This window comes from Bos indicus, chromosome 17 (genome assembly GCF_029378745.1).
Source record: "Bos indicus isolate NIAB-ARS_2022 breed Sahiwal x Tharparkar chromosome 17, NIAB-ARS_B.indTharparkar_mat_pri_1.0, whole genome shotgun sequence".
Lineage (NCBI taxonomy): Eukaryota > Metazoa > Chordata > Mammalia > Artiodactyla > Bovidae > Bos > Bos indicus.
Window position 1 is genome coordinate 63,060,455 of NC_091776.1, and position 141,682 is coordinate 63,202,136.

Genomic DNA, 141,682 nt, shown 5'->3' on the forward strand with positions numbered 1-141,682 from the left:
TTTTCTGCATATTCACACACATCACTTGTCCTATAGGATCTGAGTTTTTCTTGGTACCTTCCCTTCAGAAGGCCTCCTGTGTTGGTCCAGGACCTTCAAGAAGGGACACCAGGGTGAGACTAAATGTGCGGGGTTGGTGGGGGTGGGTTATCTGGGGAAATACCCAGAGAGACAAGGAAAGAGCTGGTCAAGGCTGCAAGGACTCCAGGGAAGATGAGCAGCAGAGAAGGGTGGACAGAAGCTCCCGAGACGGCCGTGCACTCCCAGGAAGCTTCCGCAAAGCTGCCAGGGAGTTCTCAAACCAAATTTGGCTCAGAGGCGTCCTGGGTCCCCCAGCAACCAGCCTGCCTCAGCATCCCTGATGTCCTGTGGTCTCAGCAGCGGGGAGGCCCGTGGGAGGCATGGCCTCGACACAGACTGAAGGGTGGGTTTCAAAGCTCCGCAGTGGCTGGGGCTCTTGGTCAAGGATCCTCCGTGAAATCGGAGGGCTTTGAGGCATGTGTTCAGTTCCGTTTCTCCACAGGTTTGGGGAGCTGCAACCCCGTGGTTTCCGTGGGTCCTCTTTCCTCAGGGGACACCCTGAAGTGTGCTCATCCTCACCCTCCCCCACTGTCCGTTTCAAACTCCTCTCACCCCCCGGCCATCACCCGAGCAGGCGCTGGGGGCCTGCCTGGACGAGCAGCCCAGACCTTCCTTTCTGAAGCCTCTGAACACTTACCGTGCGTCTCCGGCGGGGGTTCTGCACATCTGTTGGCCATTGTGGTGGGGTGAGGGGAGACCAGCCGCGTCCAGGTGGATCACCTGAGGTCCACCCACGTCGTCTCCCGTCCCCCCGCCTGCTGAGGGTCACCCCCACCCACGTGGCAGTTCCTCTCTGCTCCCGCCCGTCCTCAGGCAGCAGGAGCCACCGTGTCCTGGCGGGAGTTGCAGCTTGCAGCACGATAGGATCCGGGCTGTTGGTCCCAGGGCCGTCCAGCCCTGCAGAGCCCAGAGTTGTGGCGAAATGGGAGTGGGGCCACTGTTGCCCTTCTCTGTTTCAGCCAAGAGCCTTGTGTCCTTCCTTTGGGGGAAGGAACTAGTAGAAACCTCTGATTTAATAAAACAGTCCCATCCGGATGGACAGCACTCATCCTATGAGAGCACTTCCTCAGCTGGCCTTTCAGCTGTGCCTTTAGGCTATTCCAGTGTCTCCCCACCCCGGCTGCCTCTGGGCAGTGTCCAATCTGAACGCCATCCCACGAGGTGGCTCCTTCACGGCCATGTGCTGTGCCGGGCTCTGGGCCCCTTACCCGCCGGAGTCAGAATCACCATACTGTTCTCCATAGTGCCTGGATCCATTTTATTCCCACCAATAGTGCAGGAGGGTTCCCTTTTCTCCATAGCCTCTCCGGCATTTAGATTTTTCGATTAAGTGTTTTTAGATTTTCTTGGTGATGGCTGTTCTGACTGGCATGAGGTAGTACCCCACTGTAGTTCTGATTTGCATTCTACTGATAATTAGCGATGTTGAGCATATTTTCATGCGCCTCAAAGAGGCCATCTGTATCTCCTCTTTGGAAAAATGACTTTTTTTAAGGCAAAAAATAGGTCTTTTGCCTATTTTTTGATGGGGTTGTGTTTTTTTTGGGGGGTGGGTATTGAGCTGCATAAGCTGTGTATTTTGAAGATTAATTTTTTTTAATAAGTTTTAACATTTATTTATTTTTGGCTGTGTTAGGTCTCTGTTGCTGTGAGGAATTTTTCTCTAGTTGAGGCAAACAGGGACCGCTCTTCATTGCAGCGTGTGGGCTGCTCATTGTGGTGGCTTCTCCTGTCACGGGGCTCAGGCTCAAGAGCACAGGCTCAGGAGCTGTAGCGCTGTGGCTCAGCTACTCTGTGGCATGTGCAATCTTCTGGGACCAGGAATCAAATCCATGTCTCCTGAATTGGCCAGTGGATTCTTTACCACTGAGCCACCAGGGAAGCCCTAGATGTTTATGAATTTTAATTTGATCTTCTCAAATAATTGGCTTTTGGTTTAACCCGTCTCTATTATTTTTCTGTATTTGATTTCATTGATTTGTGTGCCTTTATCTGTGTTATTTCCTCTTGTGCTGACTGTGGTCTTTGTATTCTACTTTCTTAAGACAGAAGCTTAGGTAATTTGAGACTTTTCTTCATTTAATTATAAGCATTTAAAAGATAAATTCTCAGGAAATCTCCGACAGTCCAGTGGTTAGGACTAGGAACTTTCACTGCTGGGGCCCAGGTTGAATCCCTGGTCAGGGAACAAGATCCCACAAGCTGCATGGTGTGGCCAAAAAAGCAAAAGCAACTCCTGTGTATCAGTGTTTATTCTGTCCTTTATTAACCCCTTGTATGTTTGGCTGGGTGTAGAACTCTAGTTTTCTATATTTCTTCAGAATTTTAAAGGTATCCATTGTCTCGTAGCTTCCATTTAGGCTTACCATTTAGGCTTTACCATTTAGGCTTCTCAGGCAGCGCTAATGGTAAAGAACCTGCTTTCCAATATAGGAGACATAGGAGATGTGGGTTTGATCCCTGGGTCAGGAAGATCCCCTGGAGGAGGGCATGGCAACCCACTCCATGTTCTTACCTGGAGAGTCCCACGGACAGAGGAGCCTGGCAGGCTAGGGTCCATAGGGTTGCAGAGTTGAACACGACTTAGAAATGCAGAGTCCTTTTGATTCTCGAATGTTTGTAGGTGACCTTTATTTTCTCTAGGAAAGCTTGTAGCATTTCTGTTTCCAGTGTCTGCAATGTTAAGGCCATGTGTGGTCATTTTGGGTGTGGGTGATTTTCCTTTTTTTAAGTTGACCTATATTTGATTTACAATGTTGTTAGTTTGTGGTGTACAACAAGGTGACTCAGTCATACATGTATGTGTGAATATACATTTTTTCAGGTTATTTTTGATTTTAGGTTATTACATAATATTGAACATAGTTCCCTGTGCTGTACAGCAGGTCCTTGTTCTTTTTCTGTTTTATATATAGTAGAGTGTATCTGTGAATCCCAAACTCCTGAATTGTCTGCCCCTCTTCCCCTTTGTAACCAGCAGTTTGTTTTCTATGTCTGTGAGTCTGTTTCTGTTTTATAAACAAGTTCATCAGTCATATTTTAGATCTGCCTGTGATAGCATATGTATGTTTTTTTCCATCTTAGTATGATGGTCTCTAGATCCAGCATTGTTGCTGCAGATAGCATTATCTCATTCCTTTTTATGGCTGAGCAGTATTCAATTGTGTGTATGTGTATGTCACATTTTTTTTTTTATCCATTTAGTTGGGTGCTTGTGGGCTTTCTCAATCTGGAGATCCATGTTCTCAACTTCTTAGAAAATTACATTATTTCTTTGATCATTTTATTCTGTTTTCTTTCTAAAATTCCTGATTATTCCTTCTTGATTGAACCTCTGATTTTCTCTCCTATCTTCCTTCTTGTCTCTCCATCCTACTCTTTGGGGGGTTGTCAATTTCATGTCCATGTTTTTTTGTGTTCATTTGCAAATATGTATCAACACTTATTTTAAGTGCCGGCGATACAGCAGTGAATAAGTCTATGCCCTTGCTGTTTCTAATTTTCCTATGTGTTTCTAGTGATATTCCAAAGCAATTATGCTAGCATATTCTAGTGCTTTGGAGAGAAAGCAATCAGTTGTTTGCACATTACAGAATATGTGATTTTGTGAGGGTCTAACTTATGATCAGTTTCCATTGCTATTCCATGGGAAACTAAGAAGGCTATGTTTTCTGTGACAGTAAATGAGTTGAATCAGATCAATCTAATAAGTATTGATACTTTGATTCAGGTTCATTTACGGCTCCCATGTTTATTGCAGCACCTACTATATTTGAGATACTGTGCAGGCCACTGGGGGAAATGGTAGGTGAGCAAAAGCAGGATTCCTTTACTCAGAACTCTCATAGGCTGGTGGTGGAGGTTGTGGTGGGGGCAGACATTAACCAGATAATAGCCTCAATGGGAGAAGTCCTGCACGGGAAAGGAGCCGTGCTCTCTGGGGGCATAACACAGAGGCATCTGAGCTGGAATGGAAGGTCACAGAAGGCTTTCCTGGCAAGGTGACAGGTGAGCTGAGATCTGAAGCATGACTTGGCCTTAGTGAGACAGAGCCGGAGGTAAGCAGTCCAGGTCCAGGATATGGCTGGTGCAGATGAATGCCCAGAGGTGGGAGAGGAGCCTGGTCTTGAAGGAGTGGAAGGATGTCCAGAGGACAGAGTAGTGATACTTGGTGTGAGAGGAGCTGGAGAGGCAGGGAGGGCCATGGTGGACACGGCCCTGAGGGTTGCAGGATGGATTTCTGCCATACCCTGAGAGCAAGGGCAAGTCCTTGGCTCGTGGACCCAGCAGAGTGGTAAAAGGTTTCCATTTTGTAAAGATGGCTCTGGCTGTGGGGTGCAGAGCAGGTGATGGGAGGTGGAAGGGGAGGTTTGTCAGAGTGAGTTAGGAGGCTCCTGTCATAATCTAGGGGCAAGACCCTAGTGTCTGGTATCAGAGTGGAGACAGAGGTGATGGAGAGAAATGGACAGATTCCAAGGGCATTCAGGAGGTTAAGTGGACAGGACTCAGTGATGGATTGGTTAGTCATGGGGGTAGCGGGGCTCGTCCGGCTGTGTAGAGGGACATAGCTGTCAGAGGTGGAGCTGGGGAGAGCACTGACCTGGCTCAGACATGATGAGCTTTTCCTTTCTATGCACACTTTTTTTTTTTTAAATGCACACTCCTTTTATTCCTCAATCCCTACTTGACTTGTCCAGGACTGAGATTATGTAATTCTTCAACCACGTTTTAATTTCTATCAGTTTCTTGTCTTGCATTTTCTTCTTAGAGTTTGATATGTTGACAGTTAAGGTTCATAACGATGTCAGATCTTAAGATTTCTATATTTAATTCTTGTAGTAATGCCTGAGACTGTTACCAAATATTTGAAATTATGGGCAGTCCATATTTGTGCCACCCCCCCAGCCCCATTCCCCTTTCTGAAAATCGTGCCGGTTCACAGCTTGAGCTGAATGATGAAATACTGAGTGGAGTATGGTCCTCACACTGTGAAACTTTTGTTGTGCTTCATGCTTGTTACTGAATTCCAGCTCTTCTGGGTGTGACTGTCACGGCCTTCCTTCTCACGTGTGTGTGCTTGCTGTATCTTTTCTCTTTTACTTTGGAATTGAGTCACTTACAAGCGTTTGGATTTATCTTTTTGGTCGAATATGAACTTTCTCTTCTAGTAAACGACTTTTTCCCTCCTGGATTACTGCCAGTCACTTGACCTTCACTTTCCTATTTTTCACACTACCCCCTGATTAATGCTGCCTAAGTTTTTCCCAGAACACAAGTACAACTATGTATAAGATAAAACATCTGATGGTAACAGTTATATAGTTGACTGATTTAAGGCAATGCTGATGGAAACCATGAGAAACACTTATTTGTGCACATCCAGAAACATGAATTCCAGGATAACATTTTCTCAGATTCCTATTTTCTGTTGATTTCCTTCAACATTTAGTATGACTCGTATTTCAAATTAATTTTTATTGGAGCATTGTTGCCTTACAGTGTTGTTAGTTTTTACTGTACAGCAAATGAATCAGCTGTATGTACACGTATATTCTCCTTCTGGATTTCTTCCCTTTAGATCAGTGCAGAGTACTGAATAGACTTCCCAGTAGGTTCTCATTAATTATCTATTTTATACATAGTATCAGTACTATAGATATGAAGCATAACTCATTTTTTGTAGGTGCTGTTAGCAAACAAGGACGTTCCTTTCTGTTGCTAGTTTGCCAAAACCGTTGAAAATGAATGGATGTTGGATTTCGTTAAATGCCTAAATGGGTGTCGGCAATTTTTCTTTAGTCTGTTGATATGAATGTTTTTTAAAAAGTATATGGTGTACTGGTTTTCCCGTTATGGAGTGTGGGCTCACAACACGGGCTCCAGGGCACTCGGGGTCATTGTTGCAGCGTGTGGTATGCTGGATCAAGACCACAGGCTCATTAGTCGTGGCGAACCATCTTAGTTGCTCCACACCATGTGTGATCTTCCCGGACCAGGGCTTGAACCTGTGTCCTCTGTTTTGCAAGGCAGATTCTTAACCACTGGACCACCAGGAAAGCCCTGAATAATTGAATGTTAAGCCAAACCTGCATTTGTTGAATAAACTCCACTTGGTCGTGATACATTATCCTTTTTATATGTTGCTGGATTCAGTTTGCCAAAAGTTTAAGGATTTGTATGTCCAGGTTCATAAAGGATACTGATCTGTAGTTTTCTGATGTTGCAGCCATCTGTCTGGTTTTGTTACCAGGGAAATGCTTCCCTAATAGAGGAAGTATTTCCTTGTTTAATTTTCTGGAAGAATTTGTTTAGAATTGATAATCAGTTTAGTTGCTCAGTCGTGTCCAACTCTTTCCAACCCCATGGGCGGAATTGATAATATTTCTCTTAAATATTTGTTAGAATTCACAATTGATGATATCTGAACCTGGAGTTTTTTTGTAGGAAGGTTTTTAATTAGAAATTTAGTTTAATAGATCTAGGGCTTTTCAGGTTATCTATTTCCACTTCACTGAGCTTTGGTAGTTTTAATCTTTCAAGAAATTTGTCCATTTCAGGGATTTCCCTGGTAGTCTTCTGATTAAGACTTGGCACGTTCACTGCTGTGGCTGGGGTTTGATCCCTGGTTGGGGAACTAAGACTCCCACAAGCTGGGTGGCCAAAAGAAAAAAATCTGTACAATATACATACACACAGACACACACATATGTGAATTCTCTGTAAGCACTGCTTTTGCAGTATCCCACAAGCTTGACATGTCATGTTTTTCTTTCCATTCAAAGTATTTTTTTCTAGCTTCTCCTGCGATTCTGTTTTGAGCCGTGAGTTATTTGTGCCAAGTTGCTTCTGTCACGTCCAACTCTTTGTGATCCTATGGACTGGGGCCCACCAAGGCCCTCTGTCCATGGATTCTCCAGGCAAGAATACTGGAGTGGGTTGCCATGGCCTCTTCCAAGGGATCTTCCTGACCCAGGGATCGAACCCCCATCTCTTATGTCTGCTGCACTGGCAGGTGGGTTCTTTACCACTAGTGCCACCTGGGAATTAGAAGTGCATTATTTAGCTTACAAATATTTGAGGATTTTCTCTATTTTTAGTTTTGTTGTAGAGGACGGACATCGTATTGTTTCAGTACTTTCTCATTATCTTACTGCTCAGACTATGGTGTATCCTGGTAAATGTTCTTCATGCACTTGGAAGGAATATGTATTCTGCTATTGCTGGTTGGAATGTTCTATAAATGTTAATTAGGTCAAGGAGTTTGACTACGTTAATTCTATGTCCTTCCTCATTTTCTATCTACTTCGTTTATGGATTAGTGAGAGAGGGGTATTGAAATTTCAACCATACTTGTGGGTTGGACTATTTTTCTTATTTATATCAGTTTCTGCTTCAAATATTTTGAAGTTTTACTATTAGCTACATAAACATTTAGGATTATTATGTACTTCAGATAAATGAACCAATTTATTATTATGGAGGGATCTGCTTTAGTCTCAATAATATTCCTTGTCCTGAAATCTATTTTCGTATTAGTATAGCCACTCCATCTTTCTAATGATTGGTGTTAGCATGAAAATGTTTTTCCACTCTTTTAATCTTTATGTCTTTATGCTTAAAGTTGGTTTCTCAAAAGTAGCATATAATTGAACCCTGCTTTTAAAATCCCATCTGAGAACTTCTGCCTTTTAATTGGGGTGTTAAAATATAAGTAGTCCAATGTGAATATTTATGTTTCGTTATATATCCACCCTCCTGCATTGTGTTTCCTATTTGCCTCATTTCTTCTTTTGGATTATTTTTATGATTCCATTTTGTCTCCTTCACTGGCTGACTTTGTGTTTCTCTAGGATTTACAGTATGCCTCTTTATCACAGTTTATTTTCAAACAATATATTACCTCATATGTAATAAAGAATGTTGATGTTCCTCTCTTCCAACCTTGTGTGATAGCTGCCATACATTTCTTTAATATTATGAACCTCACATCTTCTTTTGCTTGAAGCTATTATTCTATCTTCCATAAAAATAATTATTTATACTTAAGTAGTTAAGACAGAGGGAAATAAAACAGTTGGAAGATAACAAAGGGGAGCATCTCAAGATTGTTAGAGGCTAATTTCTTTAGCATCTCATTTAGTAGTATACTTGATAAGGTCAGTGTGATGAATTAGCATTGGGAGGAAAAGCTCACCCCCAGACTTACATGATAATCAGACAAGTTTTCCTGAACCTGTGAACTCAAGATGCTATTCCTCAGCCCGCACATTATCCATCTGCCTGAAGAGTCAAGATCTGCTGGCACTAATAAATCTCAACCGTGTGTTCCCTTCAAGGCCCATTCATCTGTCACAGATGGCAGAATATCACTTCTCTTCTTTATAGCTGAGTAGTATTCCACTGTGTATCATATTTTAAAATTCTTTCACCATCAATGGACACAGGTTGTGACAGGCAGATTAACTCAGGAACAGCCAGAGAGACAGATGCATAGGGTCCTGTATGGGGAAGGGCACACATTTTATGCCAAGTCATAGGTATTTCATCTTTATACAGCATACAACACATACAGTGTCTACCAGACGATGTCAGAAATGTTTGCTGTTATATGCATTAAAGAAATGGAGACAAGCCTTTTTAATATTTAATCCACACATTTACTATCGCCAGTTTTATTTTGTATTGCTCCATAACTACCCCACAGCTTAGTGACTTAACGCAGTAAATGCTTGTCTTCCACAGTTTCCATGAGTCAGGAATCCAGAATTGGCTTGTGGTTTCGTGTGAGATTACAGTGAAAATACTGGCCAGGGCTGAGTCGTTTGAAGGTCTGACTTGGGTTGGAGGATCCGCTCCAAGATTTCACATCACAGCCCTTTGATACAGCTCCTCCCCAGTATGAGCGACCCAGAAGAGTAAGATGGAGGGGTCCTTTTGGGGTAAGTTTATATATAATTCTCATATAATTCACCCTTTAAAAGTATACAATTCAATGTTTTTTTTTGTAGTATAGTTGTGGGATATTTCTTATAATTGAAACCTTGTTCCTCATATAGTATGCCATTTCTATCTTGTTGGCTTTCAAGATTTTTCAGTTTTTAGATTCTATAATCATTAAGTTTGATTAAGAAGTCTCTGGGAATGGGTTTCTTTATATTTATCCTACCCGTGGTTTGCTGTGATTCCTGAACTATCCCCCAATTTGGGAAAATTCAGCCATTCATCTTTGAAAAAACATGCCCCAATTCTCTTCTCATGCTGGGACTGCAATTATGTCTATGTTAGGGCTGATGTTGGGCTTCCCTGGTGGCTCAGTTGGTAAAGAATCTGCCTGCAACGCAGGAAACGCGGGTTCGATGCTTAGGTCGGGAAGATCCCCTGGAGAAGGGAATGGCAACCCACTCCAGTATTCTTGCCTGGCAGGCTACAGTCCAAAGGGTAGCAGAGTTGGACACATATGAGCAAATAACACTCTCACTTTAGACTGATGTTAGATGTTTATGTTAGATCAATGTTTACAATCTTTTTTCTCTCATTAATTTTTTTAAAATTGTCGTTGTTTTACCATGTTGTATTACTTTCTGCTGTACAGCAAAGTGAATCACTTATACATTATGTCCACTTTTTAAAAAGATTTCCTTCCCCTATAGGTCACCACAGAGTACTGAGTTCCCTGTGCTGTAACAGTAGGTCCTTATTATCTATTTCATATCCAGTAGTGTGTATATGGGGAGAAGGAAATGGCAACCCACTCCAGTATTTTTGCCTGGAGAATCCTGTGGACAGAGGAGCCTGGTGGGCTGCTGTCTATGCAGTCGCACAGTCAGACAACACTGAAGTGACTTAGCAGCAGCAGTGTGTATACATCAATCCCGATCTCCCAATTTTACCCTCCCCCAACCCTGGCAACCGTAAGTTTTCTATATCTGCGACTATTTCTGTTTTGTAAGTAAGTTCATTTGTACCCTTTGTTAAGATTCCCCCTATCAGTGACATATGATATTTATCGTTCTCTGGCTTGCTTTACTCAGTATGATAACCTCTAGGTCCATCCATGTTGCTGCAAATGAATGGTAATAGTTGATTTAAAACTCTGAGTGTTAATGTTAACATCTGGGTCATCTCAGTTTCCACTAATAGCCTTTTCCCTGGAGTATGGATCTTTCTCTTGTCTTTTCATATGTAGTGATTCTGAATTACAGCCTGGCTATTGTTAATAATACACTGTAGAAACTCTATTTCCATGTATTTTTTCAACACGAATCAGCCATAGGTGTGTATATGTATGTCCCCTCCCTCCTGAACCTCCCGCTCCCACCCGCCTCCCCTGAAGAACACTTAAAGTAGGCAGTCAACTGGGCTGAACTCATACTTCAAACTCTGGCTCTTCTGCGGCGGGCAGCGGCTGAGAACTTCCCTTTAGTTCCTTTAGCCGCTGCTTGGAGTCTGCTCTGTGGGTGTGTATTTACAGGCCACAGCGTCGGGCGGAGTTTGTACACAGGCTGTGGGGCCAGAGTTTTAACTACCCCACACAGTGCCCCTTGGGGCCTGTCTTCAGGCAAAAAGCCATAAAAGTGGGCACTAACTTGGTGCCACTCCCTTCCAACTGTCACCTCCCCTCCAGTGTCTCCTGAGTTTGGTTGTCCTACGCGGCCTTAAGGTTGCTTCTGTATTTTGTTGAGAATGTATAGCTGTCATTTGTGGCAGGGTTGGATGAAACAGGAGTTCTTCTCCCATCATTAGCAGAAGCAGAAGCTTCTCCATTGCTTTTCAAAAGATATTTTCGGTATTTCATCTTATTTTTAGCAGGAGGGTTGGTCTGAATTACAGCCCACCATTACTGGCGATCGGAACAGCAGCTGACAGTTGTTTTCGTTTATTTTTATGGTTTGCTGTTTTAATGACAGCGACGAGGGAAACTGAGGTCCGGATGTGGCTTGCCAGGAGGCATGTGCGCTGGTCCCTGTGTGAGGCCGTGAGTGCCCTAGCTTAGCAGTCACTTAACACTCACCTTGCTACAGCCTTCCGGGGAGGGAGGCGGGCCTGCGCACCCTGTGGGCAGCAGCTGCGTCAGCGCAACGCTCAGGCAACCAGACCCCAGCTCCTCCTCGCCTAAGATGGTCAGTGGTTCCCCCACTTCTAGTAGGAAGTTGTTGGCACGGTCCTTCCCTGTTGACAGAAACTTTAAGCCAAACAAAACGTGGGTGTGACTGTCTTCTGATAATGAGCTCAGGCTCTGGAGGCAGGAAGATCTGGGGCAAATTAGCTGACCATGAACCTCCTCGTCTGTTATAACGTGGGTAACAAAATTTGCCCTGCCTACACTGTATCATGAGATTTTACTACAAGTCTGAGATGTCTGACCACCACTCTGGCCCACGGTGTGGAATACACACTGGGTTTGGATTTGGGAAGACAAGGACAGAGGTGGCTGTGACAGTCCTTGATTCCTACGGGCAATGGTTGGACTGAAAACGTTTGCGAGCAGGGAGTAGGCCACTGAGCCAGCCGAGTGTGTACTGACTTCTCTGTATTTCCTGAGGGCGGGGGCTGTGAGGGATTCCGCGGGGGGAGGAAGGACAGTGGGCAAGTCCTCAGGCCTGTGTTCCCGCTGCCACTTCGCAGGCGCTGGCCGCAGGAGTCCTCTGTGCACTGGTGACAGCAGCGCCCACCGCAGGGGCCCCGGGCGCTGTCGCCGCTTCAGAGTGTGGCGCTCAACACCAGACTCCCCTGTGTCTGATCTGACCCAAATTTGCTAAGCTGTGTCTGCAGCCACATTCTCAAGAGACGTGTGGGCAGGGCTGGGGACAAAGGCGAGAACCTTTGGGATAACAGGACCATTCAACTAGTTATTTAATCTGCTTCGTCAATGATACTCTGGATGCCCCCACTTCCCCACCTTAACCTAGAGGATAGAGACTCTTCCAAATGCTTTGTTGACATCTTTTATTAAGAGTGGACTTCTTGAGAAAAGACAGTCTTATTCAATAGAGGTGCTGGGAAAACTGGGCAGCTACGAGTGGAAGAATGAAATCAGAACACTCCTAACACCAGACACAAAAACAAACTCCAAATGGATTAAAGACCTAAATGTAAGGTCAGATACTATAAAATTGTTAGAGGAAAACATACTCTGTGACATAAATTACAGCCAAGATCTTTTTCAATCTACTGCCAAAAGCAATGAAAATAAAAACAAAATTAAAAAGGACCTAACTAAACTTAAAAGCTTTTGCACAGCAACTAAAATCCTAAACAAAACAAAAACAGCCCTCAAATAGGAGAAAATTATTTGCAAACAAAGCAACCGACAAGGGTGTAATTCCAAAATATACAAACAGCTTGTGCAGCTCAATATAAAAAAAAAAAAATTCAAAAATGGGCAGATCTAAATAGACATTTCTCCAAAGAAGACATTTAGATGGGCCAAAAGACACAAAAAGATGCTCAATGTCACTGATTCTTACAGAAATGCAAATCAAAACTATAACAAGGTTATCACCTCACACCAGTCAGAATGGCCATCATCAAAAGTCTACAAACAATACAATGCTGGAGAGGGTGAGGAGAAAAGGGAAGCCTCCCACACTACTGGTGGGAAAAGTAAATTGGTACAGGCACTACGGGGAACTGGAGGTTTCTCAGGACACTAAAAGCAGAGCCACTGTGTGACCCAGTAAGCACGCTCCTGGGGTATTCTCTGGAGAAAACCATAATCTCAATGGATGCACGCACCTCAATGTACATTACAGCGCTATTTACAATAGCCAAGACATGGAAGCCACCCAGGTGGCCACTGACAGATGAATGGATAAAGATGTGCTACAGCTATACAACAGAGCATCACTCAGCCATAAAAAGGAACGAAATAACGCCATCCGCAGCGCTATGGATGGACCTAGAGAGTCATACAGACTGAAGGAAGTCAGAAGGGTAAGGTGTGATACTGCTTGTATGTGGAATCTAGAAGAATGGTACAAATGAACTTATTGGCGAAGCAGAGTCACAGGTGTAGAGAACAAACTGAAGTTATCAAGGGGGAAGGAGAGGCGGACGAGCTGGTCGATTACGACTGACCTACTTACACTACTCTGTATAAAACAGACAACTAACCAGAACAGACTGTACAGCACAGGGACCTCTACTCAATGCTCTGTAGTGACCTAAATCGGAAGGAAAGCCAAGGAAGAGCGGATACACGTATATACACACGTGTAACTGATTCAGTTTGCCGTACAGCAGAAACTGACGGCACTGTAAAGCAACTGCATTCCAACAAAAGTTATTATTAAAAGACAGTAGACTGCAACCTCCACCTAGCCTGGTCTCTGTTTTTTCCCCATCTGTGGACTGACTTGAGACAAGAGGCTTATGATGACACTGCTCTTTATTTGCAAACAGGCTGGGAGTTTGGTCCATTGAGTCTTCTGTTACAAAGGGTGTTTAAGAAAAGCTTTCAGATTTAAGGCCCATGATGATGGACAGGGAGCTTTACAGTGGAACAATTACCTTTTCCCTCAAAATAGGCAGATTTCTAAAGTACAACAAAGAGGGCATAGATACCATTTATTATGAAAAAGCTAATCAAAAGGATAGAAAAATAAAAATGTCAACATTGGGCAAAAATATGTCAATATTGGTTTGTTTGCAGAACCTGGTCAGAGGCCAAAATGCTTGGCTTTAAGCCCCACAATGTGAAGGATCCGTTCGGCAGACCAGCCCCCAGGTGAGCTCCTGTCAGGGCAAGTCCAGGACCCCTCACAGGCCCCCCGGGTCCTGTCGTGAGGACACTTCCTGCTTCTGCTGTGAGCAATCTGCTCACACATGGCTGCGAGATGATTAAGGCCTGAGGTGGCCTCTTAAGGAAAGGCTCTAGGAAGCCCTCAGGGGTGCGCCTCAAACCTGCCCAGGTGGCCCCTGGGCCCTTTCCCAGAGAAGCTGTGGCAGCGGACACGCGCGCAGGCACCCCAGGACATATGGGTGTGCGGCACCTGTACTCAGGCTGACTCAGCCCCTCCCTGCACCAAGTCCTCCAGCGTGTCCAGACCCTGGACTGGCCTGGGCTAATGGCAGTGGCCCTGCTGCAACCCAGCCACTGCCGAGATCCGAAAGCTGAGACGAGGAAGGCGGGGCTTTCACCCCTCAACAGGGGAAGCCTCCTCAGTGACGAGCTGTATTACCAAAGCTGTGGTCATCTGGATAATGGAAGTGTGTCTGTTTAAATCTGATTTTTTTTAAGTGTATTTTAACTCGGTGAAGACTGGCAAATTGTCTGTGGAGTACACGAAAAACTCAATAAACCTGAATGGTGCCTAGTATTCTTGCGATACTTCAAATAAGGCCCCTCTATTCCCACTCCAGACTGAGAAACTAAGGCTCCGAAGAGCTCTGTCATCGAGGAAGGTCCTGTGTGGCCGTGAGGGCCACGTGCTTCCAGGTACCTTGACACACAGAACCTTGTGGGAGCGATTCTCTGACCTGTCACTGTTGAGTACAGCTTGTATAAATATATCCCCCAAGGCTTTGAATACCACTTCTAAGCTTTCATCCTGACACTGGGAAAGATCGAAGGCAACAGGAGAAGAGGGTGGCAGAGGATGCATCACCAACTCAATGGACATGAGTTTGAGGAACCTCCAGGAGGTGATGAGGGACAGGGAAGCCTGGTGGGCTTCAGTTCACGGGGTCACAGAGAGCCGGATACAACTGAGTGACTGAACAACAACATGCTTTCATCCCAATCTTTGAGCTTTAGTTACTCTACTAACTAGACCAGGACTCCCTATCTTTTCCTTATCTTAGATTTGGCAATTAATTGTTTTCAGATCAGAAGCCAGAGTCGTCATCTAGCCCCCACCCTCTGCATCCACCGTTGCACCAAGTTCTGTCTGTCCTTCCCACTCCAAGAGCCCAGGTCAGCTCTCACGGGAAGGCCTATTAGCAGAAGAGCTCAGTGAAGGACAGAGAGAGGCAGGGAGACCCAGCAGGTGACACTGAACGTACCGGTGGCCAGGGTGGCGGGGCCGCGGCCCCCGTGGATGGCGCTGGGGAGGCAACACTGTTCCCGCCGTCGCGCAGCTGGCGAGGCCGTGACTCGCCGCGCCATCAGCTCAGAGGCCAGGGCCGCTCCTCCCATATGACTGAGTCCTCCATCTCCTCTACTGACGCCAGGTTTCTGCCCTCCCCTGTGAGCCTGCACAGCTGGGCACAGCTACCCTACACTCGGGGCGGGGCGGGGGAACTGAAAACAAGCCACAGTGCTGACCCAAAGTGTGAGAAATCCACTGCCTCCGACAGAAAAGGAGCGACCGCCACAAGTCAGCGCATGAGCTCGCCAGGCCCAGGAGGATCCAGTGAACTCTCCTTGGAAGGCTGACGCATAACTTGCCCGGGGCGAGGCCCCCAGAACCCCGGGGCTGGAATGCTGGCTAGGGGGACCCCCTGCCCCCTGCTGCCTTCTGCCTTTGTCTCCTGGACACTCACTTCCTGCCTCTCATTCCTCACAAGACATAAGTCTGTGCCCATTGCCTGGCAGACCTCTTCGCTCCCCTCAGCCTCCCCATTCCTCTGTCTTCCTGGGCTCCAATGGGCACTGGAGGAAGCCCGGGCACCCCGCCCCCCTATCTCAGGACCCTCAGAGCCTCTGTTCATCTGGGAACCAGCGGCAGGCTTCACAGGTTCTACCCAACAGGGGGTGGACTTCCTGGATCTTAAGAAACTGACCAGGCAGAATCCATCTCTCAGCTGGAGTCCTCCAGGTCCAGCTCCACTAACTCGGGTATCTAAGAGCACCACTGCACAGCCAAGGGTCACCACTGAAGAGCACTGCACTGAGTGAGATTTCCACAGCGGGCCACGAGGCACTGAGGTGAGACCCCTGCTGACCGCCGGCTCTGAGCGGTAAGACATCCAAACTGGGCTTGGTGCTGCATTCAGCGGGCAGAGACCCTTGGCCCAGTGCTGGCCTCTGTCCATCGGGACAGAGGAGCACTCCCCACCCTGCTCCCAACCTCCTCCTGGCCAGCACACACAGCCCTGTGGGTCGGCATTCCCGGCTAGGCCCCCAGTCGTGCACTGAGAGCTACTGTTGCACACCCGCCTCACAGGGGGATGCCTGGCACCCCACCTGCCTCACACGCCAGGTGAGCTGAAGCAAGGCTGGCGTTAGACCACGAGGGTGGGATCAGGGTGTCTGGTTCTGTTCAAGGAGCACTTAGTGACTGACACAGCTTAAACTGAAACGTAACTGAAATACTTCAAACGGAGGCAAAGGGCTTTGAATTCCGAGGAAAAGGTTGGGGAGGAAACAAGTCATAGCTGACACAGTCCTGGGAGAGCTCCATACACCAGAAGCTGGATTCCAAACCTGGAGAAGACCTCACAAGTGGAAAGCAGTGTGTAAACTGCGTGGGAACAGAATTTCTGGATTAAAAAACAAACAAAAGTCTCTTACCTGGCTTATACCTCCAAGAAGAGCGGAGGGCCTGGGTTCTGATTCTAAGTCACAGCTCTCCAGCACAAACTTCCGTGGCAAGGTTGACTCTGGTGTTAGGAGCCCTGGTTCCTGAAGTGATTCCATCGCTGGCAACTGCCAAAGCAATGGGACTGAGTGAAGGTGGGAGGCTGTCCAGGCCCCTACGCACTGGAGGACCAGGAGCCGAGCGGGCTGGTCTCCTTCTCAGCCTGTCAGGCTGGCCTCTGTGGAGGAGGAGAGCTGCACAGCGGACATTCACGTATGTACCAGACTGCTACATTCTGAGGCTGTGACACACGTCAGACGTTACAGAACACACAGCTGCGAACGACGCTGGAGCTGGTGCTACTGTGAGCACTGCTATGCAGGCATGGCAGATTCTATTTTTAACACTTTATTGGCGAAACAGAGCTCCCTTCCCTCCACCCTCACAGAGAACTAGCCCTTTTCCCTTTCTTGCGGCTAACGTAACTTACCTGCTTTGCCAAGGCCTGTGCTGGCATGCTACAAAGGCCGTTCACACAGCAGCCTGCCGCAGCCCTGCAGTGCCCCAGTCTGAACTGCTCCTACACAGGGAACTGCGCAGCTGTCTTATTCAGAAAGGCTAAGTGGTGATAATAGTAATGTGACGTGCTAGGCTTTGCATAAACTGCTGTCGTGTCTCCATTCGTTCAAATGAGAAGAAAGTGACTGCAAGTTAGTGGGAGTTCCAACATGCAGACTTGTTGCACGAAAAAGATCCCCAGACTGGGGGTGTGGGGGGCAGTCCATGATGGAACGTTGCCAACATCCCTTGCCTAATTAATGCAAGAGACTTCTTAGAAAACCCCAAAATTCAAAGAATATCTGAGAAACCAGTAAAAGACAGACCAGGACCTAAGTGTATCAAGCAAGGTTGAGAGGCTGGAAGGAGAAACTGGAAGCAAGCACGCAGTGTAACTGCACCCCACCCTTCCCTGTCAGAAGACCACACCACCTCCAGAACCGGGCACGTTCTGGCGCAGCTCCTGGGCTTAATTTAAAACAAAAGGAACATCTGTGGTCACTCTGCCGAAGTTTCAAGTGCCCTGCAGACTACAGCTGGAATCCCGATTACATTCAGGAGTCCTGTATGGGTATTCCCCCTACTAAACCTGCATAGGAGTGATGACAGAAATTTACCTTCTGTCTGGAATTGTTTTATAATGAAAAGTCAGAAAAATGAAAATGACTAACTGCCAGGAGGTTATTTTTGACTATGGTCGGCACTTGCCCTTAATCAGGGTCATTGTGGAAGAGTCCCCCCACCTCTCGCCCCGCCCCTTAGTTAGCCATCGGCATCCTTGAGGGCTTAAGAGGGCTGGCTCCTCAGCAGGGGTCGCACCGTGTACTCCCCGTCTCCGCTGAACCCAGAGACTGCTAGGAGCTGTGTGGACAGCGGAAGCCTCCGTCCTGGGACGTGTGCAGCATGAACCACAGCTGCAGGGGATGCCGCTGGTCTCCTGGACAGGCTGAGCAGGTAGGTGGTGACGGGAGCTCCACTTGGTACCAACACCCAAAAGTGAAGGTGAGGTAACAAAGGCTAGAAGGGAGGCACTTATTAAAAACAGTAAACAAAAACCAACAAAACCACCAAACAGCCTTCAGTGGGGCCTGAAGACATGGAGGAATGCAGTACGCTGACGGCCAGGTGCACCGCCCGCCTGTGAATGCCGCACACCGCGATCTCCAGCCACAGGGCCCCCAGTGCCCCGTTTCTACACAGGTCACCTGTCTCAGGGAGAGTCCAGGACAGCAGGCCCCTCTGCAACCTGTGCTCCCAGGTGTACAGGCCCATCCCCGGCTTCTCTAGATCCAGACGACAGGCGACTCCCCCGTCAGTCCACAGACGCCACTCACATTAGCCACCGCCTGGACGCTGGCCCCCAGTTGCCACTCACATTAGCCACCGCCTGGATGCTGGCCCCCAGTTGCCACTCACATTAGCCATCGCCTGGACGCTGGCCCCCCAGTTGCCACTCACATTAGTCACCGCCTGGACGCTGGCCCCCCAAGTTGCCACTCACATTAGCCACCGCCTGGACGCTGGCCCCCAGTCGAGGCTGTAGCTGCAAGCTCGAGCTGTGACTCCTGCAACGGAGGGCCCGTCTTTGGGGGGCATTTGACATTTGTCCCCAGTGCCCAGCTGTCACCACAGGGAAACCAAGACTTCAATCACAACAGCAAGGACAGGCTCGTGTTGCTTTTTTCCTTTTTTTTTCTTAAAGGAGTGAGGGCATGGAAAATACAGCACACCAATGAAACAAAAGGCCAAAAAAAAAAAAAATACAAAAAAAATAGAAAATAGAAAAATGTATTTACAAGTAGTACATTACTATGATCAGAAGCACAGACACCTGCTGCCATAATACATGCATTGGTTCAAGAAACTACTGAAAACCCTGCAAGGAAGAAGCCTGTCAAAACAAAACAAAAAAACGGGCCAGAAAGGTTTAACTTTTCATCCCTAATTTGCTACACTGATCAAAACCAAATGAGAGTCCCCTACAGTCCATGAGTCTATCAGTACAAATACTATACTGGTTTTTAACTGCACGTTCAGTCGTGGAGGGAGAGACAGCAGCTTGTCTGTATACAAGGAAGCCAGCGTGAACTGCTCTACATGCTAGAAATTACAGCAAGCCCCTGTCCGCTACACAGCATGAGCTTAGCGGGTTTTAATTTCTGTTTATTCATATATATCTATGTGCATGTGGGTGTGTATGTACGTATAAAAACCGTGCCCTCGTTCACTGCCAACACAACGTCTGGGTGGACATGAACTCATTACAACAAATTCTTATGTGTATGTTGTAAGAAGTCACTCAATGTCTGTGGATTTAATAAGTCACTTCACACCACAGAAAATATTTAATAAATCCAAAAAAAGGAAAGAAGAATATAACGACAGAAGAGCTTCTGTCTCAGTTCTCTGAAACTGAGTCCCCCATAGGAAACTGGTCCCAAAGTTCTTGAGGGTTCACTGAAGAAACCAGTTTGCTAAGGTTTCCATCCTTTTAGTGTTCAAAGGTACAGAACGACTCCTTGCCGTTGTCAGTGTCAACAGTCGCATCTCCGTCCCCCGCAGGTAACAGTCTGGTGCAGATCCATAAAAACGGGGGAGGGAGGCGCGCTGGGGGGTGGGGGAGGACCTGTCACTCCAGGAGGGGCTCCACCTCTCCGGCGGCAGGAAGAGAAGGAACCACGCAGGCTCCAGCACCTCGCTCCCGAAAATGCAAAATCTGGGCACACGGCAGTCCTTACACAGGTGCATCTCCGAGTACCAGGCCAGCTCTAAGAGGAAACAAGCCACACGTTGACAGAGAAGGACTGAGAGGCCATTCTGGTCGCCCGCTGTGATCCATCATACTTCCAGGAATCGGGAGCTGCTGGACTTGGAGTGGAATGGCTCAGACCACATTCGCCGTAGGTCACCCTGGGAAAGACACAACTTCAGCCACATGTTTCAGATCGAGGCACACCTATCTATGTACAAGCCCTTCCTGACTCCTGACCTCAGAGCAGATTGATTCTGTGCAGAATCAAAGAACATTCACATTTTACTCATTGAAAAGTAACCTCCCAGTTCTTTGAAGAACTTGCTAGAAGGGCTCCTGGCACCCCGAGCAGAAAAGGGCTCTGACTCGGTCCTGGGGGCAGTTCAACCACTTGTGAGTCAAATGATCCAGGCTCATACTTAACCTCTGTGTCTGCTTCCTAGTCTGTAAAATGTGAGTGACAGTATAAACCTTGTGAATCAGATAGGGCCCTCAGGTTTTACATTTCTTATTTCCAATCTTTAATGCAGAGTACTAAAAGAGCTATTAGGTGGTAATAGCATGCTGCTTTTAAGAGAAACAGGAAGTCTCTGCAGCAGGGTTTTAGGGATTTCAGTTAACTAATCCATGACTAGGTGGTGAGGGGTCTAACTCATTAGTATTTTCAGCCAATGGCTGTTAAAAATCTGGAAGAGGTTGCTAGTAGCAGGTTAGCAAAAACACACAAACACACACACAGATCCCAAGATGAAGAGCTTAGGGGAATACCTCAAGCAAGGGGAATACCTAGCCAAGTCCAGGGTCAATGTCATTTTATCGTTTCCACTGGCTTATACCTGCCTTTCTCACCTTTAAATAGGCCATCGTGAGGAGTGGCAATAAGGTAAATGGCACCAAATAGAGAAGGGCAGGCTGGGCTGCTCGGTGAATTCGAGACGCCACAGTCGCAGTGAGCAGACCTGCAGGGAGAGAAACGCTGGTGAGTAACTCCAAGCAGCCAGCCCGAGGGAGGAGACCTCTGTCACCTGACGGCTTCGCAGCATGGCCCTGAGACTGTGCAGCTCTAACGTGACACCCCCTCCAGTGGTAGGGAGTGACATGCCTAGCTTGAGCAGGGAAAGAAACAGGGAGCAGCACAGCTTTTTAAAAACTTAGAATTCCAAGGACCTGTAAGTGGCCCAAGTCCCTGGTTCCAGACCTCATTTTGGCCCCAAATGTGCCTGGTCTCCCCGTCTCCTATATATATGATGATGACAGGCGTGTGGACGTGCTAAGCTGCATCAGCCGTGTCCGACTCTTTGTGACCCCATGGACTGTAGCCCGCCAGGCTCCTCTGTCCATGGGATTCTCCAGGTGAGAATACTGGAGTGGGCTGCCATGCCCTCCTCCAGGGGAGCTTCCCGACCCAGGGTGGAACCCGCATCTCTAATGTCTCCTGAATTGGCAGGAGGTGGGCTCTTTACCACTAGTGCCACTGGGAAGCTGGATGAGGACAGACTTGGAAGCAAAAGACCTGGGTTCAAGTTCTAGCCCTGCTGCTTATGACAGCCATGTGGCCTGGCACATCTCAAGCCTCAGGGCAGTGGCCTTGCCCACTGGGAGCTGCTGGAGTGGAAATGAGCGCAGGCCTAGGAAAGCGCCATGGAACTGTGCAGGGCTCCCTCAGCAGGAGGCACTGAGGTGAGCAAGGTGCTCCTCTCCCCTCGCTGTCACAGCTCACGCAGGGCAGATATACAACCGTCTCTCCCTGTCCAGCCAAAACAGAGCTGGCTAGAGAAACACTAGCCAAGGAGAGTCCAGGTCAGAGGTGATGGAAATGTTAGAGCAGATGAAGGGAAATATCTGTCAAACAGCAGAGGAAATAAACATGACATCCATTAAACTCACGCTGAAGATGTAATTAAGCACACACACTGCTCCATCACCGTGGGGTAGGTGTTCTCAGCTCTGAGGCCCGACCACACTTTTCCTACAATGTCCTTCAAACACACTATTATTGGATAGGGAACGAGGCTGCTGGCCTCACCTCAGGGTCAGGAGTTTCCTTCCCCTTTGTGGTTGTTTATAGCAACGACTAGAGTGACTGCTCTTCTTCCTCCAGCATCTGTAGCTGCAAGATCTGGGTTAACTCCAGGGCTTGGAAGATAGTCAGGGAGGGGATCGCATGCAGCCTCCCAGGTCCTCTTACCTACAAAGTATCCAATGAGGGTGCAATGAAAGTAGGAAACCTTCTGCATGCGCCCGGAGATGTTGGCGGGTCCGGAGGCACCGCAGGAGTCACCGCTGGCTTGCTTCTTGTAGTTGTCATAACGCAGGACAAAGCACAACAGGAGTCCAGGCATCACGATGTCTCCGATGCCCAACATAGAGAAGTGGCTGCCCGTGGAGCTGGAATGCAGTGTCACACGTCAGGGGTTTCACCCTCTACAACCCCACTCCTCCTCCTGCTCAAGGTCTGTTCGCTTTTTAAGAAGCCAAAAAGAATTTATCTGACGGCTGATGGCAATCGCTACTGGTTTAACAGCACTAGCTGTTAGAGGAGTGTGGAGACTGAACGCCACTAGAGTACTGGAAGAATGGTCTGCAGCAGCCAGCGCTTTGGGACAGCACCACCTAAGCGGCTGCTGAAGCTTCCGCGTAGTGCTGCCGCCTCTAGAGATGTCAACTCACCATGTGTCACACATTCACTGCTGAGATGTCCAGTAAGCACCCGACTACTACCAGACATGGGAGATGAAAGCAGCACCTTAATTTTTCCAAGATTATAGTTCCAGGGACTCTAATTTTAGCATTAGCACATTTTTACAAATGTCTGAAAAGTAAAAAAAAAGACCCAGATCCTCCTGTTAATTCCCTCTAGCCAACTTGCAGTACAGCAGTAATGTATGGCTGTTTGATAACTTAATCAATTATTAAAAAGCTGCATCCATATCACTTGATGACCCATCTCTGGAAGTTGTCAGTACTCCTGTCCTGTCATCTGTAAGATGGAGACGATTCACAACCCTTTCCTGGTCCCCATCAGAATGCTGATGACAATGACAACCAAGCGGGGATGAAGGGGCAAAGGAGGGTGGGGTGCTCACCCTCCCGAGACGAGGCCCAGTCCTACCTAGGGAAGACCAGTTTTCCAGGCAGAGATAGGCGCGGGACATCGCGCCCAACGTTGGGCCCCAGGTGGAGTTTCCGGGATAGGACGTCAAGGGGATTGTCAGCCGGCTGCGTGGCCACCTTCACCATGACGTTGCTATTAAAGATGTAGGCGGAGAAAAACACCTGCCAGGGGAGAGTCACCTTTACCAGAGGGAGCTGGAGGCACCCCGACCTCAGCACCAGCCCTCTTTGTTTCTGAAAGCAGAGTCTCAGGACTGCAGCATCAGGCTTTTCAGACTGCACGCTTTGAGGAACGAGAAGAGCTCTGCTCTTGTATGTGTTGCAGATTTGTTCTCTCCACACCCAGAGAGGGAGCCCTAAGCGCACAGCTGGCCATGCTCCAGGGTTGAGAGCCTTGCTTCTCTCCAGGGCAGAGAGCCTTGTGTTCCCTCCTCACCCAAGAGTCACCCACGGACTCTCTACTCTGACAAGTCTCCATGCACACAGGCCTGCTCATCTTCCAACAGGTGTAGTGCTGGCCCGGAGGAGTGGTCTTGGACAGGAGGTACCCTGGCCAGCAGACTTAGGGTATCGAGTACATTTTCAGGAGTGAATGTTCTAGTCAGACCCGAAGGAGAGCAGCAGCTCCGGGGGGACACTCACCCAAAAGACATCGTAGATGAGAAGCCCTGAGAGAAGCAGGCAGGAGACCTTGAGGCTGGGCAGGCGGACGAAGGCGATCATGGCGACACAGAGACCCATGGCCAGGGCTGGGGAGGAGACAACGGTCAGAGTGGAGCACACGCACAGCCTCCCTCCACACGCTATTCAGCTCGGAAACCTAACAGAGCTTGTAGGTCCCTCAGCCCTACGCCCCAGGTGAGGTGCTTACACTCCACGAGTGCAATGTGCCCACCTCAGCCCATTCTGACCTCCTGGTATTTGGGAAAACCCCTTGCCTCATGCTGGCGATGGTGGTCAACTAAGACCCCCTGGGCTGTTTTGAATGATAAAGCTCTAGGCCAAGCCCAGCTCTCCCAGCTCTGTCTCCTGCCTCCCCCACTACTTCACTGCATTGCCCTTACTCCTTTAAAGCCACACCCTAGAGCACATCTTCTTCACTTCCTTAAGGACACTGTTCCAGTCAAGTCACTCCTTTATGCTCATCCTCTCCACCTGGGTCTATAGTAAAGGGGACAAGACAGAACTGCTCAATGACAGGGTTTCTCATGACTCCACACAATGTCATCTTATTGCTCATCTTCAAAGCAAGAAACCCTGCGTTCCTTTTCAACTTAACACAACCTTCCTCATGCGTGCACAGGCTGCTGCTACCATCTGGGGTGCTCCTCTTTACCACCACTGCACATCTTGGTCCGGATTCCCCACACTTCCTGCTTTGCTGTGTGTATCCTTTCCTGTTTTCTCTCTCCCCCGCTTACACTCTTCACTGCCCTTGTCAAAAATCATCCCCTGCCTCAAGTCATGAGGTCCCCTTCTCTGTGATGGATTACTTCTGACTGAGGAGGCACGACTCACACACAGGCAATGCCGCAGGGGCCTGGCCCCAAGTTTCCTCTTGTGTTCCTACTCCTCCACTGACTCCTCCTCTCCATCTGAGTTGAGCAATAACCTCTTTCCAACCATGCCAACCAAGTCTCCCCACCAGACTCCCAAGTTCCATGTTTGAAAAGGCAGCGTGCATCCCGTCTGACTACTTCAGAGAAGGTTCTCAGCACAAGTAAGTTCAATGACAAGTAAGTTCAATGCCCACCAACCAAACAGCGCCACCAGCCGGTCAGAGCCCCAAAACACACTCTCAAGTATTCATCCAGTTGGCCTTTCTTTTTCTTCATTCTTTCATTCAAGTCATCCTTAAAAAATCTTACCTCCTCTTCTGGGTTCTTCTAAGGAACAGAGGTGACAACTTTCCCTCACTGCATGCTGCCTGAGAAAACCCAAGACTTTCCCTAATAGATTTACCAACAGACTTAACTTCTGGTTAAATGTAAATTAATCAAAAATGTTAGAGAGGTAAATTATTAATCTCTGCCATTTAGTTATAATTATTAATATACTATTGATAGAATCTCTATCACTTTCTCCTTCTCAACCAGGAGGGCCAGGAACAAAGAAAAGGACACCAAGCCGAGATGCAATGTTCTCTAAAAGGATCGTGTAACCTGGAAGGCCTTAAGCAGTGCTCACATCTAAGACAAAGGCTTCCGCAAAGCCAATCTGGTTGTGGACCAAGCGCCAGGGTCTAGCATTTTAAAACCAAACCAAACCAAAAAAAAAAGATCAATTGCTAGATTTCTGGGATTGACCATTTTCTAATCCTAGGCAAATAGCAAGAGCTATAAAATGAGACATCTATCTGTCAGGGCTCTTCTAGGCCCTGAACTGCTCAGGGGAAGTAGAGTATGAACGTGGCTCAATGGTCCTTGAACATGAGGAATGTGTGTACAAGATTCATCAGCCTTTGTAACATACCACACCACTTACTGGTCAAATTCTTTCAAGTCCTTCCAAATTTAAAAGGTTAATTTGTTAAGAGTAGGAAACTGAGTAGGTAAAAAAGAAGCTATAGATTTAGTTCAAGAAAACTCTATAAAGTACCTTCTTAATATTACTGCTTCTCAGAATAACTCTGAAAACAAGCTTTAAGCCTCACCCTTTAAAATAACCATATTTATCATTCTGTTTTCACTGTAAATTAACTTCAAAGAACAGGATTTAATTGAAAAAAACACTCATTTAAAAGAAATCCACATTATCATTACCTACAAAATGATACCTGATTCTGCACAGAAGTCTGGAAAGACAGTTTGCATGTCAGGGGAGAACATATTTCAGAATGTTACAGATGTGTGGCTAGCAAGCTAGCTTTTCTGTAACAGCAGAAAACAAGTCACAAACACATCAGACAATGATATATATGAGAAACAAACAACTAAAAGCTCAAAGGCTCTCTCTCTTTTTAGGGAAAACTGTAAACTTGGTCACAAGGACAATTTAACCAGTAGAACCAGTAAGAGATCCTTATCATTTGGGGAAGTAGCAAAAATGATAGAAAATGATGTAAGTTTACAAGTTAGGGCCACTAAGGGTTTGGGGAGCCTAGATGAACACTCAAAAAAATTTCAACTATTAGGTACCTTTCACAATGGAAATTTGTTTCTGATCCTGGTCTCTGGGAAAATAAAGCTTGTCCTTTATGGCCCATTTGTACTGACTCTAGTCCAGAGGCAAGACTCCCGTGGCGAGATGGCCCCGTCCCTGTACAACAGCGTGTGGGGAGCTGCTGCCCCCGCTTCCCTACAGAGTCTTACAGGGCTCTTCCCACCCTACCTGCAGCCGTGCAGTGAAGACCATTCAGCTGACTGCCCTCAAAACTGAGCTTCAGAGGGCTATGCAAATCAATTTATCTGGAAAAGAACGTCACCTTCCCTCATGCAAACCTCTTCTTTTTTAGAGGCACACTACTTTGGTATTTTCTGGTCCTACGTAATGCTCGAGGAGAGGAGAGAATGGAGTATGAAGGACACACTGCTTGCTGTTTTGAGAGGAACCTAATCTTTTAAAAACTGGGTCAGCAGCTTAGTAAACTTCAAATCCTTAGCAAAACCTGTCAACAGCATTATGTGTGTCCAACTGTTGTTTAGTTGCTCAGTCGTGTCTGACTCCTTTGTGGCCCCATGGACTGCAGCCCGCCAGGCTCCTCTGTCCATGGGATTTCCTAGGCAACAATACAGGAGTGGGCTGCCATTTCCTTCTCCAGGGGATCTTCCCAACCCAGGGATTGAACTCAGGTCTCCTGTGCTGGCAGGTGGATTCTTTACCACTGAGCCACCTGGGAAGCCCCAGTTCCACCGACTGTATGAGTGGGATTACAGAGCCTGTAGCAGAGCCACCGACAGTATGGAGTGGGATTACAGAGAGCCTCAGACTACCCAGGGGCTAGAAGCTCCAAGGTTGTTTAAGCATCACCATCACCACGTCAGCTCTGAGTGTCAGGATGGAGACTAACCAGTCCCAGGTAGGTGACTGTGGTTTCCAGAGGTCTAGGTGAAACTGTAGTGCTTGGAGCTTTCCTCTGTGTACATGAACTTAGGGGTGCCATTTACGGGAAAGGGCTCTGTCATTTAAGGACATCATCATAGAACATTTTCTCTTAATATGTAGCTAACAATCATCCAAACTGTCAATTTATATGGGACTGAAATAATTCAGTTTAGATTTTAACCAACTAACCAACCTTTATATCAAGTTTTTGTTCAGAAGTAGTAGAGGAGAAATGTCTGTTTGCTTCCTCATCAGGAAGCACTGGACTGGATGAGATTAAAGGGCTATAATCACAAAAGCAGCTGTGAGACTGACTGACTGACACTACTCTAATCATTAACAGGACCAACACTTCTTAATTTTCTACAATACATATTTTAAGGAGCAATTAGGTTCTATTCAAGTCTTTCAAAATCACCTACATGCTCAATTTCAATACTGCTTTTGGTTAACAAATCAGCCCTTGGAAGGAATCAGGAGTTAATGTTAGGAAAAGTCAAATGCAGGTTAATGGCTACATTACGACTACTAACTTCTAGTATCTATAAAACAGTTCTTACCCTTCTGCTATAATCTGGCCAAGCCCTGCTGTGACTTTGGATGGAATTTCTTCTTCTCAACTTATTCTTTATCAACCTTCAGAAGCACTTAAGTTATCAACCACCAATCCACAAGGATACTGAAAGCACAGATACTTGAATCTGGGAAATTTAGCAGTTCGATAAACCACTTAAAAATTCTAAACACTGCACTTCAGAATGCATATTTATATGCGCAGTGGGTATTCAAGTACTGAAGCAAATGATCATAGTTAATTTTTTTTAAATCAGGCAATCTATGGCACTACCACAAGAGACCACGCCTGTCAAGAGCTCAGTCTGCCACTACAGACCGGGCCTGGTGACTGAGACCCTGACCTCCTACTGAGTCACTTAAAGGTCTGTATGTAAGTCTAAACGGTAACTTGATCTGCAACCTCAAGGAACTGCTTTTGAGTTCCCATACTTGGTCTATGGTAGGCACTTAAAAAAAAAAAGGCACTCAACAAGTATGACAGCAAGTATGCAGAGTCATAACCCAGGCCGCAGGTGCGAGGCCTTGTACCACGGCCACAGAAGCAGAGCCCAGAACCAAGGTCACCTCCAAAGCTAATGATCCCCTTTGTAACCGTTGACATAAGCCCCTGACCATCACTATCAGGCTTCCTGACTCCCGATCAGGCAAAGATGCCCACTCCGGTAAACACCCTGTGGCGCCCCAGCCTGACACCTAATGCCAACCTTCTGGCGGGAAGGTACTTTGTCTTCAGGCTATAAAAATTGGCTATTAACTCACGAATACTGTCAACTCTCCCTGGTCTGTCCAGAGGTCTGCCCACTGTGCTCACAGTGCCCACAGTATCTCTGCTCTTTGTCTTAATAAACTCCTTTCCTTCTGAGATGCTCTGTGTCTGGAAATTCTTTTCCGACCCGCACCTGGACAGCCTCAAATGTATACAAACAAATTATATAAAATCGTAAGTACGTATATTTAACGTTTCACAGATTATCACCGGCAGAAACAGCAGTCTGGCTTCAGATATGCAGTTCTGTGGATGTGAACATGTGTAGAGACGTGTAGAGTGACCCCCACACTCAGCAGAGAGCAGTGTGTCGCCCCACAGAAGCCCTGTGCCTTTCCTTCACGGTCACACCCTGCTTTGCGCTGAGACAGCACCGAGTGACAGCTCCGCTGCAGGCGTGCCATCCTCCGAGCTGCAGGACACGGAGCCTGGCAAGAAGAGGAGCCCTCAGACCTGGCAGTGCCTTCAAAAAGCTCTGTCCTAAGGCCTGGATTAGCCTTGTGGTTGCTGGACTGGGTTAGAGGAAGAAGTGCCACCCATACCCATATCTCTGCTTTCCAAATTTCCCACTTTAAAAAATTCCTTAGATAGTGCTGATACACATTACAACATGGATGAGCTAAAACAGCATAAAACTGACTGTAGTATTTCAACTTCCTTCCCTTCTGAAACATCAAAAGAAAGAAAAGGGTGAACAGACTTCGTGGGGCAAGGCAGTTAGATAAAATCTTATGAGATTAGTAAAGTGAACTGTGAAGACGAGAGAAGAAATGAATGAAAAAGGAGGTGAAGATGGTTACAGGGTCTTAAATCAAGAAGAGACTAAAAGTCACTTCTCTGAAATTACTTCCTCTTCTGTAAAATAAGAACAACAACAGTACCTACTTCAAAGAGTTGTTTTCAGGATTTCATGAAAAAATCCATGTAAAACACTCAGCAGCTCAATGTTAGCTATTATTACCCTGTGTATAATGATATAGACATGTATTTATATCAATACACTATTATATATTCCTCATATTATACTATAATCCCATGTATATTAACAAAGTACAGAAAATTTGTACTCCATTTCTCACAGTAGCATTATTCACAACAGTCAAAATAGTGAAAACAACTAATGAATGGATAAATAAAACTGATGCATCTATAAAATTAAACAATATCTGGCCATAAAAAGGAACAGAGGAGTACTGATGTATGGTACAACATGGATGAACCTTGAAAACAGCATGCCAAGTGAAAGAAGAGACAAAAAAGGTCATATGTGATGTCATTTCTGCAAAATGTCTGTAAGAGACACGTTCACGGAAACACAAAGTAGACCAGGGTACATCTGGGGCTGGGGAGGGGACGGGCAGTGACTGCTGATGGGTGTGGGTTTTGGAGGGTAGGTGTTAAAATGCTCTCAAGTGGTGGCTGCCCAACTCTGAACATACTAAAAACGACTGAATTGTACACTTCAAGTATATCAATTGCATGATATGTGAATTACATCTCAAAAAAGCTGTTATTAGAAAGTATCTTAAGAGTGTGGGTAAAAACTGATACAAAACACCATCTCTGGACACCTAATAATTCATGGTAATCAGAAGTAGTATACTACTAAAACACAGAAAGTAGAGGAAGAGAGGACAAATTTAACCATAACTGATATTACAATTTCCACTTGTCACCCAGTAGTTACTTACCATCCATGAGAAGCCAATGGCCAGTGAGAACCCAGATGAGGACGAGCATGACAGACAGAGAGAACGACAGTAACTCAGCAGCAGTGAAACGTCCACAGCAACCAAAGGAAATCCTGGGAACAGACAACACTGACTGGACTAACAGACAGTAAATCACGTTCAGTAAGCAAACTCTCCTTTGGTTCTTCATGTTCAGAATCTGAGATGGCCAGAGTGAAATAGGAGGCAATACCGAGATACCCAGAAATCCAAAATACCCAAATTTCTTTGGAAGAAACTACAGAAAGTTCAGAAGGATTACATTTCTGCACCCATTAGATAATGTACCTTTTATCCCAGATACCAACATGGATATTGAGAAGTTTAAAGTGATAATATCAATATTTGAAAAATTAAATACAGAGAAATTTCTAATTCTTATGAGGAAAATAAAATGAGGAAAGTCAACAATTCAATTCATTAACCAAAGGTGAATAAAATTAAGATAGTCCATCTATTTGGTTATCACTAATTCCTGGGAAAATCAGCCACCCCAAGCGACTGATTTCCTAAGAACTTAGAGCATCTCCATTAGCATAGCATTTTGTTTCCATGAAGCAATAGCTTTAGGAGTTAAGGTGTGAACACTAGAATTAAACCTAAGCAGCTAGTATATATCTAGGTCATCAGAGACAAAAGGGAAAGAATGTCTGAGTCAAGCACGATTTTCATATTCTATTAACTAGTAAAGGGATAAAAAAAACTGCTCATCTTTAAATAATCTAAGCAAGGAAGCATACTGCAATGACTCTGACTTCCTAAGATTTGTTTAGATTTCCTCTGCTATGAGAAGGTGCAAAAAGAAGTATCACTTTCCAGTTTTAAAAAATCAAAACATCTCATTTTCTAGTCTTCTGGCATTTTTGTGCTTCAGTCAATATCAGAAAATGTACTCTTAATATTGCTATCAAGTACAAAGAAAAAAAACATACACTTATAGTTTAGAGGAATATCCCAAGTCCTTACTTGTTCTGAGGTGAACAAGGCCTTGTTAAATACTGGCACATCGGGAGAAGAAGAAAAGCAAAAGCTATCGTTGCAAGAACTAGAGAAAGAAAATGTATGGTTAATTTTTTTGTTGTTTAATGTTTTACTAATCATAAGAAAAATGGCATGACTTACAGAAATAATTATTGCCTACAATACTTTCCTCCACAAGTGCATACAATAATATTAATTAACTAGAGAAAAGAACAGTGTCTGTCTTTAGCTGCGCACAGATAACCGCTTTGCACTCCTGGTTTGAGGTAGGGGTAGCACTGGCAGGTTTTCTCTTTCTCGTCTATCTCAACAACAAACGATAAATGGCAGGCCAGAGTATGATCTAACAAGGCTGGCATTTTAAAAATTAATTTATTTTAATTGGAGGCTAATTACAATATTGAAGGCTAGCATTTTAATGTTTTACATTGATACACGTCCACCATCAATCATCTTGAAAACTGATCAGCTAGCTGACAGTCGAATTACTGTGATTAGCTCTCAGTGTTTCTATCTGCAGAAACATACATGGGTAAGGGTTGCCAACAATGACTCTACCAAACTGGACCTTCTGGTAACTTATCAGACAAGGAGTCAAAGCCAAAGCAATTCTGCTCTGGTGCCACAAAGTTCTTGAGTTTTTAAACCCTAGCCTTTCATCCAGACTGAGTTGGCGAGTCAGAACTGATGACAGAGCTATCAAGTGGTTCAGGGAGGGGTGGGGAGGAGGGCGGAAAGGCAGACTTGGGGACAAAGAAGACTTAGGAAGAAAAACTTGCAAAAGAGTGGTGTATAAATCTTAATTTTTGAATGGTGATTTTTAAAAACGTTAAAAAATTTCCTTTTAAGCTTAAGGCTAGATAGCAGAACTCATTTACCTGCTGTACATATTGTAAAAACTACTTGAACTGAGTCAAAGAAGAAGAACATTACTAGGAGAGAGACAGATGCTCCAATCGGAAGGAACAGGGCCTGGGTAGAGTCAATGGTCTGGATACCTGAAAGAGAAAGGAGCATAGTAACAGCTTACGTAACAGGCTCTGCGCCCATGGACTGAAATACATTAACGCATCAAGATGCAGACAGCTCTAGGGATTAGTACATACGATACAGAATACCGAGGCGCTCGGATTCTTTCCCAGGAAACGCGACTATGTACTCCCTGCTGTCCTTGTAGTGCCTTCACTATAGCAGGCGCTCGTCTCCTGCTCTGCGCGCATATGCTATGCTCTTCCAGTGATCCAAGATCACTGTTTCATTTCAAATTCACCTTCTCCAGGAGAACCCCTTACTAACTTGACCCACTGTTGCCCATCTTGGCTTGTCTTTCTCTCTAGTCTCTTTGTACATGGAGGTCAAAATGACTTCACCACTGGTGCTTACTCTGACCTACTGCCAGCAGATGCTGGTTCAGAAGGGACTCTGAGGCTATGGTAAAGGCCCATAAGAAAAAGCACCTGCTCGAGGTATAGGGTGGAAAGTGGTATTTGCTGTCTCAGCACTTTATTAACACCTTGTGGGTATTCTGGCCACACTGCCTATGCGACAGCTTGGGTACCAACTCTTTTTGCAACTTTCAAAATATCTAATAAATATCAAGTGAATGGTGAAAGAAAAGTGAAAGTGAAGTCGCTCAGTCATGTCCAACTCTTTGCCACCCCATGGACAGTAGCCTGCACCAGGCTCCTCTGGCCATGGGATTTTCTAGGCAAGAGTACTGGAGTGGGTTGCCATTTCTTTCTCCAGGGAATCTTCCAGACCCAGGGACTGAACCCAGGTCTCCCGCATTGTAGACAGACACTTTACCATCTGAGCCACCAGGGAAGTCCTGGTGAATGGTAGGTACCCAATATCAATCTCTTAATATTATCAAGTCTCCTTATTTCTAAATTAGTACCTTCTATGACAAGCATTACCAACTTTCTAGTACAATTCACATACCATGAAATTTACCAGTATTAAGTAATTCAGTATTTTTTTGGTAAGTTTATCAAGTGTGAAGCTACCCAGGTGGCACTAGTGATAAAGAATCCACCTGCAAATGCAGGAGACATAAGAGACCGCGGTTTGATTCCTGGGTCCGGAAGATCCCCTGGAGGAGGAAACAGAAACCCACTCCAGTATTCTTGCCTGGAGAATCCCATTGACGGAGGAGCCTGGCAGGCTACAGTCCAAAAGGTCACAAAGAGTTGGACATGACTGAAGTGACTTAGCATGCACCAACTGTGAAAGGTTCACTATAATCTAGTTTTAGAATATCCTCATCTCAAGAAGATCCCTCATGCCAGTTAACTGTTAATTCTTCCCATCTCTTGACCCAGGAAACCACTAATCTATTTTCTGTCTCTATTTGTCTTTTTGGAAATTTCATATAACTGGATTCTTAAAATACGTAGTTTTTCTATCTGGCCTTTTTTACTTAACAATGTTTTGATGTGCATCTATGTTGGAGCATGTTTCAGTAATTCATTCTTTTTAATACTGAACAGTATTCCATTGTGTGGACATACTGTATGCTGTTATCCCATTAACTAGTTTACTGACCTTTGAGTTGCTTCTACTTTTTGGCTACTATGAATAATGCTGCTAAACACTTGCCATATAGCATACTTATGTTTCTTCAAAGCAAACATCCTTTAAAATCTGAAGTACCAGAGGAGATACAACAGTTCTACAAGTACTACAAGTAGCTATCTTTACGAGTCACTAAATGAATTTACGATCAACACCTACAAAATTATCAATCTCACCAAAGGACCTAAATGAAGCTACAAGCAGACAGATACCCATCTATCTTGCTTGTCTTTAAGAATATAAAGAATCTTGGCTGCAAGCTTTGAGGCACAGTTAAAAGGAATTCACAAGAAATCTGTAGCTCAGATTCAGAACATAAAACTTTAACAAACTATACCATACAGATTCAACTGTATTATTATACCAACTGTAATCCTTAAACCTAGTAAATTATCAATTGGGGTTATAGAAAGAATCAAATTAAGACCACTACATGTAGACAGTTAATTGTCAAAAAATGCCTTACTATTATTCGTGCTGTTGCCATTGAAAGACCCAGAAGAACTGTTACTGTCTTTCTCTTTATCTTGGTTTTCAAAGTCCATATTAAGGGACCTGTGGGGAAAATTGTATAGGTAAGTTTTAGTTTCAAGAAAGAAGTAGATCAGCAAAGTCAGTAATGAGACATAGTTTTAAATGTTAAAGCACTAGGGAAGAAAGGAGGATTTCTTTTGAACAGCTCTGCAAAGTTCTCCATGCTAGTTCAAGAGTTTTCCTGACAGCATAAAAAAGCATTCCACTGTGGCTGGATATTCCAGCCATATCTCTGCACATCTTTAATTACTTCCGTATGAGAAATACCTAGAAGGAGAAATACTGGGTCAAAAGACAAGCACAATTTTGAAACTTTTACATACCACACAACTGCTTCCAAAAAGGGTGGACCAATTTACTCTCAGAGCATTGCATGAGAGTGAGAGTCAATTCCTAGGCAGGTGGATAAGAAGTCTGGGGTCCCCGAGGAGGAGAAAGGGGTCTGGGGCTCTTGAGGAGGAGACAGGGGTCTGGAGTTCTCAAGGAGGAGAAAAGGACAAACATTTTTTTTCCTTTAAGCCCAGAGCTGATGATTGCACAACAAAACAACTCATCTTGCTCAAGGATGTATGTTTTCCCTTAAATTCTGCACCAATGACTATGTAACAACAACATATCTTGCTCAAGAATTTGTTTCTCCTTAACAAGAACCTTCTGACTCATCTTGTTATTTTAAAACTTGTACACTGTGAGAGTGGGTTTGGTAAGACCTTTCTATTGTCAGTTCTAATCTTGTTAACTTAAGATGTATGTTGTAGGAGTAGGTCTGGTAGAAAGTATGTAAGGCCTTGCTAAGACTACGGACAGGGCACTCTCCGTCCCCCTTCTGAGGTCTGTGTCAGAAGATTTCTCTGTCCCTTTTTCACTTTAATAAAACTCTGCTACACAAAAGGTCTTGAATGATCAAGCCTAGTCCCTGGTCCCAAAGCTAAATCTTCTTTGGAGATCACAAATTCAACATCGTACACCATCAGCTATCAAGAGCACTTGTTTCTCTTCACCAAATCAGCTCTCCCTCAACAGCAACATGTATTGAGTTACTGCTGTATCCAAGAGTGTTTTAGGTACTGGAGAGAAACAAGTGGAGAGAAAAAAAGGCTCTCATGGATTTTATATTTGAGGACCAGGGAGACTGACAATAAACAAGAAAAATTAAATATTGTATGTGGTATGTTAATGGTAACAGCTAAGGAAAAAGGCAGGAAATGGAGAGGGTAGATATGAAACTTTAAATGGGGCATGCAGGGCTCATCGGTACTATTTCTGAGTCAAGACCTGAAGAAAGTAGACACATTCAATCTGGGGGACTAAAAATGCTGTGCATGTCCTAATTTGGAATCCTTTAACCACTAAACAATTTTATGTACTCACCTTGATCATTTCTTTCTCTTTGAACCGTTCAAGTCCTTAGCTCATTTCTACTGCCGCCTTCATTTAAAGTGTCTGTGTGTCCAAAACAACTTCCTGTGATGGTGGAAATGCCCTGTAGCCTGCACTGACCTACTTGGTAGACATGAGCCCATTAACACTTGAAACGTGCGAGTGCAACTGAAGGACTGAATTCTGCATTCCATTTCATTTTAATTCATCTAAATTTAAATAATTTGAGAGCTAAAACGAGAAAACTTGGGACAAAACCTTTGTGACCTTGAATTTGGCAGTGGATTCTTACCTATGACACCAAAAAACACAACTAAATAATTGATAAATTGGACTTCAACAAAATTAAAAACCTTGTGAGCACCAAGGAACACTTTCAAAAAAAAAAGAGACAACCGCAAAAGATGGGATAAAATATGTGCTCTCATGTATCTGAGAACGTTTAGAATATAGAAAGAACTCCTCCAATTCAATAATAGAGAACCCAAATAAAAAGTGGGCAGTGAATAATCTCTCACCAAAGAAGACAAGCAAATGGCCAGTGAGAACATGAAAAGTTCTTTAACAACACTAGTCATCAGGGAAATATAAGTCCAAATCACAATGAGGTACCACTAATACCAATTAGGAGGGCTGTGAGCAAAGCGTCGGATAACCACCAAGGGTCAGCAAGCCTGTGAGGCATCACACACTGCAGGCGGGGCTGCCAACTGCTGCAGCCTTTGCGGAAAACGCTGGGGCGTTTTCAGTTTCTTTAGTGAGTGCAGGCCGCTCAGGCTACCTGTTTCTCTTGAGTGACCTTGGGCATGGATTGTGATTTACAGATACATCAAAAAATTTACCCATTTCATCTAAGTCATCAAATTTATTGGCATAAAGTTGTTTACGGTCACCCGTTATTAGCCTTTTAATATCTGTGCACTCGAGTAGTATCACCTCTTGTCCCTGATATGAAGTCTGTGTCTTCTTTTTATCCCAAGGGTAGTCTGGCTAGAGGGGTACCAACTTTACTGATTTTTTTTTTAATCAGCTTTTAGTTTCAGCCGTTTTTCTCCACAGAGAAAATCTATTTGATTTACTTTGGCTTTGATCTTTATTCTTTCCTTCTGTCTACTGAATACAGTTTCATTTGCTCCATTTTCCTGGTTTAGTCAGAAATGGTAAAAGGTTTAAATCAATGATAACTTTTTCTTTATTCTAATCCAGGTATGTGGAGCTACAGTTCCCTTTGCTTTCGCAGCAGTCCATAAATGTGGTATGTTTTCAACTTTAATTCATAGTATTTTCCAATTCCTTCTTGATGTCTTGGTTGATACATGGAAGAGTGTTGCTTTTTGTTTCCAAACATCTGGGGATTCTCCAGAGCTTTCTCTGCTCAATCCAGTTGTGATTTGTTAGGAACCAAATGTTTGGGTCCCGGACAAGATTCATCTGTGGAAGCCCTAACCCTCAATGTGGTGGATGGTGTTGGGTGATGGTGCCTTTGGGAGGTAATTTTCCTAAGGTCTTGAGGGTGGGGCCCTCCCAATAGAAGTGTATCCTTCTAACAGATCTCTCTCTCCCCTTCTCTCCTTGTTTCCCTCTCTCCCTTCCAGAGCAAGCATACGCCCAAGAAAGACCATGCACATGAGCGCCTTGTAAGAAGGTGTCCATCTGCAAGCCAGGGAGACATAGCTCACCAGAACCCAACTGTGGTGGCACTCTGACCTTGGATTTCCTTTTTTTTTTTTTTGACCTTGGATTTCCATCCTCCAGAACTATGAGAAAAATTTCTGTTGTTTAAGTTACCCAGTCTGTGGTATTTTGTTATGGCAACCCCAGCTGACTAACAGAGATCAGCGTTCATACTTTGTATGCCTTGAATCCTTTTACTGAGACTTTTTTTTAATGTCCCCAAATACATCCTATCCTGGTACATATTTCACATATACTTGAGGAACATGTGTATTATTACACTGCTGAAGTGTTCAATAAATGCCAGCTTGACCTGGTTGAGAACATTACTTAAGCGACTATAACCTTACTGATTTTCTGCTTTGTTCTTTCGATTATTAAGAGAGAGGTACTGGAATCTTTATCTACATCTGTGCATTTGTTTTATTCTTCCTTGAAGTTGTATCAGCTTTTGCTTCATGTATTTTGAAAATCTCCTGTTAGATGCATAAACATTAGGGATTATTATGTCTTGTTGCTTAACTGACCCCTTTTATCATTATGAAAGAAGGGTTTCTGTCTGTGGTAATATTACCTGCTCTCAAAGTTGCTTTGTCTGACATCAGTATAGCCACTCCAGCTTTCTTTTGATGAGTGTAAGTTTTATCTTTTCCCAACCTTTTACCCTAAATCCTTTTTCTGGCTTTATTGTGTACTTTCTGTAAGTATCATGTAATTGGATCTTACTTTTTTATGCACTCTACTGACACTTGTCTTCTAATTGGGGTTTTTAGGCCAATTTCATTTAATGTGATTTTTGTTATGATTAGGTTGGAGACTATGTTTTTTGTTGTTGCTCCCCTGTACCTGCCTTCTTTTGGATTAACACAGTAATTTTTAATGACTCTGTTTTATTTCCTTTGTTGTCTTATTAGCTATAACTCTTTGCTCTTTTATTTTAGTGGCTGTTGTAAAGTTTATAGTGTACATCTTTAACAACACAAGGTATACGGCAGCAGTTCACTTATATAAAACCTGACAACAGTTTACGTTTATTTCCCTCTCAACCCTTGTACGATTATTACCGTGCCTTTTATTTTTACATGTCATACTATGAACTCCATGTTATATTATTACTTTTGTTTATATAATCCATTATCTTTTATAAGCAATTTTAAATAAGGGGAAAAAAATCTTTTGTATTTATCACTGTAGTCAATTTTTCTTTTTTTTTTGGCCTTGCCCTGTCAAACATTATCATTGGTCACTATCACACAAAACAGAAGTCTGGCTAAATGAGGCTGTGAGGATCCATATATTTGCTCAAACATGAAGATACATGTATTCCAGCTTTCTAAAACAAGATCCATGGACCTAGGTTTAACAGGTCCCAGGCTACTGTGACTGAGGTCCAGTAATGGTTACCCACCCTGCACAGCTGTCATTTCACAAATTAATCTTCATTCAATAGTACGCCAAGGATATATTTCCACATCAATACATACAACTCCTTTACTTAAAAAAAAAAAATAGGGACTTCCTGGTGGCACAGTGGATAAGAATCCACCTGCCAATGCAGGAGACACGAATTCAATCCCTGGACCGGGAAGGTCCCACATGCCAAGGAGCAACTAAGCCCGTGCGCCACAACTACTGAGCCAGCGCTCTAGAGCCCAGGAGCTGCAACTACCGAGCCCATGCACCCTAGAACCTGTGCGCCAAGGAAAAGCCACTGTAACGAGAAGCCGGCGCACAGCAATGAACAGTAGCCCCTGCTTGCTGCAACGAGAGAAAGCCCTTGTAAAGCAATGAAGACCCAGCACAGGCAAAAATAATTCTATTTAAAAAAGCCAAAATATTTCTCCTTGAGTTAACTTGATCTGATACCATTTTTGGCTCAATTCCTGCCTTACTAGGGACAAGCAGTAAGAAAAGCAACCTTTTACAGGTGGATGATACAGTTTTGATCTTGAACTGGGTGGGGTATAACCAACAACTGAATCTGCCAGATAAAATAGTGTCAGAAAGAATGACAACTGATCAACATTCTTCAAATTTAAGCTGATATACAAGTACAAATCCCACTGTGCATTTTTGGGTCACTTTGATATATTGGGTTAGCCAAAAAGTTCATCTGGGTTTTCCCATAACATCTTATGGAAAAACTCTAACAAATTTTTTGCCAACCCAATAGTTTGATTCAATTACTACATCAGGAAGTAGTTTAACATTCTCTGAGTGCTTTACTAAGGTTTTATTGGGATGGAGGTGGAGATCTAGTGATACTTGCTCTAAATGTTTTTTCAGGCTAAAACTGATTCAGCTATAAAGAATAGAACTTAAGGAAGTCAACTTTTAGTATCTGTAGGTACCAGACTGAATTACAGGGCATTTTCTGGGAAAGTCCTGGGCCCATAAGAACTTCCACTGCTTGCTCGGGAGAAGGGGAAATGTGGGCTTATAGTTAGGCTGTTTTAGGTTCCTAGGTTGTGATAAAAATGCAAATGTGCCGTGAGAACTGTTAAGACAAAGAGGCCTATATTCAGCCAGCCATACAGTACATGTCTGGACCACTGTCCACGTTTATCAAGAGATCAATATTCAGAAATAATCAGCTGAAGAACTAATAACGCATTGATTTCTCTAGATATTATAAAATGTAACGTTAGATCACAGTAAGCTAGCAATCTAGACCACAACTTTCTGCTACTGGTTTTGTCTCCTCAATTTTGGCAAAACTGCTTTTGCTGAAATCTAATTTCATGAAACGCCACCAGGTTATATTGAAGAGTACTATAATTCAGTCAACAATCAATGTCTGTTATGAAATGCTATGCAATACAACATTGCATCCTCTTTCTGAGGGTCTTTGGGATAAACCTATGTCTGATCTTAAAAGCAAGAGTAACTGCAATTCACCTACACAATTTGGTTTTTTTATTCAGGACATTGTAAAGTTTTCAATTTCTTTCATTCTTCTGCAAGTTGGCTGCTAGAAAGCTTACTGCGTATCTGTGGACCACCAGGAGGGGTGTTGGCCACTATGGTATGTATTTTTAGACTTATTTTTGGCTCTACTTTGTCTCCACCCATACCTTTTCTTTGGCCCCATTCTAATTTACCTTATCTCATCACAGCTTGTAAAACTTAATGGTCTGAAATACTTTTGAACAGGGCAGAGTGAAAATAAACAATTGACAATTGCAGGAAGCAAAAGGGAGCTGAGAACACATTTACTGAAAAGTTATGCTTGTTCACCTGTTTGAATTCTGATAATGGAATACAATTATGAATACTGGAGAAGAAAGGCAAAATGGAATTTTTTATTTTAGTATTTTAAGACTACCATGTTTTTTGATCATTCTAATATTGGAAGGAAGTTCCATGAAAGGGAGCATTCACTTGGTCAAGGTAAACACTATATGGTGGAACTTTGCTGTAAGCTAAATGTGTGTTCCTAGAAAAATTATACAGTGGTTTCTATAAAGGGAACCTTGAAAAAGGAACTGATGAGGCTCATATATATCAAGGAACTTGTCCATATGCATTACAATGTACATAACCATTCCCCACACTATCCGATGAATTCAGATTTCTATAAATGTTTTCTTAAGATAGGACAGGATATGAGATGGCGAAAGTGAAAGGTTGTTGTTGAATCATGCGAATACACCGGGATTCTTGGCCCCCAGAGGAGAAGAATTCAATCCGGGGCCAGAGACGAGGCTTGATCGCTCAGAGCTTTTGTGTAATAAAGTTTTATTAAAGTATAAAGGAGATAGAGAAAGCTTCTGACATAGGCATCAGAAGGGGGTAGAAAGAGTACCCGCTTGCTAGTGTTAACAATGAAGTTATATACTCTCCAGTGAATCCAAAGAATGTCTGGAGGTTGTAAAGACCTCATCAGACCTACTCCCATAATTTACATTTTAAGATAACAGAATTAGCCAGAAGGTTTAATCCAAAGACTGTCCTTAATCCAGAGACTGTCCTCAGGCAGGATACATTATTGTTATATAATCCTAAGGAATGTGGAGAAAGAAAAAAAGTTTGTCCTTTCTTCCTCCTTGAGAATTCCAGACCCCTCTCTCCTTGGGGACCCCTAGACCCCCTATCAACCTGCCTAGGAACTGACTCTCTCAAAAGAACAATTCAAAAGATAAACACATCACACATTAGTGTGTGATAAATACATCATGACATGTGTTTAGTCACTCAGTTGTGTCCAACTCTTTGCAACCCCATGGACTGCAGCACGCCAGGCTACCCTGTCCATCACTAATTCCCAGAGCTTACTCAAACTCATGTCCATTGAGTTGGTGATGCCATCCAACCATCTCATCCTCTGTCATCCCCTTCTCCCACCTTCAATGTTTCCCAGCATCAGGATCTTTTCAAATTAGTCAGTTCTTCGCATCAGGTGGCCAATGTATTAGAGCTTCAGCTTCAGTATCAGTCCTTCCAATGAATATTAAGGACTGATTTCCTTTAGGATTGACTGGTTTGATCTCTTTGCAGTCCAAGGGACTCTCCAGAGTCTTCTCTAACACCATAGTTCAAAAGCATCAATTCTTCGGCGCTCGGCTTTCTTTTTATAGTCCAAGTGTCACATCCATACACAACTACTGGAAAAACCACAGCCTTGACTAGACGGACCTTTGTTGGCAAAGTAATGTCTCTGCTTTTTAACATGCTGTCTATGATCATAACTTTTCTTCCAAGGAGCAAGCGTTTTTTAATTTCATGGCTGCAGTCACCATCTGCAGTGATTTTGGAGCCCCCCAAAATAAAGTCTGCCACTGTTTCCACTGTTTCCTCATCTATTTGCCATGAAGTGATGAGACTGGATGCCATGATCTTAGTTTTCTGAATGTTTAGCTTTAAGCCAACTTTTTCACTCTCTTTCACTCAAGAGGCTCTTTAGTTCTTCTTCGCTTTCTGCCATAAGGGTAGTGTCATCTGCATATCTGAGGTTTATTGATATTTCTCCCAGCAATCTTGATTCCTGCTTGTGCTTCTTCCAGCCCAGCATTTTGCATGATGTACTCTGCCTATGAGTTAAATAAGCAGGCTGACAATATCCAACCTTGACTTACGACTTTCCCTATTTGGAACCAGTCTGTTGTTCCATGTCCAGTTCTAACTGTTGCTTCTCACCTGCATACAGATTTCACAGGACGCAGGTCAGGTGGTCTGGAATTCCCATCTCTTTAAGAATTTTCCAGTTTGTTGTGATCCACACAGTCAAATGCTTTGACAGTCAATAAAGCAGGTGTTTCTCTGGAATTCTCTCACGTTTTCTGTGATCCAATGGATGTTGGTAATTTGATCTCTGGTTCCTCTGCCTTTTCTAAATCCAGCCTCAACATCTGAAAGTTAACAGTTCACGTACTGTTGAAGCCTGGCTTGGAGAATTTTGAGCATTACTTTGCTAGCGTGTGAGATGAATGCAGTTGTGTGGTAGTTTGAGCGTTCTTTGGCATTGTCTTTCTTTGGGATTGGAATGAAAACTGACCTTTTCCAGTCCTGTGGCTGCTGCTCAGTTTCCCAAATTTGCTGGCATATTGAGTGCAGGACTTTCACAGTATCATCTTTTAGGATTCGAAATAGCTCAGCTGGAATTCTATCACCTCCACTAGCTTTGTTCGTAGCGATGCTTCCTAAGGCCTGCTTGACTTTGGGACTCCAGGATGTCTGGGTCTAGGTGGGTGATCACACCATCGAGATTATTTGGGTCATTAAGATCTTTTTATGTATAGCTCTTCTGTGTATTCTTACCACCTCTTCTTGATAGCAGATCAAGGATATTAGAAATAAATGATATTTCTGTCCTTTATTGTGCCCATCTTTGCATGAAATATTCCCTTGGTATCTCTAATTTTCTTGAAGAGATCATTAGTCTTTCCCATTCTATTGTTTTCCTCTATTTCTTTGCACTGATCACTGAAGAAGGCTTTCTTATCTCTCCTTGCTATTCTTTGGATCTCTGCATTCAAATGGGTATATCATTCCTTTCCTTTGTCTTTTGCTTCTCTCCTCTTCTCAGCTATTTGTAAGGCCTCCTCAGACAACCATTTTGCCTTTTTGCATTTCTTTTTCTGGGGATGGTCTTGACCCCTGCGTCCTGTACAATGTCACGAACCCCTGTCTATAGTTCTTCAGGCACTCTATCACATCTAATCCCTTGAATCTGTTTGTCATTTCCACTATATAATCGTAAGGGATTTGATTTAGGTCATACCTGAATGGTCTAGTGGTTTTCCCTACTTTCTTCAATTTAAGTCTGAATTCTGCAATAAGGAGTTCATGATCTGAGCCACAGTCAGCTCCCAGTCTTGTTTTTGTTGACTGAATAGAGCTTCTCCATCTTTGGCTGCAAAGAATATAATCAATCTGATTTTGGTGTTGACCATCTGGTGATGTCCATGTGTAGAGTCTTCTCTTGTGTTGTTGGAAAAGGGTGTTTGCTATGACCAGTGAGTTCTAAAATTCTGTTAGCCTTTGCCCTGCTTCATTTTGTACTCCCAAGGCCAAACTTGCTTGTTACTCCAAGTATCTCTTGACTTCCTCCTTTTGCATTCCAGTCCCCTATAATGAAAGGGATATCTTTTTTGGGTGTTAGTTCCAGAAGGTCTTGTAAATCTTCATAGAACTGTTCAACTTCAGCTTCTTCAGCATTAATGGTTGGGGCATAGACTTGGATTACTGTGATACTGAATGGTTTGCCTTGGAAATGAACAAAGATCATTCTGTCATTTTTGAGATTGTACCCAAGTACTGCATTTTGGACTCTTCTGTTGACTATGATGGCTACTCCATTTCTTCTAAGGGATTCTTGCCCACAGTAGTAGATATAATGGTCATCTGAGTTAAATTCACCCATTCCAGTCCATTTTAGTTCGTTGATTCCTCAAATGTTGATGTTCACTCTTGCCATCTCCTGTTTGACCACTTCCAATTTGCCTTGATTCATGGACCTAACATTCCAGGTTCCTATGCAATATTGCTCTTTATAGCATCGGACTTTACTTCCATCACCAGTCACACCCACAGCTGGGTGTTGTTTTTGCTTTGGCTCCCTCTCTTCATTCTTTCTGGAGTTATTTCTCCACTGATCTCCAGTAGCATAATTGGGCACCTATGACCTGGGGAGTTCATCTTTCAGTGTCCTATCTTTTTGCCTTTTCATAATGTTCATGGGGTTTTCAAGGCAAGAATACTGAAGGGGTTTGCCATTCCCCTCTCCAGTGGACCATGTTTTGTCAGAACTCTGCACCATGACCTGTCCACCTTGGGTGGCCCTACACAGCATAGCTCAGGGTGAGTTGGTTTGTGAACCATAATAAGACTTATTTTGGTTAACCTGGTCTAACTTTACAGTTACCTGCATTTGGTATAAAGGTCAAAAGAATCATATAAAGTACATTCCTTATCATCTCTGCACTGTCTTCCTAGAGTAGGTTTGGGTATAAGCAAATAAACTACCCTCAAAATTAAAGAAAGCACAGGGAGGTGCTTGCCTTAAAAAAAGAGAGTAGTTACTCTATAAAAGTTCCATTGTTCCTTTATATAGTAACTTTACATAAAGAGATACATCTGTATTATATTTATGTATTACCTTTTTATCAATTATAAAGTATATCTTCCTTTTGATTTCCTTTTAGACCTACTTCAAACCTGCTGTTCTTTTTTTTGTCTGTGATTCCTGTGGGGACAGAACTCAAGTATCTTCACAGTAATAAGCTGCCTAAAAAATTCTAAACCATCTCACACTGTGTTCCTGGGTCCCTATGCCCATCTGAGTGGTCCCTTTCACCTTCCCTGCCCCTCCATTAATGTTTTCCTGTTGGTTTGCCAAAGGCTGGGGGGAAATACTTATTACATGAGTAATTATGCTATTTTCTCCCCCTGAGCAGCTGGAAAGATTAGGGTGATCAGGTGTCATCTTTAAGTAACACAGGAAGTCCAGCAAGCAGAGCTCAGCCAAGGCATGGCAAACGTAACGGCTCTTAGATTGAGGATTTGTTTGGGGCTTTAAAATCTAGTTTTATTTGCCACAGTTCTCCCCTCTGTACTTAGAAATGTGAAAGCCTGGGGGAAAATAACCAGTACAGTGCACAAACCTTTCATCCTGCGTTTTATGATCTTCTCTCAATAAAATGTATTATTTAAATGAGCAAATAATGTATTTTTTATGGTCCTAAATCAGAGGAGGTAAGAACATTTGGCTGGGCATCGGGAGAGACAATAGGGATAGGGCTAATCAAATTCAAGAGGCATTTCTCGTGCAAGTCCTATATGGAAGGCAACATGAAAGCGGAGGCCAAGGGAGGAGAAATCTGCAGGAAGTAGTGGTGATAAAACCACCAAGGCTCAGCAAGGATGAAGACTGAGAAGAAATGTTTTTGACTTAGCAAAAAAAGGAGACTCTGAGAACTTCAGGAGAGCTTCAATAGAATTGTAAAAGGTTAAAAACATATCAATGAGTGGGTCCATAAAGTGCCACCAGCAATGAAGGGCCAACAATGTGCAATAACGGAAAGAGTTTATCCAGTGTGCAGGTCACCTCAATGAGGCTAGAGTACAGGGCTCCCATCCTAAGCCTACCGAACAGCCTTCCCCAGATGATTCTTATGGTTGGAGAATCCTATGGAAGAAAAACAAAAAAATCACAAAAAGGGGTTTTTAAGAAACTTCTCATTTCTTCTGACTTTACTGTCAGATCAATTTATTTGCTTCACAATTGAAATGTTATTGTTCTCAATAGCCAGCAGCAGTAGAGTACTGCCTGAGTTTAAATCCCAGCTTCATCACTTATTACTTGGGCGAGCTACGTAACATTTCTGGGCCCTAGTTTCCTCACTTATAAAATGGGAATAACAGTATCTATTCTGTTGAATTGATACAAAGATTAAATGAGAGTTTAGGTAAAGCATTTACCACTGTAGGTGGAACATAAATGCTCAGTAAAACATTAGCTATTTTCTTCATCAGGTTTCTTTAATAAAGTCAACATCTAACCAAAAAAAATTCTAGTAGCCAGTGACAATCATACATCTCTAGACAACCCCCTCAGAGTAACAAATGGAAGTCACTCACAACGTCTGAGAAGCATCTAAACTGGTAGCAACAGCAGAAGCGAGACAGCAAGATAGACTAGTCAGCACCATTTAGCACCCCAGGGGACCCAGAAGAACTATACAAAAAGATCTGCATGACGCAGATAACCACGACTGTGCGATCACTCACCTAGAGTCAGACACCCTGGAGTCCGAAGTCAAGCGGGCCTTAGGAAGCATCACTATGAACAAAGTTAGTGGAGGTGATGGAATTCCAGCTGAGTTATTTCAAATCCTAAAGGATGTGAAAGTGCTACTCACTATGCCAGCAAATTTGGAAAACTCAGCAGTGGCCACAGGACTGAAAAAGGTCAATTTTCATTCCAATCCCAAAGAAAGGCAATGCCAAGAATGTTCAAACTACTGCACAATGGCACTCATTTCACACGCTAGCAAAGTAACACTCAAAATTCTCCAAGCTAGGCTTCAACAGTACATGAACTGAGAACTTTCAGATGTTCAAGCTGGATTTAGAAAAGGTAGAGGAACCATAGATCCACTGGATCATAGAAAAAGCAAGAGAATTCCAGAAAAACATCTACTTCTGCTTCACTGAGTATTCTAAAGCCTTTGATTGTGTGGATCACATCAAACAGTGGAAAATTCTTAGAGAGATGGGAATACCAGACCACCTGACCTGCCTCCTCAGAAACCTATAATGCAGGTCAAGAAGCAACAGTGAGACCTGGACATGAACAATGGACTGGCTCCAAATTGGGAAAGGAGTACATCAAGGCTACATACTGTCACCCTGCCTGTATAACTTATATACAGAGTACATCATGCGAAATGCTGGGCTGGATGATTCCACAAGCTGGAATCAAGATTGCCAGGAGACATATGAATATGATATACAGATGACACCACCCTAGCGGCAGAAAGCGAAGAACTAAAGAGCCTCTTGATCAAAGTGAAAGAGAATGAAAAAGTTGGCTTAAAGCTCAACATTCAAAAAACTAAGATCATGGCATCCAGTTCCATCACTTCGTGGCAAATAGATGGGGAAATAATGGAAACAGTGACAGACTTTATTTTCTTGGGCTCCAAAATTACTGCACATGGTGACTGCAGCCATGAAATTAAAAGATGCTTGCTCCTTGGAAGAAAAGCTATGACCAACCTAGACAGCATCTTAAAAAGCAGAGGTATTACTTTGCCAACAACGGTCCATCTAGTCAAGACTATGGTTTTTCCAGTAGTCATGTATGGACATGAGAGTTGGGCCATAAGAAAGGCTGAGTGCTGAAGAACTGATGCTTTCGAACTGTGGTGTTGGAGAAGAATCTGGAGAGTCCCTTGGACTGCGAGGAGATCAAACCAGTCCATTTTAAAGAAATCAGTCCTGAATATTCATTAGAAGGACTGACGCTGAAACTGAGGCTCCAGTACTTTGGCCGCCTGACGTGAAGAACTGACTCACTGGAAAAGACCCTGATGCTGGGAAAGATCGAAGACGGGAGGACAAGGGGAAGACAGAGGATGAGATGGTTGGATGGCATCACTGACTCAACAGACATGAGTTTAAGCAAGCTCCAGGAGATGGGGAAGGACAGGGAAGCCTGGCATGCTGAAGTCCATGAGGTTGCGGAGTCGGACATGACTGACTGACTGAACAACGGTACCAGCTGGCTGTGCCCTAATGAATTCCCTGTATTTTCATCAAGCAATCCATGTCCAAATAAGTAATCGGTCAGTTCTTCATTCAGCTATGCCTTGTTTACATTAAGGCAAGAACCCAGGAAGTCACTCTAGCAGCTTTACTCACTGGCCACTGCCAGTTTTGCTTCTGCTGCCGTGAAAAGGACTGTCTTGGCTGCATTGGGTCATCACCCCCATCACCACCCGAGCTCCGCCTCCTGCCAGGTCAGTGGCAGTGCAAAACGGGCTGTGAACCGTGCGTGTGAATGATCTGGGTTGCACGCTTCTTATGAGAATCATCCAGAAACCACCCTCAGCCCCCTCGCTCTGCCAAAGTCTGTGGGAAAACTGTCCTCTATGAAACTGGCCCCTGGTGCCAAAAAGGCTAGGGACACTGGATTTAAACTATAAAAATGTACACAGTATGTAAGTACATGCCAAATAAAACGTCATTTGAACTAACGAAAGGAGTTTCAGAGTTGTGAGTCTGAAGTTTTGGTTTTTTTTTTAATTGTAAAAACTTCTGAAATGTTATTATATACTCAAAAAGAAAAAACCAAAAATTTGTCTATACAAAAAATATAGGATTATGCTGATGAGGTTCTAAGCTGCTCTGGCTTGACTGATGCTTCCTAAGGGTGGCTAGGAACCTAGGGTTCTCAGCAGAAGTCTCAATGAGTAAAACATTTATCAACTGATACTGGAATTATCAACAGTATTTTACTTGTTCTACTCAATGCTGAGATAAAGCCTGGAAGTATGTAATTTTACCAAATACTCATTAAAATCCAAACATAGTACTGGGTAATTCAAAATCCTTAAGCTTGTTTATTTCCTTTAACACTGCTGCTCCCTTTCAAGTTCTCAATTTAAAATTTTCCAGGCAGCTTTCATTTTTAAATTTATCCACCATAAAACTATCAGTTATACAACCACTAAGATTTCTCTAAAGTAAGAATAGTGAAAAGAAGGGAGTTGAGTATCTAGCTTCCTTATCTTTGTATTTCTATGGCTGTCTGCTAGGATGGGAACTTCAAGAAGATCCAGTCTCAGCATTCCTAAGGTTAGCAGAGAGAATACTTGGTCAATGCAACCGTGCACAATTCTCCTAATAGTAGCCTGAACCTTATAAAATTACATGCGTATGTCAAAAAAGTTGACTATCTACTGGCAATATCATATATGGTCCACATAGGTCAATGCATTTTTTTTTTTAATTAAGAAGAACATTCTGTCCCTTTGAGACACTGCAGAATCACTGTCAAGGACTCTCTCCTTAACTCTCTCAATAAGTATACTTAATGTGAATCATTTTTCCCCCAGAACCAGAATTTAAGCGATTAGTTTTCACTTATTTGCATTAAAATGCCAAAGACATAAGCAAAACCAAGAAGTGTTTTAACAGCCAACCAAAGAATAAATATCAGAATTATCCTGTTCAACTCAATTCCTGTCAAAGTCATGTTTCTCTTCAAAGAAGCAATAAATTCTGGTCCCAACACCCAGAACAATGTGTCTTCCACCTCCAACAGAAATCAATCCCATTTTGAGAGCATCTTACCTGAAACTACCATAGACTATAAGTAGAATGGAAATCAGAAAAGTAGACACTTGACTGGAATCCACCAGGGAATAGGCCCTAGAGAAACAAGAGGGAAAAAAATTTAATCACATGGCAGCAAACTCATGGAGTTTACAGTCTAATGGAGTTCTATAAACTCCACTAAGTTTTATTTTTATCTAAGAAGGAAAAAAAGTATAAATTGGCACGAACAAATATTAATTGAAACACAGATCTGGTACAGATTCACAGTTTTCATTAGTTGGCCTCCACTGGGTGTTCAATGGTATCAATGCAAAACCCGTCTCAGTAATAATACACACACGTGCTTCCACTCCCAAGTACCAAAATATCTGCCAACTCTGTACTTGTGAATTATCAGTAGTATCTTAGTGATTTTACTCAGTAATAAAGTAAAGCCATGTCTCTCCTGGATTCTAGTTTCGTTTTTTTTTTTAAACTGTCTATTGGTTCTCTTCATGTGGATATCCCACAGAAGGTTCTTGAAAGTCAACAGGTTGAAAACTACAGTCATTGCTCTTCCCTTCATACCTGACCCTCTCAGGGCATATCATGATTCCTTTGGCATTCTTGACACCCTCTTCCCTTCCTTTCCATATTATGATGACAGTCAGAAAGTCCCACAACTTCCACTTCCCCAAATAACCTCCCCTTCACGGATCACAGCCTTGTGACAAAGGGGCTTGTGTAACTCAGTGAAGCTAAGAGCCATGCTATGCAGGGCCACCCAAGATGGACGGGTCATAGTAAAGAGTACCGACAAAACGTGGTCCACTGGAGGAGGGAATGGCAACCCACTCCACAGTATTCTTGCCAAGAGAACTCCAAAATTATATGAAAAGGCAAAAAGATATGACACCAGAAGATGAGCCCCCCAGGTCGGAAGGTGTCCAATATACTACTGGGAAGAGCAGAAGGTAATTACTAATAGCTCCAGAAAGAATGAAGCAGCTGGGCCAAAACGCAAACGATGCTCAGTTGTGCATGTGTCTGGTGGTGAAAGTAAAGTCCAGTGCTGCAAAGAACACTATTGCCTAGGACATGAATTTGAGCAAACTCCAGGAGACAATGAAGGACAGGGAAGCCTGGCATGCTGTAGTCCATGGTGTCACAAAGAGTTGGACACAACTTAGCAAGTGAATAACAAAAACCAATACCCTATTTCTCTTAACTTTACTGCCAATTCCTTAGCTCCCTTCTATGGCTTGACTATCAGAAGTAAAAAAAAAAATTTGGGGGCACACCGTGTGGCATGCAGGATCTTAGTTCCCTGACCAGGAGTCAAAGCTGGACGCCCTGCAGTAAAAGCTCGGGGTCCTAACCACTGGACTGCCAGGCAAGTCCCAGTGTTTTCAAGTCTGTCTTCTGAAATTCACCCTTCCGAGTGAATCCTTAGGGATTTTCCCAGAACAAATTTTTCCTCTTTTCATTCATCAAATATTTAATGATGATTCTGTGCCTGGCACTCTGCCAGCCCCCAGGGATGGAATAAAAAATGAGGTTGTCTTGGTCCTGTCTCTTAATGTCTTCCTAAAGGAATTTAAAAATTAAAGTTTGGGCTAAAGGAATGAAAACGAAAAGCTAATATAAGCAAGTGAATGTAACTGCTGAAAATGTTATAAAGGGGAGGAAGACAAGTACAGGATACCCTGAGATGTGTAACAGGTGGAGCCTACTGAACTGGGGGTGGGGGGCTTCCTTAGGGTGGTAGATGAATGAGAGAGACACAAGACTCAATAAAACAGGATTTGGTGACTGTTCAGGAGAGAGGACCCCAGGTTTCTGCTAAGCAGCTGGTAGATGGCCGTACCATCTGGCAAAAAAGGCAACAACCACAGAAGGAGCAGAGTCGAAGTTCCCAATGTGCCGAGGAGCAGCTGGCTCCCTGGGTCCAGAGTTCAGAAGCAGCTCTACGCTAAGGACACAGACCGGGAGCTCACGACCCTCCACATGGAAACTGAAGCCACGGGTTGCATGAGAGGAGGACCCAGTATGAAAGCCCGAAAAGCCAGAAATCTAAAGATCAGGAAGAAGACCCAGGATAGCAAGGTGAAGTGTTTGCAAAGAGGCAGCAGGATCAGATGAGATGGTGCCTGAACCTAAAACTGTTCTACCCCTGACCGCAGCTGACCAGTTATTTAACCTCTCTAAGCTTTAGCTAGTTCCCACCTGTAAAATGAGGATAATGACAACACCTCCCTCAAAGAGCTGTCAAAGGATTAAATGAGGCTTTCCCTGGTGGCTCAGTGGTAAAGAATCCGCCTGCCCATGCAGGAGATGTGGGTTCGATCCCTGGTCCGGGAAGATCCCACGTGCTATGTGGCAATTAAGCTTGCTCCACAACTACTGAGCCTGCACTCTAGATCCTGCAAGACACAGCTGATGAAGCCCTGCGCCCTAGAGCCTGAGCTCTGCAACGAGAAGCCACTGCAATGAGAAGTCCGCCCACCGCAACCCAGAGCAGGCTCTGCATGCCACAACCAGAGGAAGCCCGCACAGCAACCAAGACCCTGCGCAGCCCAAAATAGATAGATAAATAAAATTTTACAGAATTAAGATTTAGACAAAGCTCTACATTAGTAAAACAAATTGCTTAAAAAAAGAATGAAATGAGAATTCACATACAGAGCTGAACCCAGTAATTACTCAATGTTCACTGCTTGTATTAGGAGGTAGAGGTCATGAGTGCTGAAGGTGGCTGAGTTGTCAAGTAAGATGAAAACTGCAGAGTCACTGGGTTTATTTAATGTGTGAGTCACTGATGACTTTAGCAAGAACAGTTTTAATGGAGTGAGCCGTGGGGACAGGAGTCAGGCTGGAACTGGCTGAGAAGTTAAGGTAAGGAAACGGAGATAGCTTTTTGAAAAGTACAGTTCCAACGGAGACAGCAGCTAGAGGGGAATGAATGTAAGGTAAGGGAAGTCTTAATTTATTTTTAAAGACAGGAGATACTCAACCTTTCTTGTATGCTGACTGGAAATTATACCAGTGAAGAGGAAAGACGGATGAACACAGAGAAGGATAAGTTTCCTTTAACCTTTCTAAAAAAACCCAGGACATAAAATGAAATTTCACAGTAAGACACTGTGGCCTGTACTGTCAAATCTTTCATCTTTAGTTATTAAAGATATATGCTGAAGTAGCTCTGGGTAAAATGATATAAGGCTTGCATTAAAATATTCCAGGAATAAGAAAAGGTAGGAAGGATTTTTTTTTTTTTAAGGTGAAATTGTTTTTAATTATTGAAACTAGAATGACAGGTATATGGAGGTTCCTTATACTCTTCTGCTTTTGCATATTTTCTGAAAACCTCCACACACACACACAAAAGGAAAATTTCTCTTTTTTACAGCAGTCTTTGAGAAGGTGAGACAATGAAAAGCATGAGAGGTGAATGAATACAGCCATTTATTTTCTGGGTCGTGAGTTCTGTCCCACAGTGGGCACCCACAATTTCCTAAAATTTCAGTCAGCAAAGGGGATGCAGATGCAGGAGACAGTGGACGGCCACTCCAGCCCCTTCGCTAGCTTCTGTCCAGCTATCAACTTACCCACTAAGAGATACCTGCAATAGGACATTTCCTATACTAGGAAAACGGATTTCAATTTCCCTTTACTCTAAAGTTATCTCATGCTCTGCCATAATCTTTGCACACATCTTTCAAAATTCTCAAAACAAATGACCTCTCTTTAGAGGGAGTGTTTTCTAGAAGTTAAAAAATACCTTCGGGGGGAACAGGAATCAAAACTGTGTATAGTACACACTGACAAGTCTCACTCCCACCTAGCCTCCTCCCCATATCCTCTTTACATGACCAGTTTTATGAGTTTCTTCAGTAGCCTTCTAAAACATATAAACATACTACTTCTTACCATTTCTTCACACACAAGACAGGCCGTTAAATACACTGCTCTGTACTCCTCCACCTTCCCCTTTACCATATAGCCTAGAGATCATCCCCTATCAGTACACAGAGATCTTTATTTTTATTTTCTTTAAACATCTGCATAGTATTCCACTGTGTGGACATACCGCATTTTTTTTTTTTCCAAAAAGCAAAAATCCCTTTTGTTTCTAAAAATTCTGCTACAATTCTGTTATAAAGAGCTTTGTAAGTTATACTCACAGTCACACACAAGAAATAACACATCTCCAGAGAATAAAGTTCCTGAAAATAAGGTTGTGGGATGGAGGAGGAAATGCAGCATGATAAATGTGGAGGAAATGCAGCGTGATAAATGTGGTTAAGCTGCTCACCAGAGAGGTTTTATCATTTTGCACTATGACCATAACAAACCAGCGTCTCTGTTTTCCAAAGTCTTATCAACAGTGAGTGTTGTCCAACTTTTGAAATTTTTTTAGCCAATCTAACAGATGAAGATTCATATTTCAATATGGTTTTCATTTGCATTAATTACTTTTGTGATGTAATTAATTTCAAAGTGAATTAAAGTGAGATTGAGTAGCTTTTCATATGATTAAAAGCCTGGTCTATAAAGCATGAAATGAGTGTGTGTGTGTGTGTGAGCGAGTGAAATGAGTGTGTGTGTGTGTGTGTAGGAGAAGGACTTGACTTTTCTTTTGCTAGCGTTTTACTTGGATGACTTGACTTTTTCGTACCCTTCACATTCTGAAGCATACTGTCATTCCCTAAAAGGTAGATTAAACGTTTAAACTTGCCAAACTCCTCGTCTTAAGTCTGATACTATTGTTTCCTTGCTACAACTGTCAAATAAACACAGACTCTCCAGAGACATCACTTAAGACTTCTATAAGTCTGGGTTGAAGTTTTGTTAAAGCAGCCTTCCCTCCTCCACAGATCCCCTGTGCTCTGCTCTGCGTGACTAACTATACTGAGTCACTGATGTTCTTCACAATCTACTTTTCAAGGTGAAGTCTTGGCCATGTGCAAAATATCTTATGAAGAGGCTGATTAGCACTACCAGTTCTCATCTCCATCTCCTGGCCCCGCACACTACCCACCAGAGAGCTAAATGCATGGTTTCATTTAATGCTTTCTTCTATACTGGACCATTTTATTTTCCAAATAAATCTGTACTAAGGAAATCCGGTTAAAGCTGCCTCGTAATATAGTTCATGGCATAATTTATAATAAAACTTTAAAAAAACTTTAAACAACTTTGCAAACTGTACCAAATTTCACATAATTAGAAGTTATGATTTATTCCACAGTGTTATTTGAAATTTCATATACTTTCAACTCAACCTACCACTCTGGCAGTTTTACAAAAAGTATTATAAAATAGAGAACATGAATTAAAATCAAAGCCCGGTGGTCCACCTTACTTTACAGCCTATCCTACACTTCAGACCCCACAAAGCGCCAACAGGCGTGTATCGTCTCTCGGGCCCTCCAACAAGGTGTCTGTTTGCAGCAACTCTGGACTCACTTTAAAAAGACAGGAATTACTCTACACTCTGAAGTAAAAGGAATTCCGACAGAAATGCAAACAGGAACTAAATACATGCATTTGAGACACACTGCAATCAGGTTAGCCAAATGTACTAAAAACAGACTCAAAGACTGGCCAAATGAGGTAGGAGTATTGGTCAGCTGTTGAGCTGCAATATTTTATATGGTTATTACAAAAACCATTAATTTTTTAACTGCATTCCCCCAAGCCTTAATAGACAAAGAACCACCAGAAAGTTCTCGCATATGTAAGGTTATATTCCACACCCTAAGATTTTTAGAACCATACTGGATTTTAGTAGCTGCTCTACAGTCAAGCATCTATTTCTAGCTGCTTTACCAGCAAGTGCTTAGACACATATCCTGCTAAAAATCATGCCAAACCGAGACACAGAGTGTACTGTTCTATAGCGTGTCCTGTGTCAGCCTTGCAGCTATACAATGAAAGCATTCTTGTCCACCCAACAAACCAAGTCACTACTATTCCAACCCTGCACAATGACTGAGAATAGCACTTGGCAAATTTTTTGGTCTTGAGACCATCTACACTCGTAAAATTAAGGACCCTGAGAACTTCTGTTCCTACAGGTTACATCTACTGGTATTTATGCCACTAGAAATTAAAAGTGAGAAAAGTTTTAAATGTTTATTTACTATTTCACTTAAATATAATGAAACCATTACAACACGAGCACATAAATTACATTTCTAAAGGAAATATAACAGTTTTCCAAAACAAAAAATTTAGATGAGGGGCATCCTTTTAAGTTTTCAAAAACCTCTTTAACGTCTGACTTAAGTAGAAGTCAGCCAGATTCTCATAATTGCTTCTGCATTCAATCTGTCGCTGTATGTTACTTTAGTTGAACTTTATGGGGGGAAAAATCTGGCCTCACAGAGATGGGTAGCTAGAAAAGGGAAGAACATTGGAATAATCTTTTCAGATAACTAAGGATACTCTTCTTTGATACTACCCTAAAATTCAACAAGTCGTCATTTCTTACAGGTTACCTGAAATGTGAAATCTGAAACCTTGTCTGTGAATTAAAAAAAAAAAATTATTACATTAAAATCTCATGGACTATGCTATCAAATGGTTCTTTCACCCATGGGTGATGTAACATCACACACTAGTCACTAAGTCGCACAGCTCCTCCAGATGTTGTCACATTTCATTACAAAATATCTGAAAAACCTCATTTGTTAATTTCACTCTTGAGGCTAATGATAATGGGGGCAAAATTTCCAAAATGCCTTATTTCCATGCAAATTTTATCACTGGCAAAAATAACTTTTTCCCTCCTTGAAGTGACAGGCTCACTTTATTCATTTGTGAGAAACTGTCAGCCACACACTAAAGTGTGAATAACTCCATAGTTTGTCTACTATTTATTCTTCAAGTAAAAATGGTGTCCCAAGAAAACAGAAGCTAGTTCAGCTAGCATTTTAGATGACCACACAAGTTTTTTTGTCTTTTTTTTTTTAAGAGAACTAATAGTACTTTTATTATATAGCTGAAGTGCTTAACAATAACATTTGGGGTTTTGTTTGTTTGTTTGTTTTGCTTTAAACTGAAGTATGTAGTTGACTTACAATATACTAGTTTCAGGTTTGTACAGATTACACATCATACAAAGTTATAAAATACTGACTACCTTCCCTACACTGGATATTACAGCTCTGTGACTTATTAACTGCTGGTTTGTACCTCTTAATTCCCTTCGCCGATTTTGCCTCTTTCTCCCTGTGCTAACCACTAGTTCGTTTCCTGTATCTGTTTTGTTCTATTTGTTTGTTTGGTTCTTTATATTCCACATATGGTATTCATCTTTTTCTGTCTGATTTATTTTACTAAGCAAAACACCCTCTAGCAGCTCCATCCTTATTGTCACAAATGGCAAGATTTCATTCTTTTTATGGTTTAGTAATATTCCATAGTGTGTGGGTATGTATGTATACACAGGTCCCCTTTATCCATTCATCTATCAATGGGCACTTAGGTTACTTCCACATCTTGGCTATTGTTAATAAGGCTGCTATGAGCTGTGAGCATTAGGGTGCATTACTTTCTCAAATTAGTTTTTTTGTTTTCTTTGGATAAAGAGCCAGAAATGGAACTGCTGGTTCATATGGCAGTTCTGATTTTTTGAGGAGCTTCCATACTGTTTCCCATGGTGGCTGCATGGATTCACACTCCCACCAACAGCGCTAGAGGGTTCCTTTCTCTACATCCTCGCCAACTCTCGCTACTTCTTGTCTTTTTGACGACAGTGATGCTGACAGGGGTGAGTGGTATCTCACCGTGGTTTTGATTTATATTTTCCTGATGATCAGTCTCAATGGGCATCTTCTCATGTGCCTGTTGACCATCTGTATATCTTTTTTGGAAAAGAAGGTCCTCTGCCCATTTTTTTTAATAAGGGGAAATTTTGCATTTTATTAGAGAAAAACAAGTGTGCTCAAGTGCTGAGATTTAATAAAAGCAATTTTCACTGCTTCACCGTAAGTGAAACTTTTCTTTTTTTAAAGCAGTATGTGCATGGTGGTGAAGAATACAATGATTACTAGTTCAGCTTGATTTGTGTTACAGCATTGCAGTGACTTTTTTTCTTTTTTAACCCACCACTGCTTTTCACTGTAAGAAAAAAAAAAAGTCAAAATGAAAAAGACAAATTAAAAAAAAACAGCATTATGAAAACAGTCTAACCCTGTAGATTCCCTGATATGGTCTGAGTAAACCCCCATGACCCACTGGTCACAATCTGAGAACTGCTGGCTATATAAACTACTGCTTTTTCTCACATGCGGTTGTAACAGATCACAAGGCAGCAGGGCAGCTACGATTTGTTTCTGCAAAACGCCCAACTTCAAATACAATATGCAAAATATGACTTACATTCCAGGCCTAAGAAATGGTACAATCTTTCCCTAATCGGTGAAATACACTGAAACAGAAATCTGTATTTTTATCTAAAATATTGTCTATCACAATGTTCACAGGAATGGTCTTTCACATTTTTTTCTTATTTTCAGGGGAAAAAAAGCCAAGCATGTATTCTACACATAGTAATGGAATAAGTATCTTATCAGATGAAATTTAACAAATCTTCATGTGTAAGATACAAAACAAAGAACTAGTGGAGGTGATGGAATTCCAGTTGAGCTATTGCAAATTCCAAAAGATGATGCTGTGAAAGTGCTGCACTCAACATGCCACCAAATCTGGAAAACTCAGCAGTGGCCACAGGACTGGAAAAGGTCAGTTTTCATTCCAAAGAAAGGCAATGCCAAAGAATGCTCAAACTACTGCATAACTGCACTCATCTCACACGCTAGCAAAGTAATGCTCAAAATTCTCCAAGCCAGGCTTCAACAGTACATGAACCAAGAACTTCCAGATGTTCAAGCTGGATTTAGAAAAGGCAGAGGAACCAGAGATTAAATTGCCAACAACCCACTGGATCATCGAAAAAGCAAGAGAGTTCCAAAAAAAATCTACTTCTGCTTTATTGATTATGCCAAAGCCTTTGACTGTGTGGATCACAACAAATTGTGGAAAATTCTTAAAGAGACGGGGATATGAGAGCACCTTACCTGCCTCCTGAGAAATCTGTATGCAGGTTAAGAAGTAACAGTTAGAACTGGACATGGAACAAACTGGTTCCAAAGAGGGAAAGTCATACATCAAGGTTGGATATTGTCACCCTGCTTATTTAACTCATAAGCAGAGTACATCATGCAAAATGCTGGGCTGGATGAAGCACAATCATGGAATCAAGACTGCCAGGAGAAATATCAATAACCTCAGATATGCAGATGACACCATCCTTATGGCAGAAAGTGAAGAGGAACTAAAGAGCCTCTTGATGAAAGTGAAAGAGGAGAGTAAAAAAAGTTGGCTTAAAATTCAACATTCAGAAAACTAAGATCATGGCATCCAGTCCCATCACTTCATGACAAACAGATGAGGAAATAATGGAAACAGTGACAGACTTTATTTTCTTGGGCTCCAAAATCACTGCACATGGTGACTGCAGCCATGAAATTAAAAGATGCTTGCTCCTTGGAAGAAAAGCTATGACCAACCTGGACAGCATATTAAAAACCAGAGACACTACTTTGCCAACAAAGGTCCATCTAGTCAAGGCTATGGTTTTTCCAGTAGTTGTGTATGGATGTGACACTTGGACTATAAAGAAAGCTGAGCACCAAAGAATTGATGCTTTTGAACAGTAGTGTTGGAGACTGTTCAGAGTCCCTTGGACTGCAAGGAGATCAAACCAGTCAATCCTAAAGGAAATCAGTCCTGAATATTCATTGGAAGGACTGATGCTGAAGCTGAAACTCCAATACTTTGGCCACCTGATGCGAAGAACTGACTCACTGGAAAAGACCCTGATGCTGGGAAAGACTGAAGGCGGGAGGAGAAGGGGATGACAGAGAATGAGATGGTTGGATGGCTGGCATCGCTGACTCGATGGACATGAGTCTGAGCGAGCTCCGGGAGTTAGTGATGGACTCTGGAGAGAAGCCTGGCATGCTGCAGTGCACGGGGTCGCAAACAGTGGGATGTAACTGAACTGAACTGAAGATACAGAAAATAAGACAGTCATTTAAGACAGTTACAATCTAGTAAAGAGACACTGAACAAGGCAAGGTGGAAGAATGTAACATTTAACAGAGAAACTTGGAAAGTTTCCAAAAGAGGGTGGGATGGGGTTCGGGGAGATTGGAATTCAAATATGATCTGTATTTTTTTAGCTGTCCTTTCAGATGAATTAAGGTATGGAAGTTAGCTGCTGTTTCCTATGTGAAAAGCAGTATTAGTAACCAGAATAGCAGCATTTACCTGCAACAGTGTTTAGTGCTGAATCAAGATTCTCAATTGATGTGATGTGACTAAATAAATTTTAAAATATATATATGTAACTGCAATGTTGTTGATACTTAGTTTTAGAAAAACTTCATCTTTAATTGTGGCTCTTTGAAATAAAATTCTACTATACAGGAATGTTATATTTAATCATAAAATATAAGCTTCTAGCATTTGGTTAAAAATAAAAAAGTATAGCCAAATAAGAAATGACAAAAACTTCTTTGTCCTTTTCTTAACATGTACACCACAATGTTTAAAATTTAAACACAATTTAAAAAAAACTTAGTGTTATTTTAAAAATTCAAATAATAAAGAAATGTGAAATATTGAGTCCCATTTTTAACAAAAGGAGGATTATGTGATATATTGGTCTTCAGCATGCTTCTTCCTGTAACAGTTTTCCAAGCTGATCTTTTAAATTTCTTCACAGCAGAGTGAATTATATGCGCATGTTTACAGCAGCTTTATCCAAAACTGACAAAAACTGGAAACAATCCAGACACCATCAACTAGTGAAAGCAGAAACCGCTTTATACAGTGGAGAAGTACTCGGCAATGAAAAGCCACCAACTCTTGAGCGATCCACTATGGATCAATCTCTAATGCATTCTGTTTAGTGAAAGAATCCAGACTCAAAGCACTACAAATATACCCCATTTATATGACATTCTAGAAAAAAATCTCATGGGAGAAAAGAGACTAACTTCCAGGGGCTGGGAGGAAGGGATGATTACAAGGGCATAAGGGAACTTTTGGGGGCAATGGAAACATTCTATTTCTTGACTATGATGGTTGGGCCAAGAGTGTGTGTTGTGAAAATCCACAGAACTCTACAGCTACAAAAAAGTGAATTTTACTGTTTGTAAATTGTACCTTAAGAAATCTGACTTTAAGGAAAGTAGGGGGAAAAGGGACTGGTCGATGTATTAAGAACAGATTACAGAAAAAATCTAAGGGTTCGTCAACAGATGAATGGATAAAGAAAATGTGGAAAATATATATTTTATATAAAAAAATATAAACAAAATGACTGCTCAAACACAGAATGAAATTTTGTCATTTGTAAGAACAACATGAATGGACCTGTATTATGCTAAGTGCAGTAAGTCAGACAGAGAAAGATAAATACTGTAATGATATGTAAGTGCATATGTGGAATCAAAAAAATACAGCTAGTGAATAAAATATAAGAAAAAAGAAGCACAGATACAGAGAACAAACTAGTGGTTAACAGGAGGGAGAGGGACGGGGGAAGGAGAAGATGGGAGAGGATTACGAGGTACAAACTACTATGTGTAAAGTAAATAAGCTCCAAGGCTACACAGTGCAACCCAGGGAATACAGTCAATTTACAGTAATTACAAGTGGAATGTAACCTTCAGAACTGTGAATCACTATGTTGTACACCTAAAACTTACATAAATTTGTATATCAACTATACGAAAATAAAATACATATTAACCTGGAGAGTGGGGGAACAGATTCTAGTGGGGTAAGGCAGAAGCAGAGAGAATGGGCTACTGTGGTAATCCAGGCACGAGGCGACAGAAGGTGGCTGGCACAGGGGAAAGTCATGGTAGTGATGAGAAGTGATCTGATTCCGGTTCTATATTGAAGACAAGCTCTGCCGAATTTCCTGGTAAGAGTGAGCATGGACCAGGAGAGAAAGAGGAGCAAAGGATTTGATTACTATGGTTTCAGCCCGGTCAAGTGGAAAGATGGAGCCACCATCAAGGCAGATGGGAAGGCTACAGATGGAACAATGTGTGTCCGTGGAGGTAGGCAAGGGGGTTGGGAGCGGGGTCAGGAACTCAGTTCTAAGTTCTAGTCTGCTATAAAAATACATAATGCCATTATTAAACTCATGGTTTGTTTTTTTCTGTAAACACCACTGCGCTCTCCATTTCAGTCGGAAATCCTACTATGTAGACTTTGTTGTGACTCTAGAGGGAAGCCCAGCCACCACACAGTTCTGCTCACTGCAGCTGGAAGAATTTACCCATTCTCTCCCCCAAGTTAAGCCTGCTTCTCTTACAAAAGGGCAAAATGGGTTCACGACCTTTGGCCCCTTTAATCAGGTTCCACTCACACCCCTGTACAAGAAATTCCTCCATGTTCCTATTTCTGTATTTCACTCCTTATGTTAAATGTTTACCCCACCAGTTTATGTGGAGGAGAGGTTGTATCCTTCGGGAGTTCATATCTGAATCACTTATAATTCTCATACAGCTTCTCTTTCCTATCATGCAGTTTTTCATTTCCACTAATAAAGTGCGTGCTTAATAGAAACAAAAACAGCTTCTCATTTCTGCTATCTCTTAGCAGTTCCTCTGAAGTTGTGTAGCTCCCAATCCTTTCTGCAGGGGCTCTCTATTTTCTCCTTTACATTGACTATCATTTTAACCTGAGAGTTGAAAAGACAGAAAAGGCTACTCTAGATTCCTACTGAAAGGTTTCTCCTCTGAAGGGATGCCAGTCCTGTCTCTGATGGTAGCACTGTCACCCAGAAACCAAAATCCTCAGCTGACATAACATTTCCAGGCTAATCTCATTCCTAGGAAACTACTTGGCACAGTTCAATCCATAAAAACCAGCAGGACACTCGCCTTTATACCGCCAACAATCTTAGCTCTCAGACTGTAAACTGCTGATCGTAACTACAGCTGCTTGGGGTCACTGACCATTTAGTACGTGTAGGGTGCTGTGCTGTGTGTTTTAAATAAATCAGTCCACATGACACTCAAAATAATTCTGTGACGAAGTTATCATTACTGTTAATCCTATTTTACACGTGCCACATTAGCCTTCAATTCACAGTAACATTCATAAAAACAGGAGGTATTACGTCAACCTTAGAAATAAAATAAGCATCAAGTACTTAAAATTTGGTTTGAATGTCCAATATTTAGGCCATATACTAAGGAGTAGAGTATGGCATTTAATTAATCCCCAAAGGATCATTAAAGATCTAACACTGCCTTAGACTATTATTTCCTGGCTCTAATGTTTGAAAGAAAAACGAAAAACAGAGGTATGCCCCCTCTTAGAGAAAACGGGTTGTTTGAAAATGTCAAGTTGCTCTCACAGCAGTTCAGGGCTCACTATACTGTACAGGCATCTTGTTTGCACACTGTTGCTTAATATAAGAGATCTGACTGCAAGAAGACTCTTCAAAAAACAGGGGCTTGGGACAGATGTTTTACTGAGCCCTTCCAAAGTATAAGGGGTACTTCATGCACTACATCAGCCCTGTGGCAATATGGTGATAACTCTCAGCTCGTGACCTCAAGACTACCATCTAGGTGGGAAGAGAAAACACACACAAACAACTCTAAGTGACCCAGCAAGAGAGCTAAAGTCCAGTAAAAGGAGCAACACACGAGTGACAGGAGAGGAGGAAGAGGCTGCTTCTGACCAGAGTTAACTTAGCCTCTTGTAAAGAGGCAGAAGAACATTCAGAAGCAAAGGCTACAAGAGGAATGTGGCAAAACGACAAGGAAGTGTGGGGTGTGCTAAGTACTTGGAGGTAACCGGAGCACAAGGACCAGAGGCGAAACAGAGGAAAACAAGACCGGGTAGGCTGTGGGCAGACAGGCAACAGGCCTGAAAAAAGGGGCAGTGACCAGGAGACCACCTAGACAGGAAAGACTATTTCAATCATTTTAAGAGGTAGAAGACAGGCAGAATGGCCAGCACTTGGCAGCTGACTTGATACGGTGCAGTAAGAGAGAAACAGGAGCAAAGCAGGTAAGTAAGAGGGTGGTAGTACAGTAACAAAGATAAGCATGAAGCAAAGGAGGAGAAACAGATGCATGCGAGAAGGACAGGGAAAAGAGTTTTTCCTTATATACTGAGCTTCAGGTGACAGCTATGCAAGTGGAGAGATCCACTTCTGTTTGTTTCATATAACTCAAGTGGGCTGCCAATGTGGGGCTAGAGCTCAAAATTGAGATTCATCTTAACATACACATATGAAAGGGGATTGTAAATTTGCAGAGCCCTGACCTACGAAGGATGTGATGGTTAGAGAGCATCACCGACTCAATGGACATGAATGTGGGCCAACTCCAGGATGCAGTGGAGGACAGCGAAGCCTGGAGTGCTGCAGGCCCTGGGGTTGCAAAGAGTCAGATGTGACTCAGCAACTAAAAACAACAACAACCTTTGTAGACTCAGAATAAATGTGTGTCAAGGATTAGACACTTTCACTTGCATTCTTCTTTAATCCTAATGAGATGATACTTATCTCACAAGATTACTTATCACTAGCTCCTGAGATTTTAGTACTTGGCCTATCAATTCTTCCTAGCTTGTGAGTTCACAGTTAGAACGCTTATGTTTCCCCGAGTCTGGAATGCAGAAACAAAGCAAACCTCACCAGGCTGAGTTTTAAAAGCATTCAGTTCATAACAGGCACACAAGCTAGTATATGAGAATCTTTTAGTTCATTTTTATTCCTCCAAGCTCGCTGATCTCTTTAGCACCGTTACACGCGCTACCCAATTTCAAGCCAAGTGTGCCACCCATGGTTAATAAGGGGGCCGCAGTAGTGAGAGGGGCTCAGCGGTCCAGAAGTCGGCTTGGTGACCTCCTACAGCGGTGGTGAGCGGCGGGGGCGACAGGACGCCGCCCTCTGCAGTACCTTTAAGACACTGTGGAAAAGATCCGTGGCGGGGCCACAACAGTACCCACCTGGACACCTAACGTTCAGGGGGCGGGCAGCCAAAGAGGACCACGGGTGTTGCCACAGACGGAGCAGTTGGCAGCCTACTACAACAAAGGGCCTATGTGACACTGCCTTCTGCAATTTTAGAATTCTCCTTTCCTACTAGAGTGAACAGGGATCAGTTGTACTATTCTCACCATCATGAATGGTATGAAAAGCACTAAATGATGGTCTTACACTGCTCTGGTTTAACCAAAGATAAAAACACCCTTTTGGGTCTCCCTTTCCATAATTCTGTGTTTCATTAATGAATAATAAAACAAGTATTCATCTGTGTACTGAGTAAAACGTGCCAAAAATACACGGTAATAAATCTTCCACGTCATCACATGGAATCTGATATGTCTTTAAAAAAAAGTACAAGCCTCCAATAATTGAAACATACATTTCAGAATTACAGTACTTTAGAGATGGAAGAGAACTGGTCTACAATTATTTTATAGCAATGAAAAATAAAGTTCAGACAGCTTACTTAGCTTGTTGCTTTCATGTTTTCTCCTGGTTTTGAACTTCAACGTTATCACCATAGGGGTGTTACATACCAGCTATTAGTGAACATCTTTTCTGTTCTGTTGGACCACAATATCCTGGAAAATAGGGACCCTGTTCTAATTTCCTTTTAATGATATCCAACAGAGTGTCCTATGCATACAGAAAGAAAGTGGAAGTGAAGTCGCTCAGTCATGTCCGACTCTTTGCGACCCCATGGACTGTAACCTACCACGCTCCTCCATCCATGGGATTTTCCAGGCAAGAGTACTGGAGTGGGGTGCCATTTCCTTCTCCAGGGGATCTTCCTGACCCAGGGATCAAACCCAGGTCTCCCACATTATAGGCAGACACTTGACCGTCTGAGCCACGAGGGAAGTACAGAGTGCATAGTAAATGTGTGTGAAATCAGTCACCACTCAGGAAGAAAGGAAGGAAGGAAACTCTCAGCCAAATAACATATTGTTCTAAAGCTCAGAGTGAAAAACTCCTTTCTATAATGGCAACCACACTGTATTTAACCATCCTCCTGATTCACAAAGGCTAACCATGTAGTCCTCACTGAGCAGTAGCTCTGGTTATCTCTCATTTCACAAATTCTATGAAAGCTTATTCCTTACAGTTGAATAGATGATCGAGAATTCTTCCAGCAAAGTCCAGAATCTCTAACCTTTAACTTACCCGGCTGCCACTCTCACAACAAAACAAAGGAAGCGTAACATTTGACAGTCAAAAAAAAAAATCTTCAGAGAAAACGCTTTTCTGGTTTCAAATCCTTTGCTGAAACGAGGGTCTCTTTCCTTCTATATAATACTGCTGCTGCTGCTAAGTCGCTTCAGTCGTGTCCGACTCTGTGCGACCCCATGGATGGCAGCCCACCAGGCTCCGCCGTCCCTGGGATTCTCCAGGCAAGAACACTGGAGTGGGTTGCCATTTCCTTCTCCAACGCATGAAAGTGAAAAGTGAAAGTGAAGTCGCTCAGTCGTGTCCGACTCCTAGTGACCCCATAGACGACAGCCTACCAGGCTCCTCCATCCATGGGATTTGCCAGGCAAGCGTACTATTCTCCCTTAAAAGATCTTTTATATTAAGTTGGAAATACCTTGGAAAAAATACAAACAATATCCTTACATCCTACCCAAAAAGCCTAATGAAAAAACAAAATTCTGTATGGTCTCTTAAAGTTAGTAATATAGAAAGCTGGAACGATGTATACAAAAAGGCCCTGGTATTGTAAGATCAAAGGAAAACAGCTAGCCTGGGAAAATAAAGAGAGGTGAACCATCCCTAACATCTTAACAGCCACTTCAAGCAACCACTTGTTCTGAAAAATACCACAGGCCCCCTGGGAATTCTTAGATCTGGTTGGTAACTTGAACTTAGCAACTTGTCTTGCAAAGGAACTGTTCTATTTGAAACAGGCATTAATGGAAGAGTATTATGTAATCTTATCATATTCTTTGCACTTTTTATGGAATTAAAATTAATTCACGACTCAAAATGAAGATAACGTTTACAACAGACCCAAGCAGACACATGTGCCATCACTTCTATAATGCAACTGTCTTGTCTTGAGCACGCAAAGCTGGCCACCAGCAATGCTGCTCATCTCCGCACAAGCTGGCAGTTCCTCCCATTAAGAGGCAGAGTAGATTTCCCCTGCCCTGGAGTCCTGCTTACCCCTATAATCGCTCCACCGACAGACTGCTACAGAAGTAAGGCTGTGCCAGTTTGGGGCCTAGCTCAAAACAGACTTGGCAGCTTCCATTTCTGCTCTCTTGGAGCCCAAAGCTGGCAAGTAAAGAAGTCCAGGCTCTACTGCTAGAAGCAAGAGGCCATGTGGAGAGAGGCCCTGTAGCAGAACAGACCACACGAGAGGCTGTAGGGAGGAGCATTAGACACCTTAATGGAAAGCCAGCACCGAGGCCCCAGGCATGTGGCTAAGCCCACTCTGGATTCTCCAGTCCCGGCAGAGGCCAGCAGATACCACACGGAGCAAAGACAAACCAACTCAACTGAGACCAGCCCTAACTGCAAATCCACAGAGCAAACATACTCTTTCTGAAAGGTCAGAATTTAGAAACGGTGGACAGTGGTTGCCAGTGGTTAGGAATGGAAGCGAGGGTAGCAGGTCAGCCTCAAGGAGGAGGTGGGTGTGGGGTATGCTCATAAAAGGACAACATGAGGGGCGCTTTTTTATTTTTTAAACTATTTTAAAAAATAAACTAGTTTAAAAATATTTATTTATTTATGTGGTTGCTTCAGATCTTAGTTGCGGCATGCAAGATCTTCAGTTGCTACATGGGGGATCTACAGTTCCCTAACCAGGGGTCAAACCCCTGAGCTCATGGTGTTAGCCACTGGTACACCAGGGGCGTCCCCAGGCGTCCTTCTTTAGTATCAGTCCTGCTCAGAACCTGGGCTTGGTGGTGGCTATACAGACACAGCTGATCAAACCGTGCAGACCTTAACACATACACATGTGCACACATACCTGTGCAGATAAAATTGATAACATCTGAGTAAGATCAGTGGATTTTATCAATGCCAATATCCTGACTGTGAAACTACACTGCAGTTTTGCAAAACTTACCAATGGGAGAAACTGGGAAAAGAAGACATGGGATCTCTCTACATTATTTAAAAAAAAAATTTTTTTTAACAACTGTATGTGAATCTACAATTATCTCAAATTTAATGCCGATTAAAAACAGTTATTTTAAGCTATGAGATTTGGAAGTGGTTATACAGTAATAGATAAGTGACACAGAGCAGTAAACTTTAAAATAACTAAGAGCTCAGCTTTATAAGAGAAAACTTAAGGGTGTGCTCAGTTGTGTCTGACTCTTTGCAACTTTCAACTCTTAGTGAGCCTATGGACTATAGCCTGCCAGGCTCCTCCTCTTGCCATTTCCTTCTCCATGGGATCTTGTCAACCCAGGGATCAAACCCTCATCTCCTGCACTGGCAGGTGGATTCTTTACCAATGTCATCGGGGAAGCCCCAAGAGATTTATTGGATATAAAACTAACGTTACCAAGTGCTATTAGTAGTAGCAGTATAGTGCATTAGTTTATTTGCCTTTGCCCAAACAGCTCTCAATTACACTCAGAAATGTTCCCTCCAACTGGTTAAAGAGACATGGGAAGAGACAAAAGTCACACATGAAAATGTTTAATACTGTCAATAACACACTTTCCCCACATTTTAACATCTCTGAAGTTGAAGTGTTTAAAAATTGACAGTTTTTAAAAATATTTATTTATCTGGCTGCTCCAGGTCTCAGTCGTGGCATGCGGGATCTTTAGTTGGGGGATGTGGGATGTAGTTCCCTTATCAAGGATCGAAACTTGGCCCCCTGCGTTGGGAGCTCAAAGTCTTAACCACTGAATCACCATGGGAAGTCCCCCCCCCTCCTTTTTTCTGTTTTTAGTGGCACAAACATAATGGGGTCATTTTAAATTAGCAGTCTGAGGTTAGCTGAAATACATTAAAATATGAGCTTTTTTAAAGTTCAAATATGTATTTAGCTGCATTTTAAACACAAAACATTTGTGTTTTTTATAGCTGTTTCCTGTTTCTAAGTCACTATTATCTTGAGTTTTTATTACATATGTTGTTCAGTGGCCCAGTTGTGACTGACTCTTTGCAACCCCCTGGACTGCAGCACATCAGGCCTCCCTGTCCCTCACCATTTCCTGGAGTTTGCCCAAGTTCATGTTCATTGCATCAGTGATGCCGTCCAGCCATCTCATCCTCTGATACCCCTTTCTCCTTCTGCCCTTGATCTTCCCCAGAATCAGGGACTTTTCTAATGAGTCGTCTGTTTGCATGAGACAGCATCAGTCCTTCCAGTGAACATTCAGGGTTGATCTCCCTTAAGGTTGACTCGTTTGATCTCCTCACTGTCCAAGGGACTTTCAGGAGTCTTCTCCAGCACCACAAGAGGAAGGCATAAATTCTTTGGTGTTCTGCCTTCTTTACGGTCCAGCTTTCACAAATGTACATGACCACTGGGAAGACCAGGGGTCTTATTACATATTACTTATACTTCTTACATATAGGTAAACTTATATATTACATAAATATGGTCTACAACAGTATAATCCAAAATGTATCTCCTGGAATCATAGTTTTTCAAAATAACCCTTTCTTGTGGAAAAGGGTTCCATAGTTCAGTTAGGAGGGAAAATACTGTTCTAGCTATTAAAATCTAGATTTCTCCAAGTCTACAAAAGTCACTCCTCTGCCAGCACTGGAATTGGAAACTCTCAAAAAAGACAAAAACAATTTTATAATTCTCTCCATGGGAACATATGACATTTCTGAAATGTTCCTTAGATGACCTGGATGTTTCTAAATATAATTTTAAATGCCCCATTTTTTCATTGATTCTATATTCTAGCAGTTACGAAAGTCTTATAACAAATGATGTATTAATATAAACTGGGGCTTCCCTGGTAGTTCAGTAGTAAAGAATCTGCCTCCCAATCAACGCATGAGGCACAGGTTCGATCCCTGGGTTGGGAAGTTCCTAGAGAAAGAAATGGCAACCCACTCTAGTATTCTTGCTTGGGAAATCCCTTGGCAAGAGGAGCCTGGAGGGCTACAGTCCACGGTGTCGCAGAGCCAGACACAACTGAGAGACTAAACAACAACAGAAGCAGTTTAGTAAAGGTCTCCAGACCCTGAGGTGAGGAATTGAACATGGTACCACCATGACTACTTTCTCAGTTCAGTTCAGTTCAGTCGCTCAGTCGTGTCCGACTCTTCGTGACCCCATGAATCGCAGCACGCCAGGCCTCCCTGTCCATCACCGACTCCTGGAGTTCACTCAGACTCACGTCCATCGAGTCGGTGATGCCATCCAGCCATCTCATCCTCTGTCGTCCCCTTCTCCTCTTGCCCTCAATCCCTCCCAGCATCAGAGTCTTTTTCAATGAGTCAGCTCTTCGCGTGAGGTGGCCAAAGTACTGGAGTTTCAGCTTCAGCATCATTCCTTCCAAAGAAATCCCAGGGCTGATCTCCTTCAGAATGGACTGGTTGGATCTCCTTGCAGTCCAAGGGACTCTCAAGAGTCTTCTCCAACACCACAGTTCAAAGGCATCAATTCTTCGGCGCTCAGCCTTCTTCCCAGTCCAACTCTCACATCCATATGTGACCACTGGAAAAACCATAGCCTTGACTAGACGGACCTTTGTTGGCAAAGTAATGTCTCTGCTTTTGAATATGCTACCTAGGTTGGTCATAACTTTCCTTCCAAGGAGTAAGCGTCTTTTAATTTCATGGCTGCAATCACTATCTGCAGGTATATACTCAAGAAAACTGAAAAAACATGTTCACGCACAGAAAGAACATGTACACAGATAATTCATAACCACTCAGGAATGGATAAACAAATTGTGGTATATCCATGCTATGGGCTAACATGAATCATAAAAAGGGATGAAGTACTGACATATGCTACTACCTGGATGAATCCTGAAAACACTACGCTAAGTGAAAAAAGTTAGGTACATAAGGCCACATATTGCATAATTTCAATCATATGACATGTCAGAAGAGGCAAATCAACAGAGACTGAGAGTAGATTAGTGGCTTCTTAGGGCTAGGGTGGGGGATAGGAGAATGGAGTGACTGTACATGGGAGAGTTCTTATGGGAGGAATAAAAATTAGATCATGATGGTGGCATAACTAAAAACCAGAGCACTATCCATGATGAAAGGCTGAATTTTATGTTAATTACATCTCAATAAAGCTGTTATTTTAAAAAACAATAAAAGCTTTGAACTGTTCATATCTTTATTATTCACTGGTTTTCTTGGCTATGCACTTTTAAATAAAAAGATTACTTATATGGAAAACATCTGGGCTGTCTCCTTCCTGCAACTCAGTTTTTTATTATTATATATTCCTGAAACCTTGTTGCAAGAGGATAAATAAAAGGCCACATTACATATTTTCCATAAAAGAGTGAAAACAGAAACTGCCTCATTTGTTCCTTCATGTGAATTAGGTTAAATTACTTGACTGTGTAAGTCAGAAGTTCTGGAATATGAAACAAAATGTGTTAATTGGGCAAGTCCCAGTCTGTGCTTTATACAATTAGCCCAATGTTATCTAAAAACAACTACCCCTTGTTATCTAAATCTATTCAGTTTCTGAGTTGGGAAAGTGAAAGGTCAGACACAGAGTGATAACTGAATTTTCCTTGGGTTGCAGTCTCAGTATCTAACTGCCTCACAATTACAACTTCTTTCTTCAAAGCAAAATAAGCATCAATGTAAGTTCTCTTTCTCCTCTGACTGCTAATCAATAAATAGCCTGAATCACAGAACTACTGGCTTGCATATTTAAATATGCACCAGTACTATTAGGCATTTAAGGAAAGCATGACACAGTAACACTGACATCCTAAGCTTCTACCACACCACAGTACTAGCTTACTATCTGGAATGGCAAAGTTAAGGATCTGCAGCCTGGATTTATTTTGATCACCACCAGAGACTGTCTTGAATCTCTTCTACTGGACTGTAGCAGTACAGAGAGAAAAGAAAGTGCAGCGTTAAGCTGTGGTGGCAAAAAGAAGGGTACAACTTGATTTTTGAGATAGTGGGTCAGAAGCACACACAGGAAGTTGATCCTTAGGTAGAGTAGTAAGAGAAAATAGTCATTAAGGTTGTCTGATGGTCTATCTGACTGATAAAAGTAACAATGCCAACGCATACCACAAAGTTAAGGACATCTATCAATACAAACAAATATCAGAAAACTTTTGTTTCTCGACAGGACAAAACATTATATTACACTCCAAATTACAGAGGGCGGGCGGAACCTCACCAATAGCTTAGAAGACGTTCCTGTGAAAAATGTTTCCAAACAGATTATTTTTCAAAAATAGAGAAAAGGAAAAAAATACAGTATTAAAGACAGAGTGCTAACGTTCAGTTAATGGAAAAAAACACCAAGGCATTTTTTCTTTTTAATGCAAAAGAATAGGAGCTGATCAATGATCTGGAAGCTCCAAGACGCAGTACACACAGACACACAACTACACATTTTGCACTATTTCTAGCTTGAAATATATTAAACTATAGCCTCAAACTAGTAGAGTGAATTCCTGAGCCCATTGGCAGGAGTGCAGCTACATGAAGGACCACTGAGCCTGTGCTCCATTCAAGAGCATTCACACCATGGGGGCTCACAGTTCTACTAATATATGTCTGGGTCCCCAGGTGGCAGATATATATATAAATTACATAGGGACATTTTTCTTGACTTGTATTAGGAACAAAGTATGTTTGGTGTACCTGTTCTCTCTCAGAAAGCATTAATTACCTCTTCTATCTATTCTTGATACAACACTTTTTGATTCAAGAGTTTGTATAACCGCTGTCTCCTTCCTCACTTCTAATCCCTGACCACCGAGAATGCTCTTGTCAAGATCACGTGTGACTCTCAAAACCAGTGTCACTGTCATCCTTATTTAACTTGATCTGTGAGCAGCATGTTGATTTCTACCCCTCCTTCTTGAAACTTTCCACTTTGGTTTCTCTGAGGCCACAATCCACTGGCTTCCTCCCACGTCAATGGTCATTCTTCTTCAGTCACCTTTGCTGGCTCTTTCTCTTGGAGTCCTCAGGGTTCTGTCACCTACAAACTGGCATTTGCCATTTACCTCCACAGGGCTTCCCTGGTGGCTCAGTGGTAAAGAGTCCACCTGCCAATGCAGGAGATGCAGGTTTGATCCCTGGGTTGGGAAGATTCTCTGGAGAAGAAAATGGTAACCCACTCCAGTATTCTTGCCTGGAAACGCCAGGCAACAGAGGAGCCCGGCGGGCTACAGTCCATGAGGACGCAAGAGAGTCAGACACAACTGAGCTATAACAATTAACCTCTACAAGGATAAAATGATGAGCCACTGCAGCTGCTGACCCTCAACACCCCCTGAAATGAGCTCAGGGTGGAGATCAGAAATGAGGCCCCCTGGACTCTGGGAAAAACTGGCAGAAAAGGTCTTCACATAGACATTTTAAAGAGATGACTTTATTTATGAGTGCAATTCTTGCATCTCCTTCTATCTTGAAAAACACTAAAATCCTTCTTGGTGAAGTCCAAGCCCAGTAACCAGCAGAAACTTTTTCCAAAAATATGTACCTGATTGCATGTACTCCCCCTTCAGCAAAATCACATATATATTGACCTTCCCTCCTACCTCCAAGCAGTTTTTCAGAGCTATTTGAAATGCTGTCTCCCAGGCTACAGTCCTCAATCTGGCCCCAATAAAATTTAATTTGTTAAGGCTCACACTGGGCAGCGTTTTCAGTCGGCAGTATTAGGTCTTCCTTCCTCAATCTACAACTTCTCTAATGACCCTATAAAGGCCAGTACTTTGACACAGCACTTGTTTTCTAATGCTTAGTCCTAAATGTGCACTCACAGACCTGGCCTCTCCTGGGGACTCCAGAGACATACACCCAATTGCTATTTTGAGATCTCCAGTTGACTATCCAGTAACAGATATCTTGAGCTTAAAACAGACAAAACAGAAACACTTGATTTTTCTCCAAAGCTGCTCTTCCCCCAGTTTTACCATATCAAGTAAAGGGCAGCAGGCACCCTGATACTCAAATCAAAATCTGCAACACAAGTGAATCAACCATACCTCCAAAGACCTATCCCAAATCCTTCCACTTTAATCTCCAGTGTAAGCATCCTAATTCAAGTCCCCACTATGTCTACCCTCAACTACTGTAATAGCTCCAAACTGGTCTGTCTTCCATTCTCCTTCTCCCAACCCACACAACCAATTCTTTATGCCTCTGTTAAATATCCCTCCGTGGCATGCCACTGTCTCAATAAAATCCTCACTCCTGTCTGCCTACCTGACCTCAAACTTACCCTTATTCCCTAAAACATCCCCTCCCTCACTCCATACTATACCAACACAAACACTATCAGCCTCACTGCCCACCTTTCTGTTTTGAATATCTGACTCATTCCCACCGAAGATACTAGGCCCTCTGCTTAGAACATGCTGCCTCTGATCATGGCATGGTTGGCTCGTTAGACATCAGCTTAAATGTCACCTTCTCAGCCAGGCACTTCTTCCCCACCCCATTTTGGGGCCATCCCCATCACTAGATGGCGTTCTTTATTCATTCTCTGCTTAGAATTCCTTCTTGGTACCTTTCTTACACTAGTTCACTGCTTCCCATGAGCAGGGAAGCTCCCCTGGAGCAGGGCCTTTGACACTGTGACCACTGCTGCATCCCTACCACCTACAGGAGCGCCTCGCACACACCCAGAGTTCTGAAAACATTCTACGTAACTGAAAAGTAGGGACATGCTACAGGGACTGATCCAATACTTTTCTCATTTCATAATGCCATTTGCAGAAACATCGATGAATCCAGAGACTGTCATACTGAGTGAATTAAGTCAGAGAATGACAAATATCATATACTGCTTATATGTGGAGTCTCAAAAAAAAGTGGTACAAATTAACTTATTTTCAGAACAGAAATGGAGTCACAGATGTAGAAAACAAACTTTTATGGTGACCAGGAAGAAAAGCGAAAGGGGCGAGGGGATAAAATCGGGAGACTGGGACTGACCTATATACACTACTATATATAAAAAAGATAACTAATATGTACTGCATAGCCCAGGGAACTCTCCTCAAGACTCTGTAATGACTACAGGGGAAAGGAATCTAAAGAAGAGTGGATATAGGTGTCTGTGTAACCAATACTCTTTGCTGTACAGCAGAAACCTACGCAATACTCTAACAAAAGCTTTGTACATCAACTACACTCTAACAAAAATTTTTTAAATACTGAAGTGAAAACAAAGCCTTCAAATTTCATAAAACCATTTCAAACGCACGCAGGGCATGGCGTATTTGTTTAGTGTGTCCCCATTTCATCAATGGTGTATGTCGAGCTCTTCAAATAAGATTTTTAATTGTAAAGGCACTATTTGACTGTTTTAAATTGATGAAACATGAACCATACTAGTTTCTGGTTTACTCCCACAGCTGTGATTTCACTTTAAAATAGTCGTATGAGAATCCTAAAGCCTGAGAATGTTTTATCCTATGAAGGCTTTGGAGAATAAACTAGTGGGCCAAGGATGTTTTGCTTATTTACTTTATGCTACATAAGACTTGAAAGAGAAACGAGTTTTACAACTGGAGTTTAAAAAACGTGCAGCAAAGTAGGTGAAATACAGTAAGTTTTCAAGAATAACAACCATTTTTTTTAAACTAAAAAAAAAAAAAAAAAAAAGGCTTGGAAAAAGCTGGCAAAACAGAAGAGAGGCAGAGTTTTGAGCACTCAGTGGAGTAATTTATAAGGTTTTTAAACCTGTTTCACAGAACCTCTTGGAACGGATTTCATATTTTTGTTTGCAAGACAGAGGGCAGGATCAGGAAAGCCAGAGAGTTCATGGTGGTGGACTGTGGAGGCTTCTCCCCAGCTTTCATCTGGGTATTTATATTGTGACAGCAAATTCTGTGGTTAATCCTGTGCAGTAATTAAGTGGTGTGTTTATAACTTAAATCTCAATGGACTTTTCTGAGATCTCCCCTCAGGCTCGGGAAGAAGTGAGACAGGATTCTGATTTAAAAACATCAATAAATGGAAGTTTTATGTCACTGAACACCCGAACCAACAGCCTGGAGCTTCACTATGCACAGGACGAAGCATCAGGAAAAAGGAGATTCAAACAAAGGAGACCCCTTCACACGCACACACACAAGACTTAACACTGATTTCAACACTAACCTGAGAGAAAGAAAACAAGAAAGCGGGGGAAAAAAAACCCCACCTAATCTCGTTAGTCCTCTGGGAAGGCAGGAAATACAGATTAGGTTTATTTTTAAAGTAGCCATTTGAACCCAATTTTAATCTAATTAAAAAATAGTGCCAATATTCATAACTAGTGTTCCACAGCAGAGCACTGTCTTCCTGTTCTTCTGTACTTACATGCCGTAATCGGTTTGGGTGTGTACCCTTACTTTCTAAATGCCAGAGTGAATGTGAACCTGTAGGCAACTTGACTACGGATAAATGGGAAAATCTCTATTTGGTAGAGTCAGTTTTATAGGCAGTTGAATGTCTGATGACAGAGAAGAAGTAAGGCATTTTGCAACAAAACTAAACTAGTCTTGTTCATCAGCACTGGAGTGGAATGGAGAGGTGGTCTGTGTTTACAAGACTGGACTCTGACCTGTAAGTCCAATGCTGTAAAGAACAATACTGCATAGGAACTTGGAACGTTAGGCCATGAATTAAGGTAAACTGGAAGCAGTCCAACATGGACATGAGCTTGAGCAAGCTCCAGGAGTTGGTAAAGGAGATGGAAGCCTGGCGTGCTGCAGTGCATGGCGTCGCAGAGTCGGACATGACTGAGAGATTGAATTGAACTGAAACAGGAGATGGCAAGAGCAAACATGACATTTTGGGAATCAGTTTGGTTCAGTTCAGTCACTCACTCGTGTCCAACTCTTTGCAACCTCATGGACTGCAGCACACCAGGCTTCCCTGTCCTTTACCAACTCCTGGAAGCTTGCTCAAACTCATGCCCATCGAGTCCGTGATGCCACCTCTGGAGCGTGGAACCCACCACGCTTACTAATTATGCCTGGGCTTCTAAGACCCACTCGAGAAGGTGTCTAGGGTGAGGCACCTTCCGCTATTCGAGAGGGCGCCTGCGGCCTACCTAAGTGGTGCAAACTTCTTGTCTTGAAGTTTTATTGGTCTCCCGCGTAAACCAAGCTACTCAGCCTCTTTTCTCCACTGAATTTTCCTACTGAGCTATCCTCATTCTATTATTCTTTATATCTCTAATTAGCATGTAAATAGTCGCCTAGGCCGTCTCTCCTTCGAATACCCTGGATCAGCTGGGGCTGGACCCCCGCAGCCACCCAACCATCTCATTCTCTGTCGTCCCCTTATCCTCCCGCCTTCAATCTTTCCCAGCATCAGGGTCTTTTCCAATGAGTCAGTTCTTCACCTCAGGTGGCCAAAGTATTGGAGTTTCAGCTTCAGTATCAGTCCTTCCAATGAATATTCAGGACTGATTTCCTTTAGGATTGACTGGTTGGATCTCCTTGCAGTCCAAGGGACTCTCAAGAGTCTTCTCCAACACCACAGTTCAAAAGCATCAACTCTTCGGCGCTCAGCTTTCTTTACAGTCCAACTCTCACATCCACACACGACTACTGGAAAAAACCACAGCTTTGACTAGATGGACCTTTATTGGCAAAGTAATGTCTCTGCTTTTTAATATACTGTCTAGGTATGGACCGGAATGGGTGAATTCAATTCAGATGACCATTATATCAACTACTGTGGGCAAGAACCCCTTAGAAGAAACGGAGTACCCCTCATAGTCAAAAAAAGGCTGAAATGCAGTACTTGGGTGCAATCTCAAAAACAACAGAATGATCTCTGTTCCTTTCCAAGACAAACCATTCAATATCACAGTGATCAAAGTCTATGCCCTAAGCATTAATGCCGAAAAAGGTGAAGGTGAACAGTTCTATGAAGACCTACAAGACCTTCTAGAAATAACAAGACCAAAAAGATATCCTTTTCAACATAGGGGACTGGAATGCACAAGCAGGAGGCCAGAAGATACCCAGAGTAACAATCATGTTTGGCCTTGGGAGTACAAAATGAAGCAGGGCAAAGGCTAACAGAGTTTTGCCAACAGAATGCACTGGTCATAGCAAACACCCTCTTCCAACAACACAAGAAAATACTCTACACATGGACATCACCAGATAGTCAATACCAAAATCAGATTAATTATATTCTTTGCAGTCAAAGATGGAGAAGCTCTATACAGTCAGCAAAAACAAGACCGGGAGCTGACTGTGGCTCAGATCATGAACTCTTTACTGCAAAATTCAGACTGAAAGAAAGTAGGGAAAACCACTAGACCATTCAGGTATAACGTAAATCAAATCCCTTACAATTATATAGCGGAAGTGACAAATAGATTCAAGGGATTAGATCTGACAGAGTACCTGAAGAACTACGGATGGAGGTTCGTGACGTTGTATAGGGGGCAGTGATCAAAACCATCCCAAAAAAAAGAAATGCAAAAAGGCAAAATGGTTGTCTGAGGAGGCCTTACAAATAGCTGAGAAAAGAAGATAAAGGCAAAGGAGAAAAGGAAAGATACACTCATCTGAATGCAGAGTTTCAAAGAATGGCAAGGAGAGATAACAAAGTCTTCCTAAGTGATCACTGCAAACAAATAGAGGGAAAACAATAGAGTGGGAAAAATTAAGAGATCTTTTCAAGAAAATTAGAGATAACAAAGGAACGATTCATGCAAAGATCGGCACCATAAAGGACAGAAGTGGTAAGGACCTAACAGAAGCAGAAGATACTAAGAAGAGGTGGCAAGAACACACAGAAAAACTATACAAAAAAGATCTTAATGATGTAGAAAACCACCATGATGTGATCACTCACCTAGAGCCAGACATCCTGGAATGTGAAGTCAAGTGGGCCTTAGGAAGCATCACTACGAACAAAGCTAGTGGAGGTGATGGAATTCAAGTTGAGCTATTCCAAATCCTGAAAGATGATGCTGTGAAAGTGCTGCACTCAATATGTCAGCAAATCTGGAAAACTCAGCAGTGGCCACAGGACTGGAAAAGGTCAGTTTTCATTCCAATCCCAAAGAAAGGCGATGCCAAAGAAAGTTCAAACTACCACACAATGGCACTCATTTCACAAGCTAGCAAAGTAATGCTCAAAATTCTCCAAGCCAGTCAACAGTACATGAACCGAGAACTTTCAGATGTTCAAGCTGGATTTAGAAAAGGCAGAGGAACCAGAGATCAAATTGCCAACATCTGCTGGATCATAGAAAAAGCAAGAGAATTCCAGAAAAACATCTACTTCTGCTTCATTGACTATACTAAAGCCTTTGACTGTGTGGATCATGACAAACTGGAAAATTCTTAAAGAGATGGGAATACCAGACTACCTTACCTGCCTCCTGAAAAACCTGTATGCAGGTCAAGAAGCAACAGTTAGAACTGAACATGGAACAACAGACTGGTTCCAAATTGGGAAAGGAGTATGTCAAGGCTGTATATTGTCACCCTGCTTATTTAACTTCTATGAACATGTGAAATGCCAGGCGGGATGAATCACAAGCTGGAATCAAGATTGCCAGGAGAAACATCAATAACCTCAGATATGCAGATGACACCACCCTTATGGCAGAAAGAAAAGAGGAACTAAAGATCCTCTTAATGAAAGTGAAAGAGGAGAGTGAAAAAGTTGGCTTAAAGCTCAACATTCAGAAAACTAAGATCATGGCATCCAGTCCCATCACTTCATGGCAAATAGATGGGGAAACAATAGAAACAGTGACAGACTTTCTTTTCTTGGGCTCCAAAATCACTGCAGATGGTGACTGCAGCCATGAAATTAAAAGACGCTTGCTTCTTGCAAGAAAAGCTATGATAAACCTAAAGAGCATATTAAAAAGCAGAGATATTACTTTACCAAAAAACAGTCCATATAGTCAAAGCTATGGTTTTTCCAGTAGTCACGTACAGATATGAGAGCTGGACCATAAAGAAGGCTGAACAATGAAGAACTGATGCTTTTGAACTGTGGTGTTGGAGAAGACTCTTGAGAGTCCCTTGGACTGCAAGGAGATCCAACCAGTCCATCCTAAAGGAGATCAGTCCTGAATATTCATTGGAAGGACTGATGCTGAAGCTGAAACTCCAATACTTTGGCCACCTGATGTGAAGAACTGACTCATTGGAAAAGACCCTGATGCTGGGAATGATTGAAGGTAGGAGAAGGGGACGACAGAGGATGAGATGGTTGGATGGCATCACCGACTCATAAACGCTGGGAGTTGGTGATGGATAAGGAAGCCTGGCGTACTGCAGTCCATGGGGTCGCAAAGAGTCGGACAGGACTGAGTGACTGAACTGGACTAAAACTACTTTAATCATATTTAGAATTGCTATATGACTTTAATCATCTGCCTATCTCATACAGATTAACTGTGAAATTAATCTACATGTTTAAGATTAAAGGAAGCCAAATCTATAATTTTTGTAACTACTTCCTAATGGTTTCATTTCCAAAAGTCAAACTTAGGCTAAAGAGAAACGCTAGGTTTTTCACAGGTATTTTTTTCTTTTAAATTAATTTCTTTAATTGGAGACTAATTACTTAACAATATTGTGGTGGTGTACATGTGTCCCCCCATCCTGAACACCCCCCCAACCTCCCTCCCTACTCCATCCCTTTGAGTTTTCCCAGAGCACTGGCTTTGAGTGCCCTGCTTCATGCATCAAACTTGCAGTGGTCATCTATTTTATATATAGTAAAATACATGTTTTAATGCTATTCTCTCAAATTACCTCACCCTCGTTTTCTCCCACAGAGTTCAAAAGTCTGTTCTTTACATCTGTGTCTCTTTTGCTGTCTTGCATAAAAGGTCGTCGTTACCGTCTTTCTAAATTCCATATATATCCATTAATATACTGAATTGGTGTTTCTCTTTCTGGCTTACTTTGCTTTGTATAATAGGGTCCAGTTTCATCCACCTCATTAGAACTGACTCAAAAATGTTCTTCTTTATAGCTGAGTAATATTCCATTGTATACATGTCCCCCGACTTCCTTATCCATTCATCTGCTGATGGACATCTAGGTTGCTTCCATGTCCCAGCTACTGTAAACAGTGCTGCGATGAATACTGGGGTACATGTGTCTCTTTCAATTCCGGTTTCCTCAGTGTGTATGCCCAGCAGTAGGATTGCTGGGTCATATGGGAGTTCTATTTCCAGTTTTTTAAGAAATCTCCACACTGTTCTCCATAATGGCTGCACTAGTTTGCATTCCCACCAACATTGTAAGAGGGTTCCCTTTTCTCCACACCCTCTCCAGCATTTATTGTTTGTAGACTTTTTAATGGCAGCCATTCTGACTGGCGTTTCACAAGTATTTTAGAATACTGCTGTTGCAGCATATCTTATTACATCTAAGAATAAGGAAATCATGAAGGAAGTGAACAGTAAGGAAAAGAATTTTAAAAAACCGCATAAACTATTCTTTCTCACCTCTGTTATAACACCAATGACAAAAAATAAGCTCACCAGAGATGATCCAAAAGACATTCAGTTATTTATTTTAACCATCTTTTGGGACCCAAGGTGTAATGCAAACTTGATTAGGGTATATAAATGTTTTTACATTAATGAAAGTAAAACTAACGTTAAACTTACACATACCCCCCCATCCCCCACACAAGTACTCTTCCCCTAACAAAGTTACCACAGATGGGATCAACTCTAAACAGCTTTATCATTGCTGTTCAGTGGCTAAGTCGAGTCCAATTATTTGTGACCCCATGGACTGCAGCATCCTAGGCTTCTCCATCCTTCACTATCTTCCAGGGTTTGCGCAAACACACATCCATTGAGTCAGTGATGCTATCCAACCGTCTCATTCTCTGTCACCCCCTTCTCCTTCTGCCTTCCACCTTTCCCAGTATCAGAGTCTTTTCCAACAAGTCCGCTCTTTGCATCAGGTACCCAAAGTATTGGAGCTTCAGCATCAGTCTTTTCAATGAATATTCAGGGTAGACTTCCTCTAGGATGGACTAGTTTGATCCCCCTGCAGTCCAAGGGACTCTCTATAGTCTTCTCCAGCACCACAATTCGAAGGCATCAATTCTTTGATGTTCAGCTGACTACTGGAAAAACCATAGCTTTGACCATACAAACCTTTGTTGGCAAAGTGATGTCTCTGCTTTTTAATATGCTCTCTATGTTTGTCATAGCTTTCCTTCCAAGGAGCAAGTGTCCTTTAATTTTATCGCTACAGTCACCATCCACAGTGATTTTGGAGACCAAGGATATAAAATCTGTCACTGTTTCCACTTTTCCCCCATCTCTTTGCCACGAAGTGATGAGATTAGATGCCATGATCTTCATTTTTTAAATGCCAAGTTTTAAGCCAGCTTTTTCACTCTCCTCTTTCACCCTCATCAAGAGGCCTTTTAGTTCCTCCTCACTTTCTACTATTAGAGTGATATCATCTGCATATCTGAGGTTGTTGACATTTCTCCCGGCAATCTTGATTCCAGCTTATGATTCATCCCACTCAGCATTTTGCATGATGTACTCTGGATATAATTTAAATAAGCAGAAGCAGGGTGACAATATACCCTGTGTGACGACCCAAGTCACTATGGGTGACCCGATGTTCTCCTTTCCCAATTTTGAACCAGTCAGTTGTTCCATGTCCTGTTCTAACTGTTGCTTCTTGACCTGCATACAGGTTTCTCAGGAGACAGGTGATCTGGTATTCCCATCTCTTTAGGAATTTTCCACAGTTTGTAGCTTTATGGCACAATATATCAAACTACTTGGGCTTCCCAGGTGGCTCAGTGGGTAAAGAATTCACCTGCAATACAGGAGATGCAGGTTTGATCCCTGGGCCAGGAAGATCCCCTGGAGGAGGGCATGGCAACTCACTCCAGTATTCTTGCCTGGAGAATCCCATGGACAGAAGAGCCTGGCAGGCTTCCACAGGGTGGCAAGGATTCCATAGGGTCGAAAAGACCATTTGGTCCATAGGGTCACAAAGTCAGACAAAACTGAAAAGGACTGAGCACATACCACACATATAAACCACCTAAGTCAGTTTTCTAAAGGTAGAAAACTCATGTAGTTTATACCAACTTCTACAAAGCTGTGGCCAACCTGCAGGACATCTCCTAAGGTACTGTTTACCTAGCTACTGACAGATTAATGGGTCACCACGAAAGCAGATGAAATGGTGATCTGTTTACAAAAGCAACTGTTTAAAAAATCATGACTTTTACCTAGAAAATCAAAACTGCTGTAAAAAGAGAGACCAACATTCTGTGTATGATTTTTGCATATGGCATCTGAGAAAATCTCCAAGAAACGACCTGGCTTTGTCCGAGGCATTCGAGGACTGGGCAAATGCTATTTAGCGAAAATTTTTATTGGAAAATTTAAGACTGAAAAAAATGTGGACAAGGAGTCAGTAAAAACAATCATTCCTAACGGTGTAACAGACATATTCAGGCAGGCACTGGTCAGATGCTCCCCTTGGTGGAATCGCCAGGCCGCGGAAAACCCCAAGTTTGCACTTCAGAGGTTCTGAAATACTACCCTCTGGTGTACACACGTAAAATATACTAAGCTTGGAGAAACAGTTCTAAAGAAAGTTCCTGGACCAAACTAAACCTGGAAATGGGATGGATGATCAGTAAAAAACAAACAAACAAACAAAACCCAGCTCCAGAAGCTTCCAGGAGAAAGTTCTAGAACCCTCTTCACTAAATTAAGCCTTCTGGAGACACTCTTATCACAGACGCACCAGAGGTTTAGGAGTCCTCCCCATTGCCCCTTTCCAATCTAATCACTTAACTCAGTCTCTAGAGCCAAAGGCAATCCTCCACACCACGGAAGCTTATACCACAGGGTGGAAGTCTGAAAAGCCGACTGCTGCTATCCCAGACTTCACACTAGGAAAAAGAATGTTGAATAATGGACTAATGACTTCTTAAAATTTCCCCTTTTCAACTTGAGTAATACCCTGTTAGTTTTCTATTACTCCTGCAACAAATATCACAGACTGACTTAAAACAATAGAACTTCTGGAGGTCACAGACCTGCAAGGAGTCTTATGGGGCTAACGATCAAGATGCTGGGAGCACTGGTTCCTTCTGGGGGTTCTGAGGGGAGAATCAGTTTCCTTGCCTCTTGCAGCTTCCAGAGGCCTGCCCTTGAACACACCACTCCAACCTCCCCTTTCTAAGGACCCCTGTGATTATATTGGGCTCACCAGTATAACCCAGGCTAATTTTCTCATCCACGATCCTTAAAATAATGACATCTGCAAAGTCTCTTTCACCATTTCACACACAAAAGGAATTGGGATGTGGACATCTCTGCTGGCCATTATTCAGCCTGCCACACACCTGTACAGAGATTTTAAATTCTATAAAGTATACTTATCAACAATATCTCACTCAAACCTTATGAGGTGTTGTCATTAATTTTTTCGGGGTGGGGGGACTGCGTCTCAAGGCATGCAGAACGTCCCCAACCAGGAATGGAAACCACACCCCCTGCAAAGGAAGCGCAGTCTTCACCACTGGACCACCAGGGAAGTCCCTCATTACTTTTTTAAAATTAAGGATCAAGTGGGTCTAGAAAGCTAATTTCTCTGGCATCATAAAATCAGCCAAAGAATCAGGACTCAAAACCAGAGCTACATATTGCCTTCTCCTCTACAATGCTATTTATAATTCCCTGGCCTTTCTCCTCTTGTTTTCAACAATTTTTTTAACATAATGAAAGCCCAAACTGCAAAGTATCAAAAAAAATCCAGACCACACCAGAGGTTCCTAAGCTGTCCCAGGTCACTGCTCCCTCAGAATGTCGTTTACTCCTGGCGCGCCCAAGGGCAAAAGAAATGCCTAACTGTTTGGTCCAAACTTCACAAGCTGCTGCTGCTTAGTTGCTAAGCTGTGTCTGACTCTGTGCAACCCTATGGACTGTAGCCCACCAGGCTCTTCTGTTCATGGGATTTCCCAGGTAAGAATTTTGGAGTGGGGTGCCATTTTCTTCAGGGGATCTTCCCAACCCGGGGATTGAATCCATGTCTCCTGCCTTAGCAGGCAGATTCTTTACTGCTGAGCCACCAGGGAAGCCCAAACTTAATAAGCATTTATGACCTAACAACTTAGCATCTTTTGGGTACTCCACAACTTTTCAACTTCTGGTTCTAATAACTTACGAAGTAGACTTTCCCAGCGGAAGAGCTTCCAGAGAGCTCAATAAATGAACAGAAATAACATAGATTAATGGTATTTTTCAACTACCCAATTAGAAACTGGCAAACATAAATAAACCAATTTTTGTCAAATAAATCATAGGTCCCTGTTAATTAGCATTATGACTTAAAAGCTTAAATTTCAAAAAAAGTTACTGGTCTCAAGGAAAATAAGTTGCTTCAGAAATGTGCTGTCTTCTCTTTCTGGCAGTGCGACAGCCTTGCTCTTGTCCACATGTGGATGGACTAAGCCACTCCTGTAAGGAGCAGAGGTGCGCCTGAAGCCCGAGAGCCGCACCAGGATGGAGTCACTGCCAGACTCTGCGCACATTCCCCACCCAGACACCTCTGGAGGGCAGCCGAGAGAACTCCAGTCTCAACAGTGGGATTCTAAAAGGCCCAAAGGGTGACTCCTGATAATCCTAAGCCAGCACTGTCCAACAGAACTTCCTGCAATGATGAAAACATTCTATATCTGCACTGTCCAGAAAGTCAGCACTAGAAAAGTGGCGAGTGTGACTGAGGACCTGATTCTGTCATTTTATTTTAAATTTAAATAACTACATGTGGCTAGTGACTACCTTACTGAACAAGAGAGATTTAGGACAATCCTGGAGATTCCAGCCCCCCTGGCAGTGATCTGGCTTGGGCTTATGACACAATTCTGACCAATGAGAAAGGAGGAAAAAGTTCCTCTTGTACTAGGGAGGTGGGGCGGGGGTGGGGGGTGGGGAGACACACACACAAGGCAGAGAAAATTCTTTTCTCTTTTTCTCTGCCTTTGGATATGGTCTTGAGGATGTGGAGTCTAGGAAATGCTGCAGCGATCTTCCCAGTAGTGGGGCAGCAAACCTACAGTGACACAAATATGGTAGAGAGAGCAGAACAGAAGAATGAGAGAACACGACCCCGTGAAGCTAACATCAGTGAGCTGCCTGACCACTCCTGAGAAGATAACATTTTCATCTAGTAAGAGATTTACATATTTTCATGTATTCAGATATTTCCTAAGCACTGATTACAGATACAGTACTGATCATAAGGGATAAAAATCCCTGTCCATAAGAATTAAACAAATTCTTACTGTTTAAGTCAGCAAAATTAGGATTTTTTGGTTAACTGCAGCTGAAGAGATACTAATTCACAAAAGCAACAAACCAAAAGTGGATGAAGTAAACTCTCTTCCTTGGAACAGTAGTGAAGTAAACCGGGGTATTTAAATATCGATATTGATGTCAATTCCAAAGAAAGAAAGAAACTCTAGAATTTATCCTAAATAATGGGTCATAAGTACTTTGCTAAAAAAATCACATCAGCAAATATTAAGGCCAGACTACTAAAGGAACATAAGTAAATACATGTCATTAATAGTAAACTAACCACCTATATACTACCATCCAAGGACTCATTTAAAGTTATAACTAGTAAGGTATAAGTACAAACAGAAAAATTTTCTAACTTAATTTCTCCTCCATTCACCTCCCTCTGTACAGTTTTACATTAAACAATTACAAAATACATATTATTTAATTGTCTAAGTGATCTGAAACCAAATAATGGTCCAATAACACATTATGAATTTTACTAATCATATAAACACAGACTAAGTGAAATAATTCAAATCTGTCTGGATCAAGTAAGTGGATCACACTGGAACTTTTCTACTTTATTGTGTTAAACAGGCCATATGCACACTTGAAGTTAAAAAACAAAGCTAAAACACTATTGCTCACAATTTTTGGCACTTCTGTGCTAAAAAATTTTTTTAAAGACATTTAATTATGGGACAGGACATCTAGAATGATGCCAGCAGCCAGGGCACAGTTTTTTTCTGAATCCTCCTAAATTCTCCCATAAAAAACACTGAGCATCTGCAGAGCAAAACTGACTGCACTCACAACAGTACTAAGTGAGAAGGTATCCTCACAAAGCCCCAAATACAAATAGGTGGGGAGGCACTACTGACCGCTAAAGGCTAATGTGGAACTACCATCTGTGTGAGAAAAGCAACAGGGTATTTGATGAACCTGAATTTAAGAAAACCCCAAAGAGACAAGAGATAGTCACTGGAAAGTGCAGCGGGCCAAAATGAGAGTAGTTGGAAAGTTGTGTACATTTCTACTTATGGGTGAGACTGGCAGTCCGTCTCACCCATAAGTAGAATGGGTGAGGAGTACTCTGGGCCCTATAAACTCAAAGTTAACCATCTGGGACTTCCCTGGTGGTCCAGTGGTTGAGTGTCTGCCTGCCAATGCAGGGGGGAAAGGTTTGATACCTGGTCCAGAAAGATCCCACGTGCTGTGGAGCAGCTAAGCCCATGAGCCACATCGATTGAGCCTGTGCTCTCGAGTCCGGGAATGGTCTACTGACCCCCCCATGCTACTGAGCCCCTCAAGCCCTAGACACACACACCTCAGCACAGCCAAAAAATAATCTTTAAAAAAAGTTAGCCATTTGAAGTTCTTTTCAGAACAGAGTCTTATACTGAGGAGAAACTAGTATGGAACAGAATCCATATTAAGCAGAACAGAGACAAGAACAGTAAAGGAAGACTGCAGCCCAGACACGGAACTGGGAGGAGAAAGGGCCAGAAAATGAGAAAATTAAGAGGGAGCTCTAGAACCATGAAGCTAGAAAAGTTTTCAAGACTCACCTTTTTCTGATAGTTTAGAAAAATTAATCTCACTTTAAAATGAGCAAGAAATAGTAGTGTAGTTATACCTAAAAGATATTACATGGAAAAGAAAAAAAATGGGGGGGGAGGTACAGATAGCATACCTAAAACAATGAAAGCATACTAGAAAAACAATCCTTTAAAAGCACATGAAAACGGTATTTCAAAGCAAGCTTTAAAAATTTAACAAAATGATGTAACAATGTCCTAATGCCCCAAAGGGGGAGAAAAGATCAAAGCAAAGCAGCATAATACTTAAAAAAAAAAAAAAAAAAGTAAGAAAAACTTCACACACAAAAAAGTCTACATTGAATCACCCAATCCCTAATGACCAACTCTAGAAACAGTATAGTATAATTACTGGATCTTTTATAAAGTCGAAGTCCTGGCATGCTGGCAAAAAGTCAAAGTCACTTGCAATGTTAAGACTATCAGAATATTGTTAGTCTTTGACAGCAATGTTACATGGCACTGAGGAAACCAAATATAAGTCAAGAATTTACAAGCAGTCAAACTAGGAGGAGTGAAACTGCAGAGTCATATGGCAAATTTGCTTAACTTTTTAAGAGCCAGTTCCTTTTTAGAAACTATTAGTGTTTCCTTTACTTATTAACTGAACAGTGTTTTATTTTCATTTTTTAAATTTTGTCTCATTATGTCTCTTGGAGGCAGAGTACAACAATTTTCCAATAGGAAGATTTTATATATGCAGTAAATTTATAGTGTGCTATACACAAAATATAAGGCTAAGTGCTAACATGTCCTCCTAAATAAAACAAAGAATGCCAAATCTGCATGCTTTTATCGAGCAGTAACTGAGGTTAGAATTGTGGCAGTACAGTGCCCAGACTACACACAGTAGTGTGGTGTGTTACTTCACCCTCCTACCAAAACAACTGCAGTACGTGAAACAGAAATTTTTAAAGAATTACTGATTTAAAAGAATTTTTTGAACACTTCTGCCTACAGTCATACTGTCCCCATTAATAAGAAAGCTCTGTTAAATTTCAATAGAAAATATATAGAGTCCAAAAGTCCCCTCAGTTGCTGATCATGTGATCCAGGAAGGGCGCGGCTCACCACTGGAAGAGTCACATCACTTTCAGGATGTAGCTTCATCCTCTTTTGGCACACTTAACCACAAGTGTATAATATACCTGGTCTACAAAATACTGGCTAGAAAGGGATGAGTAAACTGTATAAATGTCAAAGTTTTCTCATCAAACACTGACTACTAGAGCAGGACTATTCAAAGTGTGGTTCGGCACTGGTACTGGTCCACAAACCATTCGTTACCGATCCATTTAAAAGTACGGTTAAAAACAAAGAATAAATGTTGCAAAAGCATTTACACAATTTGGTAATTTTATGTCTGTTGACCCTGAGAATGAAAATTGGGGACATGCATTTTGTAAGGTTTTTTTTAATCTGGTAATTTATGTTTAGTGTATTTTATCCAAAAATCTGTTTGTGACAAACTGGGGGGAGGAAGGAAGGAGGAACTGGTATTTTATCAGAAATAGTTTAAGAAGCAGAAGCCAGCAAACTTCTTCAGTAAAGGGCCAGATGGTAAATATTTCAGGCTTTACAAGCCATACAGTCTCTACTGCAACTACTCAATTCTGCTCTTACAGCATCAAAGAAGCCACAGATGACAGGCAAACAAAACAGGTCTGGTCGTGTTGCAACAAGACTTGAGCTACAGAAACAGGCGGTGGGTCAGATTCGGCTTGCAGGTCATAGTTTGCTGACTCCCGTAGCGTAACATTAAAGAAAAATAGGCTAAGGAAGGAGACAAAGCACAAAATATTCTGAAAGGAAAGAACCTTGGGAAGGGTTTTGGAAAAGAGTATGATTTCTGGAAACCAATCCTGAAGAGACTGCTACCCACATGATCTAGATTTCCTTTAGCTATCCATCAGCCATGTTTCTCGTCATTCGTGAACCAGACTGTGGTGGACTTCTGCTTCGTTATAATAAACAAACTTCAGTGCCCTAAGATGACACTACACAGATAAAATATCCTTGTTTATATACTTTTTAGCAAAGGACTGAATCGTAGTGTAACTGGCAGGGGAGAACACTGTCTGACATTACACTTACAATCAAATCCCTGGTAGATTTTTAAAACATCACGTTCTTCAAATAACATATAAAAAACAATCCAATCTCCTAACAGATTAGTCCTGTCCCTCAGTATTCGTGTTTTAAAATAGTTTTTGTAAAAAAATAAATAAATAAATAAAATAAAATAGTTTTTGTGCCTAGGAAGTACAAAGCTCTGCTGGTGGTATGTATTACTAAGAGTATAAAAATAAGATTTTACCTTCAGTCCCCAGCTCTGAGCTGCCTCAGGAGAGGCCACAGACATCACAGAACGGACACAAATCATCCACACTGTGCCCCATTCAAGGTTTGCAAAACTAATAGCATAGTTTTAAGGTACTAAGTTACTGGTGGCTTCTTATTCCATGAACGTAACTGAAACAGGAAAAAGTAAAGTATACCATTGTAAACTCCTTAAATTTTGGGTGAAACTGCATAACATTATTTCAAGAGCATTGGTGATAAATTAAAGATGTACACTGTAAATCTTGTATCAACCACTAAAATTATAAAACAAAAGACATTAAGTTAAGTTAGTAAGCCAAGAAAGCCAAAATGGAATCATAAAAATACTCGGCTAATGTTAAGAAGGGGCAGCAAAAATGAGAAAGGAGGAAGAAAAGATGGAACAAATAGAAAACAAAAAGCAAGAAAGAAAATATCTTAATACAAGAATATCAACGATACAGTAAATGTGAATGAAATTAACTAATTAAAAGCCAAAGATTGGACTGGATTGGAAAAGCAAGACCCAACCTATGCTAACTAACCCAGTGTAAAAACAAAGACACAACTAGATTAAACGTAAAAGGATGGAAATATATATATACACTATGCAGGCACTAATCTGGAGTGGCACAAACATCAGCAAAATAGACTGTGGAACAAGAAATAATAGGGGATATTACATAACAAAGGAAGGGTTAATCATCAAAAGGACATACCAATCCTAAACACGCATCCTGAACAGAAATTCAACATTCAGTGAACTGAAAGAAGAAGCAGGCAAAGCAATTAACATTGGACACTTCAACACATCTTTCTCAGTAATTGACAAAATTTTAAAAAATCAGCAAGGATTTGAACACTATCAATTAACGTGACCTAATAGATATTTATATAATGTTTTACCCAAAAACAGCAAAATCACGTTCTTACCTAAAACATGAACATATTTTGGACCACTAAAAAAAAAAAAGTACACATATACAATGAAATATTATTCAGCCATAAAAAGGAATGAATTTGAGTAGGTTCTAGTGAGGTAGATGGACCTAAAGCCTGTTAAACAGAGTGAAGTAAGTCAGGACGAGAAAAACAAATATTGTATATTAATCCATATATGGGGACGACAGAGGATGAGACGGTTGGATGCATCACTGACTCAATGGACATGAGTTTGGGTAAACTTCAGGAGCTGGTGATGGATGGGGAGGCCTAGCATGCTGCAATCCATGGGGTCGCAAAGAGTCGGACACGACTGAGCGACTGAACTGACTGAATCCATATATATGGAATCTGGAAAAATGGTACTGATGAAGCGATTTGCAGGGCAGGAACAGAGACTCAGACACAGAGACCAGACCTGTGGACAGCAGGGGAAGGAGAGGGTGGGAGGAACTGAGAACAACAGTGAAATATGTACATTACGTGTGTCAAACAGATAGCTACCGGGAAGCTGCTGTACCGGCAGGGAGCTCAGCCTGCTGCCCTGTGACAGCCAAGACGGGTGGCGTGGGAGACGGGAGGGTGTCAAGGAGGGGACGTGTGTATGCCTATGGCTGATTTAGAAACCAACACAACGCTGTAAAGCAATCTTCCTGCAATTAAAAATAAATTTTAAAATAAATAAATGAATTTTAAAGTTAAAATTTTGCAATCAGAAAAACAAAAATTGGTGAGGGACAGGGAGGCCTGGCATGCTGCAGCCCATAGGGTTGAAAAGAGTCGGACATGACTGAGCAACTGAACTGAAATAATAAAAAGCACATTCTCTAACTAGAAGAGAAACTATAAATTAATAGAAAGACATACTTCTAAATATATAAGCCATGGGTCCAAGGAGACTGTCAGAGAAATAGAAAATATTTTGATTTGAATGAAAAGAAAACAGATTAAAGTTTATGCGCTAGAGGTAAAGAAGTGCTGAGGGGTAAATTTATCACTTTAAATGCTTATTTTGAAAAAGAAGAAAGATTTCAAATCAATGACCTAAGCTCTCACCTTGAGAAACCAGAAAAAGAAAACCAAATAATATACCACATAAGAAGAAAGGAAATAATAAACATAAGGCCAGACATTTAAAGTAAAATTTAAAAAAGCCCACTGAAGAGTCAGCAATAAAAAACAAAAGTGACTCTGAAAAGATAAAATTAGTAAACTAGCTAGACTGATCAGGAAAAAGAAGACACAAATTACCAATACCAGACATTAACAAAGAAGACAGACTAGTTTTGACTAAACACGTGTAAAGATGCTCAACATCATCAGTCACCACGGAAACACAAATTTAAGCCAATAGTGAGATGCCATTATACACCTAGAATGCTACAGAATGAAGCAACTAAAACTGTCTGCTAGGAGACTGGAGAAACTGGACCTTACACTCTGCAGGTGGGAATGCAAAATGCTACAGTCTTTTTGGAGACTATGTGAGAACAGTCTCACAGTTCACCAACTGAGACAGAACAACTAACTCAACTGACAGTCAGTTGACAGTTTGACAGTTTCTTTAAGATTCAACATATACTTACAACATGACCCATTCCTGCTCTTGGGTTTTACGCAAGAGAAATAAAATCATGTGTCCACAAAAAGACTTGTATTTAGATATTCATAGCAGTTTTATTTATAATAACCAAAAAAATTAGGAGAAAGTGTCCATCAACTGACTGGTGAATGGTAAACATATTGAGATATATACACAGAGCAATTAAAAACAAACTTCTAGGGAATTCTCTGGCAGTCCAGTGGTTAGGACTTGGCACTTTCACTGCCGGGACCTGGGTTCAATCCCTGGTTGGGGAGCTAAGACCCTGCAAGTTTTGCAGCAGAAAAACCAAAACAAAAAGCCCCACAAACATTCCTGCAAGCAAAGTGAAGAGTTACACTAAGTGGAATAAACAGGTCACATAACTAACTTCACATCAATTCAAGTCTTGTGTTTTTACTACAGAAGAGCTCTAAATTATATTTTACTACCAGAGGAATGGAATTATTTAGCTTACAAGACAAGAGAAGAAGTAAGGCTTCCAATTCTGCTCCACTGGCCCAACCAACTCGAAGCTTAGCCACTTGCAGACTGTGCACTCAGCTGAGAACAGGCATTAATAAAACAGCCCTTAAATTAATATTTCATCATACCAACAAACCAAAGCATTTAAAACTCAACACTAAAAAGCATCATTATTTTTCTGTTAGGCGAATGCTTGCAAGCCCATTTCAAAAAGTTAACGAAGAGTCAGACTTTATTTGGAAATTATCAAAATCATAACGTGTGCCAAAAACACAACATAGCCAAAGAAACTGTTGACCCCCCCCCAAAAAAAACCCACAGTACCACTCATAGTATTCCTTGATCCCACAACTGTGCACTAAGCACCTACAGTACACAGGGTTTCACATGGCCTTCAAATCCATGAACTCAAAAACGGGTCCTGGGGCCACATTATCAAAAATGCCAAGAGCACAAAGATGAGTGCAGTAGGCTGTGCCACGTACATGTGTGCATTAACTCGTGATCTTTGTTTTCTCGGTCAGGACACCACTCACGGACCCCAGTCCAAAGGCATGTGAATCTCACTGAGAGTAACGGCATTTTAGCACTCAGAAAATCACGACGGCTGACAGAACATTTGTTAGAACATTAAGGTACCCAAGAGTCAGTGAGTGATGCTGAATGCAGTGGTCACATTTGGTGACAGTATTTGTGCCTTCAATATGCAAGTGTCTGTATCCAGTGTCACTGGGGCACTGATCTGTTATCTCCCCATCCTTTTTTTAAAAAATATTTATTTTATTTATCTTTGTTTATTTGGCTGCTCCGGGTCTTAGCTGTGACATGCAAGATCTTCAATCTTCGTTTCAACATGTGGGATCTAGTTCTCTGACCAGGGATTGAACTTAGGTCCCCTACAAGGGGAGCATAGGGTCTTAGCCACTGGACCACCAGGGAAGTCCCCTTAACCCATCCTTGAGGCAATGAATTGATCAGACACCAGGAGGCCACAACCTGCCTTCAGGGCTAAATAAATAACACAAACCAGAGATGTAGAGACTCAGTGTACAGGAACAGAAAGTGCTAGGGACTGAGGCAAATCAGAAAATGTACACTATGAGTAAAGACACTCAAATATTAAGACACTTGACCAAATTTAGTCCTTCTGGTAATCAAGTGATTGGGACACACAACCTACTCTTGACACCTCCTTTCTCTCAAAGCTGTCTTAATCACATTTGCTGGCATTTGACCCAGCAAATGCCAAACAGTCTCTAACAACACTGCAAACTCATAGGAGAGAGAGTCCCAGCAGGCATAAAGTCATTAATTAATTATAGAGATCAAACCTACAACTTTTAATGTCTAACCAAGTGAGTTATTCGGTCAAACAGTACAAGTAGTGCCTAAGTGATAAAGAACAGGCCAAAGCAGACCCTAAACATACAGAACAATTATAATCAGGACCAAACAATAGCAGATCTAACAGATTTCTTTCATTTGCTAAGAACAATGGAAACTCAAACACCCTTAATGAAGGAGACAAACTGTTTTTACCTCTTGCTAATCTTTACTCACAATAAAAAAAATTGACCTGTAACGAGTTTGCTTCTCTGTACCCCTTTAAAGACTGTCTTCCCCATTAAAATAGAACAACAAAAAAAGTCAGGCATAAAATAACATAAATTTAAACTTAAATGTGTTGTTAGAAATTTTATGTAACAACTAAAATTTAAGAACCAGAAATACAGGCTGATCAGCACTCATCTGTTTCTCCAGAGATACACAATCATCATACACGTGAGCAGAAAATCTAGATCAAAGCTCTTAGACCTTCAGGACTGTGTTGTACAGTATGGTAGCTGCTAACCACGTGTAGCTACTGAGCTCTTGAAATGGGGCTAGTCTGAATTGAGAAGACCTTGTACTAAAAATATAAAATATCTTGCTAATAATTTTGTACTGGTTACATACAATAAATGATTCGATAAATACTTTTGATATATTTATAAGTAAGTAAGTGTTGGTCGCTCAGTCCTGTCTGACTCTCTATGATCCCATGGACTGTAGCCCAGCAGGCTCCTCTGTCCATAGAATTCTCCAGGCAAGAATACTGGAGTGGGTTGCCATTCCCTTCTCCAGGAGATCTTCCCAACCCAGGGACTGAACTCAGGTCTCCCACATTGCAGGCAGATTCTTTATTATCTGAGCTACAGGGAGGAACCATATATTGTTATGCGTGCTAAATTGCTTTAGTCATGTCTGACTCTGCAACCCTGTATGGACTGTAGCCCACCAGGCTCCTCAGTCCATGGGATTTTTCAGGCAAAAATACTGCAGTGGAGTGCCATTTCCTTCTCCACAGCAAATTTTCGACCCAGGGATCAAACCTGCATCTCTTACTTCTCCTTCATTGGCAGGCAGGTTCTTTAACACTGAAGCCACCTGGGAAGTCCTATATATTGATATATACAATATTAAATAAATAAATGATATTATTAAAGTTAATTTCATCTATTGATTGTTACTTTTTAATGTGGCTACAACTAAAGTTTAAATCATATATGTTCCTCATATTTCTACTGGACAGTGCTGCCCTAGAATTTTACAACTAACTCCTCCAATGATTACTTTCCTGGCAAAAAGAGATCTGGAGCCTCACCCCCACCCATACAAACAACAACAACTTCAGTCATTAAACCAGTCCCATGACTACTGACAATGCAGCCGGTTGCCAGAGTAATCTGGTCCCTCACAAACCCAGAGGTAGGTCACTACTTTAACAATCACCTGAGGCTACTTTCTTCCTAAATGATTCTAGCATGTAAAAGAAACAAGGAGTGGGAAGAAAAACCTGTGAGTCAAAAGATGGTTTTTTTTTTTCCCTCAATGCTAGATTTTTAGGTGACTAAAACTAAGGTTCAATTTTGGTACTAAACTGTTAAGAACAAACAGATGTAATATTCTAAAACCACCATTTCCTTCCTCTTCTATAAATCCTTAAACATAAATTACACAAAACCACTTCACACCCACTAGGATGTCTGTAATTAAAGATGGACAGTGAGGGACCTCCCTGGTGGTCCAGTGCTCAAGAATCCACCTTGTTATGCAGAAGACTCAGGTTCACCTCTAGCCAGGGAACTAAGATCCCACAGGACACAGGTTAACTAAGCCCAAGAGCCACAACAAAAGTTCCTGCATGATGCAACAAACATTCCACATGCCACAGCTGAGACCTGATGCAGCCAAACAAATAAATACTGAAAAAAAAAAAGACGGACAATGACAAGAACTGGTGAGGATTGTGGAGATGAGAACCCGCATACACTGCAAAGGGAATAAAAAATGGTGCAGCCATTTTGGAAAACTGTTCAGCAGTTCCTCAAAACGTTAAAACCCCCAAACCCTAAGAGCCAGCAATTCCACTCCTAGGATTCTACCCAAGAGAAATGGAAACATGTGTCTTCACAACAACATTATTGTACATAATAGCCAAAAGGTGAAAACAACCCAAACAATTATAATGTGTATAAACAGAATGTGGCATATACATACAATTGAATGCTATTTGGCAATAAAAAAGAATGAAGCACTAACACACGCTACAACATAATGGACTCTGAAGACATTACGCTAAGCAAAATTAGTCAGAAGACATTATTTTATTATTCTATAATTATATGAAATAGACAAGTCCACAGAAACCAAAAGCATGTCAGAGGCTGCCAGGGCTGGGGAAAAGGGAAGGAAGGAGTTGCTAACAGGTACAGAGTCTCTTTGGGGGTGAAAAAAACGCTCTAAAATTGATTGTAATCATGGTTGCACAACTCTGTGAATGTACGAAAAACTACTGGGTTGTACACGTTAAACTAATGAATTGTATAGCATAGTATGTGACTGCAGCCATGAAATTAAAAGACACCTGCTCCTTGGAAGAAAAGCTATGACAAACCTAGACACTGTATTAAAAAGTAGAGACATCACTTTGAAAGCAAAAGTCTGTATAGTCAAAGCTATGGTTTTTCCAGTAGTCATGTTATGGATGAGAGAGTTGGACCATAAAGAAGGCTGAGCACCGAAGAACTGATGCCTTCTTGATTGTGGCGCTGGAGAAGACTCTTCAGAGTCCCTTGGATAGCAAGACGAGTAAACCAGTCAATCCTAAAGGAAATCAACCCTGAGTATTCGTTGGAAGAACTGATACTGAAGCTCCAATATTTTGGCCACCTGATGTGAAGAACTGACTCTTTGGAAAAGACCCTGATGCTGGGAAAGATTGGGGGCAGGAGGAGAAGATGGTGACAGAGGATGAGATGGTTGGATGGCATCAGCGACTCAATGGACATGAGTTTGAGCAAGCTCCGGGAGATGGTGAAGAACAGGGAAGCCTGGTGTGCTGCAGGCACGATTTACTGACTGAACAACAATAGTACGTGAATTTTATCTCAATAAACCCATTATAAAATATAAAACATTAGAATGAAAACCATAATGCTCCAGAAAGGGACCTATATGAAATGCTTCATTTTAGAATAGAGAGAACAAATGATAGCTAGCCATACGAAAAGAAAGAGAAAATTTCAATTATGACCGACTGCCATTACCGGCCCAAATGCCTCACTCCTTCCCAAATCTACTCCTCAGCCCTGTGATTTTGCAGCTCCTCCCACCAAACAGTCAAGATTGAGTTTTGTGGCTCCTCGTCTCTGGGTTCCACCACGTGACTTGTTCTGGCTGAAAGAATGAAGGACAGATGGCAGTGTGCCACTCCTGAACGTCAAGAAGTCTTGCACGTTTCCATGTGCCCTGCTGAGCTTCTGCCACCGTCATGAGAACTTCCCTTGGGCAGCTGCTGCCCATGCAGCCTGAGCTCCGAACTGCACACACACGGAGCAGAGTCACCCGGCTGACTGACAGATCTGAAGCCAAGGGCAAAGTTGCCCAAGTCAACGTGCAGATCGATGGCTATTTTAAGCACTGAGTTCTGGGGCACTTTGGTATGCGGTATTATGGTGGTGATATTAAACTAACACAGTAACCAATTCTCCCACTGTATTTTGAAGAAGTTCCATGAAAGAAAGTGATTATCAAGGTAGTTCCAGCTTAACACCGTGAATAAAAATAGTTTAATTTACTCAGCTTAAGAGAAGGATCTATGCATCTCAAATTTTAATGCTTGTCCCTTTGACCTCTTAAACTAAAGGTTGAGAACTTAAGATACTATACACTCTTTCATCTTACTAATTTTATTATTTTAGGATTTTTATTTTAAAAAAATGAAAGATGGAATAATACTAATTTAAATAAACTATGTACTAAACCACTAGGGATAAACATATGAACAAAGTATAACCCACATCCTCAAAACTTTACAGGGATATAAACAAGGAAACAAACAACAGCTGAAAGAGGCAATGAAGTGTTCTAAGAGAGCACGAAGGGTCATCCAGGAGCAAAGATAATGAAGAGGAGGCAAATGTTTAAAATTATATACATGTAATATATAATTATAAAGGGCTTCCCAGGTGGCACTATCGGTAAAGAACCCACCTGCCAATGCAGGAGACCTAAGAGACGAGGGTTTGATTCCTGGGTTGGGAAGATCCCCTGGAGGAGGGCATCGCAACTCACTCCAGTATTCTTGCCTGGAAAATCCCATGGACAGAGGAGTCTGGTGGGATACAGTCCATGGAGTCGCAAAGAGTCAGACATGACTGAAGCAACTTGGCACGCATGCACAAAGATGTCTCCATCATCAGGACTTACTGACATGCTTGATGAAAATCAAGAATGTCTTCAAGGTTTCTGGCTGTGACGCTCAAACCAGATGCTTTCAACAGCCATGGGACAGGATGAAAGATGCGGACTCATTATAAACTTAAGGCTAAACTGAGGCACAGAGCTGAATTCCCAGAGCTCCATGAAGCCTTGTGTACCTTTGTATGCAATGACTCTGGTTTAGTTTCCTATCCTCTAGTAGCAGGCACTGGACCATCTGGTCTCACTACTGGAAGCTTCCTGAGTCTCTAGCCTTTGCCTTTGCTTCCACTGTCCAATCATGTCTGTTATTCACTGCTGTCCACTGCTATGAACTTCTCTACCTGTAATTCCTTTCTAAGTTCGTGATAACCTGTAGTTCAGCTTTTAGAACTTCTGCTATTCACGAAAGCCAGAACTTGCTAGCCAAGCTAATACATCATCCTTAGGCCTGCAGGTTATTTTTCACCATTGCACAGAAGGCAAAGGTTCAAAAACAAGCTCCTAGTTCCCCAGCTTCAGGTTTATGCCTATTCCATACGACTAGGTTAATTAATTCTGACCTAAGATTGACTCACTACTGTTATCTATGAAATTTAAAACATGCACACACCAATTCAGGAGATTTTTTAAAATTGCCCTTTCTGACAAATATCATATGATATCGATTATATAAGGAATCTAAAAAAATGGTACAAATGAACTTATTTACAAAACAAAATTAGTCACAGAAATAGAAAACTTACAGCTATCAGGGCGGAGGAGATAAATTAGGAGACTGGGATTGACACGCTATTTTATATAAAATAGATAACCAATAAGGATCTACTGTATAGCACAGGGAACTTCTCAAAACTCTGTAATGACCTATATGGGAAAAGAATCCCCCAAAAGAGTGGATATATGTATGACTGATTCACTCTGCTGTACAGCAGAAACACAAAATTTTAAATCAACAATACTCCAATAAATTTTAAAAATTAAAATTACAACTCTAATTGCCATTCTGAAGAATTATTAAACAACAAAAAAAGTTAATAGTCTTTTAGAAATAGGAAAAAGATGAAATATAAGTTTCTATTTTTAAAAACATTAACTTTTAAAACAGAAGCTTAAACACAAAAAATATTAATTTCTGAAATAGTAACGAGAGAGAAAATGTTAAATTGTTCAGAAAGTAGTTTCCATATAGCTTTGAGCTCTCAAAGGAAGTTTCCTGCAAACTATCTTCATTTGAAAAAAATTTCCCCAAAACTGTTTCGCTAACTGCAAAAACAAAATAGCAGAGCTCCTCTACTTGTATAAGTGTCATACATGTCCTATATGTCACATATTTAACAAGTGCTGATTTGGGAGAATTATAAACAAATAGTTAGCAGTCAGTGTGCGGGCGTTGAGGACTGGAGATAAACGAAGATGACTACTCTAAAGGGCCGGTGGTCCTTTGTAAATGTCTCCCCTTAGGAGTTCAGTTCCCAGGCTGAGGCCACTTTCATTCTCTATGTGCTGAATGGATATTAGGAAGTCAGGTACATCTGGCCACAACAGGTGACCCAACTTCACAGTAACAATTCTACTCTTGTATTTTCTTCAGAGTAATGAGACATCAGGCAAGTATCATGTTCTCTCTTCTGTGTGCTCTGTCATTTTATTTTTAAGGACACATTCTATTCTAAAATCCTGCACCTGACAAACTTCACCGCTAAAGGAATCATTCTTTGGAGGAAAATAAAAAAAACCTGATCATCTATTATGTATTACAGATCCTTAAACCGCGAAATTAATGACTCTGATCCTACCTTTCCAGAGTTCACTGCCAAGGTGGGAAGAGAGCCACATAAATACATTCAATACAAGGTCAGAAAATCGTAAAAGCACAGCCATCTGACAAGATCAGATAAAGAAGTACAGGCATCAGAAAAATATTTCTCCTGGGCCAATCAGAAGGCTGTAAAGAGGACAGCATTTCAGCTGGACCTTGAAAGACAGAGAAAGGCTAACCAGGTATACCAGCCAGCTTAAAGAAAAAGGGAACAGTGAGTAATCCAGCCTGGCAGAAACAACAGATTTTTAAAGAAGATATAGGACAGTAGGGTTAAAAAGCCAGGTTATTTTGACAATCAGACCGAAGACTGGATTTTACTCTGTAGGCAATTAAAAAAAACCCTAAGAATTCAAATGCAATACAGTCCAAACAAGTGACAAGTAAAGATCAAAAGAAACAAAGACTATATGTACATTACACAGCATTCATTCTCCACTGAGTCCTCTGCACAACTCCTAACTGAAATCCATGAGTTAAAAAAAAAACTCTCAACTACAGTAAAAAAAAAAAAAAAAAAAAAAAAAAAAAATTCTTTTCAAGATCAATTTCTCCTCCTTGGCTTCAAATACACAATTCTCTCCCTTACTTAAAATAAAAACAAAAGACCCTAATGACTCTGCTGTCTCTATCAACCATCCTTCCTTGTGTCTTTCACATCTCATCTCTCAAACAAATGGCCAGTACCCAAAGGATTCCTTTATTTCTTCATTATCCACCCCTAATTTGGTTTTCACTCCCTCTACTCTGATCTTTATTAGTGCACTTTCAGGAATGACGTCCTTTGCAAATTCCATAGCCCGTTTTTTCTTCATTCTCTTTGAATCCTGAAGCTTTTTACACTCAGATCAGATCAGTCGCTCAGTCGTGTCCGACTCTTTGCGACCCCATGAACTGCAGCATGCCAGGCTTCCCTGTCCATCACCAACTCCCGGAGTTCACTCAGACACATGTCCATCGAGTCAGTGATGCCATCCAGCCATCTCATCCTCTGTCGTCCCCTTCTCCTCCTGCCCTCAATCCCTCCCAGCATCAGAGTCTTTTCCAATGAGTCAACTCTTCACATGAGGTGGCCAAAGTACTGGAGTTTCAGCTTCAGCATCATTCCTTCCAAAGAAATCCCAGGGCTGATCTCCTTCAGAATGGACTGGTTGGATCTCCTCGCAGTCCAAGGGACTCTCAAGAGTCTTCTCCAACACCACAGTTCAAAGGCATCAATTCTTCGGCGCTCAGCCTTCTTCACAGTCCAACTCTCACATCCACACGTGACCACTGGAAAAACCATAGCCTTGACTAGACGGACCTTTGTTGGCAAAGTAATGTCTCTGCTTTTGAATATGCTACCTAGGTTGGTCATAACTTTCCTTCCAAGGAGTAAGCGTCTTTTAATTTCATGGCTGCAGTCACCATCTGCAGTGATTTTGGAGCCCAGAAAAATAAAGTCTGATACTGTTTCCACTGTTTCTCCATCTATTTCCCATAAAGTGATGGGACCGGATGCCATGATCTTCATTTTCTGAATGTTGAGCTTTAAGCCAACTTTTTCACTCTTGACTTTCACCTTCATCAAGAGGCTTTTCATAGTTCCTCTTCACTTTCTGCCATAAGGGTGGTGTCATCTGCATATCTGAGGTTATTGATATTTCTCCCGGCAACCTTGATTCCAGTTTGTGTTTCTTCTAGTCCAGCGTTTCTCATGATTTACTCTGCATAGAAGTTAAATAAGCAGGGTGACAATATACAGCCTTGATGTACTCCTTTTCCTATTTGGAAACAGTCTGTTGTTCCATGTCCAGTTCTAACTGTTGCTTCCTGACCTGCATACAAATTTCTCAAGAGGCAGATCAGGTGGTCTGGTATTCCCATCTCTTTCAGAATTTTCCACGGTTTATTGTGATCCACACAGTCAAAGGCTTTGGCATAGTCAATAAAGCAGACATAGATGTTTTTCTGAACTCTCTTGCTTTTTCCATGATTCAGCAGATGTTGGCAATTTGATCTCTGGTTCCTCTGCCTTTTCTAAAACCAGCTTGAACATCAGGAAGTTCACGGTTCACATATTGCTGAAGCCTGGCTTGGAGAATTTTAAGCATTACTTTACTAGCACGTGAGATGAGTGCAATTGTGCGGTAGTTTGAGCCTTCTTTGGCATTGCTTTTGTTTGGGATTGGAATGAAAACTGACCTTTTCCAGTCCTGTGGCCACTGCTGAGTTTTCCAAATTTGCTGGCATATTGAGTGCAGCACTTTCACAGCATCATCTTTCAGGATTTGAAATAGCTCACCTGGAAGCTTTTTACACTACTGCCCCTAAAGGTTCTCTGAGCCTTTTCTTTTGTCACCATCACACTTTGCTAATCATTCTAACTCTGATGAAGCATCCCTTGACTACTCTTCTTTCCTCCATTTCTCAAATGAGTATCCCAGGGCTCAACTCGAGTCTTTCATTCTTCCTCTCTGTACTCTCCCTTCAGCTCTCCCACCTGTGGTCCCAGGAAGTATTCCTGTAGTAAGACTCAACTGAGCCCTATGAAGTCAGACTTGAAAATGTTTTTAAGGATTAAACCTTAATATTTTTAAGATATTAGTGCTTGTTCTACTCAATGGCATAGGTAAGAGAATTCATTCTCTAAAACTAGCTTTTACTTCTAACAGGAGTATTTTTGCAAGCACTTCTGAGAAATGAATGTAAATTTCTGGGCATTTACAAAACCAGAGCATACAGTCAAAGGTTTAAAAGTTAAGACTGTCAGGCAAGGCCTGAAGATTTAGTCAAGTTTGGAAAGCCAAGCCAGACTATTCTGGGCAAAAATTAAGATAAGGAAACATAAAGTCATGCACTATACTTAGGTCAAATGTGTATAACCAGGTTGAAGAAACAATTAACAAAACTTGGCTATACATGTCCTATTTAGGTCAAGAGTGAAGCCGAAGCCTGAGGCCTTCAGAGGGAAGTGGGTGTGCCTGGCAGACTTGAAGAGTGAGGAAAACAGATAACCCACCACTCACAGCCCCTCCTCAGGCACTTTAAGGTAGAAAAATTTCCTGTGCACTTCAAACAAAAACAAAAAAATAGGCAAAGAAGAGGATTATCCACGATTATGAAGAAAACTACCTTCAAAAGATCAAAATAAACTAAACTTACAAAAAAATTTAACTTTAACTCAAGTCAGTTTTTCTTGTTTTCTGGTTAAGTAGCAGTGGACTGTGAAACTTGTTACTAAAAGATGACCTTGTAACACCAAGACCTCCCTTGTGGCTTAGATGGTAAAGAGTCGGCCTGCAATGCAGATCTGGGTTCAATCCCTGGGTTGGGAAGATCCCCTGGAGAAGGAAACGGCAACCCACTCCAGTATTCTTGCCTGAAGAATTCCATGGACAGAGGAGCCTGGCAGGGTTATGGTGTCTCAAAGAGTCAGAAACCAATGAGCTAGCGTTTCACTTATAACACATTTCAAAGGCAACAACTGAAATCAATGACAACTTACAAACTAACATTTCTAGTTCTTTTTAAGCAGCATTATTCAAACATCTCCACAGAATTCTCACCAGAATAAACATCTCAAAGTTTCAATGTTGGTTAAATTGTGAAACAAGAAAAATCTTTTCTTGTGGGGAGGGACAAGAAAGGGATAGGGGATGAAGAAGGACAAGCCCAATGCATAAAACAAATAACCTACAAGGATATATAGTACAGCACAAGGAATACAGCCAATATTTTATAACAACTTTACATGGAGTATAATCTATACAAATATTAAATCATTAAATCACTATGTTGTACAGCTGAAACCAATAACGTTGTAAATCAACTATACTTCAATTTTAAAACATGGTTGTTTTTTTTTTTTAATGTTTTTAGAAAAAAAAAAATCTTTTCTGCAGTGAGGAACTCTACCTAGAGCCAATTTGGGTCTATAAACGTAGAGAACAAATAACTTGCTTTTATATTGCATGCAGCAATTCTCAAAGCCTTTTCACATGTATTATCTCACTGAATACTGGCAATAACCCTGTGGAGTAGGACAGGCATTAATAACCACTGTACAAAATTCAACCCTGGGACTAACACAAGACTGTGCATGTGTGCTGATCCAAGTCACTTCAGTCATCTCTGACTCGATGCGACCCTATGGACTGTATTTGTAGCCTGCCTGGCTCCTCAGTCCATACATTCTCCAGGCAAGAATACTAGAATGGGTTGCCATGCCCTCCCTCCAAGGAATCTTCCTGACCCAGGGACTGAACCAGTTAATCAGAGATGAAAGTGAAAGAGAAGAGTGAAAAAGTTGGCTTAAAGCTCAACATTCAAAAAACTAAGATCACGGCATCCAGTCCCATCACTTCACTGCAACTAGATGGGAACAGTGGCAGACTTTATTTTGGGGGGCTCCAAAATCACTGCAGATGGTGACTGCAGCCATGAAATTAAAAGACTTCTTGGAAGGGAAGTTATGACCAACCTGCTGCTGCTGCTAAGTCGCTTCAGTCATGTCCGACTCTGTGCGACCCCATGGACGACAGCCCACCAGGCTCCCCCGTCCCTGGGATTCTCCAGGCAAGAACACTGGAGTGGGTTGCCATTTCCTTCTCCAACGCATGAAAGTGAAGGTGCTCAGTCGAGTCCGACTCCGTGTGACTCGACAGACGGCAGCCCACCAGGCTCCCACGTCCATGGGATTTTCCAGGCAAGAGTACCGAAGTGGGGTGCCATTGCCTTCTCCAATGACCAACCTAGACAGCTTATTAAGAAGCAGAGACATTACTTTGCCAACAAAGGTCCGTCTAGTCAAGGCTATGGTTTCTCCAGTAGTCATGTATGGATGTGAGAGTTGGACTATAAAGAAAGCTGAGCACAGAAGAATTGATGCTTTTGAACTGTGGTGTTGGAAGACTCTTGAGAGTCCCGCGGACTGCAAGGAGATCCAACCAGTTCATCCTAAAGGAAATCAGTCCTGAATGTTCATCGGAAGGACTGATGTTGAAGCTGAAACTCCCAATACTTTGGCCACCTGATGCTAAGAACTGACTCATTTGAAAAGACCCTGATGCTAGGAAAGATTGAAGGCAGGTGGAGAAAGGGATGACAGAGGATGAGATGGTTGGATGGCATCACCGACTCAATGGACATGTTTGAGTTAACTCTGGGAATTGGTGATGGACAGGGAGGCCTGGTGTGCTGCAGTTCATGGGGTCACAAAGAGTCAGACATAACTGAGTAACTGAACTGAACTGAATCAGAGATGAAAATCACCCTCCAACTAAAGATTTATCAATTTAAAAAAAACAGAACAGAATTAGACCCTATCTTAGGGTTTCAAATAAAATTTAATGAGTAATCACTTATATTCAGTATAATTTACAAACATGTAAAAAACAATCAAGACACACCTCTACTTTAGTGCCTTTCAAAAAAATCCTTTAGCAGTTCTTCATCATACCAAACCTGGAACTCCAAAACAGAGATTATCAAGTTTTCTTTCCAAGATAGAGTAAACTGAACAAACCAAGAAATAGGATTTTCTATTAGGTCTCTATTAGACTAATGCATATTCATCAGACTAATGCCTTAAAAGTATTTAAAAACCTACCTTTTTCAGAGGAGCTCAATCTAGTCTTATCATGGCAAATGAGTGCATCTGCTTTATTTTAAGCTTCGGCTCTAATGAGACCTATTAACAAAATCTGAGAGGTAATTCATTGTGAGCATCATGGGAACTAACTGTAGATTTTCCCTGTAAAATTGAATTTGATCACCTGGAGCTCCTCTAGATACCCAAGGGGTTAAAAATTCCAGAAGATGCGCACTCTGCCTCTAATTCTTTAAGTGAGGATTAGGAAATAACCCATAGAAACTCAAAGTTGCTAACGTTTCTTGATTTATACATACAACAAATAAAATCACTACTTTCCTTTAAATCCTAAGAAGGAATCGTTAAACTCCAGAAAATACAGAATTCTGAAAAATCAAATTATACTTATGGCTCTACTGTCAGGGACAGCAATCACATAAAAGTTTCAGGTGCTAAACATAGCCAACTAAAACAGTACCTCATGAGACGCTCTCAGGACATCCTTGATTTTGCACAGGATGGCTTAATGAAACAGGTAAGAATGATGAAAACTAAGTTACTAATGTTAAAGTAAAATACAATTATAGAGAACTATGTAATACCTCGATGCAGTGGCATTTATATCTCTAAAATAAATGATTACTGAAATGTATTTTGAGAAATGCTTGAACAATAGGCATTTTAATTCATAGTACTACTTGATAAATTACAGGCTGACATGGTTACCAACTCTTCAGCTCTCCCCCTCCCCGAGGCTTTATAAGAAACACTGAGGAAAATTATTTCAATACAAATTCATAGTCTTAGCTTCGGCTAATTTTAGCTTGAATCATGTATCACCAAAACATTACTACTACAGCACTGTAACTATAGGCAAAATATGTTTTAAAAATAAAAGCAAATCTAAAGTCTACAATGCTGCTCACACATCTTCAAGTAAATAGTTTCTCTCTGAAAAACTTTCAGCAGATGCAATGATCACAATGCACAATCAGATATGATCACAACAGATACAGTGATACATAACAGAAATCCAAAAACAGATGTAACTCCCATTTGCTCCAGAGATCCACCTTGTTTTTCACTCTCCAGTTTTAGCATTATTCATAAGCATCTGACATAACGATGTCCTTTATCACAACAACATATCACCCCAATATAATGCAGTCCTCAGAGCAGATCTTCAGACAGGCAGCCCAGGGGGAGGTATGCACATTCATTGGTTCGGTAAATATTAATATTTGCCAAACCACCTGTTGTATGCCAGGCACTGGACAGAGCACCACGAGAAAGACTTTCATCTGTGTAACCTGTGGTTTACTGACATCCTTCAAAAACACACAAAATGTGAGGAGCCCCATTAAGGAGTTTGGATTCTATTCTAATGTGGCCAAAAGCCATTGAAGAGTTTTGAACAGAGGACTGAGGTGATCTGAATCAGGCTGTCAGAAGACTACTCAGGAGAATGGATGGTGATTGTGCAGAGAACGGAGGGAACCAGTGCGGAGACTAAAAAGAGATTCAAGCAGAAGAGGGTTGGCTGAGGGTAGTGACTACGGACAAAGCAGCACACAGTCAATGTCAGAATTTTGGTGTCCAATAGTCTAGACTTAGAACCATTTTTCCATTTATATACTTGGGCAAGTTACTTATACCCTTGAGCCTTGGTTTCCTTATCGATCAATGCTTCTAAAGCCGCAGCACACAGAAAACACAACAAATTATGATATACTATCAATTCTTCAATAACAAATTCATCTGAATGAGGTTCACATGGGCTCACTTCCTCCCCCCAACCCTTGCTTACATCAAAATGAACCCTAACGTAAGTAATTTTTACCAAGAGCAATTATACACAAGTACTGCAGTGACTCCATCAAGAGAGAAGGATGTTTCTCACCCACCTTACGCTGAAACAACTGCTCATATATATAGATTAGCAAGGTGTTTTTCTCAAATTAACGAAACTCTAGTTTGCACCTTCAATGTGTGTTTTCACATGCATTATTTTATTTCCTCAGTGTTTATGAATAAAAACGAGACAAGGAGAACCTTGCGGTTGATCGTGATAAAGACTGTGGTGTTACTACCAATTATTTTAACTTCTGTCAATCGTTTTTATTTAAAACTATTTAGGGACGGTACCCTCACTCTGACAGCACTGAAACACCAGGGAACTAAGTTACCAGAAGCTTTCTTCTGTAACTATAAGTTTACAAACATTCAGCTGTCTGCAGCTTCCCCTTACATTTTTTTCTTTTTTCAGTGTGAAAAAATTTTTATTGAAGTTGGCAGTTAATAGGATACTGGTGACATTAACAAAATAACCTGTTTGGTATTTTGGTTGAGGAAGCTAGATTAATGTAAGTTTAGGCTTGAACTGATATTAAGAAAATGTATTCTACTCTCTCTAGAATGTAGTCGGGAAACCTGTGCACAGGAGAGGATTATTTTCTGGGTTTTGATTTTAAAAACGATCTGAGGCTTGGCTGCATGAAAAAGGGAAGGTGGAAAACTGAGCAGCGAGGTAGATATTTTATGACATTCAGCCCAGGAAGGAAGTGGCAGTACTGAGATCCAAATTCAAGCTCTCTCAGGGACAACACCTATAAACACCCTGGTATAAAGGTTCTGGATCTGCCCCGACACTTATCCTTTCAACAAAGGATGAACTACCCTTTGAAAACCTATATATTCAATCATTCAGTAATTACTAAGCACGAGCTATAGGCAAGACAAAGTGCTGGGTGCTAGAGGAGGACAAAAGTTAGTGCAATTGCATCCTAACCCTCAAAAAGCTTGGGTTTCCCTGGTGGCTCAGTGGTAGAGAATCTGCCTGCCAATGGAGATCCCTGGATCTGGAAGATCCCCTGGAAGAGGGCATAGCAATGCACTCCAGTATCCTTGCCTGGGAAATCCCATAGCCAGAGGAGCCTGGCGGACTACAGTCCAAGGGGTCGCAGACAATCAGACAAGACTTAGCAACTAAACAACAGACCTTCAAAAAGCTTAGCTGGGCTCGGTGGCGTGCACCTGTAGTCCCAGCTACTCGGAGGCTGAGGCTGGAGAATGGCTTGAGCCCGGGAATTCTGGGCTGTTATGTACTATGCTGATCAGGTGTCTGCACTAAGTTTGGCATCAATATGGTGACCTCTCAGGAGTGGGGGACCACCAAGCTACCTAAGGAGGGGTGAACCTGCCCAGGTCGGAAATGGAGCAGGTGAAAACACCTTGCTGATCAAAAAGCTTACCATCCAGTGAGGAGACTAGGTATTCACACGTGAAAAGAAGAAGTAAGGCAGACAGAACAAGTGTCAAAAACAAAGAGCTCACTTTCAGTAGGGGTGGTCAGAAAAGTATCACAGCTGGGTAACAGAACTGACCGAATCTGTTAGAAAAATAGCAGGCACAAGAAACCAGAGAACAGCATGAACATATGTGTAGGGGCTTTATGAAAAAAAAAAAAAAAAAACCTATCATGAAAAATTTCAACATGTAAAATGTACACAGGATAAATGCACTCACCACTGAGCTTCAACAATCATCAACTCAAGGTCAATTTTTTTCTTATAATTTACATGTCTGCCTCACAAAAACCCTAAAGGAACCTATTTTCGAATGTTCCTACATTTTTCACTGACTCCATCTTCAGACAAATCCATACCACAGTAGTCTCCACAAGGCTGACTTTCCTAAAGGCCACATACAAATAAAGCGCAAGACTATTTTCAAAAAAATCAACTCTTGATTGTTTACACAAACCAACGGAACAGTGACAAAGTTATTCCAATATGACAAGACAATCCAAAGAGGTTTGCATGTACTTTGAGATTACCTTTTCCATACTTAATATGTTCAACAGTTAAGTTCTCATTGACTATTAAGTTCTCATTGAACTTAATAGTTCAATGAACATGAATAAAATGATGGAGAATTCATGTCCTAAAAAAAAAGCATCACAGGTGAACTATCTTGGACAAATCATTCGGGCTCCTGAGCCTAAGTTTCCTCCTCTATAAAACAGAGAAAGATCACCTGCCTCAGGTACTTGTGAGAATCAACTGAGTGTATATGTTAAATGCCACATGGTTGGCTCTTTATATCACCCCCCGACTGACTTGGGAAGAACTAGTCAGGAAGAAAGCTGCCTCGTTTCCCAATCCTCTCTCCCCTTTCTCAGGATGATGCCTGGTTTCCGAACTCTCTCTCTCAAGATAATGTAAAAACTTTCTCCATCTCAAAACGTGCTAAAGATGAGGAGCTAAGCGTTCTGATTTCAAGGAGCTTCTTTCTTCACCTTAAAGCAAATTCAGGGACCTGAGCTTGAAGCAAGTATTCAGGAGGATAAATCTTACAGAGTATCAAACTTCACAAAACACCTCCGCCTTACAACACTCCCCGCCTCCCCCCAGCAGAGCCGTCCAACATCACACAAGAGTGTGGCCTACCTAGTAAAACACTCCCACTATCCCCACTTCTCGGCTGCTGCGCTTACTCTCTGAGCCATCCACAGCCCCTCTACAGCGCGCTACAGACAGCAGGGCGGCCATCAGGACACTGAGCGGGGCCAGCGTGTTAAGAAGCTCAAGATGAGGCATGCAAGGGCATCTGCACTTGCTTTCTTACTCTGTCCACGAGAAAGTGCGAATTCTAATCCCGGTGTTCCGAATCACGTGCTATGGAGAGGCAGTTGACCGTTGCTCAAAATAATTCACCGTTGCTCAAAATCATCAAGGAAGTTTAAACAGCTTTTAAAACATACATATGTTGTCACAACTGTTCATTAGGATTTTCATTCTTCCTTTAGCATTGCTTTCTCTAAGTTATCTTCTTTTTTTTTCTTTTTTGTATGTACGTAACTGAAGTTCTCTTTTGAATTATCTTCTTCAATCACCAATCCTCTTTCCCTATGAGAAGACATAATGCGTTCCTCACTTATCATAACCCCATCCACCACAAATCATCCCCTGGGTTAAAGCCTTCATCCAAAGCCATTCTTTTCAGGTATTACTCATTTCTTTGCTGTTCCCCTAAGATAATTATAATGTAGTGAGGTATAGCACCTTACAGTTTACCCTGTAGTTTGTAAACTTAATTCATTTACTCCTTACAGCTTATGAGAAAGATAATTCTATTTTGTAGGTAAGGGGAAAAGAATGGAGAACTATCTTGTCGAGTTATAAAGCAAGTTAAGAGGTGAACCCGACGTCCAAACCAACTCTAAACGCCAAGCTCTTCCCACTCTATTATGCTCTTTTCTAAGAAGGGAAAGCCTACAGTTCTATCAAAAACCACATTTGCTTCCAAGAGAAAACGATCTTCGAACAATCACTCTAGATTGCAACCAGATTTTCCATCTCTGCACCTACCATCATCCCATTTCTCGCTTCCTCTTCACTCCACTCCTCATGGATATTATCGTCGCTCCTTCAACCCCCTCCAGCATATATTCCACCTCAGCCTGCTAAAGGGAGGTGCATCCCCCTCGCCCCAAAGCTCAGCCCTCCCTTCTCAGGACAGGTATAGTTCTCACTCCATGAACTACACAGTACGCTTGTCAGCCCTTAGCAAGCTATTTTACAACTTTTAAAAAGTCTCTTTACAATGGACACGACTTGTAGCTCCTTCATCCCTATACTTGCCCCCGGGCACCAGGCTACGTCCTATTCTACAGAACAGGGTACCAACCCTCACAAAGATTTCTGCCAGGCCCCACTGTCATCAGCGACTTCCTCTCCAAAATCTAGTTATCCAAACAGGCTCCCTTTCCAACCTCTTCAGCAGGGGGTAGCCTCCAGGGTTCCTTGGACTCTCCCCTTCCGCGGCTTTCCTCTGCTCACGTCTGGGCCTCTGCCCACCGCACCAACTCTTCCCTTCACTCCCCATCCCAGGGGTAAGGGGCAGCCCCAGTGGAGGTGGCTCCTCCTCCCTGACAACTTCCAAGTTCGACCTCGTATCACCTGTTCCCAGAAGATGCCTCTCGGCCCGGTGGACCCCGCCTTTGCCCCGACCCGCCCCTCTCCACCGTGTCCATTCCTCTTTTCCAGCAGCCTCCCGCCTCGGGTCGGTTCCGGAGTGCCCGTGGGAATCCATTTCCCTCGCGTGGGCTTCCCACCTCGGGGTCAAGCTCCCCTTTCTCCATCACCTGCTCCGCCCATGACCAGATGACATCCGCCGCGGCCGCCGCCTCCTCCAAGCCACTCCTCGGATGCCGGGCCCCCGGCCGCTCACCGCCTTCCGCGAGCGCCAGCCGCCCCCTCCGGCAGAGGGCGAGGGGGGCGTGCACCCCTATGCCGCGGTCCCCAGCCCCCCTCCACCCCCGAAGCGCACCTGTTCCTCCTCTTCCTCCCCGGCCGGCCCCGCCGGCGTCCCGACCCCCACCCTCGCCGCGCCCCGGCCTCCCCGAGCCCCGCACTCACCAGGAGTAGGTCTGCTCCGCCATGGCGCTGACTCTCGAGGGCTCTGCTGCAGGCTCGGGCCGGGCCGGGCCCGGCGGCAGGGGAACAAACGGGCGGCGGGCTCGCTCGGGCCGGGAGCGGAAGGCGCGGCCGCGGCCCGGCGCTCGCTCGCTCGCTCGCTCTCTCGCTCACACCGCGGGCGGGCGGGCCGGGAAAGTGACTGGCGGGGAGAGGCCGGCTCCGAGGCGGACCCGCTCCCTGGGCCCCGGGGCGGGGCGGGCTCCGCTCTCGGCCTCCCTCACCGGCGGCGGCGGCGGCGGCTCCGCTGCGGCTCTAAACCCAACATGGCGGCGGCGGCGGCGGCACTGAGAACAAGGGGGCCCCGGGGCGGGCGAACGGCAAGAGGGCCCCGCGCTCACTGCGCGCTGGGCCGCAGGGGCGCCGCGCTCGTGCGGCGGCGGCGGCGGCCCGGGGACATGGCCGGCGGGCGCAGGCGGAGGCGGCGGCGACTGAGGGGGGCGCTAGGCGGTGAGGCGAGGCCGCTCGGCTCACAGCCGCCAAGGGGAGGCGAGGAGGGGGCGGGGGGGCGAGCCTTGGCCCTGCGCGGGTCACGTGCCCAAAACACGCTCACGTGACGCGCGCGCCCCGCCCCTCGCGCCGGGCCCATGCGCGGAGACGTCGGTTCCTCGGTTCGAGGCGACTGTTGCTTGCTCGGCTTCTGGCGGTTGCACCGCCTCCCGCCGCTTGGTGCCGCCCCCTCCCCACGCGGGGCGGTCGCCTCGGGGGGGTCCCTCTTCCCTTACCCTTTCCGAGGGGCTGCTGCGGCCAGCCAGTCAGGAACCCCGTGCGCGTCTGTTGACTGCCGCTCAGCTGTCACCCATCCATCAAGAGTCTTCTGGCCACGGGCTCCCAAGTGTCAGTCAACCCGTCAGTCAGCAGGCGGGACGCTGCTTCGCTTAGTTGGTCTGCTCGTTGTTTCGTTCATTCGTTTAGCAAATAACTCCACGCAGCCAGCTTTTATTGCGCCCAGGCTCTGTGCCAAGTCCTCGAGGGGCCAAGTCGAATACCCCGTACTGGCCTTCATGTGATCCATCAACAGATATTTATTGGGTGCCAACCATGTATCAATTCATTCTGCTGGGTCTGCCCTCTGAGCGCTTACATTCTAGAGGAAAAGACTTACAGGTAGCCCAAGCCGACAAATAAGTGAAGGTGCTTGCAGATGCTGCTAAGTTTTATGAAGATGATAACACAAAGTAATGGGACACAGCGTGAGTAGGTGCAGCCTAGTTTCCATGGTGAAGGAAGGCCTGGCAGAGAAGATGACAGCCGACACCTGAAGGATGAGAAGGAGCTGACCACGCAAGAGCAAAGCTCAGGGAACAGTCCATCTGGAGGCAGACATAGAAGTAAATTTAATGGGGCTAGACCAGATTCACGGAGAAGGCAATGGCAACCCACTCCAGTATTCGTGCCTGGAAAATCCCATGGACGGAGGAGCCTGGAAGGCTGCAGTCCATAGGTCGCTAACAGTCGGACACGATTGAGCAACTTCACTTTCACTTTTCACTTTGGCACATCGGAGAAGGAAATGGCAACCCACTCCAGTGTTCTTGCCTGGAGAACCCCAGGAACGGGGGAGCCTGGTGGGTTGCTGTCTATGGGGTCTCACAGAGTCGGACACGACTGAAGCGACTTAGCAGCAGCAGCAGACCAGATTCACAGAGTGAATCTGGGGCTTAGGAGGAGAGAGAAGGGAGAGATGAACTGAACCCCGGGGCACTGGGGAATGCTTTGCCAGGAGTTGATGAGACAGTCTGAAAGAGTGAGCCTGTTACTAGGAGAAAAGACACTCTTTAGAAAGAGAATGACATGAGGCAAGTCCCAATGATGTGAAGGCTTGGAGTGAGCTTGGATCCAGGAGTGAGATGGATGATTCCTGCTTCAGAGTGTTCAGAGAAGAGACTGAAAAACTGCTCTGAGGCTAAACTGTGAAGGGCCTAGCTAAGCCTCCTGGCCACTTACTATGTTCATGAATGAAAATGATCAGTGCAGCTCCAGGCTTTAGAAGCATGCCTGGGCAACAGACACAGTAGACTTCTCAGACCCGTAGTCTCCACAGGGAGCGGAGCTGGCACACCCAAAACCAGTATTCTCAAGATCCTCTGTAGCTGGCCCAATTTCAGGCCGGGATCAAGCACTGCTCCAGTTTCCCAGGGCCTGCCCAGCCTTACGGGGGAACACCACGCCCTGAATCTATCTTCAAATGGATCAGTTGGCCATTGCCCATACATCTGCTGCTTGCCTGTTCCCCAAGGGGAACCCTTTCATGAAAAAGCCAAATGTACTTTTCGTTCAGAAGCAATCTCTCCTTCCTCCTTCCCCCACTGCTGGCGACCAGGACCAGTTGGGTTCAATGTGTTTCCTGAAGCTCCACTAGTGAGTCTTGGGAGAGGGCCAGATGATAAGATCAGGTTCACCCCGGACATTTGGAGGCAGGACCCCAAGAATATACCAGACCACCAAGGGCCCTTCGTCTGACCTTTCACAGAAAGATACCAACCTGCAAATACCTGCTGCTGCTGCTGCTAAGTCGCTTCAGTCATGTCCGACTCTGCGCAACGCCATAGATGGCAGCCCACCAGGCTCCCCCGTCCCTGGGATTCTCCAGCCAAGAACACTGGAGTGGGTTGCCATTTCCTTCTCCAATGCATGAAAGTGAAAAGTGAAAGTGAAGTCGCTCAGTCATGTCCGACTCTTTGCGACCCCATGGACTGCAGCCCACCAGGCTCCTCCGCCCATGGGATTTTCCAGGCAAGAGTACTGGAGTGGGTTGCCATTGCCTTCTCCCTGCAAATACCTACCCAGCTCTAAATGGCGCTGGATGTGGGGATATAATGGGGAGATGGAAAAGCAAAGAGCCTAAATTTTTGATGTTCATTTAGCCCTTACTACTTTTCCAGATGCTCTTACAGAATGCCAAGTGTACCCTTGAATGTGACACGTAGTCATTCTGAGTCTCCAAAACGTGGAACATCGGGGCCCTGGAAAAGGCTAGAAGCTACTGGCACAAATGGCTTTGGGAGGTGAGGAAGCTCCTTCCCTGGAGAACTGAGAACAAAACAGATCAGACATGTCACTGACAAAACAAAAAGACACACTGCGCCCCTGGGCAGTTCACCTGGGCTTTCATTCCCGGTGAGTCACAGGACGCAAAGCCAAGAGAAAACTCAAGTTTTGGAGGAATGGAACAGGAGGTGCTGATGAAAGAAGGTCAAGGCCTTCCCAGAAGCAAAGGGACCCTTCTGGACCCTGAGAATCCTGGGCCCTGGATTCCACTGAAAGAAAGGGGCGAGAAGGGTTCTGGGAGAAAGTATGGGGTGAGAAATGAGAAGAAAGGTTTCCTTCTCTTCCATGTAAACTAGAGGCCCCTCCAAGTGTCTCTTGGGAAAACACGTGAACGCGAACCATTATAGGAAGCCAAATAGCACTGGGCAGGGCCAGAGGACACCCAGGCCATGGAAGCCTGTGTATGTGGTCCCGGCAGATAGAGTGTGCGCCGAGAAACTGGTAGCTGGAGTATGTCAGGCTAAGGTTGCCCAGATGGAGAAGGCACCTCCAGGTGCCGGTCAGGACTGCTGCAGGCTTGAAGCCTCCCGGAGAAGGCCAGGCCAGAGTAAATCTCAAGTCTGTGCATCAGCTGGAGGCTGCCCAGCCTGGGGCACCTGGGGAGTCACTGTCAGTCCTTCTGCCAGCAGCACTCAGCTCCAAGCTGGAGCAGTCCCAGGTGGTATCCGTGGCACCTCTGGGCCTCAGCCGGGGAGTCAGGTGTGCCTGGCAGGAGACGCAGGCACTGGCTCCCCACAGGAGGGGTGCCCGGCTCCCCACACCCCACCCTCCACCGCTGCACAGGTGAGAGGGCCACAGCTTGTGAAATTTATGTTGAAAGAGGCAAGGGAAGTTCCTCTAATTATCACCACAGTAATTATAGGGTTGCTCCTCCTACCCAGTGTGTTCAAAAGAGACTTGGTGAGTCTCCCCATGACGCGTCACCCGCCTCAGGTGCAGACTCCAGGGAGCAGGCGTTGCCAGGTTTGACTGGGCTGCGTAGGCGCTGCTTCTGAGAGGGTTAAGGGCTCAGGTCTGACCAGTCCCTGCCTGCCTCTCCAGCCCACTTATCACCTTATCACCTCTTTCCAACACTCCCTTCCAATACACACATACACACACACACAGACGCGCGCGCGCGGGCGCACACACACACACACACACACACAGAGTGAACCGCTTGCAGCTTCCAATGGGCTGTGCTTTCTGCTTCTTAACAGCTGCTCGTAAACTTGAGGCTTGGTTTCTATCTCCCTGGGATTCCCTGGTGGCTCAGTGGTAACGAATCCGCCTGCGCATGCAGGAGACACAGGTTCAATCCCTGGATCCCATGGAGGAGGAAATGGCAATCCACTCCAGTATTTTTGCCTGGAGAATCCCACAGACAAAGGAGCCTGGAAGCTGCAGTCGTGGGGTTGTAAGAGTCAGAAATGACTAAGTTCTATGTCCCCTCCTTCAGAAAGTCTCACTTGTGCAAATCCAGGCTGAGTTAAACACTCCTCTCCCGCATTCCCGCAGACCCCTGAGTTGCCCCCGTGTCCTTTAACTTAGCACAGTGAACTGTCACTGCCTGTTGACTTGTCATCCTCTCCCTTGGGCTGTGCACGCCTTATGGGAAGGGACTGTGGCCAGTTTCACCTTCAGATCCCAGTGCAGAACTCAGCGCAAAGAAGCTCAAAGTTCATGGAATGAATGCTTGAGTGAGCGAAAAGGCAAACCAGGTTTCAAAACAACTGGTTCTACCTGATAGTCCCATGACTCCCATGATCTCGAATTCAGCATCCCTCCCTGTTCCCCACGACCTCCTCTTTGACTGAGAAAGAGAAGCCTTAAGGGAAGAGAAATCTCTCTTAGGGACATGGGTAAGACAGAGGATTGGAGGGAAGGGACATCATGCTGATCTTATTAGGTGTCAGGTCACTTTCAGTCTTTGATCATGAGTTCCTTTAAAAAAATTTTTTTTAACTTTTTAAGACCAATTTTAGGTTTACAGAAAAATTGATGGGAAAGTTCAGAGTTCCCACACACCCCAGAGTTCCCACACACCCCTTCTTCCCCAACAAGTTTTCCCTTATGATTTATATCTTGCATTAGCGTGGTACATTCAGTACAGTTGATGAACCACTAACGGTACATCCTTATTAACTAAAGTCCGTAGTTTACATTAGGGTTCACTCTCAGTGTTGTAGATTCTGTTTTGACAAATGTATAATATGTATTCACCATTATAGAGAATACTTTCATTGCCCTAAAATTCCCTTGTGTTCATCCTTCTCTCCCTCTCTCCCACCCTCCCACTCCCCCCGCCCCCCACTCACTAAATCCTTGGCAACCACCAATCTTTTCATTGTCTCCATAGACTTGCCTTTTCTAGAATGTCATATAGTTGGAATCATACAGTATGTAAACTTTTCAGTTGGGCCTTTTTTTTTTCTTTCCACCTAGCAATATGCTAAGTCTTCTCTGTCTTTTCATGGTTTGATAACTTTTCTTTTTTTAATCACTGAATTATATTCCGTTGTATGAATGTACCAGAGTTTGCTTATCCATTCACCTACTGAAGGACATCTAGGATGCTTTCAGGTTTTGGCAAGTATGAATAAAATAGAATAAATATCCTTGTGCAGGTTTTTGGAATACCATGGGATTTTTAGATGTGTGCTGTTTAATTTCTAAATATGTGGGGCTTTCCTAGCTATCCTATGGTTATTAATTGCTGATTTAATTCTGCTGTGGTCAAAGCACATCCTCTGTAAGGCTTCAACCTTCTGGGATTTGTTAAAGCTTGTTTATGGCTCAGCCTTTGACTTATTTTGGTGAATATTCACAGAGATTTTGGAATCTATACATTTTTTATGTTCAATTAATTTATGGCAAAAGAGGCAAGAATATACATGATGAAAAAAACAGTTTCTTCAATCAGTGGTTCTGGAAAAACTGCACAGTTACATGATATTAGAACATTTTGTCACATAACATACAAAAATAAAGTCAAAGTGGTTAATGCTTAAATACAAGACTGGAAACCATAAAACTCCTAGAGGAAAATATAGGCAGGACATTCTTTGACATAAATTGTAGTTATATATATATATATATATATATATATCTCTCCTAAGATAAAGGAGACTAGGCAAAAATAAGTCAAATGGGATCTAATTAAACTTAAAAGCTTTTGGACAGCAAAGGAAACCATTGACAATACAAAAAGACAACCAACTGAATGGGAGAAAATATTTGCAAATGATATGACCAGTGAGGGATTAATATCCAAAATGTATAAACAGCTTATACAATAATATCAGAAAAACCCAATCCAATTAAAAATGGACTAAAGACTCAAATGATATTTTTCCAAAGAAGACATAAAGATGTTAAACACATCCATGCAGAGATCCTTAATGTCACTATTATCATTCATGTGCATGCTCAGTTGCTAAGCTGTGTCCACCTCTTTGCGACTCCATGGACTAGACAGCTCGCCAGGCTCCTCTGTCTATGGGATTTTCCAGGCAAGAATCCTGGAGAGGGTTGCCATTTATTTCCCCATGAATCTATAAATGTATCTATTAAATTTGAGAAATCATCAGGAATTATATCTTCAAATATTTTTCTTTTGGTCACACCCCATGGCTTTCAGGATCTCAATTCTCTGACCAGGGATTGAACCCAGGCCACAGAAGTGAAAGCTTGGAGTCCTAACCACTAGGTCACCAGGGGACTCCCTCTCTCTGAATATTTTTATGCCCCATTCTTTTTTCTTTTTCTAAAATTTGAATGACATGTGGTATGTAGATCTTTGAATGTTGTCCCACAGGTCCATGAAACTCTGTATAATTTTTTCCAGTGACTTCTTTTTCTCCCTGGTCTTAAGGGTGAATAATTTGTGTTGATCTATCTGCAGATTCACTCTTTCCTTTGTCATGTTCATTCTGCTACTGAACCTATCAAGTTAATTCTTCATTTCAGTTACTGTACTTTTTACTTCTGGAATTTCCATTTGATTTTGTTTTAATAGTTCCAGTTCTCTGCTGAAGTTCCTCATCTGTTCCTTCATTATGACTATATTTGGGGGGGGCGGAGTTTGAAAATATTTATGAGTTGCTTGAAAGTTCTTGATGCTAATTCTGACATCTGGGTCATCACTTTTTCTCTTTGAGATTGAGTCCGTTTTCTATTTCTTCCTATGTCTAGCACTTGATTTTTGTGTGCTGGTTATTGTACAGACCCTGGATTCTGTTGTTTCTCTCAAGACTGCTCATTTTATTCTCTGGTTAAGAGACAATCATTCAGGTGGTGCAGCAGTAAAAGAATTCACCTGCCAATTCAGGAAATGCAAGAGATGCGGGTTTGATCCCACTGTCTAGAAGTTCCCCTGGAGGAGGAAATGGCAACACATTCCAGTTATTCGTGCCTGGAAAATTGCATGAACAGAAGAGCCGGGCAGGCTACAATCCATGAGGTCACTAAGAGTCAGACACGACTGAGGCCACACACACAAAAATATTCTGATGAAACTACTTGGCCATTGCCACCCCTTACATTCCTTAACCCTTTTATTAATCAGGATGTCCCCTTACAGTCAGTATAATTAGCCCCCTTTATTAAATTGAGGCTTTGAAAAAAGTGAACCCATTTGTTCAAGGTGACATACCTAGTTCACGGCAGAGTCACAATTTGAAACCAACCAAATGACATAACCATATCCTCGATCCACTTCACACCCATTCCCAAACATCTTCAGGATGATTTGGATTCCAGCCTAAAGCCCACTGGAATTGGGAAGAGGTCAGCTCCCTGAAAACCCCCATTCAGGGTGGGGCAATAGTTTTCAACCCAAATCAACAGAATCATTTACAAAACTGAAAAATAAGGATGCTAGGCTCCATTTACTGGATTAGTATCTCCGGCAGCAGGGACTAAGAATCTACATTTTATACTGTTTCCTGGTTGTTGTTGTTGTTTTTCCAGCGGTGCCGCGAGGCTTGTGGGATCTTGTTCCCCAACTGGAGAGATCGGGAGATCGGAGATCGAACCTGAGCCTCCTGCAGTGGAAGTGAGAGTGCTAACCTCTGAAATGCCAGGGAAGTCCCTGTTTCCTTATGAGTCTAGTGCCTAGCCAGGGTTAAAAATCCCTGTGGTATGGGAATTCCTTGGTGGTCCAATGCTTAGGACTTGGCGCTTTCATGGCTGTGGCCTGGCTTCAGTCGCTGGTGGGGGAACTGAGAGCCCTCAGGCCACGCAGTCAAATAAAAAATCCCTCTAATAAAGGCAAAGCACCTCCCACCAGTATTCCTTTTCTTCTGTAGCTCAAGACTCTGACTTTGGCATCATGCTTTGCCCAGGTAGTGACAGTGGCACTGGGCCCACGTCCTGGCTCCGTCACCTGTTAGCTAAGTGGCCTTGGGCGGCTGACCTGACCTCTCTGAGCCTTTTGCCTTCTTTCCTCTTCAGTGCAGATGATAACAGCAGCAACCTCATGAGGCTGTTGTAAAGATTCCATGAGATAATGCATATGATGTATTTTGCACAGCACCTGACACCTGTAAACACTCCATGGAGAGTAGCTATTATGATAAACATCCTCAGCTTTTCTGCTGCCTGGAGCTCTGTCCTGTCTCCTACCTAAATCCAACTTCCAGAGTTAAACCATATCTATAACTTCTAAGGTATTTCAAAATCCCTCTCTCCATAAAGTTAACCCAGCCTCTATCTTTGCAACTGATCCATCCCCACTGATGTCCCTCTGCTCTGGAGCAAGAAGGTTTTTTTAAAAAAAATTCTTCCAGGTCTTCATTTTGGTGAGCAAAATGAAGTTGCCCCGAGGCATGTGTGATCTTGGCTCCCCAACCAGGGATTGAACCCACTTCCCCTGCATTGGAAGACGGATTCTTAACCATTGGGCCACCAGGGAAGGCCCAAAAAGCATTTTAAATTGAGCCCAGAGCCTGGAAGTGCTTCTTACAACGCGGACTCAGATACCCTCCGCCTCAGCCTGTGCTCTTTCTTGCCTATGATTGGGACCTCCTAGGCCATGCCCTCTGCGTGCATGGTGGTAAAGAATCCATCTGCCAATGCAGGAGACTTGGGTTTGATCCCTGGGTCAGGAAGATCCCCTGGAGAAGGAAATGGCCACCCACTCCAGTATTCTTACCTGGAAAATGCCATGGACAGAGGAGCCTGATGGGCTACAGTCCGTGGGGTCGCTAAGAGTCAGGCACAACCGAGCAACTAAACCACCACGACCACCAGGCCACACCCTCACGTGAAGCCCTGAGTGGCAAGTCTGCATTCCAGAATGAGATGTGAAAGTTGCAAAACCAGACTTAAACCTTTGAGACAAACCAACTTTGTTGCTGAGAGTCAGGCCTGAGTCAGTGTCCTAAGGGGAACCTGGGCCCGACCAAGAGGACTCATGGAAGGCAAACTCCTGACACCCCATTTCTAGAAGCTGGCTGGGATACGAGAAAGGACTCACCACCACCCTCGAAGTTGCTCCCCCCCATCTGCTAGACTTCTCCCCAGGACTCCTCCCCAGGGAAATTTTCCTAGGTGGCACATGGCCCACCCCAAGGTGACTAGACACTCTGGGGGCTCTACCGCCAGCCAAAAGCATCTCACAACCTCCATCTCAGGTCAGGCCTATAGGTTTGATGAACATAGAACCAGAGGGGTCTCTGAGCTGGGAATACTCCTAGGGAGAAAGGCAGGAGGACCCCCTTACTTATTGGGGGTCCTTAGGTGTCAGATGCCGCACATCCTTTATCTGACCTCATCCATTGTAATATTGTCTGTTTTCCTCACCACTGAATCCACAGGGCCTAGCAGAATAGACACTCGGTAAATATTTAATTACAGTAATAGTGAAATAGCTACCATTTATTGAGTGCTTATTATATGCCAGGCACTTTTCAAAGGGCTTTGGGTCTCTTAACTCACACAGTACTTGCTGGATGAAAAATCTGATAACTGCCCTATGAGGCTAGACTGTTCCTAGTTTACGAATAGCGAAACTGAAAATACAGAGGTAATAAATGGATGGGGACCAGGCTTTGAATCCAGAGAAAGGTGACGACCTGGGAAGCAAAAGGGCGGGGTGTCCCAGTTTAAACGAATGCGATGGGGGTGCAAAGGCAGAAACAGAGTGGACTTTGAAGCAAGCACTTTTGAGGGAGAGGAAGCAAAGGGGGTGGGGATGGCGGGGACAGCCAGCTGGTCGCCTCCTAGAGCAAGTGTTCTGGATGTGACAAGACAGCCCAGGCCCCTGCCCTAAGAAACGCTGATATAATGTCCCCCAAAACCACACCCCCTGCCCACAGGAAGGGGTGGAAAGGAGCCTTGAATTTCGTCACGGCCACCGTGGGGCCTGCAAAGGGGAGGGTTTGGGCTGCTGCCCCAGTGATCATAAGCCCCCACTGCCATAAACACCACTGATCAGGTCCTCTCCTAGAAGTCCAGAGCCGGGGTGTGTGTGTGTGTGTGTGTGTGTGTGGTGTGTTTGGTGGGGGTGGGGCATGGCAGGCTGCTCCCCAGCACCACCTGGGATGAGTCACAGGTGACGCCCCAGCCCTGGAGCCTGGACAGGCAGAAGCACAGTGCCAACCCCACCAGTGGTTCTGAGCATGCTCACCCACTTGGCCTCATTCCTAAGATGAGAAGGCCCAGGTGGCCTTGCTGAGGGGCTACCGGGCTGACCTGCCCTCCTGGGCAGGCCATTCTGCCAACCTGACTTCTCAGGTGGGCCAGGCACCCCCACAAGGCAAATACTGGTGGGGAAAGAGCAGTGGCCCCTCTGCCCCTCTCTCACTCTTCCCACAGTGACACAAAGGACCGAGTCTGCCCTGGGCGCTCAGCCCCACCCAGCTAATCTACCCCAAAAGACCAGTGACTCACCTGATCGCCTGATCACTTGCTTCTTATCTCCCCTGCTGCCCTGAAGTTCCTCCCTGTTGCTCCCACTGTACATCTGGGGTGGAGCTTGGCATAGAGCTGGCAAACAAACAGTTGCAGTTGGGCCTCGAGTACAGCAGGGACCACGGCCACAGCCAGGCCTACGCTGACGGTCTTGGTGCTCCAAGGCCTCCATAACTGCTCGTGCCCCGTCCCCACCGCATGGTGGGCACGCAGGTCCTGTCCTGGACACCGTCCCCTTCACTGAATATCCTAGTGATGCTGTGGGTTCTGACAAGTGCTGTGGCACTTTGTGAGGTCCCAGAAGAGAGCAGTTACTTCAGGAGAGCTTGGGCTGCTGTCTGCTGTCTGGAGGGTGGGGTGGAAGGGGTGCGTCTCAGGCCCTGTCCCCCTGCCTGTTGACCAGGGAGGCTATTTGCTGACCCCTGCCGTGTTTCCCGTGGAACTTCTGCAGGGAGGAGGGGGGCCCCTTGCCAGAGCTCCACGCGAGTCCCTTTTAGCCTTCTCACCACAGGCTTCTCCACCCACAGCCAGCAAGGACCACGTGGGCACACACAGTCTCCGATTGTTCCCAGCACACCCGGTCTCTCCCATCTCAGCCCCGTCCTCTGTCAAGCCTGCTCTCTCTGCTAGTTGCCTTCCTCCTATGATTTTTGCCTCAGGGCCCTATTCCTCCCTCTATCCGGCTTCTTTCTGCCCCTCCAAGCCTGCTGGGCTGGTTTGAGCCTGTCTGATTTCCAGGTTCACCTGCCTGGACAGGATATCAATTCGTTTCCAAGAAGCCCACAGGCTGTGCCTTATACCTGTGGTCCCCAAGCCATTTGGGGACTCGTCTGTTTCTAACCCACAGGGCCTCACTGGAGGGCATTGTGGCCTGAGTGCCCAAATCTAGCTCAGCCAAAACATCCTTACCCAGGAACTCCGCCCAGCCATCAAAAAGCTGGGGGAACAAGGATTTACTGTATAGCACAAGGAGCTATATTCAATATCTCATAGTAACCTATAATGGGAAAAAGAGATTAAAAGTGTGTGTGTGTGTATATACATATATTTTTTTCACTTTGCTGTACATCTAAACCTAATACAATATTTAAAGCAACTGTATTTCAATCAAAAAAGATTATTTCATCCTTCTGTATAGCACAGGGAACTCTGCTTAAAGTTCTGGCAGCCTGGATGGGAGGTGAGTTTGGGGGAGAATGCATACATGTGACTGAGTCCCGTCTGCTGTCCAAAAAAGAGAGAGAGAGAGAGAGATTACTTCAAAAAAAAAAAAAAAGCTGAGGGAAGAGAAAGCCCATTTTCAAAGCACCCACTCTGAGCCAAGACTCCTGCTGTGCCCTTCCAAATTTCAGATCTCAGAATCCCGTCTTTCATAAACATTTAATGAATACCTCCTCAGTGTCAGGCTGATCTTTTTCACAACATTCTTGCAAACTATTATTTCCATTTGAGAGGTGAAGAGACTGAGGGTCAGAGAGGTTAAGGGACTTCCCAAGGGTTACACAGCTAGTGAGTGACTCCAAAGTCCGTGCTCATCTCCCTCTGCCACCCCTATCCCAGTCATGGCCTTAAAAGACATTCAAGGACATTCAAGGACAGCAGGGGCTTCCCAGGTGGCGACAGAGGTAAAAAACCCACCGACTGATGCCGGAGACACAGGTTCAATTCCTGGGTCGGCAAGAGCCCCTGGAGTAGGAAGTGGCAACCACTCCAATACTGAAAAATTGGAAAATCCAATTTTCCTTGCCTGGAAAATGCCATGGACAGAGGAGCCTGGTAGGCTACAGTCCATGGGGTCGCAAAGAGTCGGACATGACTGAGTGTGCACGCTCACGAGGACAATAAGGCAGAAACTGCAGCATTCTACCCACCGAAACAAGAGATGCAAATTCAAGTGCCTCTTGAAAGTCAAAGTTGTTCAGTCATGTCTGATTCTTTGCGACCCTATGGACTATACATTCCATGGAATTCTGATATAGCCTGGCTATATCAGGCTGACAATTTGACCCTCTAGAAGATGCTCCATGAACTTTGGAAGGATTCCATTTCTATGAAACACCTGGTTTTGATTTTTTGCACTGCTTTGGAACCCTCAAGATACCCCTCTATCTGGGGAGGGGAGGTTAAGGGTGAGGAGACATAAGTCACACGCATCCGAAAGGCAAGACACACTTAAGGAAAGACACACAGGGGGAATGCCATGGCTGTCCAGTGGGCAAGATTCCATGCTTCCAGCGCAGGGGCTGAGGGTTTGATCCCTGGTCAGGGAACTAAGATCCCACACATGTTAAAAAAAAAAAAAAACAACAACTAGGGCTTCCCTGGTGACTCAGTGGTAAAGAATTCATCCGCCAATGCAAGAGACACAGGTCCCATCCCCGATGCAGGGAGATCCCACATGCCACAGAGCAGCTGGGCCCGTGTGCTGCAACTACTGAGCCTGTGCGCTAGAGCCCACGTGCTGCAACCACTGAAGCCCTCATGCCTGGAGCCTGTACTCAGCAACAAGAGAAACCACCGCAATGAGAAGCCAAGCACCGCAAATAGAAGCTGGCCCCCACTAGATGCTACTAGAGAAAACCACGTGCAGCCACAGGGAGCCAGCAAGGCCATAAATAAAATAAATATTGTTTTCAGAAAAGACAAGACATAACAAAAAAAGTTAAGAATAAAAAAAAAAGGGCAAGACCTGTGGTTATGTCACAGGGGACCACTTGAAGGTCTGAGCCCAAGGGTTGCCAATAGAATCTAGGTAACTTTAGCAGAAAGGAGGTTGTTGGAAGGATACACAGCTGTAAGCTTAGAGAATTGACGAGTGAGACAGGTCTGAAAATTGGCAGAAACCCTGGGGAGCGGAACTAGATGACTGAAACCACAGCTAAGGATTTTGCCACAAAGAGCCTGCTGCCTCCAAGGGACACTGGTGGCCACCCGAAGTCCAGGCCACCTCTCCTCCCATGGAGCCTTCTGCCTGTGCTTCAAGGGATTCCATCTAAATGATCCAGCCTGGTGAGAACAAGTATTTGATATTTTTGTTCCATACAAAATCTGATATCTGATCTACAAGGTGGATCCTCCAAACTACAGGAATGAGAGTTGGGACTGGAAAGACACACACACACACATACAAACATAGACAGTCCAATCCATGGTCTAAGCTGGAAGGGGTCTTGAAGAGGCTCTTATCTTTCGGTTTCAGGATGGAGAAACTGAGGTACAGAGCAGACCAATGACTCGCTCAAGGTCACAGAGAGAGCCTGTGTTTAAGCAACACGTTGAACCCAGGACTCCTGACTCAGGTTTTCTAACTGAGCTGTAAAGTGCTTCAGGACTCATCAGTAAGGAGACAAATGTGAGGTGTGGCAAACAGGAAGCCGTCTTGATGGAGGAGGATGGAGAAAGACTGAAGGACCGCTTCTTTATTTTTGGCCACGCCCCCTGTGGTGTGTGGGATCTTAGTTCCCTGACCAGGGACTGAACCCACACCCCCTACAGTGGAAGTCCTCAGTCTTAACCACTGGATCGCCAAGGAAGTCCAGGGGGGATCTCTTAAGATGGCTAAAACTGGGGTAGGCTGTAATAGAGAAACGTAAATAATAATATGACAGCCATTGCTTTGTTGGGGGCTTCCCAGGTGGTGGTAGTGGTAAAGAACCCGCAGGAAATGTAAGAGATGTGGGTTTGATCCCTGGGTTGGGAAGATCCCCTGGAGGCAGGCATGGCAATACACTCCAGAATTCTTGCCTGGAGAATCCCATGGACAGAGGAGCCTGGTGGGCTACAGTCCATAGACTCACAAAGAGTCGGACATGACTTCACATGCATTCACGCACCCATCACTCTTTCTACAGGCTAAGTTCTACAGAGACAGCAATGAGATCTTAGTCCCTGCTGTATCCCCAGTATCTACCGCGGGTTCTGGTACCCAGCAGGTCCTTCATCAATGTTTTTAGAATAAATATGTCACAGGGTATGTGCTGACTATTATGTAATAAAATGTCTTTTAAAAAATAAAAAAGTTAGGGACTTCCCTGGTGGTCCAGTGGCTAAGATGCCAAGCTCCCAATACAAGGGGCCCTGGTTTGATCCCTGATCAGGGAACTAGATTGCTCACGTTGCGACTAGAGATCCCACATGCCCCAGTGAAGACTGAGGATCCTGCGTGCCACAACGAAGACCCAGCACAGCCAAATAAATAAATATTTTTTAAAAATGAAAAGTGTTATTGGAAGTCACTGCGTACCACATTGTGGGTTGAACACTTTGTGTGCCGAGAAATCTCCTTGAATCCTCACAAATCCTCGTGATGCAGATGGTGAAACTGGGGTTCAGAGAGCCTGTTCCCCGCCCCTGGAGGCCGGCTGGGGACAAGCCTGGGCTCAAGAAACCATGGAAGAGAGGTGCAGTCCTGGAGTGGGGACACGCTCTCCTAACGCAACGCTCTGTCATTTAAGAGCTGAGGCTTGGCCGGGCGGGGCCTGGAATTTACCTAGAGACTCTGAAGCCATGCGTAGGAGGCGGTGGCGTGGGGACTCCAGCAGTTGTCAGCACAGCCGGAGGCTGGTCAGAGTACAATGTGCTGAGAAACGCTGAGAAGGCAGCTCAGAGCCTCACAGCCTCACCTCCCCCAGTCCATCCAGAGCCCCCAGAGGCCCAGAGAGGGCAAACTATTTGCAGAAGGATACCCAGCCGATAAGCCATTGAGTGTGTGTGTGTGTGTGTGTGCACACATGTGCTCAGTTGTGTCCAACTCTTTGCAACCCCATGGACTGTAGCCCACCAGGCTCCTCTGTCCATGGGATTCTCCAGACAAGAGTACTGGAGTGGGGTGCCATTTCCTACTGAAGGAGATCTTCCCTACCCAGGAATCGAATCCACCACGTCTCTTGCATCTCCTGCCTTGGCAGGTGCGTTCTTTACCATTGCGCCCCCTGGGAAGCCCAATAAGCCATCGAGGGGAGGTCTCAAAGTCTGAGTCCCAGGGCTGCGTGGTCTCTCCACTGCCCTGAGACGCTCACATTGGGAGCCAGCAACTCTGCTACAGGCTTCACAGTTGCCCTCGCTTCTGCCTTTCTCCTAATAATCATGCGAGGGGAAGCCGGGACTTGGCAGGGACACCCCCTGCTCCCCTCTGTCCCTCTTAGTCAGCGATCTTCACAATACACCCCCAATTCGACCACTGTCCTCTGTTGGGTTCTCCACTGGCTTTCTGCATCACGTCCACATTTCTTCTCCCATCTGTCTCAAGGTTTTCCAGTCTGCCTGTCACTCCACCTCCCCACTTTGTTCACCAGCACTTCCTCAGGAAAGTCCCTTTCTCTGACTCCCCAAACCAGAACGGGTTCCACTTCTCTAGGCCTGAATAACTCCTGCCCACCCCGCTTTTCCTCTATGGAGATGATAGAATTTTTAAAGTTATTTATTTATTTGAGTGCTTTTTATTTGATTAGCACAATGATTCGACTTACAAACATCACGAGACGGTGACCACAATAAGTTTAGTGAACATTCATCATCTGTCAACATTGTTGTTGCTGTTCAGTCGCTGTCGTGACTCTTTGCGACCCCATGGCCTGTAGCCCCGTAGGCTCCCCTGTCCATGGGATGTCCCAGGCAAGAATACTGGAGTGGGTTGCCATTTCCTTCTCCAGGGGATCTTCCTGACCCAGGAATCAAACCCACATCTCCTGCCTTGGCAGGCACATTCTTTACCACTGAACCACATGGGAAGCCATAGATACAACATTAAAGAAATAGAAAAAAAAATTTTATTTCTGATGAGAATAACCCTTGGGACGTACCCTCTTAACTTTCGTAAGTAACATACATCAGTGTTAATCATATTTATCATGTTGTACATTACACCCCTAGTAACTGAGATTTTATAACTTCTGTTTTTGTCCACGCCCCACAACTTTCAGGATCCTCGTCCCCATACCAGGGATCCTCAGCAGTGGAAGTGTGCAGTCCTAATCACTGGATCTCCAGGGAGTTCCCTGAGGGCTGTGCCTTTTGACTACCTTCGTCCAATTCCTCCTCCCCCTGCCCCCACCTCTGATAACCACAAATATGTTCTCTTTTTCTATGAGTTTGTTTTTTTCTTTTTTTAATATTGATTTATTTGTCTGTTAGGGGTCTTAGTTTTGGCATTCAGAATCTTTAGTTGTGGCATGCCAACTCTTATTTGTGGCAAGTGGGACCTAAGTCCCCGACCAGGGACTGAACCCGGGCCCCCTGCACTGGGAGCGCAGATTCTCAGTCACTGGACCACCAGGGAAGTCCCCCAGTTTGTTTTTTGAAGTGTAATTGATCCACAGTACTACGTTAGTCCCTGTTACACAACACAGTGATTCAGTATGTCTATACATTTCAAAACAATCACGATGATAAATCTGGTTACCATCTGACACCGTATAAAGATATTACATAATTACTGACCATATATAATAGCTTCCTTAAAGTGACCTTACCTGCATTTTATCCTAGGATGTTCAGACACAGATGAACTCCTTACAAAGGGAATTTATTTAAAAAAAAATCAGAGTCGTAACAGGCAGCGTTTCCAACTCCTTTTTTCCCCTGGAATGTCCACCAGGGGGCTTCTTGAGCTCTTTCTCCTTCCAGAACACCCTTGGTCTCAGAGGTGACCACTGTGAGAATGGAGAGATAGCTGAGTTTTCTCCACCAGAGTAAACAAAGCTAATACAATCAGAGGTGCAGCTGGATGGGGAAAAACTCAAGCCAGGATGAGAAGCAGAAAGGCAGAGTCTTAGTTTCACTGGCCCTGGGTGGGAGTCCTGGTGAACATCCATTTTCTCATCTAGAAAACGGGGATAATCCTATCAAGCATACGGTGTTGTCAGGAGGACCGAATAAAAGCATGTTGTGAAATGTCAGTTGATGCTGCAATTCCCCAGCAGTCCAGTGGTTAAGACTCTGCCTTCCAATGCACGGAGTGAGGGTTCGATCCCTGGTCGGGGAACTAAGATCCCACATGTCATGGGGGTGTGGTCAAGATTTTTTTATATATAAAAACAAAAAAAATGTCAGCTGTTGCTATCAAATCACTAAGTTTCAAGGACCTGCTTGACCTGATGTATTCTGTCATAGGGATAGTGCAGGGACTGCCATGCCATCCCCCCACCCCAAAACATGTCCAATTCAGGCCACCCATGTGTGCTGTTTAACACTTAGAACCTGAATGCATTTGGACCGGACATAAATTATTTTTGCCATAGTCTCTGCCATTGTGTGTGTGTTAGTCGCTCAGTCCTGCCCAACTCTTTGCAATCCCATGGACTATGGCCCACCAGGCATTTCCCAGGCAAGAATACTGGATTGGGTAGTTGTTCCCTTCTCCAGGGGATCTTCCCGACCCAGGGATCGAACCCGGGTCTCCTGCACTGCAGGCAGATTCTTTACCGTCTGAACTGCCAGAGAAGCCCAGTCTCTACCATTACCTATTATACATTCCTGTCTCACTGTTGCTTTATTTCACCTGCCTGGCCCCTAAAGTTCTCTGAATTTTCAGCCTCTGGTCTAAATAGAGAATTCATTCAGATGGTACCTGGAATGCTGCATTAATAATCCCAATCACTGCTTTTCATTGAGCCAGCCACCAAGCTGTCTGCGTAATATATGTAAACTGAATATACCCAGGGCTTCTGGTGGCCTTGTCGCTGCATGGTGACTTATTTGTCAGGAAAAATGAAAGTAATTAAGACCCTTTCCCAGTCTCTCAAAAGAATGCAAATGGGTGAGTACATTTTTAACAAAGGCTCTGTTGCAGTGTAATTGACATACAATAAGCTGCACATGTTTAAAGTGTATAATTTGACAAGTTTTGACGGAAGTCCACCTGTGAGACTATCACCACAATCAAGATAATGAATACACCTGTAACCTCCAAGCGTTTCCTCCTGCCTCTCCTGCCCTCCCACCGTACCCAGTAACCACTGGACTGCCTTCTGTCACTGCAGATGACTCTGTATTTTCTGGACTTTTATCTAAGCGAAATCACACAGTAATTCTCATTTCCGCCTGTCTTCTTTCGCTCCGTGTAATTATCTTGAGATTTGCTCACGTAGTTTTATGTATAATTAACTCCTTTCACTTTGTTGCCGAGTCCCAGTCAATGGTATGGATGGAATACCCTGTGTTTATCCATTCACTGGTTGATGGTCACTGGGTTGCTTCCAACTGGGCTTCCCTGGTGGCTCAGATGATAAAGAGTCTGCCCGCAATGTGGGGAGACCCAGGTTCAATCTCTGGGTTGGGAAGATCCCCTGGAGAAAGGAATGGCTACCTACTCCGGTATTCTTGCCTGGAGAATTCCATGGCTCCAGTCCATGAGGTCGCAAAGAGTCAGACAGGACTGAGGGACTAAACTGCTTCTCACTTTCACAAATAAAGCTGCTAGGCACATTAGTGGTACAAGTTTGCTTCTGCACATGTTTTCGTGTCTTAAGGGTGGATACCTAAAAGTGAAACAGTTAGATCAGATGGTAGTTATACATTCAGCTTTTTAAGAAACTGCAAACTGGGAATTCCCTGGCAATCCAGCGGTTAGTACTCTAGTACTCTAGTGTTCTCTGAAGTGTAGGGAACACAGATTTGATCCCTGGCTGGGAAAAAGATCCTGCCTGCCCTGTGGCCAAAAAACAAAAGCAAAAAGCCCCCACAGAAAACCAGAACTACGAACTACAAAGTATTGGCATCGCTTTACATTTCTTGTGTGTGTGTGTGTGTGTGTGTGTGTGTGTGTGTGTGTGTTGCAGGACTGAACCTGTGCCCCAGCAGTGGAAGCATGAAGTTCTAACCACTGAACCACCAGGAAATCCTCCCACTTGACGCTTCTAACAGCAGGGCATGAGAGTTGCATTTGCTCCACATGCTCACCAGCACTTGATTAGGTCGGTCTTTTTCCTTGTAGCCATTCTAATAGGTATGGATTTAGATTTGGAAGGAGCTTATTTTCAATGCAGAGTATGACTTCTTCAAAACATTTCTTCTTCCCTTACAGAGAGCTCTCCCTAGAGAAGGCAGTCCCTAGACACACTCTCAGATCTCAAAACTGCCCGACCCCTTCTCTCCCAAGATATAACCCAGGACTAGGGTCCTGCATAATAAAGGCAAGGTATCATGGAGCTGAGTTGGCAAGAATCCTCTCCGCTTAGAAGGTGGGGACGGAAAAAGGATGTGAATAACCACACCTCAGTAAACAATAAATTAGCTCATCCAATCCTCATATTAACCCTAAGAGATGATAAACATCCTTAACCAAATTGTAGAGATGATGGAACATGCTCAGTGAGAAAACGACCTGCCCAAGCTCACATGGCCACATCCTGGATTTGCAGCCAGGCACACCCGATTCTAAAGCTTGTGTTGGCTCTCCTCTCCTGCAGAATTCTCCTCTCTGGATGCCACAGTCCTAGAAGGCCTCCACTAGGCTCTAGAGGTGACACTGGGCAAGCAGACATCTGAAATGTGTCAGCTGAGGAGCATACAAAGGAATTAGAGCCATTTAGCCAGGAAGAGAGAACTCTCAGCAATGACATAAAATTGTCTTCAGACATTCGAAGAATTGTACTTGACCCAGCATATATCATCTTTAACATTCCCGAAAATCCCATGGACAGAGGAGCCTGGCAGGCTACAAGCCATGGGGTCACAAAGAGTCTGTCTGCCTTTTGCCTGTGGAAAACTTTAGTCTATGAATAAGTTTAATCAGAGAAATGAGAAATACAGAAAAAAAGGGTCAGTCAAAGGAGACCAAATAATGTAGTGATTAAGGACAGTCAAGACCTTTAGCTCTTTCTCAAGGGCCACCAATAATATTCTGAGCCACATCCTGTGAGCTGTCTTATAGATACTAAAACACCAGGGTGAAGAAATTAACTATACGATGACCAGACTGTACCCAGGACATACACCGCTACAATTCCAAGAACTGGCCTCAAAGAAGTGTGAACAAGTGGACCCCAGAACCGAAGATGAACTGTACTTAACCAAGATGACACTGGTCAGACCACTGATGACCAATCTGAAGATGACTGTCAGAGCTGACTGTGCTGTTTCTGCATGTAGCCTCCTCCTTCTGTCTATAAAGGCTCTTGCTCTACTGGTTGCCAGTGGGGGTGGAGTCGGACTTTGCCCCCAGTTGCTGGCATCTGAAATAAAGCAAACTTTCCTTTCCACCAACCTGTCCTGTTTATTGGCTTTTGAGAGATGAACAGCTGGACCCCTCACCTTTAGGTAACATCTAGATGATAAAAATATTTTCACTATTAATCATCATCATCATCATTTTCTTGATTCATTCTTTCATTTTAAAACTGTCAACAACTAGGAAGTAGGAACGCATTTCAATTTTAAAGGTATTATTGACATTCAGTGCAGGTCAGGAAGCAACAGTTAGAACTGGACATGGAACAACAGACTGGTTCCAAATAGGAAAAGGAGTACGTCAAGGCTGTATATTATCACTCTGCTTATTTAACTTCTATGCAGAGTACATCATGAGAAACGCTGGGCTGGAAGAAGCACAAGCTGGAATCAAGATTGCCAGGAGAAATATGGATAATAACCTCAGATATGCAGATGACACCACCCTTATGGCAGAAAGTGAAGAGGAACTAAAAAGCCTCTTGATGAAAGTGAAAGAGGAGAGTGAAAAAGTTGGCTTAAAGCTCAACATTCAGAAAACGAAGATCATGGCATCTGGTCCCATCACTTCATGGCAAATAGATGGGGAAACAGTACTTTATTTTTTTGGGCTCCAAAATCACTGCAGATGGTGAGTGCAGCCAGGAAATTAAAAGACACTTACTCCTTGGAATAAAAGTTATGACCAAGCTAGATAGCATATTGAAAAGCAGAGACATTACTTTGCCAACAAAGGTCTGTCTAGTCAAGGCTATGGTTTTTCCAGTGGTCATGTATGGATGTGAAAGTTGGACTGTGAAGAAAGCTGAGCACCTAAGAATTGATGCTTTTGAACTGTGGTGTTGGAGAAGACTCTTGAGAGTCCCTTGGACTGCAAGGAGATCCAACCAGTCCATTCTAAAGGAGATCGGCCCTGGGTGTTCCTTGGAAGGAATGATGCTAAAGCTGAAACTCTCATGCGAAGAGTTGACTCATTGGAAAAGACTCTGATGCTGGGAGGGATTGGGGGCAGGAGGAGAAGGGGATGACAGAGGATGAGATGGCTTGATGGTATCACTGACTTGATGGATGTGAGTCTGAGTGAACTCCGGGAGTTGGTGATGGACAGGGAGGCCTGGCGTGCTGCGATTCATGGGGTCGCAAAGAGTTGGACACGACTGAGCGACTGAACTGAACTGAACTGAAACTATTTCATGCATGAACTACAATTAACACTGACTGAACGAAAGCATTCCACCTTGTCATTTACCTGCTATTTCACTATTTTAAATTTTAAACACAAATAAAAACTCCAAGTGGCCATATAGATTGACAGAAATGAAGCAGGCTAGGTTCTGTTTCTTCATCTTGGAAATCACTGTACTATTTTTTTTTTTTAATCTACTGCTTAAATGAGGGCGATATAGTACCAAAGGGGCTGGAAGTGATAAACCATGCCCTGTAATTTTGTATTATTATAAACTTTCTTTTGAAACCAAGATGGCTGAGACCAACTGTGTCAGGGATCAGCTGTATAACTGAGAATTCTCTGAATTAGCTCCCTACATGGAGGGCTTCCCTGGTAGCTTAGTGGTAAAGAACCCACCTGCCAATGCAGGAGACAAAAGAGATGTGGGTTCAGTCCCTGAGTTGGGAAGATCCCCTGGAGGGGCATATGGAAACCTACTCCAGTGTTCTTGCCTGGAGAATCCCACGGACAGAGGAGCCTGGCAGGCTACAGTTCATGGGGTCACAGAGAGTTGTATACAACTGAAGTGACTTAGCAGAGACTACAATGTTTGTTAAAAGCTGCTGCTGCTGCTAAGTCTCTTCAGTCGTGTCCAACTCTGTGCGGCCCCACAGACGGCAGCCCACCAGGCTCCCCCGTCCCTGGGATTCTCCAGGCAAGAACACTGGAGTGGGTTGCCATTTCCTTCTCAAATGCATGAAAGTGAAAAGTGAAAGTGAAGTCGCTCAGTTGTGTCCGACTCTTAGCGACCCCATGGACTGCAGCCTACCAGGCTCCTCCGTCCATGGGATTTTCCAGGCAAGAGTACTGGAGTGGGGTGCCATTGCCTTCTCCGGTTTGTTAAAGGAGGAGTTATTTAAAAGTGCTTGTTTTTAATTTATATTATTTGTGTCATATTTTAACTTTAATTTTGTCTTTTTTTATTTTTTTTGCCATGCCACGGGGCTTGTGAAATCTTAGTTCCCTGACCAGAGATTGAACCCAGGCCCTCGGCAGTGACAGCACAGAGTCCTATCCACTGGGTGGCCAGAGAATTCCCTATATCATCATTTCTATTATTAAAATTCAACAGTTAACCACAGAGATTGTTTAGAACCCAAAATCAACTCAGGGGAGAGAATCTTACCTCTGACCTTATTTAGAATTGCTATTACATTTTTTTCTTTTATTATTTTTCCCCAGTTTTTTTGAGAAATAATTAGAATTGCTATTGCATTTTGATCATTAAAAATTGCTGTTACACTTTCACAATGAAGGACTTTTAGCCTGCTTTATTACAGTTGTAAAGTTGTCTACACCGAATGCACCCCTTTGATGCCCACGACTCCCACTGCCCCTGCCACTGGTACATCACGTGGACACGAAGCTGGAAGAGATGCACAGGCAACAGGCAGCTGTGTGTAGCCTTGCAGCAGCGACTTCTCTGAACCTCGATTTCCTCATCACTAAGAACTGAGAATTTAATAACATCCCTTCTAGAGGAAAGCTGTGAGGTCAAATGACATAGTATGTGTGTATTGCTTTTTTTCCCTCCTGTCCGTTTGGCTTATCCTTTTCCTCTGGGGTGGGGGTCGGCGGGTTGGTCCTAAGAGGAGACTTTAGTCTTGCTGTCTCCTTACTGCAGATGCAGACTCCTGAGTCCGCACTGTCCCTGGCATCTTGCTGTCCACAGCAGGCTCTGCAATGCCCACTGAAGAGGGTATTCTTCCCCTCCCCCACCCTCAAATGGCCCTGCTATCTTCCTCCAAAGTCATCCCCACGACTAGACCTTGAGAGCAGTTCCAGAAGACCTTTACCTAAAGCAGGGGTTCCTGGATCAGAATCCCTGGAGAGCTCATGAAAATCCAGCCCGCTGGGTCCCACCCCTAGGGTTTGTGATTGGGCAGTTGTGAGACGAGGCTGAAGGATCTGCATCTCTAACAAGTTCTCAGGCGATGTGCATGTTGCTGGTCTTGGGACCATACTGAGAACAGCTGACCCAACTTTGTCACATAATTCCGTCTGGCTTTGGTAGTGATGGATTCAGAGTCTGGCCTGAACAGGTGGACCAATGAGATGCAAGGAGGGGCGCGGTCTGAGCTAAGGGGTGTGAGCAGCCCCTTCCTTTCCTCCCCCAACCCTCTGCGAAACCAAGGTGCCTCAGTGAGTAGCGGCAGCCACTTTGTGACCATCTGGGCAGTTGACCTTCTGGGAAGCTGATGCTGTGGACTGCTGAGAGGGAAGATGAAGAGAATCAGAAAACGAAGATCATGGCATCTGGTCCCATCACTTCATGGCAAATAGATGGGGAAACAGTGTCAGACTTTATTTTTTTGGGCTCCCAAATCACTGCAGATGGTGACTGCAGCCATGAAATTAAAAGACGCTTACTCCTTGGAAGGAAAGTTATGTCCAACCTAGATAGCATATTCAAAAGCAGAGACATTATTTTGCCAACAAAGGTCCATCTAGTCAAGGCTATGGTTTTTCCTGTGGTCATGTATGGATGTGAGAGTTGGACTGTGAAGAAGGCTGAGCGCCGAAGAATTGATGCTTTTGAACTGTGGTGTTGGAGAAGACTCTTGAGAGTCCCTTGGACTGCAAGGAGATCCAACCAGTCCATTCTGAAAGAGATCAGCCCTGGGATTTCTTTGGAAAGAATGATGCTAAAGCTGAAACTCCAGTACTTTGGCCACCTCATGCGAAGAGTTGACTCATTGGAAAAGACTCTGATGATGGGAGGGATTGGGGGCAAGAGGAGAAGGGGAGGACAGAGGATGAGATGGCTGGATGGCATCACTGACTCGATGGATGTGAGTCTGAGTGAACTCCGGGAGTTGGTGATGGACAGGGAGGCCTGGTGTGCTGCGATTCATGGGGTTGCCAAGAGTTGGACAGGACTGAGCGACAGAACTGAACTGAACTGAATGATATCAAACCCTCTCAGCTTTGGGATGATGGTGATGGTGACTGGAATCTGGGAACATCACTTAAGCGTTCTGAAATCAACTTACTCCTGACCCAAGACTTCCACGCATTAGGGAAGTCAGTATGTGGGCTTAGGCTGTGGCTCAGCTGTAAAGAGTCTGCCTGACAATGCAGGAGCCTCAGGAGACGCGGGTTCCATCCTTGGGTTGGGAAGATCCTTTGGAGGAGGGCATGGCAACCCACTTCCGTATTCTTGTCTGGGGAAACCCATGGACAGAGGAGCCTGGCGGGCTACAGTCCATGGGATCGCAGAGTCGGACACGACTGAAGTGACCTAGCACGCACACATGCACGCTTAATTGTAACTCAGGGCTTCCTATCTCTTGTCTTGTACGGGAGTGGTGGGATTCCTATCCAGGCAAAACAGTTTGGGGGAAGCCTTCTGGCCTTAGCTCAGACCACGGCCCTCCTTGCATCTCATTGGTTCACCTGTTCAGGCCAGACTAGCTAGCAAAGCCAGATGGAATTATGTGACAAAGTTGGGTCAGCTGTTCTTTGGTCTATACCGGTGACCCTCACGTGCCCTTTGATTAGTCCTACAGAGCCCCTGAACACTGGCAACATCTCTGTCTCTGTGCCAAGTGTTGGCTCAGGGGTCTTTGTTCAGACTGGCTGCTTGTATTTCAGATGCAGCCTCCCCAGATACTTGGGAACCCCCAAGCCTGTCTCCATTCCCAGGGCATCTCCCACTGCTTCAGCCTTTAGCCCTCCAACAGTTCTTCCAACCCCTTCCCTCTCCTCCCATTCCAATCCCCTGTGTCCTGAGTCTTTAGAGCCGGTGTCATCCTCTCTTCTCTGTGGGTGGGCATGACCCTGGGGTTGTGCGAAATGGCAGCCTTGCGATGCTCCCTTTCTCTCTGAACCGCCTACTTCTGTCTCCAACCTTTTCACAACTCATGAAACATCACCCTTCTCTGTAAAAATGTCAAAGTCCCTGGCGAAGCCCCTCTTTGTAAATTGCTAAGTACACAGTTCGCAGAGTCTGCTGACTGTTAAAAGTCTTTCTTCTCCGAGTTTCTGCTGACTCGCAGAGGGGGGACAGAGGGACTTTGGTCCCCATCGTTTGTTGACTCCTCTGGGGGCAGGAGTGGGGAGGATGGGGTTGGCTGGAACAGCGGGGGTTTCCACAGTCAGGTAGTGGCTGCTTTTCTCTCAAGGTACTTAAAATCAAACGTGTCACAAACCACAAAGATTAATTTCCTTTTGAAAACATCCCTCCCCCTTACCTTCTGTGCGGGACACTCATATTTCCTCCTGGTTACAGATTTTGATTTGATTTCAGTAATCCTGACCTTATTATGCTAAGGGGACCTCACCCCCTCCCTCCCGCTGGATCACATTACAGAGACTTTCCACATCAATGGCTCCCAGTGAACAGGCCGAGTCTAAAAGGCTTCTCTCTGTGTGTTTGTGTGTGTTTTCCTGGCTACCAGAGGGCCATCTTGTTTGACCAGACCACACTGATTAAGTGCTCTGCACTGTGTTTCCTGCACAGTAAGTGCTCAATAAATGGAGATGCTATGGTTATCCTTTGTAGCTAGTTACATACCTAATATACATTCTCCTCACTTTTTTCTTTAGTAATAGAATCCTGGTCTCATTGACTACAATAAAGATACTTTTCAGCCTCTCTCACACCAAGGTGTGGTCGTGTGATTTTGCGTTTTGTTCAGTGAATCACAGGCAGAAATACTGCAGGAGACTTTTTTTTTTTTGACCACACCACTCACTCAGCTTGTGGAATCTTCGTTCCCCGACCAGGGATTGAACCTGGGCCACAGAAGTGAAAGCTGTTAAACACTGGACCACCAAACCCTGCATGAGACTTTTAGTGGACTCAACTTTTAATTCGATTTAATTAAAGGTTATTTTTAACCTCAATTAACTAATTTAATTAATTAATTAATTCTTTAATTCAATTCTAAAACTAACCACCCGGGGTCCATGCAGATCCAACAGGTTAAGGGTTTTATATCACAAGATAGCCCCACCCCAGACACCAGTCACAAATATTGGATTCATAAGTATTGGGGCATCCATGGTTCTACTCGACTTGGCTACAAAATCAGGGGCTTCCGTGACCTCCTCCTCAGATTGGATGACCTGCTATAACAGCTCACAGAGCTCAGAGAAACACTTTACATACTATTGCAAGTGTTTGTACATGCTCAGCCGTGTCCGACTCTTTGTGACCCCATGGAATGTAGCCCTCCAGGCTCCTCTGTCCATGGGATTTCCCAGGCAAGAATCCTGGAGTGGGTTGGCATTTCCTCCTCCAGGGGATCTTCTCGACCCAGGGATCAAACCCACATCTCTTGCATCTCCTGCATTGGCAGGCGGATCTTTTACCACCAGCACCACCTTACCGCTTTATTGTTACTGTTCTGGCTGCACCACGGGACATGGGGGATCTTAGTTCCCCGATCACGGATCAAACCTGCTCCCTCTGCAGTGGAAGCAAATGGAGTCTTAGCCACTGGACCGCCAAGCAAGTCCCAATTACTGACTTATTATAAAGGATATTTGGGTTTCCCAAGAGGTGCTAGTGGTAAAGAATGGACCTGACAATGTAGGAGACACAAGAGACTCGGGTTTGATCCCTGACTCAGGAAGATCCCCTAGAGTAGCAAATGGCAACACACTCCAGGATTCTTGCCTGGAAAATTCCATGGATAAAAGAGCCCGGTGGGTGACAGCCCATAGGGTTGCAAAAAATCAGACTGGACTAAGCATGCCCAGCACGAATAAAGGATGTTACAAAGGACACAAGTGTCCCACCCTCCAGGCTCATGAAAATATCCCCAAGCACAAACAAAGCCAACACTTTCATTTAGGATTTTCATGGAGATTTCCTTAGATAAGCATGAATGAATCACCCATTCAGGTGATTACCTCCATTTCTAATCCCACCCCCAGAGGTCAGGGGTGGGGATGGGGCTGAAAAGTTTAACCCTCTAACCATGCCCAGGTCTTTCCAGTCCAGATGAAAGCCACCCACCCCTTCACCGTGTAGTTCCCAGTCATCAATCATCTCCTTTACATACAGAAAGACACTCAGTTACTTTGGAGGTACAAAGGTCTCAGAAGCTCTACATCAGGAACGGGGACTAACATCAAACAGTGTGACAAAAGACGTTCTGATCACCCCATCGCTCAGTTTTACAAGGGTTTACAAGCTCTGTGCCAGGAACCTGGGATGGAGACCAAACACACATATCTTCTGACACCACCAGATCTCCATAACCATGCCTGCAGTGCGGGGGTCTCGTCTGCTCCGCACAGGTGGTCTCTGAATGCCTCCACCCTGCTCTGCGCCCCTCGGAGTCTCCCCATCTCTGCCTGGTGGTTGATTTCAGCAAGTGGAGCGGCCAGCAGCAGACCGGAGGGCGGGGACTTCCCTGGTGGTGCACTGGCTGAGGGTCCCAGCACCTAATGCCGGGGGCTCGGGGTCAAGCCCTGGACAGAGATCCCTCGTGCGACAGCTAAATAACCTGCGTGCCACAACTAAGAACTGGCACACCCAAATAAATAAATATTTGGGAAAAAAAAAAAAAGGCTGGAGGGCAGCACTGAAGCGAGGTGGAGGTATTTATTGCCCCTCCCCACCTCTGGGCTTTGAGTCACCCGTCCTCCCAGGACAGCCCTTCCCATGGCACTGGTAGCCATTCCCAGCCCCCCCACCCAGCCAGGCCCAGGCCTGCCAACAGCTCCCCACTGTTACCTGCCCCAGCCCCACCCCTGGACACGCCATCCCTAGGCCTGCCTACATCTGCTCCCACTTTGGTAAAGATCCTGGGCAGGAAAGCCTGT

The 141,682-nt window shown here is 43.6% G+C and overlaps 1 protein-coding gene and 1 long non-coding RNA gene across 4 annotated transcripts; one reads left to right on the top strand and one right to left on the bottom strand.

Moving 5' to 3' along the window:
* Nucleotides 1-18,871: 18,871 nt before the first annotated feature.
* Nucleotides 18,872-113,042, bottom strand: SPPL3 (signal peptide peptidase like 3). Of its 3 annotated transcripts, XM_019977667.2 has the most exons (12): nt 112,510-113,039; nt 110,717-110,997; nt 49,522-49,599; nt 34,103-34,191; nt 31,941-32,060; nt 31,048-31,126; nt 30,043-30,155; nt 23,608-23,714; nt 22,964-23,127; nt 22,040-22,239; nt 20,701-20,810; nt 18,872-20,009 (listed from the first exon to the last, which is right to left on the bottom strand). In XM_019977667.2, exons 4-12 carry the CDS (start codon nt 34,179-34,181, stop codon nt 19,938-19,940), a joined length of 1,044 nt encoding a protein of 347 aa, XP_019833226.1. In that variant the 5' UTR covers nt 34,182-34,191; nt 49,522-49,599; nt 110,717-110,997; nt 112,510-113,039; the 3' UTR covers nt 18,872-19,937. The 3 variants fall into 3 exon arrangements, with proteins under 3 accessions (XP_019833226.1, XP_019833225.1, XP_019833224.2); XM_019977666.2 differs by lacking the exon at nt 110,717-110,997 and having other exon boundaries at nt 112,510-113,042; XM_019977665.2 differs by lacking the exons at nt 110,717-110,997; nt 112,510-113,039 and adding an exon at nt 111,864-112,320.
* Nucleotides 52,302-60,069, top strand: LOC139176755 (uncharacterized). The gene is made up of 2 exons (XR_011561198.1): nt 52,302-52,380; nt 58,011-60,069. It is a non-coding gene; the product is annotated as an uncharacterized lncRNA (long non-coding RNA).
* Nucleotides 113,043-141,682: the final 28,640 nt, after the last annotated feature.

What these genes read in the sequence shown, in the direction of transcription:
- SPPL3 (XM_019977665.2), bottom strand. Translation starts at nt 112,183, where the DNA reads ATGGATTCCCACGGGCACTCCGGAACCGACCCGAGGCGGGAGGCTGCT. An exon ending in ATAGTCTATGGTAGTTTCAG is followed by an intron (nt 34,192 to 49,521) that starts GTAAGATGCTCT and finishes TTTTCCCCACAG; the next exon opens with GTCCCTTAATATGGACTTTG. An exon ending in GGAAAACTGGTCTTCCCTAG is followed by an intron (nt 22,240 to 22,963) that starts GTAGGACTGGGC and finishes ACTGCATTCCAG; the next exon opens with CTCCACGGGCAGCCACTTCT.